Source organism: Bufo bufo, chromosome 11 (assembly GCF_905171765.1).
Source record: "Bufo bufo chromosome 11, aBufBuf1.1, whole genome shotgun sequence".
Taxonomy (NCBI): Eukaryota; Metazoa; Chordata; class Amphibia; order Anura; family Bufonidae; genus Bufo; species Bufo bufo.
Genome location: NC_053399.1, coordinates 41,676,246 through 41,798,141, shown reverse-complemented (window position 1 = coordinate 41,798,141; position 121,896 = coordinate 41,676,246). Strand labels below are relative to the sequence as shown.

Sequence of the window (121,896 nt, the reverse complement as noted above, 5' to 3'; positions counted from 1 at the left end):
GTTGTTTGATAGGGTGCTCACATTGGATGGCTAATTATCATGATCATGAACTGATTTTCTTCCCTAAAAGGGGTTGTCTCACTTCAGCAAGTGGCATTTATCATGTAGAGAAAGTTAATACAAGGCAGTTACTAATGTATTGTGAGTGTCCATATTGCCTTCTTTGCTGGCTGGATTCATTTTTCCATCCTATTATGCACTGCTCGTTTCCAAGGTTATGACCACCCTGCAATCCATCAGTGGTGGTCGTGCTTGCACACTATAGGAAAAAACGCCAGGCTATGTGCACTCCCGCTGTCCCAGCCACCAGAGAGGCCAGCGCTTTTTACTATAGTACACAAGCACGACCACTGCAGTTGGATTGCAGGGTGGTCGTAACCATGGAAACGAGGAGCGTATAATGTGATGGAAAAATGAATCCAGCCAGCAAAGGAGGCAATATGGACAATCACAATACATTAGTAAGTGCCCTTTAACCCAGGATACAATGACTCCTTAACTCTGAAGAGGACCTTGTCAGTCTGGCTATCTCTACGACTGCCCGAAACCTTGTCAAACATCTCTCCATATCTCAGCTTCCTGGAACCTTTCAACTGTGGCAGATGAGGAATGCGATATTGAGGGTAACTAAAATTTTTTCGGGTTTGAGTGGAGTTAGGAGTAACTAATAAATGGTGGTATTTAGGAGTAACTAATAAATCTTCACTTAACGTCACTATGACAGGTAGCAATAAATACAAAGAATGTGGCCATGGTTGGTTGTTTGCAAACCTGATTGGAATATGGCTACTACTGACCTAAGTGCAGTGACTTCCTGAGCCTAATCTTTCCTCCAATAGATTAAATAGCAATATTTCATCCAATATAGTCCAGTATGCTTAAGACGGACTGCTCAGGGGTAACTGCAGGTGAACCAGACAGCAAAGGGCAGCTACAGGATCCAGTACACCCTGCATGCAAGAGCTCCACCTGCTGGCCAAATCAAGTAACATTCATTTGGTGGCAAAATGTCATGACCAAGAAAATAACATTTGAGCAAAGCTTCTGTGAGACATGCAAACTAAGAAAAGCAATTTCATACTGCAGACAAGATGAGAAAATATATATTCTTGTAAAGTATTAACAGGAGGACCATTTGTTTAACTGCCTGTATTGATAATGGTGCTCGTCTATACTCCACCATGGACTGAACCAATCAATCAATTTACTAGTGGCAATGTGTGGTTTCTAGTAAATGATGTGCTATTGGTTTGGTCCAAAACATGGGGGCTTCTGTTGTATGTAGATGTGGATCCATAGGATATGGTGTGTCTTCAGGAGGTCATAGATGCGGGTACGAGCGGACCTCTTCCCAGGAACTGTAGTGCTCAGACGGTTTCTTGTTAGAAATTAGTCAGTACATAGTTTGGGTTCCTTAAATACTATTTTTTGGATGGGAAGAGACTGAATCTTTTTTCCTTTTTCTCCGATTTGCCCTCTGTGCCAGATGTGGAAGGAAGAGGCAGACTTTTAGACTTTGGTTTTTGATCGGATGTCTCAGTAATTGATGCCCTGAGAACGTCAATCCAGGTTTGACGATCAGCCTAAAAATATGCAGAAATGAAAAGGTAAATATCAAAGCTAATAAAAGTTAAATCCGTTACCATTCATTTCAAACATGAGCTTCAAAAGGGATATTTTCATCTCTTAAAATGATGGCACATCACCAGGGACTAAAGCACAGCTTCATTCATATTAATGGTGCACACCAGTGAAGGGGACACAGGGCTAAATCCGCTCTATGGCCCACCTATTCTCAGGATTGATGGGGGTCCAAGAGGTCATAATCCCACCCATCATAAAATGAGGGTATATCCTAGATATATGCCCAGGGTCAGACTGGCCAACCAGAGTACCAGAGGATCCTCCAGGGGGCCCAGACTCTGGTCCCATACTGGGCCCCAAAGGTCCAGGGAAAAAAAACATTTGGAGATGCCTTTCGCTTGTTATAAAGTTTTTTTGGGTGCAACTAAGAATAAATGAACAATTCTATTTTTATTTTTTTTACGGCGTTCACCGTAGGGGATAATTTACATGATATTTATGTAGTCCGGGTCGTTACGGACGTGGAAATACCAAATATATGGGGAAGATTTTTTTTTTTTTGTAATTTTTTTCATTAAAAAGTGTATTTTTAATGGGAAAAAAAAAATGCGTAATTTTTTTGTATGGGTATTTCGTATGAGTTTTTTTTACCACTTAATAGTCCCACAAGGGGACTATAACAGACAGCTTTTTGATTGCTTTTAAAATGCAATGCACTATCCCTATAGTGCAGGCATGCTCAACCTGCGGCCCTCCAGCTGTTGCAAAACTACAACTCCCATTATTCCCTGACAGCCTACAGCTATCATCCTACAGAAGGGCATCGTGGGAGTTGTAGTTTTACAACAGCAAAGGGGCCGCAGTTTGAGAATCCCTGCTATAGTGCATTGCATTTTAATGGCAGTGCTATTCTGACATTGACCAGTAGGCTGCACCAGAGTCGCAGCCTGCTGGAAATTACTCAAGGCTGGTCTACATCAGACCCCATGCAGCCTTCACACACATCGGCACCCCGCGATCCTATTTGCGGGGTGCCGATGGGAGACAGAGGGAATCCGCTCCCTCTGTCAGCATTTTACATGTGGCGGGCACCATTGTCCGCGTCATGTAAAGTGTTAAACAGTCCGGATCAGCACTCCTGCCGGTTCGGGCTGTTAGAGCAGGGCCACGGCTCTCATGTGAGAGCCAGGTCCCCGCTGCATGGGGGACCCGTGCAGCACTTAGACTGGGCCGCCGTAAAAAAAGCAGTGGCCCAGCCTAAGGCCCCTTAGTGACTGCCGTAAAGAAGCATATGGGTGGTCACTAAGGGGTTAATCAAAACCTAATAGACTTTATTGATGATATATGGGTAGAATAATTTCCACTGGTGGGCCCAAGGAACCCCAATCTGACACAGGCAATGCCACCAATTTACCATATAGCAATACCCTATTAATCCTCGTGCACATGTGGTGTGGTGCCCTGTGCAATGCTTCTAGGGGAAAGCACTAAACACACAAAATGCACAAACAAAATATCCCACAGCTTTTTCTCTTCATGTCATCCTTTCCTTTGGTCCTATTTTGTCTTATTACAGTTATCTTTATGTGTCCCAGGAGATCAGCCATGTCCACCTTCCCATCTTTAGAGTACTGTGACAAGCTGTAAGACAAGTGGTTGGAGCAGGAGCCTCCCTTCTGTGTCCTGTCCGCAGTAGGACAAAAAAAAAAGGGGAAGACCTTCCCTGTTGTCTATGCCCTGCTGCCCCCTCACTCTCTCCAGCCCAAGATGGAGCCGATGAGCAGATTAACCCTTGTTCTCCACAAGATTACTACCAGACGGTTTGTGCCAGGATCATGCTGCAGACTGCCAGTGATGGCATCTATATTTCTTGCTTTCTTTTATTATTCCTTTAAAGGAGTTGTACGCACTTTTTAATATTGATGACCTACCCAGCGGATAGGTCATCAAAATCAGATCTGTGGGGGGTCCGACAACAGGAACCCCCGCCAATCAGCTGTATGGAGAGACGGCGCGCGCAATGCGCACATGCTGTCTCCCTTCTGTCTTCCTGCTCTCCATTGTATGTCTATGGAATAGCAGAAGCGGACAGGAAGAAAGAAGGGAGACAGCACATGCGCACTGCGCGCGCCGTCTATAGGTACAGGGTGTCGGACCCCCACAGATCTAATATTGATGACCTATCCTGAGGATAGGTCATCAATATTAAAAAGCCTGGACAACCCCTTTAAGCAGGGTCACCTTTATAAGATTATAAATGGAGACAGTTTGAGACTCTCTAGACTATGGTTCAGGGTGTTACTTAGTGAGTGCTCCTGGTTCTCCTCAGGTTAACACATGCCAGATACACTTTAATGCATTCTACATACCTCATCTTTTCCTTGCAAGAGCCACTCATTGCCATCATTCAGCCTGAAAAATAAAAACACCTTTTAATTCATTTTATGTACTCATCTGCCTGCTCAGAATCCTAAAATTATAAAAGGCAACACATGTAACAATCTGAACATAGACATACAATTTATCAGTGGTATTAAAGGGATTTTCTGAGTATTATTTTGTTCTTTGTATGTTTCTAACTAGGCAAATGAAAGGACTTTACAATTCACTTACTTTATCTCTAGTTGCTGCTTTCTCAGATTTTACTGAGGGTCACATGACCTGTGATGTCAGCTTCTCTCCCTGCTCTGATGATGTTTCCTGCACAAGCCTGAGAGAGCAGATCTGTGCCTGTACACAAGACATAACTGTGCTGGCCACGCCCCCCTGCACTGCCGGCTGCTGCTTATTGCTCTCTCCCTGGATTCTTGAGGAAAAACATTAACCCCTTCAACTGCACAGGCTCAGGGCTGAAGGCTTTACTGAGTAGCTTCAGGCAGTGATGAGACAAATGCTGGGCACAGGAGCTGACAGACTAGAGGAGTTCTGCAGAGCATTGCACAAGAACAGTTAGGGGGAAGATCCTGTGTGTATCAGCAGTGTAATTGTACAGCTGGGACTTGTAGTCCTACACATACAACATGCTGCTGAGTCTCCCAGCAGGCAGACATGTCACTCAGGGCAGCACTTGTATTCACTCCCTTAGCAGTGCAGGGGGAGGGGCAGATATTGTTTTTATTGCAGGTAAGCAAAGAGCCAGAAGAGGGGAAATGAGGAAATAGATTTTTGTTGCCTAAAACTTCCTTAGCTTAGTTATATATTTCTGCCCATCAGATGCTAACTGTTAGATTCATTATAATCCCCAATGCCATTTGCTATTAGATAAGCATCTAGCCCAGGGCTGGCCAACCTGCGGCTCTCCAGCTGTTGTAAAACTACAATTCCCACCATGCCCTGCTGTAGGCTGATAGCTGTAGGCTGTCTAGTCATGCTGGGAGTTGTAGTTTTGCAACAGCTGGAGAGCCGCAGGTTGGCCAGCCCTGATCTAGCCCTTTTTAAATGCTGACATAGGATCTACCATTAGCACCTGTTGAGGTAGGGTTTTCCATAGTTTGACTCCTCTAACTGTAAAGAATCCTTTCCTGTATTGCTGTCTAAATCTCCTTTCCTCCACACATAATAAATGTACCCTGGTCCTTTATAAAGTCTTTGTACTGAATAAATCCTGTGCCAGTTCTTTGTACTGACCACACATGTAAATGAGATCACCTTTAAGGTGCCCCCCCCCCCCCCCAAGCTAAGGAAGCCCGATTTTTCTAGCCTCTGATCATAAGGGCTCATGCACACGGCCGCTGCACTTTGCGGTCCCCAATGCACTGGAAACATCCGTGCTGCTGCCGTATACGGATCCAGACCCATTTGACTTGAATGGGTCCTTGATCCGTCCACACTGCAAAAAAATATAGAACGAGGAGAGAAACCCTGCGGAAGCAGTCCATAGTGGTTCCGTGCCTCCATTCCACAGCGCACCTTCCGGATTGCGGATCCATTCAAGTGAACGGATGCGGTGCAAAAACAGCCGGCGCACGTATACTGCGGATCCCCTGTTTGCGGGCTGCAATACGGGCCTGGCCGGCACACGTTCGCATACATGAGCCCTCAGACAGACCTTCCATCCCATTTTATCTGAACCTTTTGTAGCTCTTCTATATTCTTTGTAGCATTTAATATGCAAAATACAAATCCATTATCATTTATTATATCCAGTACATTAATAAAAAAAATACATAAAAAAGGTGAAGACAGGCTCACTCAAGGTGGCGGCTGGGGTGCCATTCGTAATTACAAGTACATAATATAAATCTTAGGGCACATCAATTATATAATAGGTGTAAAACTGCACACATCATAAAGGCCTCTGCTACAAGTTCTAATAACCACAGTGGGTGATTAAAGGGTTATTCCCATCTGGGTCATTTATGGCATATATCGACTGGATATGCCTTAAATGTCTGATACTGTAGTTGGGGCTCCCACCTCTGGGACATGCTCCTGTCTAAAGAACAGGGACCCATAGTGAATGGAGGGCAAGCTGTACATGTGCAGCCACCCTCCATTCACCGCTATGGGACTTCCAAAAACAGTCCAGCGCTGGAGTGGCTATTTATGGACGTCTTATAACAGTGAATGGAGAGGACACAGCTCATGTGCTCTCCATTCAAGGCAGGACCTTATTCTTGAGATAGGAGCAGGTCTAAGAGGTGGGCAGCATGGTGACTCAGTGGTTAGCACTGGTGCCTTGCAGTGTTGGGGTCCTGGGTTCGAATTCAACCAAGGACAACATCTGCATGGAGTTTGTATGTTCTCCACGTGTTTGCGTGGGTTTCCTCCGGGTACTCTGGCTTCCTCCCACACTCCAAAGACATACTGATGATGGGCAACTCACATTGTGAGCTCCACTGAGGACAGCAAGTGATGACAGCAAATGTGTTGGTGCCATATAAGCAAGTTAAATAAATATCCTATTGATATGCCATAAATGTTGAGGTGGTAATACCCCTTTAACACTGATATGCCCAAACTACAATTAAAAATTGGCCAACAGTACACGGAATTGCTAAAGTAATGAAAAGAAGAGACCAACCAGTACCACGGCTGCAGGGCACAGGAGGTCACAGGGGAGAAAAATAATGAGTACGACTCTTTTGGTACTTTTAATACATTTACTGTTGCTGAGAAAGTTTTTAGAATTTGGACAACTCCTTTTAAAAAGAATTGGACCTAACACAGATCCTTGCAGGGGGCGGACTGGCCATAGATCCTACAGGGAAATTTCCCAGTGGGTGATGCCCGGGGACCACCCAAGCCCTCCTCAGGTTCACTGGCCAGGTACATAATGATCTGATGCTCTCAGCATTAATTAATGTATGAGTATCAGGTACTTATACACCTGACTAACGGCCACAGGTGCCCTCCTGATTTCAACTCCTCAGGATGGTGATACAGTTGAATTCTGTGCCGAGGGTGCAGTATATTTGTGCTGCACTGTGGTTTATGGTTCTGCTGGAGCGGTATTTTGTCCTGCACTACTGTATTGCAGGCTCTGCCAACTTCTGTTGGCCCTATACACTTGTGTTGCCCCACTTTCTGTCATTTTGGACCTGCCTACAACATGGACCCACTTTTAGGTTATTTCCAGGGCCACTTTAAGTTCACAGTTCAATCCTGGATCCTTGTGGTACCCCGCTGCAGATTTTAACCCATTTTGAGTAAGTACCATTTACATCGACTTTGTTTTCTGTCTCGTTACCAGTTCTTTAACCATGTGCATGTATGGTCCCCTCAGGGCCAGCGCCACCTGTAAGGCGACCTAGGTAGCCGCCTAGGGCGCTTTTTAGCAGGGGGCGCTGGCCCCGTGCGGTTTAAAAAAAAGCGTTGGTTAAGTGGTGGCGGGCCGGTCCTGCCGCAAGTTTTTTTTTATTTATTTTTTTAAGTACGGCGGCGGGCCCTCCCCTGCGCCGGGCGGCTGCCGCACTGCCCGGGCTGGCGCGTCTATGATTGTGCACCGCCCGGGCGCAGCCTGAAGAGAGGTACTGACAGGAGGGAAGCGCCTCTAATATAGCGTGGCCGAGCTCTGTTCGGTCCGCGGTACAGGAGCATTTGTTTCCTGTACCCGGCCGGACTGACAGGAAGTGCTCAATTAGTGTGCCCTTTCAGTCCGGCCGGGTACAGGAAACAAATGCTCCTGTACCGCGGACCCGAACAGAGCTCGGCCACGCTACACTAGAGGTGGGGGAGGAGAATGAGAGTGGACAAGGGAGGGGGGGGAGAGGAATGAGAGTGACAAGGGAGGGGGGGGGAAGTGATAAGGGAGGGAGGGGGAGAGGGAGAGAGTGACAAGGGAGGGGGAGAGTGACAAGGGAGGGAGGGGGGGAGAAGAGAGTGACAAGGGAGTCCCCAGAGCCAGACTGCAGCCAGAGACCAGATCATCTTATTGTCCTGGTGGTAAGTAGACAATGCAATATGTTTATTATGTAATTGTTTAGTTATTAATACTACATTGGAAACTAATTTACCTCACATTAAAAGGACACTATAGTCCCAGAACCAGTACAGTTAATGTAGTGGTACTGGTGTCTATAGCCTGTTCCTGCAGAGAACAGACCCTGTGCAGTACTGGTGGTAAAGGAGTGGGGCACCCCTAGTTCCTCATCTGCAGCTTCATTACATGGCTCTTGTGTGGTACAGTATCAAATAATTTTGCAAAATCTAGGTATATCACCAGATGTACAGTAAACTAGACCAACCCACCAGATATCAGCTAGGTTGCAGTATAGGCATACATATCTAATGTCTGGCATAACAGTATTGTAAGTAGTCGTGGTCCTTTTATCACCTATGGTGGTAGTCACCCAGCTTTACATCTAATCCTTCATGGCAAGAACTAAACTTCAGTTGACTAGTTTACCTTAGTCTGAAAACATGTTTTTTCTTCTTATAGTCCGCCACTAGTTCACAAGCCGCACTGCCCAGGCAAAGTGGTTCTTCACCTTGTAAAGTTTCATTCAGGGAAAAACTCTTGAGATCTTTGTAAAAAAATAAGTCATTATCCTTTAGCACACAGAAGACATTGTTCCAGGACCTGCAGAAAAGAAAGATGCCATGAAAATGTTTTTATTTGTTAGTTCTACTTTCACAATTTCATAGCAGTAAAGCGATCACTGAGGCCACCTATTCTACAAGCGATCACTGAGGCCACCTATTCTACAAGGGATCACTGAGGCCACCTATTCTACAAGCGATCACTGAGGCCACCTATTCTACAAGGGATCACTGAGGCCACCTATTCTACAAGCGATCACTGAGGCCACCTATTCTACAAGGGATCACCGAGGCCACCTATTCTACAAGCGATCACTGAGGCCACCTATTCTACAAGCGATCACTGAGGCCACCTATTCTACAAGGGATCACTGAGGCCACCTATTCTACAAGGGATCACTGAGGCCACCTATTCTAACAAGGGATCACCTATGCCACCTATTCTACAAGCGATCACTGAGGAACCTATTCTACAAGGGATCACTGAGGCCACCTATTCTACAAGCGATCACTGAGGCCACCTATTCTACAAGGGATCACTGAGGCCACCTATTCTACAAGGGATCACTGAGGCCACCTATTCTACAAGCGATCACGGAGGCCACCTATTCTACAAGGGATCACTGAGGCCACCTATTCTACAAGCGATCACTGAGGCCACCTATTCTACAAGGGATCACTGAGGCCACCTATTCTACAAGGGATCACTGAGGCCACCTATTCTACAAGGGATCACTGAGGCCCCCCTATTCTACAAGCGATCACTGAGGCCACCTATTCTACAAGCGATCACTGAGGCCACCTATTCTACAAGCGATCACTGAGGCCACCTATTCTACAAGCGATTACTGAGGCCACCTATTCTACAAGCGATCACTGAGGCCACCTATTCTACAAGCGATCACTGAGGCCACCTATTCTACAAGCGATCACTGAGGCCACCTATTCTACAAGCGATCACTGAGGCCACCTATTCTACAAGCGATCACTGAGGCCACCTATTCTACAAGGGATCACTGAGGCCACCTATTCTACAAGGGATCACTGAGGCCACCTATTCTACAAGCGATCACTGAGGCCACCTATTCTACAAGCGATCACTGAGGCCACCTATTCTACAAGCGATCACTGAGGCCACCTATTCTACAAGCGATCACTGAGGCCACCTATTCTACAAGCGATCACTGAGGCCACCTATTCTACAAGCGATCTAGCCGATTCTTGAAAATAACTGAATGCTCAGTGATCAGGGATCAGCACCTTTCGGCACTCCAACTACTGTATAACTACAACTCCCAGCTTGCAAACTTGCTTGGCTGTTCTTCTAACTCCCATAGTAGTAAATGGAGCACTCTGGGAGTTGTAGTTTCACCTGGAGTGTCGGAGCATGCTGATCCCTTAGCTAGATAATGGATTGATGAATACAGAATTAACATGTGGACATGGAAGACTGTACAAATGATTGGCTTGCTCCAGTGTCTTGCGTGCGGCAATCCTATAGTATTGTACACCATTGAGGATAAGCCTCATAAAAGAAGATGAAATATAATAACTTCTGTGCATACAGACCCTGACCCAGCCATAAATCCATAACTGCGTCCATTAAGATGCTGTACTTTACTGTCTCCTTAACTATATTATGAAAGAGTGCTCTACCTGTTTTGTGCCTTCTTGAGTGGTCCTTCCAGCTCGTGCTTCCTGAGTAAGTATCCTTGCATTTCCACACTGACAGAACTGGACAGACCTGCTGGAAGAGTGGTAACCTCTTCTGTTACGATCACCGTTGGGTGTAATACGCTGTAATCTGTCTGCCCTGTAAATACGCTTTCTTGCTCATCTTTTGTGGATTTCCACTCTTGTAATGTCACTTGTGTCTCTTCTATAATCTGTTTGCTCGGCAGTTCATGTTTTATCACCTCTTTTACCTATAACATAAAAATTTGAATGAGACACAGTCCTTGCAGAATCATTTAATCGAAGGGCTCATGCACTTGAACGTACTTTCCGTTCCTTTTTTTTTCCGTATACGGAACCATTCATTTCAATGGGTCTGCAAAAAAAACGGAAGTTACTCCATGTGCATTCCGTTTCAGTGTGTCCGCGTTCTGCAAAATAATAGAACATGTCCTATTATTGTCCGCATTACGGACAAGGATAGGGCTGTTTTATTAGGGGCTAGCTGTTCGGTTCCTCAAAATACGGAATGCATATGGACGTTATCAGTGTTTTTTTGCGGATCCTTTTTTTGCAGACCACAAAATACATAGTCGTGTACATGAGGCCTAATACACAAAAAGATTCTGGGAAGTGACCTGAAAATACCAGGCTAATAAAAAGAAGATAAGGTAAATGTCTCTATTATTTACACAGTGTAGCAGCCAGTACATGCCCCCCTCGGTACAGCGACCAAGGGTCCTCTTCATATGGTTCCTTCAGTCAGTGTTGCATCTACTGAAGATCTGCTCTGTGCAATGTACAAGAGAGAAGGGAGAGCCATGTTCTGGCCAAAATTTTTTACATGCGGCCAGCCAGAAATCCATGTAAAAAAATATCTTTTACAAAAAGATTAATAAATAACCAACTTACATAAAGGAGATATTCCTCATAAATGCTAGATGGGTGGGGAACTAACCATTCAGACCGCCACAATCCGCACAACAAGGGACTATAGTCCCTCAATGCCCCAGTAGTAAGACCACATCTAAGGGTCCATTCACACGTCCGCAAAATGGGTCCGCATCCGTTCCGCAATTTTGCGGAATGGGTGCAGACCCATTCATTTTCAATAGGGCCGGAATGTGCTGTCCGCATCCGCGGATCCGTGCTTCCGTTTCCACCAAAAAAATAGAACATGTGCTATTCTTGTCCGCAAATGCGGACAAGATTAGGCATTTTCTATTATAGTGCCGGCGATGTGCGGTCCGCAAATTGCGGAATGCACATTGCCAGTTTCCATGTTTTGCAAATCCGCAATTTGCGGATCCGCAGAACACTTACGGACGTGTGAATGGACCCCAAGTTGTTTAAATGGAGCAGTGGTCGAGCATGTCCCCTGTCACTCCATTTATGCTTATGGGAGCAGCAGGACTCATGCTTCAACACAGCTCCATTCCAGTCTCCTCCAAAGCATGTACTTGCGTGTGGGAGTAACAAGGAATCAGGGTTCCCCATTCTGGTCATTGACGTGATACAAGGGGGACGCAGCACCACTGTAACCAGCCATCAACAAACTGGATGTTGACACACGAGGACCGAAGCACTGCAGCAATGGAGCTGGAACCCAGCGGTGGGGAGCAGGTAAGTATGCTTCCCTCCGCAGGTCCGGTCTACCCAAAAGGCCTCCGAAGATGGAAAACCCTTTTAAACTTTGAAAAACCCTTCCGAAAAGGTTTCTTTTTAGATTTAGAATTTATGTCTCAAAAAAATATAGCTGGTGCATAACTCTGGTGTCTTAAATGCATTTTAATCTCTCAGTGACACAACTAATTTTAGCCTTACGGACCAGTAACATGGCCCCCCTGGCCCCCCAAAATAACTTTTCTGTTTTATTTCTTCAGTTTAGCTATATGAGATCCTAAATTGTACGTCAGCAGTTGCAATTTTTATAGGAACCATTTTTGGGAAATATAATTTATTAAGTAACAGAATGTAATTAAATACAACAGCAATTTCAGCATTGCTTTTTGGGCTATCCGTGCTCACTGAGTGGTGTTAACAACACGATAATTACCATGATACCTCATTTATTTAGCTTTTACCTACTACTTGCAAAATAAACACTTTTTATTGTGATCAATAAATAATTTATTAAGCACAGGTCATTATGTTCGCAGCGTAGCTTTATTTTCTTTTTAATAATAAAACAATATACGACAGAAAAGTAATTTTTTTACTTTTTATTGGTGAAACCGCTTAAGGCTACTTTCACACTCGCGTTTAGTGCAGATCCATCATGGATCTGCAAAGACGGATCCGTTCAGATAATACAAACGTCTGCATCTGTTCAGAACGGATCCTTTTGTATTATCTGTAACATAGCCAAGACGGATCCGTCTTGAACACAATTGAAAGTCAATGGAGGACGGATCCTTTTTCTATTGTGGCAGATTGTGTCATAGAAAATGGATCCGTCCCCATTGACTTACATTGTGTGTCAGAACGGATCCGTTTGGCTCAGTTTCGTCAGACGGACACCAAAACGCTGCAGGCAGTGTTTTGGTGTCAGCCTCCATTCTGCTTTGGAGGCGGAACTGATGCAAACTGATGCATTCTGAGCGGATCCTTTTCCATTCAGAATGCATTAGGGCAAAACTGATCCGTTTTGGACCCGCTTGTGAGAGCCCTGAACGGATCTCAGAAACGGAAACCAAAACGCCAGTGTGAAAGTAGCCTAAGCTACTGGTTCCTTGCCACTAGTGTGAAACTAGCCTTAGGTGCCGCGTGATAAACAGCTACAGTAATTAGACTTGGAGGAGTGATTAGATGAGATAGTGATCATCTTTTCATTCCTCATGTTCACTGATTGATATGGGGGAGGTAATGTGAAGAGTTAAAGGGGTTGTCCCACAAAAAATATTCTACTGTTTTCAAACCAGCACTTGATATAAATCTAGCAGAGCAATGAGTGGGGAGATCTCTGGATCCATGTGAGGTACAGGACTGGTTCTAGCTTTGTTAGAAAGAGGTAGTCATTTACTATATGAGGTCTGATTTTTATTTTTTTACATTAGTCATGGGATAACCCCTTTAAGCCTCTTTCACACAAACGCAAAATAGAAAAAGGAGAGAGAGGACAGCGCCTCATGTGTGGTGTTGCTTGAAAATATTGTATAAAATTATCTAGTTCGTTTACCAGAGTCTGTTGTTGAGGTAGTCACAACAGCTATGCAGGCTCCTGCTGGAATATATCCCGACCAGCACACGGGGACTTGGCTGCAGCCTGGGTTCCTGCCGCACCCAAAAATCCGGGTGCTGGAGCTGAAGTAGGACGTTGGTAAAAAGAAACAAGATGAACCCCTTCTGTGGGCGCTGCCAAGGATACCGTCACAATAGAGCAGATTGTTCCAAACTCTTTTATTGTCTACGCGTTTTTGGGGTGAATGAGGACAGTGTTACATCTATGACAAACATACATATATATATATTTAAAAACTGTTTTTGGCGCCAACATGTGGGGGGGTGTCTGCAGGAGGAGCACCAGAGAGTGACAGAGTGCTAAGGGTGCAGATCGCACCCCAGTGTGTATAATAATAAATACAATACATAGAGCCACCTTAGATTCTAAACATGTCACCCTGGTTCCTACAGTCCGTTTGAGGCACCTATCACCTATCGCGCTGATCCTGAGTGAAGGCCAGTGCCTTAGCCACGCCCCCTTAACTCTGACAATAGGAAAAGTAAGCCCGACCTATCGCGCTGGACCCTAAACCACGCCCCCCCCCAAGCTCACTGAGCGCTTCATCGCTCAGCATGTATTTATTATTATACACACTGGGGTGCGATCTGCACCCTTAGCACTCTGTCACTCTCTGGTGCTCCTCCTGCAGACACCCCCCCCACATGTTGGCGCCAAAAACAGTTTTTAAATATATATATATGTATGTTTGTCATAGATGTAACACTGTCCTCATTCACCCCAAAAAGGCGTAGACAATAAAAGAGTTTGGAACAATCTGCTCTATTGTGACGGTATCCTTTGCAGCGCCCACAGAAGGGGTTCATCTTGTTTCTTTTTACCTACGTCCTCTTTCACACAAACAATATGGATTGGCTTCGGATGCATTCAGGGTGCGTTTAGTGAAACTCGCACCATTTTGCAAGCAAGTTCAGTCAGTTTTGTCTGCGATTGCTTTCAGTTGTTCAGTTTTTTCCGCGTAGGTACAAAGTGTTTTGATGCGTTTTTCACGCGCGCAATAAAAAACAGAAGGTTTACAAACATCTCTTAGCAACCATCAGTGAAAAACGCATTGCATATGCACTTGCTTCCGAATGCAATGCGATTTTCACTGAAGCCCAACTCACTTCTATGGGGCCAGGGCTACGTGAAAAACGCAGTATATAGAACATGCTGCATTTTTCACGCAATGCAGAACTGATGCGTGAAAAAAAGCGCTCATGTACACAGACCCATTGAAATGAATTGGTCAGGATTCAGTGCGGGTGCTATGCGTTCAAGTCACGCATTGCACCTACGCAAAAAACTCACTCGTGTGAAAGGGGCCGTAGGCGTCGCGTGTGAGGGCCAGACAAGATGCGGGTGCGTTGCGGGAAAATGCACGATTTTTCAGCGCGAGTGCAAAGCGTTTTAATGCGTTTTGCACGTGCGCGAGAAAAATCGGCATGTTTGGTACCCAGACCCGGACTTCTTCACAGAAGTTCGGGTTTGGGATCGGTGTTGTGTAGATTTTTATTATTTTCCCTTATAACATGGTTATAAGGGAAAATAATAGCATTCTTAATACAGAATGCTTAGTAAAATGTCCATTGAGGGGTTAAAAATAATAAACAAATTTAATTCACCCCATTCACTTGATCGTGTAGCGGATCTCCTCTTCGTTCTACTTTCTTCAGGACCTGGCTAAAGGACCTTTGATGACGTCACTGCGCTCATCACATGGTCCATCCCCATGGTCATCAAAGGTCCTTTAGCCAGGTCCTGAAGAAAGTTGAAAGAAGAGGAGATCCGCTACGTGATCAAGTGAATTGGGTGAATTAAATTTGTTTATTCTTTTTAACCCCTCAATGGACATTTTACTAAGCATTTTGTATTAAGAATGCTATTATCTTCCCTTATAACCATGTTATAAGAGAAAATAATAAAGATCGGGTCCCGATCGCCTCCTAGCAACCATGCTTGAAAAATCGCACCGCATCTGCACTTGCTTACAGATGCTTGCGATTTTCATGCAGCCCCATTCACTTCCATGTGATTTTCACGCAACGCACAAGTGATGCGTGAAAAATCACCGCTCATGTACACAGCACCATTGAAGTGAATGGGTCCGGATTCAGTGCGGGTGCAATGCGTTCACCCCACGCATTGAACCCGCGCGGAATTCTCGCCCGTGTGAAAGGGGCCTTAGTGTCACCCCTTTCCCTAGGATGATCTAAACAAATACAGGGACAGGAGGAAATCTGTGAGCCTCCTCCTCTCCCTGCATGCTGTCTGTTTGTCCACCTCCAGCCCCACCTCTCTCTTCCTCCGCATACGCCAAAATGAGAGCAGCAAGTACAGTAGATGTAGCTGTCACTTCAGTCTGCTCTAATTTAGGCTAGATCACAACTAGATTCTTGGCTTTAAAACATGAAGAATGCTGCTCTAACTGCATTCTACTGTGAGAAAGAGCCCTCACAATTGAGGAGAACACAGCAGGGGGGCTGTGTTATCTTCAAACAGCTGATTGGCGGGATCCTGAGGATAGGTCATCAATACAGGAAAGCAGACAACCCCTTTAATTGATAGTTTTGTACACAAAATTGTGAAATGTGAACCAGCATTTAGTCTGAAGGTGGAAGAGCTTACCTCTTCTGGTTCCTCCTCTGCTTGGCTAGAGGCTGGCTGTAAATACTCTCTCTCTTCTTTTGGTTGAACACTGGGAATACAATCATATGAAATGCGTTCATTTCCTTTATAGTAGTTAACACTGTAAATCATTTGTTCATTTGCATTCAATCCATCTGTATCCATATCCATAACAAAAAGCATTGAAATTGAATCTGACCTGGCAATCAGCTAATCGCTGTAGGTCCAGCTACCTGACACTTCCAGCATAGCCGAGCAAGACATGTTTATGGGCATCAGAATAATAGATGCTACTAGCTAGATTTAGAAACAGGGCTCTTCCAGTTGCCTAATAGTGACTTCACACACAAGCTCACTTTCTTTGTAGACCCGCACTGTACTTGCCATCCTGTCACTTCCAGTGCTTTCATCAGACTGGACTACTACTGTGTGTGTCGCATGTCAAGACATGTCTCAACCTGCACAGACAAGCTCAGCTATCTAACACTGGCAGAACATGCAAGGGTAGATAACTTATTGAACATCCCTCATAGGAAATAATGTGACTAGCATCCGGATCTGCTACAAGAAGCCGTCCCATTCATTTCAATGGAACAAGCCTATGGTAATTACACCTGATCACCACCAACGCCAAGAAGGTAAACAATGAAGAGAAAGCAGCACTGGCATGACGCGCGCCTTCTCTTCAACCAGCTGATCGGCAGGGTGCCGGTTGTCAGACCCCCAGCCGATCTGATATTGATGACCGATCCTGAGGATAGGTCATCAATAAAAATCACTTCGACAACCCCTTTAATTTATGTAACTGTCCCTTTCGGACACATAGATGGTTAGTAACAATGCCAGCTAGGTTATTTTCACCTATGGAAGAAGAATACAACTTTTGTTATGTTACCATAAACTTTTAAACACATTTATTCATGAAATCCCCTGCTCCTGTCTGTCCTGATCTCAGAAAGCCAGCTGTTTTGTCACTCTTTGGCCTCACTATTGCACATGATCAATTTGGAGGCTCCGTTTTGGGCTTCCATCATAGTGTTCGTCAAAAATAGTAGAGAGAAAAGTCCTGAATGCAGGAAACATTCTCCCGAATGGACGCTATCATAGTCAATGTGATCTGTTGGGCTCTGTTCCTGACAGTTATGTGCCAAATGCAGCACTTATGTTATTTATTCTGCTCCTATAATGGAGCAGAACAACGGAAACAATAGCACTTGTTGAACGTGCGCTTAATAATTAAGACTCATTTTCGGACTTACTGAATTTCTGCCTGGACTTCTCTCGTTTGGACATCAGCTGCCAGAGCCATTTGTTGCATCGTGGCTTCCTGATATTTCCGAATTTCCAGCAATTCCAACTGAAAAGGAGAAACATGATAAATGCACCATCCAGGGTCTGACAGACTATGGGCATCACCTGACAACCAGCACCTGTAATTCATGTCAATCAGCTATTTACGAAATACAGAATTTAAATATTTCACATAAGAGGGCAACTATATGATATTTCTGTTTATTTTGATTTCTGTTTCCAGTTTTCTTTAAAGGGTAACTGTCATGTTTTCATCAAAAAAATCTATTTTAGCATATGTTACTGCTGCAGCAGCATTATGCATAAAGCAATGTTTAGTTTCTTCACATAGCACTGTTTTCCTTAAGTTTTTCCCTTCCTTTCACACTCGCATTTTGTGCGGATCCGTCATGGATCTGCACAGACGGATCCGTTTAGATAATAAAAACTTCTGCATCCGTTCAGAACTGATCCGTTTGTATTATCTTTAACATAGCCAAGACGGATCCGTCTTGAACACCATTAAAAGTCAATGGGCGACGGATCCGTTTTCTATTGTATTAGATTGTGTCAGTGATGGCTCAGTTTCATCAGACAGACACCAAAACGCTGCAAGCAGCGTTTTGGTGTCCATCTCCAAAGCGGAATGGAGACTGAACTGATGCATTCTGAGCGGATCCTTTTCCATTCAGAATGCATTAGGATGCAAACTGATCCGTTATGGACCGCTTGTGAGAGCCCTGAACGGATCTCGCAAACGGAAAGCCAAAACGCGAGTGTGAAAGTATTAGTTACTGTTTAAACATTTACAATATGAGTTCCCTGAGACCAAAACTGCTTTCCTTCACTTCCCATACACACTTGCTGTAGCCAGCAGCTTCCTGCCAGCCAATCAGATTGGATTACTGAGAGACACGCCTCCTCACTCTGAAGCCTAATGCAGGCATGCAGTGTGGAGGACCGCCCCTCTGTCTTCTGTTTATACTAAAGGGAAGACAGACAAGCCACAGCAACTGTTTTTAAGGGAGCAGTGGAAAGGGACAGAGGACATTAATGAAAGCTGTTATTATAAGGTAATTACAGATCTTTTGATAATCTGACAGACTAACTCAGGAATACATGCCTAGCTCTAATAAACTAGCAAATAAAATTAAAAAAAATATGACAGTTACCCTTTAAATGTCCTTTAAAGGGCTATTCCCACTCCCATAGAAGTCAATGGAGAGCGTCGCCCACACTGGCTACCTCTACATTCACAGCATCCGCAAGAATGGACCCGTTTTTGAGGAAGATGCAGGTCCCAGAAGTAGGACCCACACTTACTGGACATTTATGGCATATTCTGTAGATATGTCATATATGTTGAGATGGGAATACCCCTTTAAAGGAGACTTGTGGTCTATATTTAGAAGTGTAATGAAGAAGAAACATAAAATGATCCAACTGTTACCAGATCTTATAAACATACAGTTTATTTACTTCTATGCTTTGGGTCGTGAATGTTTACATGGTGTGTTCAATAAAAACATGGTAACATTTAATTCTTTGTGTGTTATTAGTTTAAGCAGACTGTGATTGTCTATTGTTGTGACTTAGATGAAGATCAGATCACATTTTATGACCAATTTGTGCACAAATCCTTATCATTCCAAAGGGTTCACATACTTTCTTGCAAATATAATTATAATATATATATATATATATATATATATATATATATATATATATATGAAGTTTTTTTAGAGTGTTGGACAGCTGGAGACCTCAGTAATGGACCATCTGTCCTGAGCTTGATCTGCTTTGATGCCCTTAGTTACCACTGCAATTCATTGAAGGGGATCCAGAGTACGCGACCACAAGCAGCTGGTGCAGTGTTTCAGTGTATCATGTTGCAGACGTACCGTAGTCAACCTTTCAAGCGCTGCAAATCTTTCTTCCCATGTTGCTGTGGACTTCTCGAAGGCCTCATGCTTTTTTAATAACTTCTCCACGTCATCAACACTGTTTCCGACATGCGTGGTATACAAGTAAGGTTCCTTTGCTATTAACCAGGCTTCTGCCATGGAGGCATCTCTCGCAAACTGACAAACTTCCAACACTGAAAGCAACAACATGAAGATATTAACGATGGTCAGCCATTTTTATAGGTACAAATCTGCTGACAGATGCCCTTTAAAAGGAGTATTGCCATCTCAGCAATTCACATCAGAGGGGTCAGAACTGCAAAAATGACCTAGCAGCCCATGATGCGTTCTTTTTGTAATTCCCATAGAAGTGAATAGAAGTTATGGAAGCAGAGTAGCACCGTTTCGGAAATTGGGAGCTACAGAACCGGCATAATTTGCTGTGCTATATTGTTCCCAAAACTCCTATTCACTTCTTTTGGATTTACGGAAACAGCATTGCAAAGTCCAGGTCGGATGTTTATGACGAGAATTCTGATCTTTCTGAACTGAGAACACCCCATCTTTAACCTCCCTTTTTTTACCTAATGCACTAGCGGTGGCTGCACCAGGACTTGCATGGAGGTAAGTTCTTGTAAAGCGAATACTTGCTGGCTGGCATCATCATCAGCAAGTGTTCTCTCGTGGCACTGTCTTCAAGGAGGGCTAAGTTAGCTGTCCATACAGCCAACAACGTTCTGCATACACTGCCTGTAGGGATAGGCTGGAGTAGCTTGCCTCCTTCCCGCCCTACTATCCTACTATTGCCACTGCTCCTGGATTGTTCAGTATTTGAACACTTGTCGCCTAGTCTCAGTACATTAGTGCTAGTGGGACAGCTTTAGTCTGTCCAGTCATGTGTATTACATGCTTGGATGTTGGGCGATACATCCACTTACACAATGCATGGACGCCGGGCATTAGACAGTACATCCACTTACACAATGCATGGACGGCGGGCATTAGAGAATACATCCACTTACACAATGCATGGATGCCGGGCATTAGAGAATACATCCACTTACACAATGCATGGACGCCGGGCATTAGAGAATACATCCAGTTACACAATGCATGGACGCCGGGCATTAGAGAATACATCCAGTTACACAATGCATGGACGCCCGGGTATTAGAGAATGCATCCAGTTACACAATGCATGGATGGTGGGCATTAGAGAATACATCCACTTACACAATGCATGGACGCCGGGCATTAGAGAATACATCCACTTACACAATGCATGGATGCCCGGGTATTAGAGAATGCATCCACTTCATCTCTGTTAGTGCTTCTATGAGACGCCCTAACATTTGAAGGACTGTCTGCGGGAAGTTATCTTTTCTAAAGCCTCCCAATATAATAGAATTGTCTAGGCATCGCCTCTCAAATGCTTGGTGTGCAAGTCTCTTGTAAAGCTGAGAGCCTGTGTAAGGAGTGGTCGGTCACTGGTCACTTGCTGAACCAAGAACTTTACCAGAGATCATTTCTTCTAAAGAGGAAAGCAGGCAACTACTGTATGCTCAATTGGCACCACAAAAACACAGGAGGGAGGCAGATTTGCCAAGTGAAGATCTTCTATCTGACCACTAGGTGGCGACATGTGTTTACTCACAAACATTGAGCCATTCCCATCGCTTGTCCCATTTCTCCATCATCTCGGCCCTTCTCTCAGCCAGTTCTCCAAGCTTCTCCTTTATCTGATTAAGAAATGGATTGTAGGATGAGAGAGGAGCATGTACTTACTGCTATGCAATGTGCAGCTAGCATACGAAAAGCATAAAGAAATATAACAATAATGGCGTTTGGTAGATTAACGTTAAAGTATGTCATAAGTGTATTAATAAAGGCCTGATTATTAATACTCAGAGTAAGTATTTCATACTTGCTTTATGAAAATTAATTATCCATCGCTGTATATAGAGAGAAAATACTAACTATAATAAACATGTGAATGCCTAATGCAAACTTTTCCTTTGCTGGGGCTACATTGCGACCTCGACGCATGACCAAGGATTGCTGTGCAGTCATAGAAGATAATGGGGTTGCAACACAACTCGCAAGCTGCTGTAACCACAACCCAAAATCGCAAAAAAAAAATAATAATGCATGTTTGGATTTCTTAGTAATCCTGAGTTCGCAGCAGATGGCGAGTCCTGCTGGCAGGGGCCAGACTTGCCTTAGACACTACAGGGAAATTTTCAGTTGGGCCAATATCCAGGGGGCAGCCTGAGCCCTTTCGTGGCCACCAGACAAACACACAATAATCTAATGCTCTCAACATTAATTAATGTAGGAGCATTAGGCTGTGCCCTCCTGAATTCCAATGCATTGCCATCTTGCGCTGCACCGTGGTATTTGGTTCTGCAGGGGTGGTATTTTGTGTTGCGCTACAGTATTGTTGACCCCACCTACTTGTGTTGCCCTTCTGTCAATTTGAACTTTTCTACAACATGGGGCAACTTTTAGGTTTCTTGGCCAACCTTAAGTTCCCAATCTGCCCCGTGCACTTTGGCCCCATACATTTCTACACAGCTAACCTTGATCACGTGACGAGGGTCAGTCTAAAACCGGTATTATATCCCAGAGCTTACTCACAAATCTGTATTCTTCAAAACTGGAGGATCAGGACAATGTATTTCATAGAATATTATATGCAGATTTATTATGATGAGATGAAGGTATTGCCCCTCTCCACTTCACCATACAGGCTGCATGATAAGATGCGACTGCACAGATAATACTGCATACAATGTCCACATGATACCGCAATAGGTGCAATACACATGGCAAATAATTGTGTAAGTAACAGACGAGGTCAGGAAGAATGCGAACTGCTTGGCAGTGGCTAAGCCTACGTTCACATCTCCGAGATCTGGCCCCCTAATCCAGCGCAAATGTCGACAGGATAAAAACCCATTGCATGCAATGGTATTTGTCCAGCTGAAACCCGGTATTTATGCTGGAAAGCACCCGGATCACCAGTGTCAATGGGGATCTGGCGGTGTCGTGAAGTGACGGAGATGTGCACGAGGCCTTACAGTGGCTGTGTGGGCCTCTACTGGGTCCTCATCCAGCTCAGGGCACGTGGTAGAAATGAATCACAGCCATTTGCTGGTCTTTCTATTGAACGCTACTTCACAAAACAGTAACTTTCTTAAAATGCAGAAAAGTTTACAGTATAACATATTTGATGGTTTAGGATTTTACCTCTTCTGAATCTGGGTGATTACGAGCCAGAAGGGTTTCACCTAGCTCAACACAGCTGCTATAAGTCGCGTTTCTGGCTTCAATTTCAGCCCTCAGTTCCTGGTGGTATTTTATTAGGAACTCAACCGACGACACATCTCTGTGAATCAGAAAATAGCGCATAAACACATTTTTTGGCAACGGTTACGTGCACCTGTTAGTTACATGCATGGGTGGCGGCCATGCAAAGGGATAAACCATTCATGAGGCTGGAGCCTGTAGTGATTTGTATCTGACCTGCAGCCTATAAGCACTGAATAAAGATATATGCAATAAGGAGCTACAAAATGCTCAAAACGCCATTTTCACGGATTATTAAATCATTTTCAGGATTTGCTAGCAATTTAGAGGTTTTAACTTTAATTTAGTTCCCAAGCATGTCTGGGAAACACACTTTGTGTGACAGCAGCGTTTTGAAAACCAAACACTGCTCCTCTGACCCAGACTCACAGCAATATAAGGACTTATGATGCTATGAGTTCCTGCCTGACCGCAGGTCTACTGTAGTGTACTTACAGCATTATGTAAGGACAGGACAGTGCAGTAGAGCTGCCGTCAGGCAGGAACTCATAGCATCATAAACCATTATCATGCTTTGACTTCAGATCAGAGGAGCAGTGTTCGGTCTGGGAAATGAGGCCGTCACATGGAGCGCGTTTCCCGGACTGAACACACTAGTGTGAAACTAGCCTATCTGTATCCAGGGGCGTAGCTATAGGGGGTGCAAAGGTAGCAGTCGCTACTGGGCCCAGGAGCTTGAGGGAGCCCAAAGACCCTTGAGCCACATAAGAAGACACCAGTATTATAGAAAGTGCATGCAGGTCAAGTTACACCTCTGGCTGCAGGGAAGGGGTTAGGTGCCGTTTCAATGTTTGCCTCAGGCAGCATGAAGGTTATGTGCTCTCCTGCCTCTGGCCACAATGCACCAAGCTAAACTCTTGCACCAGGGCCCATGACCCTTTAGGTATGCCCCTGTATGCCCCCTCTATATCCCACTAAATATATACACAGATTATTTAATAAAACATATTTTCAGAATCTGTTTTTTGGAGTGACACTTTAGTGTATTCTGGAGAGTGTACTAGTGGAGATTGGCTTGCAACTACTTGACCACCATTTGGCCACATGGAGCTACATGTATAGAAGTAGAAAATCTGATCATGGAAATAAACTTTAAAACAGATTTGGATGGTCGTTTTACCAAATTGCTTCAATGATGGTGACTGCAGACAAAAAAAAATAATATGCACTTAAAGGGGTTCTCCGGGAATTAAGAAAATGAAAATAGCTAAATATTACTTTATAATAAATATATTTCCAAATACCATTCATTATATATAATGGCTCGTTTTGTCGGGGAGCAATCAGGGGAAACAAAATGGACGCTGTCCTATTAGTTCACACAAAACCTGTCCTAATCACACAGGAGGACAAGTTACTTCACAACACTGAGGTAAAGAGCTGCCTCATCCTCCTCTCTGCTCGTCAGGGATTATGATCCTGAATACAGCTGATAAGATCTTCAGCTGAATCTCTGGGGAATTTAGTTCAGAGGAGACATGAAGTACAGAGAGGATGGACAGGACAGACGGTGGTGATATGGAGCTGTGGTAATAGGAGACTGCATACAAGTGCTGCTGCTGATCAGCTTTTTGAGAAAGTATAAGCACTCCTGTGAGCGCTGTGGCCTTCTCCTGCTTTCCCTAGGCCATGTGACATCTCGATCATTGGGTACGTGGCTGATCTGCGGTACCAAGTACAGCCGCTATACAATGTACGGCGCTCTGCTTGGTGAGCTGCGAGAAGGCTGCAGCACTCATGGGAGCCTCAGTGCCTTCTCAAACATCTGATCACCAGGGTGCCGGGTGTCAGGCCCCCACCGATCAGATACTGATGACCTATCTGAGAATAGGTCATCAGTTCAGTTAGAAAGAGTCGGAAAACCGGTTTAATTGATTTACAAATAAAGTAGATTTAGCTCTTCATGTGGACAATGTCTCAGGGACGTTTCTCACACACCCAACATCTTACTCCTGTGCGGACACAGAACAGGGCGAGATAATCTTCTTTACATTAATGACATGGTTATAATTGTTGGTTTAATACACCATTGGTTCTTACATAAAATTCGGATAAATATTCTAATTACAAATACGTGTAAACAGGTCACGTACCTCGGCTTCTCCTGGGTTTCAATCTGTCTAATAATACTTTCCATCCAGAGCATTAAATTGCGAACCATGCTGAAGAAATGAAACTTCTCAGCTGCACTGCTGAGTTCTGTACGGCGCCCGTCACAGGCGTCCAGGAGGGCTTTCCAGGCCTCTGTCACCTCCCTCTCTTTTGTCTGTATCTCCATAGCTTGATCGCCTGCATAGGCTGCATATAGACGCGTTGCTGTCTGTTGAAAACCCTGGACCTGTAATAATAAAAGTAAAACCCTTAGAAGATAAATTAGTATACCTAATATGTAACCTTTAAAGGTGATGGAGACCCTTGACATTTGAGAAATAGTTTTTTACATATTAAAAAAAAAAAAAAACATTGACCAGATGTATCTGCGGCAACAATCTGGCACAAATTGGCCCATCTAAAGTTTCAACATTTTTTTCCGTCATGCTCAAAAGAGGTGGGAATTATTCCAAAGTGGGTGGGGCTTTACTAAAAAGGGAATGTGGCTTAAAATACGCTATTCTGCAGCAAAATGTTCTGGCATAAAAATCTCTCTGAATACGCCAACTAATAGTTGGTATAGAGCCTGTGCCCCCGTGAAAAAATCTGCTGCAGATATATACTGCCTGTGAAAGTTTACACAGGCTTAGTAAACCTGGGCCACTATGTTTTAGCGTGCAATCTTCATTCTTTTAAGCCTACTACTTTGCAAACTGGTTTCAGACTTTGCTGACCCACCTAGTAATACGAGCTAAATGAGGTCTGTGTGTACAGGATGCTGCTGCCTTTACTAGCTCTCATGTCTCAGCACACCTTCATTTCTGCACAGTTTTCTGCTTTTAGAAAAAGGGAGGAGTATAGCAGAGAGAGCAGATGACTCCAGCCATGAGAAGACAGCAGCCAATAGCTATGTGTCATCAGCTCTATATCGTAAGCAGAATTATAGCCAGCTATGTGAAGGAATTTAACAGACTCTACGGCAGCAAAATGGTAGGACAGATTTAATGAAGACTATTTACATCTTTTTAAAAGATGAATACTCAATTACTTGCACTGTGATAATGTTCCTGGGTTTCTACAACTTTACTACTGCAAACAGTGGGGCCACAGCATTACCTCGAAATGGTCTCCCAATTACAAAGGGAGCTTATTTTAAGGAGTTGACCTTTAAAAAAGAAAAAACTTACTAGACAAAATTATGTATTAAAAGGCTAATAAGGAAGAACTATACTTGATATACCTGTGAGCCAATAAAATGGATGCCACGTTCAAAGTCAGTGTGTACTCTGTGCAATGTCTGCGCAGTGTGTACATCTCCTCCCAGCTCCTCAGGTAACTCCTTGTGCTTTTCGTCAATCATGCTTAGTATCTCTGTTCCATCATAGAAGTATTTGTGTAGGTCATAAGATGAAGACAAGAGCTGAACACGGGTGTCAATCAGCTCCAGTAGATCTGCCCAGCTCTCGTTGAGGTTGTCCTTCCATTCGGCAATAGTCGCAGCTTCAGAATGACCAGCATCGATCATTTCTTCAATTAAAATATTCACATTGTCTATACGTTCCTGTCCAATTGCTCCCGTCTCTTTTGCAAAGTCACGGAATTTGTCTCGAAGTATCTAGGGAAAATAATTTCGGTAATTGAAATGTATGAGGAAAGATAAGACATGTAAACTCAACACTCAAAAAGTGGAATTAGTCCTATTATGTGTGAAACAATAGATTTAATTATCTGTTAGCTAACTTTAATGGCCCATTTACACTTGCCAGCCGAACAGGCAATTATCAGGAGGGGACCTTTCGTGGAGGTTTTTCCCCATGTAAACACAGCATAACGGTTCTATCCTGATCAAAAATAAAAAATAAAAAGTGCACACTTGGCTTAACGTGCATGTTTCCCAAATGGGGTAATACAGGAAATCTGTAACCAGACACATTTAGAGGCATCTTATTTTCTGAAAAATAAAAGGATTGGACAGTTGCATTTTAACATCTACCATCAAGAGAAAGTCGGGAGGCTCCGATACACAGCAGATGGCGAACCAGTCCCACCAAAATCGCCCGATATTTATCTAACCGCGTATGGCCAACTTTAGGGTAATTGAGATACAGCACTTTAGGGTGATCCAATACATACATGTAAGTCTAAAACTAAATGTCTAGTTAGAAGTAAAATCTAATTTTTGGGTTGGCTTAGTCAAAGTAGAGATGTGTTGGATGCGGACCATGAAAACCTACTGATGTGTCTTAAGAAAAGGAGCTCTGCGTAATAGACAAGGCTAAAAGTATTCAACAGCGAAGTGAAATTATAGGAAGTGTGCGGCTTGAATTATTTCTCATATTTTTACATAGGTAATGTACAGGGCCAAGTTAGAACTAGGCAAACATCTCCTTTTCCACTGCAAAAGAGGTTTGCATACATTGCATCACTGGCAATGTTGAGCAAAAGTGCGGTTTGGTGAGACATATATCCACATGTGACCTCCCTAAGAGCAGCTTATTAATACTAAAGTATGCCTGAATATTTGTAGCTAAACCTGTACTGGAGCCTTGCATGATGCAGATTTAAAGGATACTTACAGTAACATGATCTAAATTCTGACCCATCTCCTGGGATGAGGCTTTGATGTCCCTCTCTGCAATCCATTGCTCCAAGTCTTCTACTTCGCGCTTCAGCTGAAACATGTGATAATGGTTGTCCAGTTTCTGTCTCTGCTCATCTGCTCTGTCCCTTAGTGCGGCGTACTGTTTCTCCAGATTGTCCTGGTATCTTATTATTTGTTCACTATGAGAAGAAAATAAGAATTATTCATAAAGTCTGGCTTGTGACTCTTTAAATAACCTCAGTTTCCTCAGTTTTGAAGCCTCTTTGTAAGGATCCTCACTCTACTTTCATAAAATTATTTAATTTAATAGAGTGGTATAAGTAACAAATTTCTAAATCACTTCATTTAAAAGAATCTGTCAGCATCCACCTGAAGAAAGCTATAAAGTCATGGCCACTAGGGGTCACTAGGACCAGAGGCACAGAAGACTGAGAGGAAATGGGAGTGTGTCAGAGCTGGCTGAGATCCTGATTAAAAAAAAAAATAAAAAAAAATTGGATGCTTATAGGAGCCTCCTGTGTGTCTGTAAGCTGAAAACAAACATTGTGCTGGCAGAAAGGAGATGCCCTCTGCTTCTTAGAGAAATGCATCTAGCTGTACAATTGAAAATCTGAAAAATTAGTCTGAAACATTAGGGAAGCCCAAAATGACCTATTCCTTTAAAGTTATGATTGTACAAAGAAGCTGTCACGGTGGGGAGTGGGGGAAACCCCCCACCATACAATGTAAAGGGATAATGGTAGCAACTAGGCCAGGACGCCGGAATCAGGGAGCAGGTCACCTCCTAAAGCGTCCCTAATCCTTGCCCTAACTCCTCACCGTATGAGCAGACCTGGATGGTAGGACGGCTCATACCCAGGATACCTAAGACCCTGAGTCACCCTAATAATCCCTCACATAGGAGCAGCGGAGAGACGACCTGTTCTTCCACGACTTGGATGAACAGGAGTCTCAACCGGCCTAGTTACAGAGAAATGCCAAGTGGAACAGCAGGTAAGTTTCCAGTGGCGGGGATAACCACTGAACCTAGAACCCAGGAAGGCATGGTAACTTACCCCTGGCAGCTGCTGGATGGCACAACAGAAGACCACACCAAGGTAAACTGGAACCCATAAAAACATACTGCAATCCAAACACCAGACAGATGCAGTATGTACTGACACACAGGAACCAGCACTCCAGCAACAGCTCACAGACTTGACATTTGGTTCACCCCTCCAGGAAACCATGAGACCCCCTTCTGGAGGCCACGACAGACAAACAGGGGAACATCTAGCATCCATGCCGGACAGAATAATACACCAAACACTGACCAGACACAGAACAACAACTAGACGAACAACCACCCCAGAACATATACCCACACCAAACATAACCACAGGTAAGGTAGGGAAAATGGAGGAGACATAAGGAAGACATCGATGTCCCACTAGGTGGCCCTCACACAGGAAGCTGGACCATCCAGACAAGGAGCATAACTCCAGCACACACCAAGGCTGGAATACAACTGACTCCTGGCCAAAGGCCACAGGTATAAGAAGCACCTAGTGACCACACCCAATCAGGGGGTTTACCCTTACAGCACCAGACGGGAAGGCTACAACTTAAAGGGGAGGTGCACACACCAGCTACCACGTTGCCACCGGCAACAGCATGCGTGGCAACTATTTCACGGTGCACACAGCCAAAGACAAGACACTGCCACCACATGGCACACCGGCAACCGCAAGCATGGCACAAGTGTCACGGTGCACACAGCAAAGGCCATGACAGAAGCACACCCATTATGCAAACTTTTTTTTTGAAAATTCAGGTACACTGTAAAACCCCAGGCCCATCCTAAGTTCTAACCTTTTCTGAACACACTTCACAAATCAGTCAAATTCAATAAATGAAGACAAGGTGTGGTTTAAATAATCTCATCACATCTCTCCTAAAATAAAAAAAAATGTGGTTCTTGACCTCTAACCATGATTTTTTTTATTTCAAACAAGAGCCCAGTAGGTCTAAGGCTCCATTCACACGTCCGTGGTGTGTTGCGGACCCGCAAATTGCGGATCCACAACACACCCGCCCGGCACCCCTATAGAAATGCCTATTCTTGTCCGCAAGCTGCGGACAAGAATAGGACATGTTCTATCTTTTGCGGAGCTGCAGACCTGAAGATCGGGGCCGCGCTCCGCAAATGCGGATGCTGACGGCACACTGTGTGCTGTCCGCATCCATTCCGTCCCCATAGAAAATGAATGGGTCCGCACCCGTTCCGCAAAATTGCGGGAACGAATGCGGACCCATTTGCGGACGTGTGAATGGAGCCTTAATGTATCCTCAGCCATCTCTACATACCCATCAGGATGCTCTAACGCCAGGAGTTTCTGAGATTGCTCGGCCAAATCTTTGATATTTTTTCCATATTGCTCTACTCCTTGCTGCAAAATCAGATGTTTCTTCAACATTAGAACTACAGTTTCTTCATCCTATTGGAGGAAAAAGACAACGTGAGGATGATGGCTACATGGAAAAGTGACCTAACAAGGTATTCTTCTCTGCACTGGGTACCAACAAAAACAAAAGCAAACTTGCTCCATTTACCACACATACAGTACATAAACTTTACTATACATGAACTACACACATGCAGTACATTTATCACATATCCATACACTATGGGAGTCATTTACTAACCAGAAATACACCTATATTAGGCGGATTTCTGCCGCAGATTGCGGCGCAAAGGTGTGCAATCTGCGACTTTTCCCCACTCACGCCAAGTATAACATCTCGGGCCACAGGTTGTACACCTTTGTTATACACAGTCATGTAATACTGTACCAGCTGGGTAGTGGATATACATTACAGACCAAAAGTTTGGACACACCTTCTCATTCAAAGAGTTTTCTTTATTTTCATGACTATGAAAATTGTAGATTCACACTGAAGGCATCAAAACTATGAATTGACACATGTGGAATTATATACATAACAAACAAGTGTGAAACAACTGAAAATATGTCATATTCTAGATTCTTCAAAGTAGCCACCTTTTGCTTTGATTACTGCTTTGCACACTCTTGGCATTCTCTTGATGAGCTTCAAGAGGTAGTCCCCTGAAATGGTTTTCACTTCACAGGTGTGCCCTGTCAGGTTTAATAAGTGGGATTTCTTGCCTTATAAATGGGGTTGGGACCATCAGTTGCGTTGAGGAGAAGTCAGGTGGATACACAGCTGATAGTCCTACTGAATAGACTGTTAGAATTTGTATTATGGCAAGAAAAAAGCAGCTAAGTAAAGAAAAACGAGTGGCCATCATTACTTTAAGAAATGAAGGTCAGTCAGTCAGCCGAAAAATTGGGAAAACTTTGAAAGTAAGGGCTATTTGACCATGAAGGAGAGTGATGGGGTGCTGCGCCAGATGACCTGGCCTCCACAGTCACCGGACCTGAACCCAATCGAGATGGTTTGGGGTGAGCTGGACCGCAGAGTGAAGGCAAAAGGGCCAACAAGTGCTAAGCATCTCTGGGAACTCCTTCAAGACTGTTGGAAGAACATTTCAGGGGACTACCTCTTGAAGCTCATCAAGAGAATGCCAAGAGTGTGCAAAGCAGTAATCAAAGCAAAAGGTGGCTACTTTGAAGAACCTAGAATATGACATATTTTCAGTTGTTTCACACTTGTTTGTTATGTATATAATTCCACATGTGTTAATTCATAGTTTTGATGCCTTCATAGTCAAAGAAAACTCTTTGAATGAGAAGGTGTGTCCAAACTTTTGGTCTGTACTGTACTTAGTGCCAGAAGAACTTTCAGATGCCCATATTCAGAATGTATATTTCCAGGGGCAGATTCACTTAAAAAAACAAAGTTCATAGAAGTTTTACGAATATCTTATCTTACAACCAGTATACCTTTGGCTTTTCGTCGCCCATCAAATACAGATGCTGTTCGTCGATCCATGCGCCTGCTTCATTGGCATCCATATAATACTGCTGGGCTTTATTTGCCTGGTTAAGGGCCTTCTGCCTATTGATTGTTGCCGTCTGCAATCGATCCCATTGTTCTTGCAGCGATTGGTGCTGCTTTTTGATAAGTTCAGGATCAACATTAGGTTCACCTTCCATAGCCTCAGCTCTTCTAATAACATCATCAACTCTCGGACCATGACCTGCTATTTCTTTCTGCAAAGTCTAAAATACAAAAAAAGCTTTATTGGCAGCATGTTAACCATTCAAATGCAGTGGAAATAAAATATTGAATGTAACGTTAACACCATGCTGACGGATAGGCCATCACTAGCTGATTGGCGGAGGTCCAAACCCCGCTTCCCTGGCAATCAGCTGGTCTGTGAAGATTTGTTGACGGTAGTCAGCACCGGATAGCCCATCACTTAAAATACCCTGGACAACCCCTTTATAGGGGTATTCACATCTTGGACATTGAGGGTTTATAGCCAAGATATGCCCCCAATATCTGATAGGTGAGGGTCCTGTTCTATACTTAGAACGGAGCCCAGAAAGTGCCGGAGGGTGCACCGCACATGCATGGCCGCCCTCCATTCATTCCGATGGGAGCGATGAAAATCAGCAGTGGCTCGGCAATTTCCATAAGCCCCATATAAGTGAATTGAGCGGTGCCCGCGGTGCTCTTTCCAGTCATTTCAATGGGACTGAGCGCGCCTCTTGGCTATTTTTGGCACTCCCCTAGAAATGAATGGGGGCGGCTGCGCATGCTCGGTGCACCCTCTGGCACTTTGTGGACTCTGTTATAAGTATAGGTGCCTATGAACCTATCACACATTGGGGGCATATCCTAGCAATATGCCCAAAAATGTCCAAGATGATATTAACCCTTTAAGCATTGTAAAAATGTGCGCAGTCATTGGAGTCACTTGCTTTGGTACATTTTTAATTAAAACGGAATGGTACAAAAGTTATTAATACTTATGTGGCTTCATTCAGCAATATAGATGGAATTCCTGTGAGCATATCCTCAATTCCGAAACTAACAAATGACCCCTGCAGTTTCGTGAATGCGGAACATTTGCAGAAACTTCTGCATGTATCCTAAATCTGCAGCACAACTATTATCTGGCGGAATTTCAACTAAATAAATATTATTATTATTATCAATTTTACAGAAGAGTTTCAAACTTTGCAATGTGAAGGGATCTGCAAAAGAGGTATCTTCCAAGACAGAGAACCATCTTGCCAGCACAACCTCTTGGAAGGGTCCCACTATGAGTCAAGATCCAACTTTCCAACAAGCCTTGGGATTTGACAAGGGAATATGGCCAAGCCAAATATTCATCCGTAGGCAGATGGTTATGGATGCAAAGAGAAAACTTTATGGCTAATCCACTGAAAAAATCTACATGAAATACAAGTATAAAATCCAGGTGGATTTTGCTGCAGATTCCCTGCTGATTTCTTACTCTGGTGAGAACAGCTGAAAAGGAGGGGTGAAAGAAACTGGTTTAATTTTAAACAGGGGTTTTAATTAGAAACTGAATGCGAGTCAAACATAACACTGTTGCACTGGTACAATGTTGACTTGCATGCTTGTCACTATTTACATTTGTCTTTATTGGATCCATTTACTGTACCAACTGTTATCTTATATTCTTACTTTTGGAAAATTTATAAAAAGAGAATTGAAAAGAAAAGAAACAATGCGAGAACAAGGGGGCAGAACATAAAATTAGTTGCGGGTTAGATCAGGAGCAATGTCTATCATAAGAAAAAGAGAAAATTATATAATAAGGACAGACTGGATGGACCACGTGGCCTTTCTCTGACGTTGGTGTTGAGCGAGCATGCTCGGCCGAATACCAGTTCGCTCGAGCAACGCTATGCTCGGCACATGGCGGTACTCGGCCGGATACCGCATGTGCTCGAGTGCAATCCTCGAGTCTCCTGCCCGCACGTTTCGCGGCTGCTAAGCAGCCAATAAACGTGCAGGTAAGTACTGCCCTCAATGTAATGCCAGTAGCCATGTTTAAAGTGTGCGCATCCCTAAAGTATCAGTCACATCCAGTGCAGTTTTTCTGTAGACGGTGTCCGCTGCGGACTGATAAATTATCCGCGCCACATCTCCTGTTTAAAGTGTCCGCATCCCTAAAATATCAGTGACATCTAGTGCAGTATTTCCGTAGACGGTGTCCGCTGCGGACTGTTAAATTATCCGCGCTACATCTCCTGTTTAAAGTGTGCGCATCCCTAAAATATCAGTGACATCCAGTGCAGTTTTTCCATAGACGGTATTCGCTGCGGACTGTTAAATTATCCGCGCCACATCTCCTGTTTAAAGTGTGCGCATCCCTAAAATATCAGTGACATCTAGTGCAGTTTTTCCGTAGACGGTGTCCGCTGCGGACTGTTAAATTATCCACTCCACATCGTCTGTTTGAAGTGTGTGCGCATCCCTAAAATATCAGTGACATCCAGTGCAGTTTTTCAGTAGATGGTGTCCGCTGCGGACAGTTAAATTATCTGCGCCACATCTGTTGTGTAAAGTGTGCGCATCCCTAAAATATCAGTGACATCCAGTACACTTTTTCCGAAAATGGTGTCCACTGCGGACAGTTAAATTATCCGCGCCACATCTCCTGCTTCAAGTGTGTGCATCCCTAAAATATCAGTGACATCCAGTGCAGTTTTTTTGTAGACACTGCGAACTGTGACATTACCTGTAGTACCTGTCCTGTATAACGTTTCCTCATCACAAATACTGTTGTAAATTTTTTTGCACATACACTTCCAAATCCTACGCTACTGTATGTGTGACATATTTTCAACAATATATCACATTTAAAATGAAGAAGGCGAGCAGTAGCGGACGGGGAAGTGGCCGTGATGCTGATGGTGCATGCAGAGGCCGTGGCCCTGGGCGTGGAGAAACTGTGCCTGCTGCCAGAGCACAAGAAAAACAATCATCCAGGATACCTAGCTTCATGTCCCAGTTTGCAGGGCTGCGCAGGACACCACTCTTGAATTCAGACCAGTGAGAGCAGGTGGTCAGTTGGATTGCAGCAGATAATGCAGCAGATAAGTCCAGTCTCAGTGGCCAGGAGTCTGGTCCACACAATCCTCACCCTGATCCTCCTTTCTCCCACCATTTACAGAGTGGCCAAACAAGTGATACCACACTCGGATATTCCGAGGAGCTCTTTTCAGCGCCATTACTTGATTTGGCCCTCTCGCCAAGCACGCTTGAAGAGGTACATGAGATCTTGTGCCCTGATTCCCAACCTGTTGAGCATCCACAGTCACAAGAACATGACGGTGGTGAACGGCAATTAGAGTTTAATGAGGTGGATGATGATGAGGCACAGTTGCCAATGAGTCAACTGCAATTACTGTCTCAAGAGGTTGATGAAGAGGATGAGACACAGTTGTCAATCACTGAGGTTGTGGTTAGGTCAACAAATCAGGAGGATGATCAGAGTGAGAAAGTGGAAGAGGAGGTGGTGGACGATGAGGTCACTGACCCAACCTGGGAAGGTGGCAAGCCGAGTGAGGAGAGCAGTACAGATGGCGAGGGATCTGCAGCACTGCAACAGGCTGCAAGAGGCAGTAGGGTGGCAAAAGGAGAAGGTGGGCCACACCAAACAGGTCCGCAACTGTTCCACGGAGCACCCCTTTGCGGAAATCTCCCTTGCCAAGGGGTAGTTGTTCCGCAGTCTGGCGCTTTTTTGAAGAAATTGCAAACGACAAAAGAATAGTAGTTTGCAACCTGTGCCATATGAAAATTAGCCGGGGTGTGAACACTAGCAACCTCACCACCACCAGCATGATCCGCCACATGGCATCCAAGCACCGTAATAAGTGTAATGAACGCCTGGGTCCACAATCTGTGTCTGTGGGTCACACCACTGCCTCCTTTTCCCCTATGTTACGTGCTGGCCAATCCCCTGTCGAAGATGCAGGCTGGGATGCCTCCCGCCCTGCACCTGGACCTTTGCAATCACCATCAGTGACCACATCCACTTCCGTGTCCCAGCGCAGCGTACAAATGTCCTTACCCCAGGCCTTTGAACGCAAGCGATAATACCCAGCCACCCACCCACAGGCCATAGCACTAAATGCAAAGCTTTCCAAATTACTGGCCCTGGAAATGTTGCCATTTAGGCTAGTAGGCACTGAGGCCTTCCGCAGCCTGATGTCGGCGGCCGTGCCCGCCTCACACCAACATGTGTCCCGTAACATCACACGTGCCCTGAACAAAGCAGTTACTGGGACGGTCCACTTAACCACGGACACATGGACAAGTGCATTCGGCCAAGGACGCTACATTTCCCTGATGGCACACTGGGTGAATGTTGTGGAGGCTGGGAGCGAGTCGTACCCTGGGATGGCACAGGTGCTACCGACGCCAAGGATTGCGGGCCCTACATCGATCATGGTTTCTGCCAGCACCTACGTTAGTGGCTCCAACCCCCACTTCTCCTCCTCCGCCTCCTCCTCCACTTCCACCTCCGAAATATCCATGTGCAGAACCAGTCAGTCATCAGTCATTAGCTGGAAGCAGTGTAGCACTGCAGTGGGGAAGCGGCAACAGGCCGTGCTTAAGCTGATCTGCTTAGGGGACAAATAGCACACCGCCGCAGAGCTGTGGCAGGGGATAAGCGACCAGACTGAGCTGTGGCTCTCGCCACTCAACCTAGAACCAGGCATGGTTGTGTCTGATAATGGCCGTAACTTGGTGGCGGCTTTGGAGCCCGGCAAGCTTAGACACATTCCATGCCTTGCCCACGTCTTCAACCTTGTGGTTCAGCGGTTTCTCGAAAACCTACCCCAATTTGCCTGAGCTACTGGTGAAGGAGCGCTGTGTGAGTGCACATTTCCGCAAGTCACCAACAGCTTCAGCCGGTCTGTCAATGCTGCAGCAGCGCTTGAAATTGGCAGCTCAGGCTGTTGTGCGACGTGAGCATGCACTGGAACTCTACGTTCTACATGTTAGCCAGGCTTTGTGAGCAGCAGAGGGCAGTAGTGGAATACCACCTGCAACCTGGTCATCACCTTTCCAGTCAGCTTCCGCTATTCACAAGCGAGGAATGGGCATGGATGTCTGACCTCTGTGAGGTTTTAAGAAACTTTGAGGAATCAACACAGATGGTGAGCGGCAATAACGCTATTATAAGCGTCACCATCCCACTTCTGTGTCTACTCAAACGCTCGCTGCTCACAATTAAGGATGACACTTTGCATGTGGAAGAGGTGGAAATGGGGGAAGACATTACACTGGGTGAGAGCCAGACCACCCTCAGTTCGTCTTCTCAGCGCGAATTGGACGATGAAGAGGAGGAGGAGCAGGAGAGGGTAGTACCCATGGAAGTTTAATTCCATCTGTTCAGCCTGGGTGGGCAGAAGAGGAGGAAGAGAATGAGGAGATGGAGAGTCATCCTCTTGATGACGACAGCGAAGTCTTGCCTGTTGGTACTCTGGCAGACATGGCTGACTTCATGTTAGGCTGCCTTTCCCGCGACCCACGCGTTATACACATTTTAGAGCACACGGATTACTGGTTGTTCATTCTTCTCGACCCCTGCTACAAAGAGAACTTCTCATCTCTTATTCCTCTGGTGGAGAGGACGAGCAAAACGGTGCAATACGAGAAGATCCTTGTTGAAAAATTGCTCCAAAAATTTTCATCTGACAACGCTGGCGGCAGAGTCCGTAGTTCCTTGGCCAACCGAGGAGGGGAGACAAGGGGAAGAAACAGCAGTTCCAACAGAGGCAGGGCAACACTCTCCAAAGCCTGGGACAGTTTAGTGACACCCTGCCAGCACCCTCACCCTGATGCGTGGCCTACTGTCACAAGGAGAGAAAAATTTTGGAAGATGGTGAAGGAGTACTTAGCAGACTGTGTCAGCGTCCTCAATGATCCCTCAGTGCCTTTCAACTACTGGGTGTCCAAGCTGGACACGTGGCACGAACTGGTGCTCTACGCTTTGGAGGTGCTGAGCGGGTATTTAGTGATGCTGGTGGCATTATAACAGATAAGCGTATCCGCCTGTCAACTGAAAATGCTGACAGGTTGACTCTTATTAAAATGAACAAGGCCTGCATTGACCATGACTTCTCGACTCCACCAGAGGAAAGCGGCTGAACATAAAGGCACTTTAAATGTGTTGTTTATAATGTACTGAATACACTGTATTCCCATGCTCCCCTTCCACCATAAACAAGGGTATATGGTTGAATCTACCTTTTCTCAACCTCCTCCTCCTCTTGCATCAACATGCTTATTTGTCACATATAATGCCCTCGCATATATGCCCTTCAAATATAATGTTTTACAGGGTCAGCTCACCTGCAGGCCCTCGCATATACAGTAATTTTTTAGAGGGTCAGCTCAGCTGCAGGCCCTCGCATATACATTTTTAGACGGTCAGCTCAGCTGCAGGCCCTCGTACATAATTTTTTAGAGGGTCAGCTCAGCTGCAGGCCCTCGCATATAATTTTTTAGAGGGTCAGCTCACCAGCAGGCCTTCACCTACAATCTTTTACTGGGTTAGCTCACCAGCAGGCCCGCACCTCAAATCTTTTACAGGGTCGGCTCACCAGCAGGGCCACAACTCAAATCTTTTACAGGGTTAGCTCACCTGAAGGCCCTCACATTAAATTTTTTAGAGGGTCAGCTCACCTGCAGGCCCCCACCTTAAATCTTTTACAGGGTTAGCTTACCTGAAGGCCCTCGCATATAATTTTTTAGAGGGTCAGCTCACCCGCAGGCCCTTTCATATAATGTTTTACAGGGTCAGCTCACCTGCAGGTCCGCACCTAAAATCTTTTACAGGGTCAGCTCACCTGCAGGCCCTCACCTAATTATACCTAATAGGTAATTTGCGCGCATGCTGCCTTGCTTGGATGTGGTAGCCGTAGCCGTTTCTCAGGCTCCCTCTCCTGAATCAAACACTGATTCCCCGTTACCCGTAGTTACAATTGTTTGCACTGACAATAATATCGAAAGTTGATAGGCCAGACATCCGAATGGATTGTTGCCGTCGCGGGAACGTGCGATCGGCCCCAGGTTAGCTAGAGTGACCAAAGCGGCAGCAGACCCTCATCCATAATGTTTTAGATGGTCAGATCAGCAGGCCCTTGATCCAAATGTTTTGAGGGTCACCAGCAGGCCATTCATCATAATTTTTCAAGGGTGTGTATGTTGCCCTCCTTTATGTGTAATAAAGGTTGTATTAGAGTGCCGTTTCCTTGTAATTTTTGGCCGCCCTTTCACTTAGTGCATAGGCTTCATGAGTGTAGGAGTCCCACTACATGAACAATTGTACCACAATGTGAATGAGGCCCACCTTTATGTGATATACAGGTTGTATCTTTTTTTGTAATTTTTGCCAGCACTTGCACTTTATATACAAGTAGATATACAGGAAAGAATGTTTCCTATAAATTTTTCCTCTAAAATCGATTTTTTATTTGTTTTTTTTTTGTTTTTGTCAGTCTGTAAAAGTGGCGTACTATTTGGACAACATTGTTTCCACCAGCGACCTGCGAGTCCAAGATGCATCCAGACATCCCCCATGCTGTTACAGAACCATTTTAGTGCTCGGGTTCTCCCATTGACTTCCATTATACTCGGGTGCTCTATGTCTCTGTTGTCTGGAAGTTAGTGATATGAGGTGCCCACCTTTACCTTCTCCATGGATATATACACTCCTGGTGTACAGAGCTGAGTACATTATTCTTACAGACCTTAGAACTCTACCAACCTCAACAACAATATCACTGAATACGGTCTCTCATTAGACATCATTACCTGATTCTTTTTCATTAGCATCTGCACCATTTGAAGATTATTGCCATAATCTTTCGACTCTGCAAGTGGCATTCTTTCTTCAACCCAGAGCTGCGAATAGATAACATTGCACAATAAATTATATTAGTAGTCACACAGTTGAGGTAATGACACACTTTTTGTACCCATTACAACTTTATTCATACTAAAGTAGAGAATGCTAGCTCATGAATATCTCTTTAGTATGAAAGGCCACCAGAACAATCTTGCTTGAAATAGGTGCTTGGCAGAAGTGCTCAGCCAAGAGCTGTGCTCCTTTGGCTGTGATCGGCTCTGCAATTTAGCTGGGAACTGTCCCATCGAAATGTATGAACTCGTCTTTAGCTAATGAGGAAGAATCCAAACAGAAATGATCACATACGAAAGAGTATAGAGCTCAGCGGAGAGCTTCTGTCCCTTTGTATCAACAATCAGTAGGGGTCTCAGCACCCAGAACCCCTCAAATCAAAACATGTCAAAAGTTTTTGGAAAGTGCAGGTACTCTTCAATCACTGTGCGTCTGAGCACTTACAATTTCATCTGCCAGGTCCCGTTGTAGCTGGTGGACCTGCTTTGAAGACTGTAGTCTTCTCTTCCTGTCTTGCAGTGGCTCTTGAAGTTGTAGAAAGTGTACTTTAATTTTCTGCTCCTTTTCACCAAGGACCTCGTCTTCTGCAAGTGACGGCACATCTGGAAGGACTTTACCCATTTCTTTAGTCTTTTGGTTAATGTGATCTTCGATTCTCTGTGGAGATATCATAATGAATGAATTTTAGTTCTTAGTTTCCAAGATAATTTTCAAAAAATGGTGACAAAAGGATTTGGCTATTATTTCAAAATGCAGCTACAGAAATAATGAACCTGCAAGCCACTGTGACACTGCGATGGTCGCATGGGATAACCAACCCAGTCTGGACTGTATAAAAAGTTTAAAATGATATTGCATAGGTGACATAAAATATAAATTTCACACGTGACCATATCGCCCCCATTGACATACGTCACAAGTCGTGGGCCATAAGACTGCAAATTGTCAGGCTGCTACAAGAAGTGTGATTGTGGTTGTGTCACGACCTTCACTTACCTTATGCTTGTTGAGAAGAATGTTAACACTTGTCAAGTCTTTTCCGTAGTCATCTGATGCCACCTGTACCTCTATGTCATGTATCCATGTCGCTATGTCTGCAAACCTTTGTTCATGCAGCTCAGAGCGGTGGGCATCAAACAGGGTCTGCTCCTTCTTCTGAGTAGTAGATTCAAGCTCATTCCACTGGTCATGCAAAGTGCTGAGCTTGTCAGAGACTGTTGGTGCAAACTGTGGTTTTTCCTGGGCCAAGTGTTGTCCTTTCTGAAGAAAACGTAAATTACATATTTTAAAGAGAGTTTCCATGATCCAGATATAGATGATCTATCCTCAGGATAGGTTATCAAAATCAGATCGGTGGTGGTCCGACACTCCGCACTCCCATCGATCAGCTGATTTCTGTAGCATCCGGTACTGGAACTAGCACTTTGAACTGAGCCAGAAGCACAGCTCCATTCAATGTGTAGTGGCCATGCTATGAACATGTGGAGCTGCGAAAACCCCTTGATTAAAGATGATTCCACCATGTTGGTTCGGCAACACATACCACTGGTTGCCAAACAAATTCCATGTTGATGGTTAATATGAACATTTTCCAAAACAGATAAAACAAAGGGAAAGCGGCATTTGGTTGGTAACATTACAGGCTTTGTAAGGGTATGTTCACATGATGGATTTTGTATGTCCACCTACAAAATTCAGAGTCCACGCAGGAGAAGCCAGGCAGCTTGATATAAAGTTTTGTGGGAAAAGATTCAGTAAAACCTGTAATTTATACATTTATATCCTTGTTTTTTCCACTTCCTGTGCACAGCTATTGGTAAAAGGAGGAGCGGTTATCAGTGACTGACAGCTATCTCTGTATACACACTTACACAGAAAATGCTATCAATCACTATAACACCTCCCTGTGTACAGCTATCAGTGACTAACAGCTATCTATGTATACACGCTTACACAGAGAATGCTATCAATAACTGATAACACCTCCCCCCGTGTACAGGTATCAGTGACTGACAGCTATCTCTGTATACACACTTACACAGAGAATGCTATCAATAACTGATAACACCTCCCCCGTGTACAGTTATCAGTGACTGACAGCTATCTATGTAAACACACTTACACAGGGAATGCTATCAATTGCTGATAACACCTCCCTGTGTACAACTATCAGTGACTGACAGTTATCTCTGTATACACACTTACACAGGGAATGGTATCAATCACTTATAACACCTCCCCCATGTACAGCTATCAGTGACTGACAGCTATCTCTGTATAATATATACAATTATACACACAATGCCATCAATCACTGATAACACCTCCCCGTGTACAGCTATCAGTGACTGACAGCTTTCTCTGTGTACATATTTATACACACGATGCCATCAATCACTGATAACACCTCCCTCCTATACCAACGCTCTTTACAAGGCTGCAAAAAAAAGCAAAGATATAAATGTAGAATTCAGATGTTACTGAATCTTGCCCCACAAAAAAAATATATCAATCTGCTCAGCTCCTCCTGCTCTATAACATGGTGCTTTCAGATTGCATTGAATTTTGTGGCGACAGGTCCTCTTTAAAAGAGGCACGTTCTCTTCTTATAATTAATTGCGTTGGAGACCTCAGAGAGAGAGAGAGTGAGAAAGGTGGAGGACCGGTGGGCGACTGTATGCAGAAAATGCAGTCCCCTGAGAGCTACTATGGCTGACAGTGGTATCTGTCAGGCCGCCCCGTCCTGTATCTAAACCTCAAGGCAGAAGTCTGGAGCACAAACTGCCGTATGAACCTCAGGAGCATAGCCACTTTTATTTTTGGTTGGTACCTGGTGAATCTTCTCCAGTCTGTCTTTGTTGGAATCAATTTCAGCTTTAAATGCTTGGTGTTTTAACCATTTGCTGTGCAGATTGCGAGCTTCCTCGTATGATGTATCCCGAGCAGTCAGCATTTTTTCATTTATCCACAAGGTAAACTGGAAAAAAAATAAAAAATTCTATTATGTAAACAGATGTGGGATATCAACATTGTATCACACATGATAGTTCTTCCTGGCCTTCTGGTGGTATGTACATTGTCGGGACTCTGTCACCTCGATTCTGGACTATTATGTGCAGTAATACATGAGTAGTACTTACACATAAGGAGTCCAGATCACCATTTTTATTTTATTTTATTATTGCCCCCAGTTCCCAGCACTCAAAGTTGCTCTTTAAAACACAGTCTGGACTGCTATTCTAACAGAATGCAGAGGACTCCTGTGTGCATGCACAGTAGTCCTGACAATGTATTACAGCATAGCCTTGAGTGCTGATAGCAGGGAATGGGGCAAAATGGGGCAAATAGATAAAATATAGCAATCTAGACTCTTTGACTGCAGTACTATTCATGTATTACTGCAGATAGTAGTCCAAGATCATGGTGACATTCTCTATAAGCTCGTCCATTTCGACATTTGGAACCCAGGCACGTTAGAACATTGGCATGGCATTATAAAATATTACAAAACTGGAAAAAAAGGTTTACCTCATCACAGTCTTCCACAAAATCCTGGAGATCAACATGATCCTGCAACAGCGCTGAGACTTGTTTCGCCTTATTCACATTTACAGCGTACCTGAACGAATACAGATAAAAATTCAATAGATCAATCAGTATAGGTAATTCCTTAAATGTTTTCTTTCTATTTGGCATAGTACTGCGATGCCGTGCCCACAATGGGCATCGCTGTGCGCATGCCCCGGCCAAGCAATGGATAGTGCAGGCGCGGGATCTCGCTGCAGAGAAGGAGGACGCAAAGGAAGAGCGGGGCGAGCAGAGGAATTTATTCGCGTAAAAAAAACGGCTATTTCCTGGCTGCAGAGAGCCTTTATAATGGTGTAGAACACTTTGCCTTGCAGTAATACGCATAGGGAGTCTGCTGTGGTAGTGAAACAATACTGTGAGTCAGTATGACATGCAGATGACAGGAGTCGCTCTTAGAATCACTGCACACTTCACTTATTTGGGCAGTTACGGGCCAAAACTGACCAAATAACTCAAATGTGGACTTACAGGTCGATGTTCGCATAAAGAAGAAGCGCACTCCTTCTACACCGTCGTCAGCTGATTCCACATATTTTTCTACAGAACCTGTTCTGTTACACGCTATATACTTTTATATATGAAATAAACACACCACATAACTGGTTGTATCAGACCGCACTTTCAACCCAATAAAAGATGCTAGGATTACTGCAATTACTCTTTAAAACAACCTAAAATCTGTAGTAATAGATTACTTTTCGTAACCCCAATTAGTGCAGCAAGGAATCGTTCCTATTACTCAGGCTTTACACTGCCCTATTGGTCCCTGCTCTCTTCTACAGTGTGGATAATACCTCCCTATACTGTCACGGTCCCTTAGGTGACTGATGTCAAGAAATCAAGGAGACTGGCTGAGTGTGGAGGAATCTAACAGCCTCCTTGATTTCTCTTGATTCAGTGTTGATAGGGTTAATGTCCACTTCCCTTTTCTCAGCTGTTGCTCAGTGGTCATCACTTCTACCCTTTATAGTCTCACCCCACCCTTCTGACTATGCGGTTGATAGCTTCATTTGGGTTTGGCTGAGCTGGTGTCAGATTCTCTTTGGTGTTCCGGATCTTCTATTTCTACAGAAGTGTCGCGTTTGTTTGTATTTGTTATATTCCCTGTTGTTGTATCTGGGCCGGAGACTGAGATTGGCGAGGAATTGGTTGTCTCTGGTCCTATACTTATTTCAGGGCCTTATAGGGAAATCAGGGCCTAGGTATCCTGCTTATAAATATTCCTACCTTCAAGGTCTATTCATATTAATAGGTAGTCAGGGCCCGGATTAGGGTTGTCTAGCAGGTGACCTGTTTCTTCCCTAGTTTCCAGGCCCAGTTAGATGTTAAAAAGCCATTACTGATGTGGAAACATGAAAGAAAGAAATGCAAAAAACACAAAATGCTAAATAAACTCTACTTATTATAAAATAGCGGAAGCACAGAACTTTCTTACTGAAAAACAAGAAAAAGAGTATTGTCCTCACTTGTGTTACGGCGCTGTGATTCTATGGCGCTGTGGCTGTGCGACGACTTCTGAAAGGGAATTTTATACAATGCCATATTTCATACATTTGCCTGTAACATAGACATCGTTCTCTATTCATTATGGGGGTCATTTATGAAGATGAAATATGCCTATATTAGGCATATTTCAGGCGCAGATTCTGCGACTTTTCCCTGCTCACACCAGGTCTAAAAAAGTGGGCATGGCATGGGGGGAAATGGGAAGGGCCACAGGGCCCGTCTCATTTACCATTTTCTATAACTATTTCAGGCGTAGAAAAAGGTCTAAATGTAAGACAGCTAGGAAACTGTCTTACATTTAGAAGTGGTGGTGGATCCGCCAAAGTTATGTAGAGGCCGGCACCTCTTCATAACTCCGGTGGATCTACCGCCAGGTATAGGGGTTTATTAAGAACGATGTCTATAACTCTGGTCTTAATAAATGACCCCCTATGCGTCCTTTCATATGTCCTCCCCATCTAGTCTGACACACTTCTGTTCTGGTTTATCTGTGTACATCTGGTGACTACTCTTTAAACTCTTTTTATTAGTTTATTAGATATACATAGCAAGCAATATTGAATAGCATTTACATTGTGACATGTACATGTTTCCTTATACAAATATGACATGTATCTATTTCCTTATACCATACCCTTAACCGTTACCCCCCCCCCCCTCTCATTTACCTTTCCCCTTCCCACTACCCCCCCCCCCCCTCCATTCTCAGCATGTCATATACTATATTTGATGTTAGTCAGCTTACTTGGATTTTTGTATATGTGTAGTTATTTTGTGCTTTATATTATTCACCTGTTTACTGATATTCAGTCTCCCCAGAGACCCTGAAAGAATCCCTTTATGATACCACGTGGTGTCACTAAATGGTGACACAATAGCTTGTATTTTGTCATTTGATAGAAAAGCTTCAATAAAGCTTTGCCATTTATTGAAAAATTGTGTGGACATTTTTGTTTTTTTCTGCTCCACTTCTACCATTTCTAGCAATGTTTCACCTGCTGGACGACTTCAATTATTGTTGGACATTTTGGGTTCAGCCAATTTGCTAGTAAACATCTCTTGGCTGCTAATATCATCATGTGCAGCACCTTTGGTAGTGGTTCACATCCAGGCACAGTTTGGAACATCACCAAGCGTGGATCCTGCACCACCGCAATATTAAGGCTGTGCTTTATGTGTTCCCAGAATATTTGTGACTTCGGGCATGTCCATAAGCCATGAAATAAGTCTGTATTTTCCTTTTCACATTTAGGACAGGATGTTATTCTGTCGGACGGACCTTGTCTTGTAAAGAAACCATATATTGCTCTGTGCATTATGCCATACTGTGTTTCTCTTCACACCTCACTTACAGTGGATTTACGCACCAATTCCCAACCTTTCAATATATCTACTGGTGTATCTATCTCCGGGATGTCCTTTTTCCACTGTTTAAAGAATTTATGTGCTTGTAATTTAGATATACAGTGGCGTATATCTTTATAAATAGTGGATAGCGGTTTTTTTTTCTCCTGGTTGTGCTTTCAGTGAATCAAAGTCATTCTGTTGATATTCAGGTGTGTAGTCTCTAAGTTTCCTTTCAGTATTCCCACTATCCTATAATAGAATAGGACAGAAGACTTTTCAATCCCCGTCTTATTCCTGAACTCTTCAAATGTGAAATATCTCTTGTCATCCATACTCCAAAAGTCAGCTGCAGTTTTTGGTCCTTTCCATTGTTTGGTGTTCCTGGTATCTGGCAGAGTCGGTGTCAGGGGGTCTAGATATTTAAAGTATTGCCAAGGCAGGCCATACTTTTCCGTACCGCCTTCCATGTTGCGTATGTATCTCTGAACATTAGGCTGTGTCTGGCTGAGGTGGGTAGCTCTGAATACTTCATGTGTAGAAGAGTAGTCAGACTCCAAGGGGCAAACAGGCCGCACTCCAGTTTGTAATTGGAATGTCGTCTGCGGCCCCCCAGCCAATCAAACAATGTCTCTACAGGCTGGCTAGGTTATATGTTCGTAGGTCAGGGAGGTTTATTCCTCCATTTTGTTTATTTAATTGAAGCGTAGTCAAAGATATTCTTGGCTTTTTGGTTGCCCATATATAAGACCTAAATGCTATGTAATGGTAATGGTTTGTATCACATAGAAGAGTTTGGGCATCTTTATGGCATCTTTCCATCAGTGATAGTTGGAGTTTGATCCATCTGGAGATATCACTTAATTCAGTGAGTATATAGTGTTTGGTGTTCTCCCAATCAATATACCCAGGTATCTTATAGAGTCCTTAGCCATGGCTAAAGAGTGGGGGGTTAAGTCGAACAATTCACACTTATGTTTGTTTACTCTAAAACCTGATAGATCGCTGAACTGATCGAGTAGCAAGAATATCTCTTTCACCTGCACACCATAGTCTGACATGAAAAACAGTATATCGTCTGCAAAGACTGCATGTTTCACTTCCATATTTCCCATACAGATACCTGATATTGTCTTCCCTTTTTCTATCGCTTTTGACAGAGGTTCTAAAGCCAAATTAAATAATAATGGGGATAGGGGGCATCCTTGTCTCGTTCCTTTTTGTAGAGCAAAAGGTTTAGATATAAATCCTGGTCTAGCTATCCTATACATAGGTCGTACAAAAGGGACATTGAGTAGAAGTGTGGGGGAGGACATTTATAATATTCATAGAAAATATGATGGCCACCCATGATCCCGTCACTATAAAGAGAAACATGGGGGAACAGAGTAAAGGAACATTGTTTAGTGGACTTGAAATAGTAAAGGGAGATAAAAGAGGGGGAGACTATATAAAAAGAATGTCAAAAGCAGGAACACGTTGGATTTTCAACATGAACACACTGATACCAGCAGGGTTAAATTCAGAAATTGAACTATTTGCATTTGAATTAGGAAATGAAGCAGGTTGAGAATTAAATAGTGCAAGGTGCATTAGGGGTTAAAATGGGATGGGTGGAGGAGCCTATATAAGGAACAGCAGGAGAGTCAGTGTACATCCCTGACGAAGGATATTGTAGTATCCGAAACGCGTTGGGATTCTAACACTCTCAGGCATCCGTACTCAGTAAGTGACGTCACTAGGTGCTGTGTTTGAACGCGAGTAAGCGGATACGATTTAGAGTAGCGGCCCCTGGCCGGGGCACACCCTATCTTACCCTAGTTGATAGGACCTCTTACCCCACCCTGATAAGAAGCACCATTATACAAGAGAGGAGCAGTGAGTGACAGCAGTGTTCAGTAAGTCACATACTTGGTTTCATGCTGTGTACGCACGTATACCTCTATCTAAGGTGTCTTAATAGGTGTGGGTTCAAAGTCACGCGGGACCTATTTGAATTTTTTGATGTTTTAGATTATTTGCAACAATAGCGGTTTTGCAGCGGTACCGCAGCGACAGTTAGATATAGTTATTAGTACAAGCGCCAGTGTTACACAGTTTCTAAGGATTATACTATCATTTCCAACATTACCTATCACGCAGCAAGCCTGCCTTCTCCACAGCTTTATCAGCAAAAATGTTTTTATCGTTGTCCAGTTTCCCAGCGTTATTTATGGTTCCAACAATCTTTTCTTCATTATTTTCCATGGTGGTCAAAAAGTCTTCATGTTTCTTCAATCTGTTCTGTGATGCTTGTAAAGTATTTGGTAGCTCAGTGTGAGAAAACGTGTACTCCTAAGAAATTAAATGCAATAATTATAATAATATAGAATAATGAAGGCTCATTTGAGATCCTACTTGACCAAGACAACCAAGTCACACAAAAGTTGTAACTTACTAATTAGTCATGACTTGCTTGTGGGCATCTCATTGAGCAGCTACGAAACGGGGTAACTCATTTACTAAGTATAGACTATATGATTGCAAAACAATTACAATTACCAGCATGCACACTTGCTCCACTGCTCTTAGAACTCCCATATAAGTGAGTGGAGCATGCTGAGAGTTGTAGTTTCTCAACTGCTGGCATGCCGGAAATTGCTGACCCCTGAACGTGTTGTTCAGAAATTCAGAGTCTGGTCCCATGAAGGAAGCGAATAAACAACAAGTTGTCTCATGAAGACGACCCCTGTCCATGTGCCCCATTTGGGTCCATGGATGTCATAGAGGAAAGTCCCCCACTTGGGAACTTAATCTATGCATTACATGGAATGCTGTTCATTTAAATGGCTGCCCTGCAATGTTTCAACATCTCTACAGTGAGTGAAATGTCTGACAAGATGTGATTTCCCCAAGTGATAGCAGCTTATCACCAGATTTTGTAGACCTGTCAGCTCCTCTTTGAAAAGGAGTTGTCTTCAGAAGATAAAGGTATTTGGCAAAATGCAACATCATGTGTTCTATAATCCAGGGCAACATTTAGATATACAGTAAGTGATACGTCCATCATGCACGGTTTTAGCAAAAATACCTGATTGCTTAAAATGGCTTCAGATTGCTTCACATCTTTCAAGAATTTCTGGAATTCAAGGCATTGGGATAGAAAATGTTCTCTGTTGCTCCACATCTTGCGCAGGTCGCTCCATCCAACCTCTAAATCTTTTACCCTTTGTGCCAGCTGCTGGTACTGAGGGTCAGTTTGTCCTCTTGTTACTTTGTTGCCTGTGTCCACAAGATCATGGAAATCTGGTTCATGATGTTCCATGTCCTCTTTAAGTGCCAGGTGGTTATGGTACAGCTGTTCTGCTTCTGCCAGGGAAGTTGGTGTATCCTCCGAAGCAGTTGACTGTTGTGCCCTATAAAGCCATGTCTCAAAGTCAAATAAGTCAACCAAGAACTTCTGCAACTTACTGCTTTCCCCAAGCGAGTCCTCCTGATTTTGCAGGGCGGTCTGTAAGTCCTGCCACGTATTGTTGATGCCAATGAGTCTGTCATAAATAATTTGAGCTTGGTCAGGATTTTCATTTGCTAGTTGTTTCGCCTCTTCTTGTAGAGTTATGAGTTTATTTTCAATAGCTCCAAGGTCTCTCTCGATGCCATACAGTTTCCTCTGAATTGACATGACCGCCGTAAGATCATCTCCAAGGTCCTGGATGGAATCAACCACCCTGATCTTCTCCAGTATCCAGTGCTGGGTTTCTTCACACTCGAGGCCATAGTTGTGGATTCCAAGAGCAGAGTCAACAGCTTTTCTCTTATTGGCCACCATCTCTTGAAACTTTCCCCATCTGCATAAAAGAAAAAGAAAAAAAATCGGTGTATGTATAATTCTGGATCCTAAAAGAATATCTCTTGTCACTTTAACCCGTTTATACTCAGTACCCATAGCCAGACACATGGAAACCATGCCTTTTGTAGTTTAAAGAGCATAATATGGAGATCTAGCATGTGTGCTTGAGATAAAGAATGGGAGCCTGATTGAAGGAACAAACCGAAAGTTTACAGTCTGTGTGCAGGGCTCTGAAATATGTTGGTGCTATATAAGCACTGATAAATAAATATATACATAAATCATTATGGAAAATAATCTAGCATTACCTGGCATTCATGTGGTCTTGGCCTTGCTTCACTTGCATTCTGTTGGGATGTCCGCTTTCAAAGAGAGCCTCAGATGCACTATTTACATTTTCAATCTGGGAAGCCACTGCATTCATTTCTTGGCCTAGAGTATTAAATCTGGGGAAAAAATACATTAATTGTCAAATCTGCTATTTAGCTGCACTGCGGATATTTTTTAATAGCACAATTTTTTAAGTAGCCCACATTAATAAATAACATGGTGATTGTCTGCAGCCACCACTAGAGGGAGCTGAGGAGCTAACTGCATACTCATTGTACATTGAACTCAATCATAATACAGTATGCAGTAAGCCTCTAACCACAATGTTATGTTTTAAAGGTGTTTTCCAGGGGAGGGGGATAAAGTTTGTTTTCAAATGGACCAAAATGGGTTAAAAATGAAAAAATAAGCATCTCCAATTCCCTTCCAGTGCCATTCCAATGCAGCTCTAGTCATCAATATTTGATTGGTGGGGTCCGCCTTCTGCCAACTCCATGATCATCTGCTTGCAGGGACTGCATTCAAGTGATTCAGGTGGAGCTGGAATAGGCTGCAGTACCATGCACTGCCACAACAAATGTATGGCACTGTTCCTGGTAAATAATAAGGAGGCTGCGGTGCTCAACTGAGCACTGTGGGTCCTTCAAACAGCTTATTGGTGTGTTGCCAAGGGTAGGACAACCACCAATCTGATATTGATGGCCTAGTCTTAGAATAGACCATAAATATTAAAGTCCCAGAAAAACTCTTTAAAGTCAAATCATATTACAATCACATACCACAGTCTTTAAAGTCAATACAACAACCCCAACTTTCAAATCTCTCTGACCTAGAAAAATTAGTTATATCAATAGCAAATAATTTAATGTCTACTTGGACTTTTGCACTCGTATCTACCAATCGATAGGTTTTTAACCCTTGTATATGCATATCTGTAAAGCAACTAAAGCATCACCTATGCTGAACAACCCCCATGTCCTCCAGGAATTCAGGAATCACCATCTTTTCCAGCCACGTCTCCTTCTCATTCATCCACATTTCACATGAATCTATTTCTCCAAGAATTGTATAATATGCAAGAGTATCTTGAAGTTTTTGGGAACGCACGTCAGCGAGCGACGCCAGATCAGAGTAGAGAGCCTTTAGTTTTTGAAGTCGGCTGTCTATCTCAGGGGATGTTCTGTATTCCTCCGGGAAGGTTTGAATTTGTTGGTTAAGACCTTCCAAAACCTTCCTGTTTAACATGATGCCATCTAGAAGATCTTTATGTTTCTTGACCAGAGCATTGGTAGAGTATTCATCCTGACCAATGTCATCTGTTTGCATGATGCGGTAGGAATCCTGCATCCTTACAGCCAGATCATCAGCATCAACCTGAAACTGGAAAAAGTTTTCCGTGTCTCGTAACACCTGGAGGCGGAAAGCTGCTAACTCTTTAAGCTGTGCCCATTCTTCTTTAACATGATTCATACGTTCTTGGATCTTAGGGGTATCTGGATGCTTATTGGCAATTAAAAACTCTCCATCTGCGATGGCTTGTTCTAAATTAGATTCAAGGCCTTTGAGTTCATCTTCAAAAGCCTTATGTTTCCTCTGTAGAATAGAAATGGTGGTGAGGTCTTTTCCAAAGTCCATAGAAGTATAAATGTGTTCTTTCTCCTTTATCCATCTTTCTATCTCATCCATATCTCCAAAAAACTTCCACATTCGTCTGCACTGCAATAGTTGAGCCTTACGATGTGCTGCCAATGCCACAAGATCTTGATAACACAATTCTAGATGGTTCACTCTGTCTTTGATCAGTTGTGGATCACATGGCTTGTACCCTAGAAAGTACAACGACATGAGGTTAATATTAGTGTTGTGGTACTTTAGACTTTTTTGGCTTTATTTCCTGACCTCATTACATCCCCTCAATAGTTCAGAAAGGATGTAAAACTATAAGAATGATTTGATGGATATGAACTATCCCTATATTAGCATCGAAAATTCTACTGCATCTGTCATGAAGCTAGTGTATTTTGAAATAATACCCAGAAAGAGCTAAACCGGTGTCCACTAAGTCTGTCCATTATGGAGCACCTTCAAGCCTGTTTGCAGAATATCCTGCTCATATACATAAAAGCTAAAAATTGGTTGAAGTAACTGATTTTGACCATTTTGGTCATTCTGTGCTAGAAAACTATATGCAAACAATCGTTCACAATGGCCAACAGCGTTGAATTGTTTAGGTTGTTATCGGCTGAAACTACGTGTTGTAACACTGGGGTGTACACGGGGTGTATATCTTACCCAGATAGATCAGATGCGTGTAGTAAAAAGAATCCAGAAAGCTGTGTAGCTCATCATAGTTTTCAGAGGCATTTTGTTTGAGTGATATCATGGGCCTGGATTTTTATGGAATGGTGGGTAGGTTGGTAGAGGGAACTGCCATTTCCTCCCACTCCAGTACAATATTTTCATCTAGCCTAAAATGAACCCAGGTGTCACACCCCCTACACATAAGATAGTTGGCTGTTCTAGAGAGAGTGAGTAGGCAAAAGGAGGGTGAAGCACCCTAAATTAGGGTGGTTTAAAGCTCAAAAGGGATGCATAATAGACAATTGTAGTGCACACATAATACTAAAACATTAACTGGTAGAGTTTCGTAAGTGTATATTTCAGTTTTTATATTACCGTAAAAAAAACAACAGCCACTGGACACGTGGCCGTATAGAAGTTCCCTGGCTGTTTCGATTCTTTGAAAAGTCTTGTTTTTCACAAAGTGTTACTGCACTGTAATTTTTTTCAGATGAGGACTTTCCACCTACCGTCTCCTGTGACAAACTTCTGCATGGCAGTTTTATAAGACTTGACTTTTTCCTCCTGAGCTGCAATGTCAGCTTCAGTCAATAGGTGTCTTTGAAGCAAATATTCCACTTCGTTCAGGTGTTTACCAAAGTCTGGTGATAGAAGCCCATTCTAAAAGATAAAAAGGCTCAGTCAAAGTGTTGTTATAGCATAAAGCTGACCAAAAAATGTTGAAATGCATGAAATAAATGTTCTGACCAACAGAACAGATCTCCATTTGTAAGAATGATACTATCACGGTCGGCGTGGCTATCACATACGTGACACAGAGGGAGGGAACGAGGAAGGCCCTGCCCAAGTGAGAGGGAAGATGGTGACCCCTGACTCACCTGGCGGCTGGCACCTGGCTGCCCTGACGTCCCTAGACGGGTTCCTCACCCGTACGCCGATCACGTGCCTAAAGCCCTGGCTTTCCCTGAGCTGAGCCCTAGGTAGTGAACAGGGCGATGGGAACACTAGTCCGCACCACTAACTCTAAGGGAAAACACCAAGGGGAGGACAGACAACACAGACTCAACATATATTCCCAGGTGGGAGACAACAGGAGACAACAATAAGCCAAACAGGGATCCGGAGGGTAGCACACAGGAACAACAACCAGGATTAACCACTCCAGTGGGTCAGTATAGATGTCCAGGCAGGAAGCTCTATAACTGGCAACTAGAGAAGTGTGAGGGGAGAATATAAGGAGGTAGGGAGTGGCAGACACGAAACAGCTGAGGAGGAGAAGCTACGGATCCCTGAGAGAGACAAAAAGGATAGCAAGGCAAACACAGAAAACAATAACTAAGAAACACCATGATCTTTAGATATAGAGCGCGCAGCCACCCGCTGCGACTTCCTGACCCCGGGTATAACGGAGTCAGACGTGGCTCTTGATACCCTCGTGACAGTACCCCCCCTTTCACGAGGGGCCTCCGGACACTCAGGACCAGGTCTCTCCGGATGAGAGGCATGGAAAGTCTGAATTAACCTGTTGGCGTTTACCTCTGACGCTGGAACCCACATTCTTTCCTCGGGACCGTAACCCCTCCAATGCACAAGATACTGAAGAGAGCGGCGGACCCGACGAGAATCAACAATTCTGGCTATTTGAAACTCCAGATTACCATCCACAATAACAGGAGGAGGTGGCAGCGGCGATGGTTCTAGAGGTGGAACATACTTCTTGAGTAACGATTTATGGAAGACGTTATGGATCTTAAAAGTCTGAGGTAGCTCCAGGCGAAAAGCCACAGGGTTAATGACGGCTACTATTTTATAGGGACCAATGAACCTAGGACCCAGTTTCCAAGAAGGAACCTTCAACTTAATATTCCTAGTAGACAACCACACATAGTCATTCACTCCTAGGTCCGGACCTGGCGACCGTTTCTTATCGGCCATGCATTTATATTTACCACTCATCTTTTTCAAGTTAACTTGCACCTTCTGCCACACCGATGAAAGAGATGAAGAAAACCTTTCCTCTTCGGGAACCCCAGAAGACCCCCCCTCTTTGAAAGTACAAAATTGGGGATGAAAACCGTATGCACCAAGGAATGGTGACTTGCCAGTGGACTCCTGATAATGATTATTTATGGCAAACTCAGCTAACGGTAAGTATGATGACCACAACTCTTGGTTTTCAGACACAAAACACCTTAAATATGTTTCTAGGTTTTGGTTGGTACGCTCAGTCTGTCCATTCGACTGAGGATGGAAAGCTGAGGAAAAGGACAAGTGAACCCCCAAACGGGAACAAAAAGCTTTCCAAAACTTAGAAATAAACTGGGTTCCCCGATCCGAAACCACATCGGAAGGGACCCCGTGAAGCTTCACGATTTCACTGATAAACACCTGAGCGAGAGTTTTAGCATTAGGAAGTGCGGGTAGCGCAATAAAGTGTACCATTTTGCTAAACCTGTCTACTACTACCAAGATAACTGTTTTACCCGCCGACAACGGTAAGTCAGTGATGAAATCCATAGACAGATGTGTCCATGGCCTATTGGGAATGAAAAGTGGCAATAAAGACCCTGCTGGACGTGTATGAGAGACTTTCGCGCGTGCACAAGTAGAACAAGTAGACACGAAATCCATTACATCCTGACGCAACCTTGGCCACCAAAAACGACGAGATAAAAGCTCCAAGGTTGCTTTACTACCCGGGTGTCCAGCAAGTGCCGAATTATGATGTTCTTTTAATAATTCAAGACGCAGGTTTAACGGTACAAACAATTTCTCTGAGGGGCAAGAGGCCGGGGCGTCCCCCTGAGCCTCTAACACCTTTCCCTCTAGAACAGAGTGTACAGCAGAGACAACCACTCCTCTTTGTAAAATAGGTACCGGATCACAAACATTACCCCCTCCAGGGAAACTACGAGATAATGCGTCTGCCTTGGTATTTTTTGCCCCAGGACGATAGGTGATTACAAAGTTAAATCTGGTAAAGAATAGCGACCACCTAGCTTGTCTAGGGGTGAGACGTTTAGCCGATTCTAGGTACAGAAGGTTCTTGTGATCCGTAATCACCGTGACGGGGTGGATTGCTCCCTCTAAGAAGTGACGCCACTCTTCAAGCGCCAGTTTAATCGCCAACAGTTCCCTATTTCCAATATCATAATTCTTCTCTGCAGAAGATAATTTTTTGGAAAAGAAAGCGCAAGGACGCCATTTGCCAGGAGACGGACCCTGAGACAATACAGCTCCCACTCCCACCTCTGACGCATCTACCTCGACAATAAAAGGCTGGGAGACATCAGGTTGAATTAGAACAGGTGCCGAGGTAAACCTTTCCTTTAGAGAGGAAAATGCATCTTTAGCGGCGTCAGACCATTTGGAAAAATCCGTCCCCTTCCTAGTCATGTCGGTAAGGGGTTTAACGATCACTGAATAATTTTTAATGAACTTTCTATAGAAATTAGCGAAACCCAAAAACCGTTGTAGGGCTTTAAGGTTCTCAGGAAGATCCCAATCTAAAATTGCCTGGACCTTCCCAGGATCCATGCGGAAACCTGAAGCAGATAATAGATATCCCAGGAACTGTAATTCCTGAACAGCGAAGACACATTTTTCAATTTTCGCATATAATTTATTCGTCCGTAGGACCTGCAGTACTTGCCTGACATGCACCTCATGTGTTTTCAGATCAGCCGAATAAATTAAGATATCATCTAGGTATATGACTACAAACCTGCCGATGAGATGACTAAAAATATCATTAACGAAATGTTGGAAGACAGCAGGGGCATTGGTCAGACCGAAAGGCATAACAAGATTTTCATAATGCCCCTCAGGGGTGTTAAAAGCTGTCTTCCACTCATCCCTTTCCCTGATACGAATCAGATTGTAGGCCCCCCTAAGATCAAGTTTGGAGAACCACTTAGCACCCGCAATCTGATTAAAAAGGTCAGGAATGAGAGGAAGAAGGTATGGGTCACGGATGGTTATCTGGTTTAACTCACGGAAATCTAAGCAAGGACGCAGGCCCCCATCTTTCTTTTTAACAAAGAAAAACCCTGCAGCCACGGGTGAAGAAGAGGGTCTGATGTGTCCCTTAGCCAGACTCTCGGAGATATAATCTTTCATGGCTTGTCTCTCGGGACCCGAAAGATTATACAACCTGGACTTGGGTAATTTTGCCCCGGGAATCAGGTTAACCGGGCAATCATAAGGACGATGAGGTGGTAGTTTCTGACAACCCTTTTCAGAAAAAACGTCCTCAAAGTCCGAAATAAATGTATGTAGGGAAGCTATGGAGGCGATTAAGCAATTGTTATTTAAGCAATTCTCTCTGCAATGCTCACTCCACTCCAATATCTCCCTGGCCTGCCAATCCACCACTGGATTGTGCGCTACCAACCAGGGAAGACCCAATACCACCGGAGAGGGAAGGCCCTCCAGAACGTAACATGAAAGACACTCATTATGGTGGTCCCCTACCCGAAGGTGTAAATTACGAACAATGTGGGTGAGGTTTCTCTGAGACAGAGGAGCCGAATCTATAGCGAATACGGGAATAGGTCTCTGCAGCGTACAGAGAGACAAACCCATAGTGCGGGCAAAATGGGCATCAATCAAGTTTACCCCTGCTCCACTGTCTAGAAAAACAGAAATAGACTCCGTCTTAACACCAAAAACAATGACTGCTGGTAACACAAATTGAGATGTTCGTATGGAGGAAACGTATACCCCCCGGCTGACATCCTCCGCACAGCCCGGGGTTAGTAGTTTTCCGACGGTCTTTTGTTTTTGAGAAAGGAGGGACAGACATTAATGAAATGACCCCTCCCCCCACAGAAAAAACAAGCCCCCCCCCCTACGGCGAATCTCGGGAGGACGGACCTGACGAGAAGTTCCGCCTAGCTGCATAGGCTCATCTAAGTCAGTGCAGGCTGACTGTTGCTTGGGAGAGGTAACCAATTGCTCCGGAATTTTCGATCTCTCCCTAAGATGTCTATCTATTCTGATAGAGAGGGACATAACAGCATCAAGGGAAAGGGGGGTCTCATACAGCGCCAGTGCATCCTTAACCCTTTCAGATAACCCAGAGCAGAACTGACTCCTGAGAGCCGGGTCGTTCCACTGAGTATCCGTAGCCCACCTACGGAACTCTGAGCAATATTCCTCTGCTGACCGATCTCCCTGTAGGAGTCTCCGTAACTTCGAATCAGCCAGGGTGACTCGGTCAGGGTCATCATATATGAGACCCAAAGCCCCAAAAAATCCCTCCACTGACCGAAGAGCCTGGGAACCAGGGGGTAACGAGAACGCCCAGGATTGCGGATCCCCCTGAAGCAGGGAAATGACAATCCCAACCCGCTGTTCTTCATGACCTGAGGAGTAAGGGCGCAACTTAAAATATAATTTGCAGGCCTCACGGAACGTTGCAAATTTGTCCCTTCCCCCAGAAAATCTGTCGGGAAGAGCAACCTTGGGTTCAGTGACAACCTGGTTACCCATAGCAACCGCTGGGGGTGCGGTCTGCTGCATTTGCTGCTGTTGTTGGAGAACAGACGCCTTCAATCCTGCCACCTCCAAAGACAGGCTTTGAAGCTGTTCTGCCAAGGCATCAATAGGATCCATATTGGATTCTAAGTAGAGAGAGGAAAAAAAAACAACAAACAAAAAATAAAAAAATATTTTTTTTTTTTTTTTTTTTTTTTCTCAAAAAGTAAGGGCCAGTTATAATATCACGGTCGGCGTGGCTATCACATACGTGACACAGAGGGAGGGAATGAGGAAGGCCCTGCCCAAGTGAGAGGGAAGATGGTGACCCCTGACTCACCTGGCGGCTGGCACCTGGCTGCCCTGACGTCCCTAGACGGGTTCCTCACCCGTACGCCGATCACGTGCCTAAAGCCCTGGCTTTCCCTGAGCTGAGCCCTAGGTAGTGAATAGGGCGATGGGAACACTAGTCCGCACCACTAACTCTAAGGGAAAACACCAAGGGGAGGACAGACAACACAGACTCAACATATATTCCCAGGTGGGCGACAACAGGAGACAACAATAAGCCAAACAGGGATCCGGAGGGTAGCACACAGGAACAACAACCAGGATTAACCACTCCAGTGGGTCAGTATAGATGTCCAGGCAGGAAGCTCTATAACTGGCAACTAGAGAAGTGTGAGGGGAGAGTATAAGGAGGTAGGGAGTGGCAGACACGAAACAGCTGAGGAGGAGAAGCTACGGATCCCTGAGAGAGACAAAAAGGATAGCAAGGCAAACACAGAAAACAATAACTAAGAAACACCATGATCTTTAGATATAGAGCGCGCAGCCACCCGCTGCGACTTCCTGACCCCGGGTATAACTGAGTCAGACGTGGCTCTTGATACCCTCGTGACAGATACATTGCTATTGGTTTTGTAATATTACTACTACGGTAAGCAGTTGCCATGGGGCCTGTGGGGAAGAGGGGCCCTGCCATGGACAAAATGGCCCTAACCCCTAATTACACTTAACATCTCGGCTCCCATCCTGAATCCCTGCCCGGCTCAGTCCCCATCTTCTGGCTCCCCAATCCCTGCTACCACTGTGCTCGGAATCCCCTATCTCCCTTACCCAGCCCATCAGTGACTCCATAGTCCGAGTCCCGATGAGCGCTCTGTCTCTCTGTTATCTGCTGGGCTGGCCAATCAGCATTAGCAGTGCTAGCAGATCCTAGGGGGCCAGGAGTGGGGCATGGGGACCCAATTCAGATTCTTGCAGTGAGTCCCAATGATTTCTAAGTATACGCCCTGATGGTAAGGTACATCATGTAAATGTTCATCCTTGTTGAAAATGGGTCCACATTTTAGTACCCTTTTAATACCTGTTAGACCTTGTTTTTTACTGATGCATAGCTCTAAATCTCCTGTATAAACCTGCATAAATTTAAAGGAGTTTTCCAAAAGTAAAATATTGATGACCTACCCTCAGAATAGGTCATCAATATCAGATCAGTGGGGGTGCAACTCCCAGCATCCCTGCCAATCAGTTGTTTGAAGAGGCCGCGGTGCTCCATTGAGTGCCACAGACGCTTCCTATCCAAGTGACGTCACGTTCATTGGTCACATGACCTATATGCAGCTCAGTCCTAATAAAGTGAATAAGACTGAGCTGCAATACTGAGGCACAGCCACAATGTACGATGCTGTGCGTGTATGCTCATAGGAGGCCTACGACGCCCATCTGGTGCTAGCTACACTTTCAAATTGCTGAATCAGAGGGGTTTCAGGAGTTTGGATCGTACCAATCTGATATTGATGATCAATTCTGAAGATACCCGTTAAATCCTAAAATGTTTGCTGCCAACTGACACCACTAGGGGAGCACATGAGTTTACTGCATACTGTTATACACTGAACACTACACATTAAAGGGGCATTCTAGTAATAACAGATAATCACCTATTCACTGGATCATTAATGAAACTGTTACATGGAGGTCTGGCCACTGGGACCCCCACCAACTGCCAGAATGGGGGTCCCAGATCTCCACTTTAATGGGGTCCATTCAAAGACCTATGTAGTAGTTATTACCTATCCAGTACATAGGTGATAATCTGTTATATCTAGAATAACTCTTTAGCACCCAAGCTCCAGAATGTTGAACCTAAAAACGACTTGGGGTTAAAAAGGTGGATATTCTATTACTGAAAAGAAACTTCAATGGCCAAAGAGGATCTTTATATTTGTTTAAAGCCCAATCCTTCCTATTTAAAGTAATGTGGTCCCTTTTACCTTCATTTCATCCATCCACGTCACAGTATGTAGCATGTCTTGGAAAAGAACTTGAAGCTCCAGGTTCATGTTCAGTCTTTGTCGCCTATCACGCAGTCGCTCAAGGAGATATTCCCAGAGGCGTACAATGTTGTCTTTTCTGGCATTAATCCTCTTCACATCATGATAATTCTCATTCTCCAGCTCTTTGGCTACATTGACGATCGACTGAATACGCCCTTCATAAGCAAAGATGTCTGTCTGAATAGCTTCATGCTTCTTCATGGAGGCTTCCACCGAAGGCAAGTCACAACCAAAATTATCCTAAGGCAAACAACGAGATTACAATGGAAAGCTGTACAGCAAATAAAACCCCTTTAAGCATCTCACAAGGAGGCAAAAGCAAAAACGTTGGACAATTGTTCAGTTTAACTTTTTTAATAACGCTAAAATGGAAGTTCCTGACTACTTGGTCTTCAACGGAAGTAGTGTTTATATTGAAATTTAGTCCCGCTGTTGTGAATCTGACAGGTTACAGGTGTGATGGGGATGTACATAGAGATGAGAGGGCCCCATGATTTTTAAAGGGGTCCGTTACTGATCAAGGTTAACCACACAATCGATAGGCAACATTAGAACAAGAAAACTCAGTACTTGCTAGTCCCGATAGGGTTGGCGCTACACAGTGATTCTGTATGGTAACAAAATACTGAAAGTTAATGGTGTCATATTGCAACTAGCAAATTACCACGTACCCGACACTTGCAACCCGACATGGCGGTAACTTACAAGCTGCAACTTCACATCATTCACTTTTCAATAGGTTTCAAACGTACACCACAGTAGCAACACTGCTGTGGTCTTTGGCAAAGTGTTTCACTGCCAAAGTCACTATGTAGTTCCAGCTTAAAGAGGCAAGTTTTGAAATTGTCTCCTATCTACGGTACTTGGACCCCCACCAATCCCAAGAATGGGTGTCCGTTCATCAGATCTGATGGAGCGGCAGGTCAAGCATGCACCCTGCCGCTCCATTTATTCTTTACGGGACCGCCGTAAGTAGCCGAGCACTGCACATTTATCTCGGCAGAGCACATGCCCGACCTGCTGCTCCATCAGATTGTAGAAATAGGACCCCTGTTCTCAGGGTCTTTGGGTATCCACGCAGTCAGACCCCACTGATCACTTAGTTATCCCCTATCGTTTGGATAGGAGATAGCTTCAAAACTTGAAGGACCCGTGTCTTTCTCAACCTATGTAATTCTATGTAACTCTTTGGGATATTTCCCTGCACCCATGTTTGCTAATGTTGTAGTAGGTCCTGTGGTGGTCCTCACCACCCATTAAAAAGTGGATGCTGGGTTCCTTCTCTCCAGCATACCAATTACATCCTCATGAACTGCCTCTATGATACACACATGTGTGTGTGTGTGTGTGAGGGAATGAAATAAGCATGCCCATAGAACGCTGTATATGGATGAGGTGCATAGAGAGAGGTCAGTGTTTTGGGGATGGAGCACATCTATGAACAAAAACACTGTCTCTGCCTGTAGCCACAACCCTAAAGATCTATCCAAATCAGGAAGCTAGATTTTATCACCCATTATAATGGACCACATTTAGTCGGTTAAATAAAATCTAATAATATAACAATAAAATTAAATATAATAATAAATATAATAATAAATATTATACTAATAATAATAAAAAATTATAAATAATATAATTATAATTATATATAATAATAATAATAATAAATATAATATAAAAAATTATATTGATTATAATCATGATTATAAAATAATGAAATATAATAATAAAATGATGCTGGTCCATAATATAATGTACCCATGTAATAAATAGATACCACTTTATTCAGACAGATAGCTGTTACCTGAGAGATCAGATGCTGATTTTCAGCCACCCACGCTTCTCTCATTGGCTGCTTTGCGATCTAGACGTTTGGCCAACTGCTCCAGCTTTCTTCCTGTCGAATCAGCTCATTCCTTAGGGCCGTCTCACGGTCAAGTTCTGCCTTTTCAAGTTGACCCCATGCCTGTAAATCACGACAGCTTACATCTTTCCCAGAAGGTTCATCTTACAGTTTATATTAGAGTGTAGCGTGGAGGGTCTGTAGTCTAATGTTCATGTATCCCCCCTTTGTCTAGGCAGGAGACTGTGCTATAGAAAGTTAGAACATTGGCGCTCAACCACAAGGGATCACGAGTTAATACAATGGCAGCTATGGGAAGGTTTAATGTGGTACCGAGGCATGTGCCTCATGAAAGATACAGTGGTGGAGAAGGGTGATTAATAATCTAATATAAGCTTCATAATTATCTTTCATTGTGATTTTCTAGCCTCATCCAAACCATGAGTGGAAATGCTGAATGAAAATGCTCAAATTGAAGGGTTTATTCATGATTAGGAAAAAAAAATAATCAACTTTTTCCAGAAATTGTACCATTCTTGTCTATGGGATGTGTTTGGTATTGTAGCTCGTCCTCATTCACATGAATTTCGTTACCAAGCATACAACAAGTACGAGAGCGGTGCTGCTTCTGGAAAACGGTGACACTTCTTTCCAATCTTCTAATTCTAGGCCATATCTTTAAGATACACTGGTCTACTAATAGACTTGCATTTTATCCACCATTAGGTAAACTGATTTGACGTGTTCGTAATTCGCTTTGAGAAAATTATGGTAGTGCAATTCATGGCAAATGGATTCACTTGTTCAATTCGAAGTGCTAAATAGTAGATTGTCGCAATTTAGAAATCAGGTGTATCAATGACATGTCTGTTTTTAGTAACTATTTGCATCCTACATGTAGTAACAATTCTGGAGCATCTATTCTTATGACTCTGTGTTGTGCCACTCCTGTATTATTCCTTCCAGAATTTATTAATAAATAGGTAGTAGTTTACAATGAGGGTCCAGATAGTGTTACCAGTTGTGGGAGGGGGTGCCTGCACAGTCCAATCAGTGCTGCCAGTGTCAGACTGTGCAGGAGGACACGCCCCAATTGTAATACCCATCTAGACCTTTGTTGCAAACTTGCTGGCAATTAATACTATAAATTTTAGCAGAAATTAAACAGGATTGGCACTACGTAGGGTCATACATATAAATGCTCTACAGTTGTAGGAGAGGTCCTCTTAAAGTCCTAACAAAATACACCAAAAAAAGCTATAGAAAAAAATTGTGTTACACGTTGTCTTACCCTATTGATGTCAGACACAAGCTGGCCCATCCTCGCGGGTACATACACCTTCTGTTTATTCTCCCTCATTCTGGACTGTATAGAGAACAGCAGCACCTCAAGTTCACCCATTTCTTTAAATCTGTGAATAAATTGTTAGGTTCGTTACTTATTAGTTATAAACCAGACACAAAAACTCCAAATTCCATCCATTGCTATATGATGCATTTTTGTCCTGGGTTTGACCATTTGGCTTAAAGTTTATGGACATCTTTGAAACGTTTTTATTGCACTGGGATAAGAAAAACATATTTGCATTTACTTTTTATAAAAAAAATGTTGTTCTGTTTTTGTCTTCTGCAGCCTGCATTCATTCTCATACATTGCAGGCTGCTCAGTGCCATACAGTGTGAAATCGCTCTCTGATGGCTCCGTTTGCAGCCCTTATCTCTGCTCTTCTGAACACAAATCTAGGCTGATGAAAAAATTGCCCCAAAAGTGTCCACAGCCATTAATGATAGTTCATTTGCAAATATAGTAACAGTAGCTAGCAGAGAACTTACTTTGGTGGTTTTTCTACGGTTCTGTACGCACTGAATGACTGTAGCTGTTGCTGAACACCCAGCAAAGAGTTCGCAAACTTCCAGTTTGTAAGAGCGATGATGGTTTGTTCAATCCACGTCAGTAGATCTGATGTAAGTCTTTCATATTCGTATATCGTCTTGTCTGTGTCCATAACGTTATCCAGACCTAAGGTAGAAAAAATATATATTATCACAGAATGTATAGAGAAAACTTACAGCTTCAGGACACATGATCCAGATGGCATCGCAAGTGAAGAATGGCAGATCTATTAGTGTCACTTCCTGGGGACTATCTCAGGTAAAAGTCTGCTGCCAGCGGCTAGGCAGTAGGTCAACAGAGCATAGCTCTCACTGCACTAGAGAAGGACATTGATCAGCTCACTAGTAAGGCTTCCATAAATGTATATCTGGAGTGTGGGCCAAGTTGAGTCAGGATTAGCGATGGCTTGATAGGAACCTATAAAATGTAGCTCCATGGACAGTCGCTTATTCTGTAACAAGAAGAAAGCATGGGGCTCCATAGCTGCAACTGGATCCCTAGGACAGTAGTCCCAACCAGTGGCTTGTGATCCCACCTGTCTGGCTTGACATAGGATCCCTCATTTATGGTCATATGCAATGACCATAATTACAACATTGCAGATATATCTTAGCCCCTGAACTGGAGACTGAGCAATGTATCTTGGCTATCTCCTGTAGTGCCAAAGAAAAATGACTGAGCTGCAGCGCACATGCTGACCTGCGCTCTATTCATATGGGCTCTTGTGATCAGCAGTCAGACCTTCAACGATCAGAGGATTATGCCCTATCCACCCGATAGGGGATAAGTGGATATTATGGCACAACCCCTTTAAGCGGTGAAACCAGCATGTCCGTCACTGCGTTATGCTGTACTCAGAGAGGGCAGCATAAGGGACCTAATTGGTTACCTTAAAGATAGTTCGGTAACTTACGGTACCACTTTTCACCGCAAGAGAAAATCTGTGCCATACAACCAAAGTAACCAGTGCCATCTGCATATACAGACTGGAACATAAAAGTGGCCCTGGAAAAAAAACTAAAAGTGTCCCTATGTTGTAGGTGTGGGTCCAAATTGACAGAAGGCGAGGTAATACAAGTAGGCAAGGCCAACATATATAGGTATGGACAATAGAAGTAGGCAGGGCCAACAGAACACTATACCACCGCGCCCAACAGAACCAAATACCACAATGCAGTCACAAAAATATTGCTACCTGTTCCACAGTATTCAGCTGCATCGCCGTCCTGAGGATGGCAATACAGTTGAATTCAGGAAATTTCTGTGTAGGGTCTATGGCCAGTCACCCCTGGCCATCTGTCTGAAACACTGATGTACGAAGAGTAATAAATGTAGAATGTAGAATGTAAACCTCCAATACTAATCCACAATATGAAACTCTACAGACTAACTTTTCTACAAAATATGTGTTTGACCCCCCCCCCCCCCCACCTAATTACATACATCAAAGTCTTACCTTGCCAATTCTTTTACCTTCCACAGCCAAAGCCTTCATTTTGGAGAAATAATGATAGAATGCCACCACGTAGGTTATAATGGATTTCTCATCTGGATTTTCAGTATAGACATCTGCAACAAAAAGTTGACAACAATCGGTGTAACATATAAAGTATAACAATAGATTTTACATCTAAAAATAAATCCCCTTTTTTAGCTGCAGAAGCTCCTGGTACTTATGTTCAAGAATGCTAGGAGGGTAGGAGAGAGAGGCTGACGTAGTATGCAAATAAATATTTATTGGCATTGATCCATCAGTTCTTCTATGAAGCAGGTACTTAATGGTAAACCAAAGATATTGCTTTGGGACAGAGGTTGGCACAGGTAGTGAAACCTTCAAGAAAATAAAGGCTTTTGTCAAATGAATCCAGTAAAAGAATCCTTACTAACCGAGGAATGCTTATATGGCTCCCTCAGGGTGATATGAGGGATTAAGTGCCAGCTCACACTCAATAGCTATTCACATCCAAGGTAGTAAGGTATTTCCTAATTCAATTCTATAATGGGCACATGTGCACTAGTCGGCCTCCACATATCCTATAAAGAAGCTGTACAATACCATTGACAGCTATAATTGGTGACAATTTCGAGAAGTTTAACTCCTGTACTTCTACTGTAAGCCAAAAAGAAATCAGCAGTAAGCAATCAGTGAGGTGGTGCCAATTCTGTCCTGTCAAATCCATAAAAAAGACAAAAATAGTTAGTACTCTGAAGGGTTCCAGTGACTCAAAGTTGGTGCTTAATTTACCCATATGAATGCAGTATTTCAGCCCTGATTGAAAATGGCCCTCTAGCAGGTAACATCCCATTTATTGCTGGATGAAGGCCCTATAGCAGGCCAAAATGTTGGATTAATTGCTAAATAAAGGCCCTATAGCAGGATAAAACATGTGGATTCATTGCTAAATAAAGGCCCTACAGCAGGCTAAAACATTGGATTCATTGCTTGAAAAAGGCCCTACAGCAGGTTGAAACGTTGAATTCATTGCTAGATAAAGGCCCTATAGCAGGCTGAAATGTTAGATTTATTGCTTGAAAAAGGACCTAAACGGGGTGAAACTCATTCATTGCTAGATAAAGGTCCTATCGCAGGCTAAAATATTCATTGCTTGAAAAAAGCCCTACAGAAGGTTGAAACGGCGGGTTTATTGCTTGAAAATGGCCCTACAGCAGGCTGAAACATTGTATTCATTGCTAGATAATGGCTCTATAGCAGGCTGAAACATTGGATTTATCGCTTGTAAAAATCCATAAAGGAGGGTGAAATGGATTCATTGCTAGATAAAGGCCATAGCAGGCTGAAACGTTGGATTCAATTCTTGAAAAGGGCCCTATAGCAGGCTGAAGCACTGGATTCATTGCCAAATAAAGACCCTAATGCAGGTTGAAATATTAGATTCATTGCTAGATAAAGGCCCTACAGCAGGTTGAGATGTTAGATTTATTGCTTGAAAAAAGTCCTAAAACAAGGTAAAACTCATTCCTTGCTAGATAAAGGCACCATAGCAGGCTAAAACTTTGCATTCAATGCCAAATAAAGGCCCTAGAGCAGGCTGAAACTTTGGATTCATTGCTTGAGAAAGGCTCTATAGCAGGTTAAATGTCACATTTATAAGAATGAACGATGCACCAAGTTAGATTCACTGCAACCCTTTGGACTTCTGACAGTTTTTGTCTTTTGTCTACTGTAAACCATATTCACATGCTGTGGTTGCAGAGAGATAGCGCCATGTATTTGTTACAGGTTTAGTGAATCCCAAATATAGGAGAAAAATAAAGATTTACCGGTTTCTCTGTAAGAAATATAATAACTACAAAAGGTTTTTGGTAAGAAAACCCCTTATCTTATAAGATTAGACTTGGCTAAGCATGGCTAGATCTTTCAATGACCTGGTACTTTACATATACAAAAAAGAATTGGGTGACTCTACCCCTGTATGTAATTCTGCGTTAACTGAGCGTACATATTTTAAAACATATTTTACTCTCTAAAAGCACATAAAAGCTACAAAACTATCTTTACACATGATTTTTGAAACGGCTGGAAAATTAGCTCAGTACATTAAAGCAAGCCCTCCCCATAACACTGATAAACCTTAGTTTCCGGAATACAACATTATATAAAATGCTATAAAATACATTACAGAATTCATATTTTCTATCCTATAGCTGCGAACATTTCAGCTGAAAATAAACAGGATTCACCCTTTTAAACCTTCTAAACCTAGATTGTCGACAGGTATTGTAATCTTAATTCAATGAATTAAACTGTAAAAAAATTCTTCATATTGGGACTAACTGTAAATTAGGGCAAAATCTTAGGGTACATTAGGTAAAAAATTTGGTAAACTAGATTAAAACTTTATGAAATATATAGAACACAAATCAATAGACATAACTGGAATCTTACCCTCAGGATCTAGAAGTTGAGTTATGCCCAGTTGTCTATCGGCCACGTTAAATGCATTTTCCAAGTTATATTTAGCGTTTGATTTCTTCAGTTTCTCAAAGTTGATCAGCTCAGGTCTGATAGTAAAAATCACAGCTGTTAGTGTATTACAACTGAGCTAGTACCCCCTGAACCTGTCTTGTCATTTTTGATAACCTAGCATGCGGTCATCCTGCTTATATATATGTACAGGAAAGATCGGTGCCAAATAACAAGGATGTCATGTTAGTGTAAAAAATAGACAATATAGATTTAAGGAAATACGGTAACTAGTAAATCAGGAGACCCCACAGCTAAACCTAGAATTACTAGCTTAGTAATAGTGCATCCACATTCAATGAGTTGTCTCATAAAGACGACATATGTCCATATATCCTACTAGAGGTGGGTCCTCCTGCTCAGGAGTCCCCTCTATGAGACAGAGCCGGAAGCCTCAAACAAAGAGGAGTAAAAGCTTTGACAGACAAGACCATCAATGTGTTGTGTGGTTGGTTATAATTTTAATGAATGGCAGACAGAGTAGCTATCTGTAGAGAAGGGGTTATCGGCATGGTTCCAGCCGTTCTTCAACCCCAAAGATATGAGTTCTACAACATAGAAAATGAAGGATATCTCATTATCTTACCTGTGTCTGTGGATGAGGGCATTAAAAGCCAATCCATCCTTCCAGCTGGATGTAAAGTTGGTGACATTGACATTTGGGTATCTATAATAGACATGTTTTATATCATTAATATTCATCACCCAGTTAAGACTTTAGAAAATGGTTCCTTTTACACGTAGCTTTCTAGAAAACGAAATTAATTGGAATTATATAATTTATAAAAGAGAAGAAGCAGATGTAGATCAGGGGATCATCTGATAACGGAGGATGTATATATGAATTGTGCTGAGTGGAGAGCAGCTGTCAGAGGCATGGGTGCTACTTCCATAGCGTTGTCCATAGCCATGTCCAGGCTGACCCTCATTAAGGATCAAGATGCTTATATTGAGTTCTATAAACACTATACTCAAGCATTACCTAACATATTTAAAAGTCCAACCTATTTAGACCTTAAGAAACCAATACAATTGTTTTTTTTCAGTTTTATTTCTTGTCGTATTCCCAGAGCCACCAATTTTGAATTTTTCCATCAATATCCTGCAAAAAATGAGCCTGCATTTTCCAATGGTACATATCATTCTTTTTATCTGCTTTTATTAATTTTTTGGATGGAAAAAGAAATAGTGTTTTTTTTTTTGCGGTCTTTAGCTGTGCAGTAAAAAAATTTTTATTGACTTTATTCTACAGGGTTGGTACAATTGGATACCAAACATGTATGATTTTTTTTTTATGTATTAGTACTTTTGCACAATAAAGCATGTTTCATGGAAATAAAAAGTCATTTTTGGGTTGCCACATACTAGGGCCATTTAAATTTTTCTGTCAACATAGTTGTATGAGGGCTTACTCTTTACCAGATGCAATTTACAAAATGGTATAAGTACCATTTTGGGGTGCTTTTACCAGAATTTATTGAATAATGTTTCTACATTTTTTGGTACTGGGAATAGAAGACAAAATGCCAAATATACAATTGAATTTGCCATGGTCTGCATCTCTAGGAAAGCAGGTTTCACCACTATCATAGATGGGAACCAGTGAGAGTATAGAACTGTAAAAGCAGTGAGATTATGGAGCACTCGGCCAGAGGAAGTTGTGATGGTTGATCCCCTGAAAAACTTCAAGAAGGGCCGGGGTGCCTGTCTCAAAAATTGAAAAGACGGGAGAGGTAGGACCGCCTGTAGGTGCACTAGGTTAGTGGGGATCACCTGATAGTGTTGTTCTGGAAGCACCCGAAACAGCGTGTAAGGATGAAAGTTGTCAGTGCTGTCTGGCAACTCCCTCTAGGCACAGACGTGCTCAGTCAGGAACAAATGGACAAAAGAAACGGGATTGGTGGAGGCGGCACAATCAGGTAAGTCCAAGATGTCAAATAAGTAAACAATATGTTTATTGGTATTATCTCTCTTTAGTTGACGCATTTCAGGGCTGCACTGGCCGCTTCATCAGACCAAGGGACCATCAACTCGTTCTTGGTCTGATAAAGGGGCCATTCCAAAACGCGTTATCTAAAGAGAGATAACAGCAATAAACATATTGTTCACTTATTTGACATCTTGGACTTACCTGGTTGCGCTGCCGCCAATCCCGTTTCTTCTGTCCGTTTCTCAAAAATACATTTATTGCTGGCTGTCAATACTTATTTGGGGGGGGACAGTGATCCAGGGATTTATTTTGATTGCCTGATTTGGAGTCGGGAAATAATTATTCTTCCTTAATATGCAACAATTGGAATCTGCCTGATAGGGGTTTTTGCCTTCCTCTAGCAATGGCAGGATCCAAGGTTGGACTTGATGGACTTGTGTCTTTTTCAACCTTACCAATTATGTAACTATATCTATGTGTGTGGGGAGGGGGGGGGGGTAAGTAGGGATCCGAGGTTCCTGAGCATGAGCCCTCCTACCTTCAAGGGCGGCTCATGCAGCTAGGAGTCAGGGTCAGATTAGGGAATCTCTAGGAGGTGACCTGCTCCCTAATTCTGTGGTTCTGGCCAAGTAGCGACCTTTCCATCTTCTGGCATCGCACGGCTGAGGGTTTTCCCCATCCTCAGCCGTGACAGTAGCTTCATCATCATGACATATGTGTATGTCTTAGTTCCTTATTGTATGGCAATCCATGACATACAGGTACATTGGGGTGTGTTAAAGGGTTAAAGTGTACTTGTCATTCCAGCTGACCTGTCAGACAGCTGTAGCAGTCTCCTGGTTGAACATTACTAGAGAGGGGTCGTTGATCCAGGGAGTTAGTCTGATTGCCTGATTGGAGTCGGGAAGGAATTTTTTATTCCCCTAAAGTGGGGGAAATTGGCTTCTACCTCACAGGGTTTTTGCAGGATGACAGGCCGAACTGGATGGACAAATGTCTTTTTTCGGCCTTATGTACTATGTTACTATGTCACTCACAGCTCATACACCATTCATTAAAAGCATGGACTGAGTTGTGTCTTACTTCCTGTCCCCTGCCGCACCTATATCTGTCAGCAGTTGTGCATAGACAAAACTACTGACAGACTCCCTTTAGTACAGCCAGCACCTGTGCCTCTGTATCCCCCCAGCAGCTCCTCCTTCTTCCTTCCCTTCTCCAAAGACTTCTATGGGCTGCAGCTGTAACCTGATGTCTCAGTAAGCTCCTAATCCCTCTTTAGGAAAAATAGATTTTAGTGGAAAGTGAACGATCAGTGACGGTGGCAGAGGAGATAGGAGGAGAATTGTCCGGTAGGGCTACTTTCACACTTGCGTTGTTAATTCCGGTATTGAGATCCGGCAGATGATCTCAATACCGGAATGAAACGGATCAGTTTTGATTTTGCACATCAGGATGCATCTGTTCCATTAGGATGCGGTTGTGTGAAATCAAAATGGAAAAAACTGGATCCCTCACTAAATACATTGAAAGTCAATGGGTGACGGATCAGTTTTTTTAGGCTCCTAAAAAACGGATCTGTCACCATTGACTTACATTATTTTCAGCGCTGGATCCATTTTTTTTCCCCGTTTTTATGACAGGACACAAAACCGCAGCTTACAGCGGTCACAAAACGGATTGCTGCCAGAACGGAAGACATCCTGATGTATCCTGAACTGATCTCTTTGCATTCAGAATGCATGAGGACAAAACGGAAACTTTTTTTTTTTTCCGGTATTGAGATCCTCCGCCGGATCTAAATAACGGAAAACAACAACACGAGTGGCCTTTTTCTCAGTAAATTGTTAAGTACTATTGATTTATGGAAAAAAATATATTGAAGCAACATTTCCTCTGTATTACGGTATAAGTATTAAGCATTAGGTACTATGGTATAAGTATTACGGTATACTCCACATTCATACTCACCCTGCTGTCTTCATCTGGCACCAGAGCAGTAAAGCATCTTTAGCAGAAAGGGTCTCACTGTCTTTTGTCTCCACAACAATGCCTTGGATCTACATTGATAAAGTTTGGTGTCATATCACGCCGTGACATACATACTTCAAGGAGCAAATACTGTATGGGTGATACATGCAATGAAAAAGAGCAGAACTGCAGTCTAATAATACATACCTGGAATCGCAATATGATGGTCCAGATGAGTCCAAGTACTAATCTGTGATTACCATTAACAATGTCATGGGGGCCAATATTTTCAAGATGAACTTTCTGTTCTCTGAGGAAATGAAGGGCTTTGTCTACATTTTCTAAGCAGTGGATTCTCATCCGTCCTTTAGTTCTTCTTGGCTGGGGAAAGCACAAAATGTCCATTATATAAGAAAAGTCACAGTTTAATTTTACCTCTGAGAAATGTAAAAAAGAAAAAGAAAATGTCCCTGTCTTATGTGATATGTAAATTTAATAATCTTAGAAATAAATTTAGAAAATTTATTGCTTTTAAGCATCTGAAAGGAATGAAAATTTAAAGACCGCCTGTCACCAAGATTAGACATGCTGTCTGGTAGGGTTGATCCTGCAGATTAAAATAATACCTGTCTTGTGTAAATCCATTGCGGCATTCCCAAGAAAAAAGACCTTTATAGGGGTCACCGGTAAGAATGAGTTTTGGTGTGGATGTGGCCACAAGTACCACGTCACCGCTGAAGCCAGTCATTGGCTGCAGTGGAGCATGTGACCATGCCCATACTGCACCAGATGTAAACACTGTGGGGATCGGAACATGGTGGAGCAGGTAAGTATGGTTATGTTTAAAGAGCCAGGCTGTGGGCACTTCAGAAAAACTCATTATTTCCAGAGAACCCCTTTAAGGGGACATGGCTAGCACTGGAAAGTTGAGGAACTGAAGGGCATAGAGCCCCATGGCACAATAATTTGCATAAATAAGAGTAAAAGTTGTATTTATTTTTTTCCCGGGAATGCCACAACCGATTTTCACAAGACAGGTATCATTTTAATCAGCAGGTTTAATCCTACCAGGAAGTATGCCTCGGCTTATAGGGTTGATCCTGGTGACAGGTGCTCTTTAAGGTTTTTCCCACAATTGACATTTAGCACCTATCCTTAGGATAGGTGATCAATATCTAATCGGTAGGGGCTCCTCCACTGGGACCCCACTGATGACTAACCCCCCATTTTCCCCCACTCAATCACTGCAGTTAGGAGTCTGAATGGATCTGAGGTCGGGCATGCGCCCCTGTTGTAGTAATTGATGGTGTTCCCAGTGGTCAAAAGTTTATCACCTATCCTGTGGATGGTTGTCCGCTGTTCATTCTGAGAAAATCCCTTTAAGGGGATCCACACTGATGGATTTTGATGCAAATTACAGACACATTGCAAAGAGTGAAATCCATGGTGTAAAAATACAGACAGCATTGGTGCACTGTAGGCAGGCAGCTCTGTACACTGCGTAGTGGCCGTGCAGGGTACTGCAGCTCAAGTGAATGGTTGCTGATTTGCAGTACGCTGGCGCCGGAAACTACCTAGTGGATGGAGCCTTCTGCTTCCACTCCGTGCATTGTATAGTTTCTGGTGCTGAATCTGCTTGATTAGTAGGGGTGCGAGGTGTCGGACCCCACCAATCTGTTATTGATGACCAATATCTGTAGCCCGAGCCAACCCTTTAAAATACGCACTCCATGTGAATTTATGCATGCAGATTTTTCCTCTCATATACTGTATATGAGACTCGTTAAAATCTCATCCACTTTCCTGCCACTGTAACACGCTGCAGAGTTTCCGCCTTGCCAGCCACTCTGGACTTCCAGAGCCTTTCATATGCAGAAGCATAATGATTAATGACATATACTAATTACGAACCATCATGTATTCATGCATTATCACTATGCAAGTGACTACTTCATATAGAGTCTATACACCTTGGAGCCAGTGCCATTTTAAGTCACTGATTGGTTGGTGGTGGGCCTAGAGTTTTAGGTTTAGAATTTGCCCAGGAACTTCCAATTACAACTCTCCAGACCAGGGCAGACTGGGGCAAGCTTGTTTGGTGCAGTAGTTTCAATATTCAACCCCAACACCCTTCTATAGTTGGACAATCATTCACTTCTTGTCTCCTGACCCATTTCCATCTTTGCCCACCAAGCCCTAGCTTTCTTAACTCTATATAAGCAAATGTAAAGGCAGAATTTTTTTTTTAATCCATAAATCATTCCCACCCCACCAATGACACCTAGGCGGCTGCCTATGCTTTGCCCCTCTGCTGTTCCAGAAGGTAAGGTCGGGCATGCTTACCAGCTGCTCCCCTGAAAGCACCTCTAGAAGTTTTAACAGCATTCTTCCGTCTCTTAGGTCCAAGTAGAGATCAGAGATACGACAGCTCACAAAGGCCAGATGTGAGTTCACCCATTTTGTAAACGTCTTCTTTTGCACAACTTCACGTTCATCTGAAATGCAGGAAGGGCGAAATGTCAATGTTTCGAGCAGTCACATTTCTTCTGTTGAGAGGGACCAGGAACTAGAGACCAATGGAGGACCGGAGAAGTATCGGAAGAGGAGAGCCAGAGGATTGGTAAGGTTGTAGGACTTCTTTTATATTTTGTTTTCAGCTGTTCTAGCACTTTTTTACATTTTACTAATCACTCAACCCCTTTAAGCAAATTATAAGTCCTTTCAATGTTCTGTGATCAGATTTCAGAATTGGCTTGCTGCCTTGAATCAGAAGAATCCTGGAGTCAGAACACAGCTCTGTGAACATTACAGCTCTATAAGGAGGCAGTGTCGTCATTGTCAATGACATCACATTATTTTAGGTTAGGATTGTACTAATAACACTATATTGGGAATGCACTTCCCTCATCTATTCATGTAGAGGGCACCAATAATATTACCTGCAAGGGCTTTAATTCTTGATCTCTCAAACATGCGAGCAGAACTGTTATCATTGTCCAGGTCATCTTCTGTTGCATCCCAGCGGGAGTTCACCAAGCTATACTGCTGCTCAATTTCCACGTTGTCAAAATCGGTGGTCTGCATTTTCTTGTTCTGTGGACGGGCTACTTTCCAACATCAACTGTTCATTCCTGCACAATGAAATAAGTAGCAGAGAAATTAAGACTTTTGTACATTAATAAAACAGCAATGTTCTGGACATTCAGTGTCATCATTGTTATATGGAAATGACAACCGAAAGCTAAGGTGCAGTCCGCCACCATAGGTTTTTGTCGCTTGGGGTACACAGTTACTTCTATAGGCACTTCTTTTATTCGGGGTAGCTCCCACTCACCGTCATCCTTGCTTGCAGGCAGCTTCTAAGAACAGTGGAGCTGATTTATTAATGCTGTCTACGGGGCGGATCTTTCATTTCTGGGGCCCCAAGCACAGTAATGTTTGGGGGACCCATCGCACTACTAAGCTCCACCCACACTGCACTTCTAAGCTACTCCTATCACACCACTAATCCACACTCTCAGCTTGGTCACTCCTACTTCTGCTCTTTATCTGGGTAGGGCCACTTTTCTCCCACTGGGCCCCTGCCCAACTGAACCTTTAGAAGGTTGAAGAAAATTAGGACCTCTTTCTGGCGCTGTAGGCATATACAGTAGATCGATCCGCACGATGGCTTGGATGTTTTTTCTTTTTATTTAATGATAATAAAGCTGTCTACGCGTTCCAAGGGCGTACAGCCCTCTTCCTGAGAAAGAGGGCAGTACGCCCTTGAAACGCGTAGACTGCTTTATTATCAGAAAAAAAAAGAAAAAACATCCAAGCCATCGTGCGGATCGATCTATATGCCTACAGCGCCGGAAAGTGGTCCTAATTTTCTTCAGCCCACTAATCGACTACCCCTGAAGCTCGTGGCGACGAGACAGGACGGGACCAGGCAGCAGCAAGGCATCCCCTTAAGCCGGTGAGGGCAAACACCAGCAAGGCTTCTATAGCTGTTGTGACTCCTCACAACAGGATCCGGTAAGCGCAATACGCACCATTTCCTATTATTTTTAGTCCAGACGTACTGCATATGAGGCGCTGTTTTTTGTCTTTTTTTGTTTCTGTATATGTCCACCCCTTTAGTGTTTCTTTTTTTTTTTGCAGTCAACCTCTTCTGACCAGCAGGATGGCCCCTGATCTATGGGGCCCCAAGCATTTGCTTGGTTTGTGTGGTGGTAAAGAAATATTTAGATAGTGCTAACTTAGACAAACAGTGTAAAAAATATAACACAAACCAAAAAAAAACTAGTTATACAAAGAGACCAAACAAAACTACTAGATTGCAAAAAAATAACAATATTTTAATTATATAGACAAATATATTAAAAGCAGTGGTCATAATAGCCACACATATAACGTATATCACAAGGGACATTTAAAAACATAGTACAAAAAAGAGTAGTAGGGGACATGGCAAGAAGTCATATATAATAATGTCCTAAAAACAATCTAACCAAATACAATGGGCACCTTGCCACATCCAAAGAGTACTATCTGTACAATAAAGACAGTCTCACATCAATGAATTACATATCTGCATTACCGACCTGAACTGTCAATTTGTGTTCCTGAAGAAGACACGCGAAACGTGCGTTGGGGGGTACAGTGTGGGGACACAGCAGGAACTGTGCAAACAGACAAATGGACAGTTCAGATTGGTACTGCAGATATGTAATTGACTGATGTGAGACTGTCTTTGTTGTATAGATAGTACGTGGTGGTGGCAAGGTGCCCATTTTATTTTGTTAGATTATTTTTAGGACATCATTATATAGGACTTCTTGCCATTTCCCCCCAATGCTCTTTTTTGTACTATGTTTTTAAATCTTCCATGTGATATGGGTGAAATGTATGGCTGTTAAAGGGAACCTGTCTTTAGGATTTTGTGTATAGAGCTGAGGACATGGGTTGCTAGATGGCCGCTAGCACATCCGCAATACCCAGTCCCCATAGCTCTGTGTGCTTTTATTGTGTAAAAAAAACGATTTGATACATATGCAAATTAACCTGAGATGAGTCCTGTACGTGAGAGGAGTCAGGGACAGGACACATCTCGTGTTAATTTGCATATGTATCAAATCGGGTTTTTTACACAATAAAAGCACACAGAGCTATGGGGACTGGGTATTGCGGATGTGCTAGCGGCCATCTAGTAACCCATGTCCTCAGCTCTATACACAAAATCCAGCTCTATACATAAAATCCTGGTGACAGGTTCCCTTTAAGTCCACTTCTTTTAATATATTTTTCTATTTAATAAAATAATTTTTTATGTTTTACAATCTCGTAGTATTGTTTTGTTTCTTTTTATAACTATTATTATTATTTTTTTTGAACCTAGATTATACTATAATGGTATTGGCCTTTGTGGTATGTAGGTGTATTATTAAAGAATATTTATCACAGTGGCTCATTCAATAAGTTAAATTTGGTGTATCTTGCTAGTAACCTTTGTCTAGTATTATACCATCTATTGGTTGGCTTTCGTTTGCTAAAATTTTGCCTTAATTTTACCTTCTGGAATTTCCTACAATAGGGACAGAAATGGCAATACGAGCTCGACAAATCCATTCTAATGTTGTTGGTCAAAGCATTTTCCACCATGTGTTCTCAGTTAGGGAAGGTATTTCACTAGACCGTTTCTGTGAACTAATTAGAAGTTGTTCTCCAACCTGCTTTTGGTCAATTTCCCAACACTCTATCCTCCACCAGGAAAAACTCTACAAATTACAAGACCAAGTTACACAAGAAAAGAATACTAGCATAATAAATAATATTCGATGACCTCCCAGTGATGGCTAATTGTAAAGGAGGTGTCTGCTGGAGAAATAGCGCTACAACAAATCCATAAAAGACAGGTCCTCCTCATGAGCCTTTCAACACTGATAGGGAGATCTACTCTATCATATGTGCTACTAAGGCTACAATTATACCTAGTTCAATGACATTGTGGGTATCTGGCTAGCTTTGCTTTATGGTAAATACAGCCCTAAGTATAGGTTCTATGTGTATGTCTATAATGGAGGTATGGATTATTGAAGCAATACGTCCTGAGTAAGAGTCTACCGGTAAACACGAGAGTAGATTTCACATTCACAGTCGTAACCTAAGATTTCACAATCGTTCCTGTGAGGAATACATTCTCTCTTACTCACAACGTATTTATGTAGAGATCAAGTTCCAGTCATGGCTTTCTAATATTGGAAAGTGATGAAATACGAAACCTACATACACATGAACGGTCCTAGTTCCACGGGGTCAAAATTCAATCAATACCCAGGCCTATATTGGTTATACTGGGGATATTAATACTAGTGAGGGTCACCTTATAATAATATATAGAAAAACAACCACAAAAAGGAGCTTATTTACAAAGGTGATTTTCTGCAATATACGAGAATTCTAATTTTATTAGTACACTTAAAGGGCATCTGTCAGCAGATTTGTACCTATGACACTGGCTGACCTGTTACATGTGCCCTTGGCAGCTGAAGACATCTGTGTTGGTCCCATGTTCATATGTGTCCGCATTGCTGAGAAAAATTATGTTTTAATATAACCAAGTAAGCCTCTAGGAGCAACAGGGGCATTGCCATTACACCTAGAGGCTCTGCTCTCTGCAACTGCTGCAAAATTTGATTAACAGAGCCAAACAGGCGTGATCATGTTTGTGCTGAGGGCAAAGCAGTAGAGAGAGCAGAGCCTGTAGGTGTAAGGCTCCATTCACACGTCCGCAATGTGTTTTGCGGATACACGGAGACACGGATCCGCAAAACACGGAAAGCGGCAATGTGCGCTCCGCATTTTGCGGACCGCACATTGCCGACATAATAGAATATGCCTGTTCTTGTCCGCAATTGCGGACAAGAATAGGACATGTTCTATTTTTTTACGGAAACGGAAGCACGGATGCGGAAGTGCGGATCCGCAAATGTGGATGCGGACAGCACATTCCGTCCCCATAGAGAATGAATGGGTCCGCACCCTTTCCGCAAAATTGCGTAAAGGATGCGGACCCATTTTGCGGACGTGTGAATGGAGCCTAATGGCAACTCCCTCATTGCTCCTGGAGGCTTATTTGCATATATTAAAACATAATTTTTCTCAGCAATGTGGGCACATATGAACATGGGACCAACACAGCCAGTGTCATAGGTACAAATCTGCTGACAGACCCCTCAAGTTTTTCAAAGATAAATTTTGAAACTTTGTTTAACTCTTTAGATGTTCCACAGGAATAAAAGCAAAATTGAAATGTCATTTTTTTGAAGATTTTCCATTTGAATACAGTTTTTACTGTAAGACAGCAAGGGTTAACAGAAAAACAAACCTCAACATTTATTCCACCGATTCTGCAGTTTATAGAAATATCCCATATGTGGCCCTAGTTTGCTAATTGACTCAAACACATTTCTCAGAAATGAAGGTTCACCTTAGGCCTCTTGCACATGGCCGTTGTGGTTCCGTGCATTGGGGACCGCAATTTGCGGTCCCCAATGCACGGGCAACGTCCGTGCGGTGGCCGGGACAGATCCAGAACTATTCAACTTGAATGGGTCCGTGATCCGTCCGTTCCGCAAAAAGATAGAACAAGTTCTATTTTTTTGCGGAACGGAAGCACGGATCGGAACCCCACGGAAGCATTACAGAGTTCTTCCGTGGGGTTCTGTTTTGTGCTTCCATTCCGTGTATTGCAGACCGCCGTATGAGGCCCGCAATACGGCCACAGGAGCACAACGGCCGTGTGCAAGAGGCCTTATGGATTTTAGGGCTTTGATTTTATTAGGATGTTTTTCAGGCAGCTTTTTCAGATTTGCAGAGCGCTTGAGCTGCCAAAACATAACAAGCACCCCTCAAAAGACCCCATATTGGACTATACACCCCTCAGAAGACCCCATATTGGACTATACACCCCTCAAAAGACCCCATATTGGACTATACACCCCTCAAAAGACCCCATATTGGACTATACACCCCTCAAGTAATTTATCTAGGGGTGTAGTGAGCATTTTGACCCCACATGTGTTTTATAGAAGTGAAAAGGCAAAATATTTTTTTTTCCAATACCATGTTGAGTTAGTCCAAAATGATTCATTTTCACAAGGAGAGAAAAATCACCCTATAATTTGTTACTCATCTTCTCCTGAATAAGTCAACATTCCATATGTGGCCAAAAACTGCTTTATCATTTTCTACCCCTGTTTTTGGCATAGAAAATGACAAATCTATGCCAGCTTGTCGCACGGTCAGCGCCTAAGTTATGTAGAGGCCGGCGCCTCTACATAACTTATGCGCATCAAGCACCAGCGGGGTATTAAGACTAGCGTTTAAAACGCCGGTCTTAATAAATTACTATAAATATGTTTGTTTTTCTCTCGACAATGCTTAACTCTGCCATTTCTTTTTGGGCTGTGTTTTTCCTACGTGCACCATGCAGGAAAAATGACATGTTAACGTCATAGTCCTGGTCACTACGATTACAGAGATACCAAGTTTGTATATTTTTTTTTTACATTTTACTAAATAAATCATGTGTTTTCTGAGTGTCATATTTTTTGTATTTTTCTGGCAATGGTCTTGTGTGGGAGGTTATTTTTTGTGGGATGAGTTGACATTTTCCATGGTACCATTTTGGGGTACATGCAACTTTTTGATCGCTTGATATTATGCTTTTTGGAAGGCGAGGTGACCATCGTTTTTTATGGGAGGCGAAATAGCATCCTTTTTATTTTTTACAGCATTTACCTGATGGGACAGATTATGTGATATTTTTTATAGAGCAGGTTGTTACGGACGCAGGGATACCAAATATGTCTATCTTCTAAAAAGAAATTCTACAATAGCAAAAAGGTTGATGAAGGGAAAGTTTTTTTTTTTTTTACTTTTAATTTATTTTTTTAAGTCCCACTAGGGGACTTCAACTTCTGATGGTCTGATTGCTGGTACGATACATTACAATACATGCTGTATTTTAACACATTGTAACCGTCAGTTTTAGGCTACTTTCACACTTGCGGCAGAAGATTCCGGCAGGCAGTTCCGTCGCCAGAACTGCCTGCCGGATCCGGCAATCCGGACGCAAACGGATGCATTTGTGAGACGGATCCAGATGTGGATCCGTCTGACAAATGCATTGCAATACCGGATCCGTCTTTCCGGTTGTCATCCAGAAAAACTGATCCGGTATTTATTTTTTTCTCATTTTTAAAGGTCTGCGCATGCGCAGATCGGGAAACCAGATCCGGTTTTCCGGAACACTTAGTACCGGATCTGGCATTAATACATTTCAATGGAAATTAATGCCAGATCCGGCATTCCGGCAAGTGTTCAGAATTTTTGGCCGGAGAGAAAAATGCAGCATGCTGCGGTATTTTCTCCGGGACTGAACTGATGCATCCTGATCCTGATGCATACTGAACGGATTACTCTCCATTCAGAATGCATTAGGATAAAACTGATCAGTTTTTTTCCAGTATTGAGCCCCTAGAATTCAATACCGGAAAAGAAAAACGCTAGTGTGAAAGTACCCTTACACTGACACTACGCAGGGCTTCCATCGCTGACAGAAGCAGATGCCTTTGTAAGACTTCCGGCTGCCATCGGCACCCCAGCATTACATCGTGGAGAGCGACTGGAGTGAGTGAGGGAGTCCTCCTTCTCCACAAACCCCTTAGATGGGGCGGTCAGCATTGACCTGTAACGAAGGGGTTATATAGCCGGAACTTGAGTTATCTCCGATGCTGGCAGTTACAGCAGGAGCCTGGCTGTCAGTAACTGCCAGGCTCCTATCGTAATCGAGCGAGCACAGCATCACTGCGCCGTACATGTACGATGCTTCATGGGATCTCCTTGAGTGCTGCGCCGTAAATGTACGTCAGATGTCGGGAAGGAGTCCATTCATCTTCTCTATGGGACTTCAGGAGATAGCCGAGAGCTGTACTCAGCAGTCCCTAGAACTCCCATAGAGGTAAAAGGAGTGGCAGGAGCGACAATGCAAATTCTCGTCCTGACACTCTGTTTGTTTTGGGGGGTTTGAGAGGTAAGGGGTCCCTTTTCTCGTGATCGGTGGGAGTCCTGGTGTTAGGACTTTCACTGGCATAATGGTTATCCCCTGTTCTGTGGATAATTTGTAACAACCAGAATACCCCTTTAAAAAAAAACTATAATGAATATTCCACTCATCAACTATACAGAGAAGCAAAGCTACTGCTGAAAAAGTACAAGGGTGCGACCACTACACTGCAGTATAGTATATCTCACCTTGACATACATGCAGCATGGGTTATAATCATTGCTATGAAGTGCCAGTCTTGTATATGCAGAACGAGTGCCATTTGGAGAGGCATGAAAGTGCAGGACTGGAAATATGTCAACCACCTGACCCACCCAACTACCCACCCACAGTGCCTGGCATTTGCCTTGAACTTTCTTTAGATGATTGCATGCAATACGTTGTCCGCTAAGCAGCTTCTAAAAGCTCACAAGGGAGCATTTGTCTTTTATGCTTCTCTTTATTCTAAATAACTAAAGAGATTTTCCGGGCTTAGAATAAAGTGTCTGCTGTCTCTTTATTTTCCTAGGAACATCAAGACATCTGTCTATAGGTTCTGTCTGGTATTGCAGCTCGATTGGGGTAAGATGCAATTCCTGACACTGCCCATAGACAACAGTGGCACTGTTTCTAATAAAACAAGCAAGCCCTTTTTTTTCTAATCCGAGAAAACCTCTTCTAGGACATTTCTATTATCTTGTATGCCTTATGTGTTCTCTTGCGTTATGTAATATGTGGCATCAATATAATATAAAGGGAAATATAAATGTCAAGCCTTTGTCCTTCCAGATAAATGTACAATACTACATGAAGGTTGTCCCTAATCAGTATGTGGCATGGGTTATTTGGGTGCTGCACAATGTGGGTGTCTAGCATGGAGGAGCTTGCCCTGCTAATGCCTCCAGTTAGGGTACTCTGCACATGTATACAAGGGGGTAGTCTCCTACATGACTGGATCTGCCTGTGCATGTTCTGAAAATGATAATATATATGATGACTCACACATTGAACTGCATACAGATGCTATATTTTGTCTACATCCATTGAAACCCTCGTACGTGAACCACACATAAAGCATTGGTGAGTATTTAAGGAGAGCAGGTGGACCGACACAGTCCTCCTTCTCTTGCTTTGTGGCCCTCAGCTCTGATGAACAAAAAGGGATCCTGAGCAGGGGACCACTCTATGGTGTTTATATGCCTATAAGAGGGTGAGTTCTGTGTGTGACCTGATAAAGGGACTCAACTTGAGAAATCTACAACAAAGTGACCTCGTGTAAAATTTTACTCCAACAGGGGCACAATGCTTGATAGTTACAGTCACAATAAGTACAAGGCTTGGCGATTCCAAAGTGACAGACAGAAACAGTCTCCCTTGGAGGCCATACTACGTAATGGTTACAATCTCTCTGGAGGGCACACTGCGTATTGGTCATAGTCTCTTTTTGAGGCACACAACATAATGGTTACAGTATCTGGAGGGCACACAAAATATTGGTCACATTTTTTCGAGCGCACACAGCAGTCTGAACAGGCAGCTGACATGAAATGAGCTTGGTGGGGCACCTTAGGTTGGCACGCTCCCCCCTTCCCCAGGGTCTTTCTGAGCCCACAATATAGACACTCTAAAGAAAGTGGTCCAGAAAGGTTATCAACACTTCCAGGACACCTCTGTTTAAGGGTTCTCCTCAGACATGGTAGTCATAAGCAAGGCCACAACCAGTGCTGGTCAAGACGTCAGGATGGCATTCCACTACCTAACAGGACCACTAAGGGGGCATAACTACTTGTGGGGGCACTAATGGGACATAAGTACTGTGGGGTGGCACTAAGGGGGCATAACTGTGTAGGGGCACAAAGGGACATAATTACTTTGTGGGGGAACTAAGGGACATAACTAATGTGTAAGGGCATTAAGGGAACATAACTACTGAGTGGGGGGTACTATGGGGTTATAACTACTGTGTAGGGGCATTACCAACTGGGGTATTACCAACTGAGACAATGGGGGAATATCGCTAGAAGATGTCCCCATTGTCTGATAGGTGCGGGTCAGTGCTGGTCAAGATGTAAGGACAGCATTCCACCACCCAGAAGGACCACTAAGTGGACATAACTACTGTGTGGAGGCACTAAGGGGACATAAGTACTGGGGGGGGGGCACTAAGAGGGCATAACAACTGTGTGGGAGCACAAAAGGGACATAATTCATTTGCGGGGGAACTAAGTGGACATAACTAATGTCTAAGGGCATTAAGGGGGCATAACTACTGTGTGGGGACACTAAGGGGGTATAAGTACCGTGTGGGGGCACAAAGGGGACATAGCTACTGTGTGGGGACACAAAGGGGACTGGACATTGGGCAGAGTTAGAGGCCTGGCTTAGTGTCAAAAAGATTGCCGCAAACAATGTCCCTCCTTGGCCTTTTTTAAAACTGTTAGGCATTATATTTTTTCCTTGCAATGTAAGTGGTCCTAGGTCAAGAGTGAACCATTGTCCCAATTGCTCTATTATATCTTTAGTGTAAGCCTCAAATGACTCACTGGAGGAAGGTACTCAAACAATGGCTTAAAGGGGTTTTCCAACATTTTGATATTGATGACCTATACTCAATCAATTAATATCAGATCTGTGGTGTCTGACTCCTGGCATCCCCGTCAATCAGTGCTCCAATGAGTGTGGCGGCCTCCTTGCAGCCTACCAAGCATAGCGGCTGTGTTTGGTACTGCAGCTCAGCCCCATTCACTTGAATGGGACTGAGCTGCATCGATGCCGATAAAAGTGACATCACTGGCCTAGCAAGAGCGCAACGGCCTCTTCAAACAGCTAGTCGTCAGGGGTGCTGGGAGTCAGACCCCCTCCTGATCTGATACAGATGACCAACCCTAAGTATAGGTCATCAATATCAAAATCTCAAACAACCCCTTTAATAAAGGCTGGGACGAGGGTTGGGCAGCCACCTCGGACACCAATGAAGGAGAGGGGCAGAATTTATAGATGGCACATTATCCAACCCCAACTTTGGCCACCAAGAGAGCTTGTCCCATACCAGGCCCATTTATATGAAACATATTTCCCTACGTGAGATACTGAAATATGTCATGTTCTCTGGTTAGAACCATACGTTAGGCAGTTCTGGGAATGAGGTTATGTTGAGACACTGCGGTCTGATAACACTACAATGACTTCTCGCACGACCCTGGCATCGCTTGATAACACTGGCTACAAGTAGGCGTGGAGGAGAACAGCTGAACACTTACTAGTCGTGACGTGAGAATGAAATGGATGACATACACATGGACTGACTCATATTAATAGAATGAATGGGTACATGGGGGCGTCACTTCACAAATCTAAGGCTTCAGTCCTCCCCACTCATGTTTCTAAAACTGGGTGCATTTTTCTGGAATTACAATTTTTTTTTATTTTAATACACACTAAGGTGGTGCTGCCTTGCTAATGCTCCTTTCACACTACGGTATGTTTCATTGACCCATTTGCCACATGTGGCAGGAGCTTTCCAAACAGATCTAAAGCAAACACTCCCTGGACGAGGCCATAGGGTGTTATTTTGGCCTTTGCTCAGTTGGTGTACATGGGGGGGGGGCTGCTGTTTTTTTTTTTTCCTGTATGGAAAAGCGCAGCAAACTGCACTATTCCATACAGATTCATCCAGTAGGGAAACGTGGTATATATATTTTTTGGATAGAGAGGGGAGACGAACTCATAGGAAGGACCATACGGCAGGTAGCAGAAGGTACAGCAGGAAGGCTTACCTCAATAGGTTGTGCTGAAAGGCATAACACACTAAGGCCTATTGCACACGACCGTATGGCTTTTTCAGTGTTTTGCGGTCTGTTTTTCACAGATCCGTTGTTCCGTTTTTTGTTTCCATTGTGTTTCCATTTCTGTTCCGTTTTTCGTTCCGTTTTTCTGTATGGCATATACAGTATACTGTAATTACATAGAAAAAATTGGACTAGGCATAAAATTCTCAATAGATGGTTCCGCAAAAACGGAACAGAATACGGAAGACATACGGATGCATTTCCGTACGTGTTCCGTTTTTTTTGCAGACCCATTGACTTGAATGGAGCCAAGCACCATGATTTTCGGACAATAATAGGACATGTTCTATATTTTCGCGGTACGGAAATACGGAAACGTAATGCATACGTTTTTTTTGCTGAACCATTGAAATGTATGTACCGCATACTGAACTAAAAAAACGGCCAGTATACTGAACGCAAAATACTGTCGTGTGCATGAGCCCTAAGAAAAGCAGTGGTTATATCTAGCAGGCTTGCTGCGCGTCCTGGTTGGTGTCCAGCGGGCCAACCCTACAGCCAGGTATGCAGGAGAAGAAGGCCCCGCACGCTGCTCGTTGTAGGAAGGTAAGTATGACACGGATTGAAGTGATAACAGTTGTTTAGAAATATGTTTTGGAGCCGAACCGACTCCTTCTTTAGATCACCTCCCTAAGTGGCATCCCTTAAAGGTATATGTCCAAGATTTCCATCTGGCAGAAAACAAGGATGCACAATGCAGAGAGCAGAGTGCAAGGGGCCTTATTAATACACTTAAAGGGGTTCTGCAGTTCTTTTTAACTGATAATCTATCCTCTGGATAGATCATCAGAATCTGATCGGTGGGGGTCCGACACCCAGGATCCCCGCCGATCAGCTGTTTGAAATAGCAGCGGCAGTCCAGGAGCGTAGCGGCCTTCTCTCTGTTTCTCTTAGGCCCAGTGACGTCACGACCAGAGGATAGATCATCAGTTTTCAAGAACTGCAGAACCCCTTTAAACGGGTATTCTGGTAAGAGAAAGTTATATAACTACCATTGGGACCCCCACCGATCACAAGAACGAGAGCTCCATACCCAGTGCCCCCCCGAAATGGACAGAGTGCCTGGATGTAAATGTTTAACTGTTTAACTTTGCGTGTCCTGGGCTTTGGGAGAACAATGACAAATGGGAATGATAGCAATAGGTGTACAGAGGTAATAGGTGCACAGAGGTACCATTAGAAGTATGGCATGCAATGATCCTTTCTGCACTGCAAGTGAAATTGGACATTGCATCCCAAGACTAGGGTGGCAAACTACAGGTGTTCCATTGACCTCATGCCACCGCTCTCAAAGGCTATCATGGGAGCACTGCAAAACTGCAATGGAGGCTGGAATGGTGATCTGTCCTCTTCAGCGATGAGTCCTGCTTTTGTCTTGGAAGATTGGTCTGGAGCCCAAGTGGGCATCTCCATGAAGAGGCCTTCACAAAGTAATGTCACACCAGACCTACTTCCAGGATTATGGTGTGGGGTTGTGTGCTGTGGGGGCCGCACCCCTCTATACTTAATTTCAGGTACAATAGCTCGGCATTACATTAACATGGCCATGGAACCAGTGATATGGCTATTTCTCCAAAGTGTCCCATAAGTCATTTTTTAACAGGACAACGCCAGGCCACATGTTGCTCATGTTATTATGAACAGCCTGCGTGACCTAAATGTGCTTCCGTTGCCTTCAGCGTTTCAAGGAATTAAAGCAATAGAATGAGACAGAGGACATGGGACTACAAGGAGAAAGTAAAGGAGAGGTGGGCAGGTTTAGAGGGTAGAAATGGATGTTGTACATTAATTTTTACTTGAAGAGACAAGTTTCCCATTCTTCCAATCTTTAGTTTTTACAATCTGACGTTTTGTCTCTAAGATGGGAATTCAATACTTTCTATGCTCACTGGTGGTGGTTTGTGGTCCACAGCATGCATACCATGGCTGGTCAATGAGAGGACACAGGCTGAGTGGTAGGCCATTATTTAGTTTTACACAAAAATTGGTCAGGGAGACCTATGGCTACCTAGTGCGCAGATGTGAACACTTGGCCCGACAGATGAGTAGCTGGGGCAGACGAGCTTGGCTGTGATGTAACATTGGGGGCAGTTTGGTTATGAGAAGTCATAATGAATTGTACTCATCAAATTTGTAATATTACTGTTACATCATAAAGGGTTGCTGAAACCATATTGGATTGTGTTGTGTATTTATTGGGTTGGGTCTCCCGCTGGGAGGGGGCAGGTGTAATTTATATGTGCACCATATGCATTTAAAGCTGCTCAAACACATTCGATAGCTATCAGCCCAAAAAGTGGCAAAGCCTAATTTTGTGGATTTTTTAAGCCAGTATATTGGATTGCCGGACTTGAAAAATCACCAACTAATACTGGGAATACACATTCAATAGCTGTCTCTAGACTCCATCCCAGCTTCCCCATACACATACATGTTCGCTTTGGAGAAATCCCCCGGGAGAACAAAAGGATTGGTAAAAATATTCATTTTGCCTGATCCCTGTGTATCCTGATATCATCTTTTGGGGGAAAGTTGGGAGCTCCTCACACATATTAGAGTGTCAGATGAAATATCGGTGGGTTTGGCCTACAAAAGACTAATGTCTATGGCCAGCTTAAGACAATTGCACAAAAAAGCAAGATGTTTATCTCTCAAAACCATAGTGCTGCTTTAAATAACCTTGCTAAATTGATCTCAGCAACAGCTGCCAAATTCCTTGACTACCAGAAAGTGTCAGTGAAGGACAGTTCAACCCGAAATAGTTGTGCACCCAGGACAATAGGAAGTGCTACTAGGGTCATATAGTCATTTGGTATCAGCAAATATATATAAAAAATTCTACAGATGTTTGTGTTGTGTAAGATATATGTGTAATCATTTAATGTATATCACAGTTAAAGAGGACCTTTCATCGGTCCAAACATTGTGAACTAAGTATCATAACATATACAGCGGCGCCCAGGGATCTCACAGCACTTACTATTATCCCTGGGCGCCGCTCTGTTCTCCCGGAACATACCGGAGGACATAACGGGAGAACGGAGCGGCGCCCAGGGATAATAGTAAGTGCAGTGAGATCCCTGGGCGCCGCTGTATATGTTATGATACTTAGTTCACAATGTCAGGATCGGTGAAAGGTCCTCTTCAAGGCCTTTTCACATGGGCTGATGCACAGGCAATTATTGGGAACAAACTAAATGTTCCCTATAATTGCTTATTGTTGAGCAGAGAGGAGAGCTGCATTTACATGCAGCAATCATCCACTCTGTTTAGGGGCTACTGCGATCATTCATCCCCATACAGATTCAGTGTTAGTCAGCAGCAGAACCCTGTACAAGAAGCAATGTGCTGCCTTCAAACGATGATTTTCTGTGCCACATAAAGGATGCGATCACCCAACGAACAAGAATTTGCTTGTTAGACACGTGATCAGCAGCACCACTAAATTTGGAAAGTATTGGGAACGTGTTCCAATGATTATCCCAATACTTGGCCTGTGTTAAGGGCCTTTGGGGTATGTGCACATAATGGGCCCTAGATTTCTGCCGCAGATGTACAGCTTGACATGACATGGATCCACACATGGATTTAGCCCTATTCGATGGGGCTGATCCATGTGCGACCACCCAACATGGTTTCTAACTGGAATCCACAGCAAGAATTGACATGTTGATACTTTTATTTCCGCAACATGGATTTCAAATCCGTATGAACTACTGCGTGCTTTCCTATAGAAATCAATGAGGCATGGAATACATGCAGCTTTCAAGTGGATTTCGGCATGGATGTGCACATATATACAGTATATAAAGATGAAAAATCATGGTTTACTAACCTTTATGAGATGCTACCTAGGGCATTTGTACATAAACCACCTGTTGCTATTGTGCTCTTGAGGAGAAGGAGCCCAGCCAGGGGCGTAACTACCATAGCGGCAGACCATGTGACTGCTATGGGGCCCAGGGCAAAAGGGGGCCCAGTCTTAGTTGGGATTATCTCCTCTTCTACTGAGGGTAAAAACTTGTTCAGGACTCTACCCTCTAAAGGAACAACTTTTAGTAAATGAGGCAGTGGAAAAATGGCCCAAGGGTCATTGAAAAGGGTTTAGGCAGAAATTCTTCTGTCCTGTGTGGGGGGCCTGGTTTAATCCTTGCTATGGGGCCCTTACTTCTCTATGTACGCCACTAGGCCCAGCTCTGGTTAGTGTACCACCTTTGCTACTGGGTGGTGAGCACCTGAACAGTACTGCCCTCTACCCTCCTGCACTGTTAGCAAACAAGGGAGCATTAGCCCTAGGGTGAAGGAAAAAGCAGGGAGGGGGAAAGAAACGCCAAGCCCTTTTGTCCTAGGTGGGGAAACCTAGAAATATAAAAGGGGAGACCATTTAAATCTTTGAAGTGGGACCCCTCTCTTTATCTATGCCACTGAATGGTGCCTGCATAAATGGAAAGATGAATGAATGATTGACCAGACATCTAATCTCCATATTTAAGAGAATTGTACTTCACACAAATTTAGTATTTTGCGCCCACGCTGTACAATTTTCCATGTATTTCCAAAGTAAGAGTTGGACACACAGGTATGTATGATAACCTGCTGCTGCCATTGCGAAGCATACCTAATTCTGTCTGGGTAAGGCCTAGAGGTTTGGATCACATGAGGAGGTCACGTGATGTTCAGACAGAAGGTGGTGAGAAGTAGCATTTTTGGTGATGTGGGACTTATTAAAAGTGTTCTGTGTGGTCTTTTGTGCATGTTAGGGTTAGGATTAGGACCAGGGTTGTTGAGACAGTGGACATGGGTTCTGATAATTATTCGGGACTGGATTCTTCTACAAGACCCATGCAGTATAGGGCCATGCATTCTAGGCACAACTATCAATGCTGGTCTCCACTTCCTGGTCCCTCCTCGGCACACAGGAAATGGAAGGATATGCCTCAGACAGTGATTGGCTGAGAGGTCATCTCCTGCCATTTCCTGTGTGTCAAGCAGGGTCCAGGAAGTGGGGACCCAGTAAGAACAGGAAAAGAAGGAGATAGGTGAGGGTAAGTTTTGATTCTTTTGTTTTTTTTAATGCCATTCTCAGTTCACAAGATTTTGCCCGCTAGACAACCCCTGTAAGACTGTGTCAAGTATCTAGAAAAAAAGAACCCATGTAAATCAGTTGCCATGTAGCCACAGCTTCATAAAATAACGCACTCTAAGGGTACATGCACACGTTCAGGATTCATGTGCGGTGAATCCGCAGTGAAATCCGCAGGTGTTCGCAGGCAAATCTGTGCGGTCAATCCGCATCAATTGGTGCGGATTTGTGTGCAGATTTGGTGTGGATTCGGTGCGGATTTTTCGCATGCAGATTTTACTAAGTGAATAAAGAAAATCCGGTCAGGAAAAATAAAATAAATTGATATGCTGCGTATTTTAAAATCCGCAACGCAGGTCAAAATCCGCATCGTGTGCATTGAGAATTTAAAATTATCATAGAATACAATCTACATGACCTATGGTGCGGATTTTCCGCACGCAAATCCCCATGGAAAATCCGCACGCAATCCTGATGGTGTGCATTTAGCCTAAAGGTGTTTATGTGAATCTACAGTTGCACAATGACAAATGCAAAACCATCGGCGATATATTGTCCAACAATGTCAGAGTTTGTGTAGCCGAGAAATTGTAAACACGTGAAACACCATGTACACATGTGCCTCCCATGTTACCACTAAGGGCTCATGCACATGAACATATTTTGTTTGTGGGCCATATGCGGAACCATTTATTTTAAAAAAACTGAAGATATTCCATGTGCATTCCGTTTCCGTATGTCCGTTCCGCAAACAATAAAACATGTCCTATTATTGTCTGCATGTCCAAGGATAGGACTGTTCTATTAGGGGCCAGCTGTTCCGTTCCTCAAAATACAGAATGCACACGGACGTCATCCATATTTTTTGCTAATACATTTTTGCGGACTGCAAAATACATACGGTCGTGTCCATAAGCCCTAATAGAGATAACAAGTTATGCTGAATTGGGATCCACCATAATGGAATAGTGCGACAATCACCGTGCATAATAGAAACATAGAATGTGTCGGCAGATAAGAACCATTTGGCCCATCTAGTCTGCCCAATATAGTGAATACTATGGATAGCCCCTGGCTTTATCTTATATGAAGGATGGCCTTATGCCTATCCCATGCATGCTTAAACTCCTCCACTGTATTTGCAGCTGCCACTTCTGCAGGAAGGCTATTCCATGCATCCACTACTCTCTCAGTAAAGTAATACTTCCTGATATTACTTTTAAACCTTTGCCCCTCTAATTTAAAACTATGTCCTCTTGTAGCAGTTTTTCTTCTTTTAAATATTCTCTCCTCTTTTACCTTGTTGATTCTCTTTATGTATTTATAATGTCACCATGGAGCCCTCACACACAGTACTAGACTACTTTCAGCAATGAGAAGATACTTACATTTTTCTGTTACTCATTTCTTTAAAAAGAAGTGAAAAATGACAACTCAATCATTTTACTTACTTCTTTCCAACGTTTCCACAACATTTTTGTAAGAAATGTGTTTGTGCAGATCAACTTCAAAGTAAATATCCGCCTATTATCATCATGTCCAGAGATATGGCAATAGGGGTTAGAGTGGTAGCAGACACACCTGGGCACTCATGCCTGTTGGAGCCAAAGGTCCATCTGCCACAGAGGAAGACACCAGCATTATACACTCACCTAAAGAATTATTAGGAACACCTGTTCTATTTCTCATTAATGCAATTATCTAGTCAACCAATCACATGGCAGTTGCTTCAATGCATTTAGGGGGGTGGTCCTGGTCAAGACAATCTCCTAAACTCCAAACTGAATGTCAGAATGGGAAAGAAAGGTGATTTAAGCAATTTTGAGCGTGGCATGGTTGTTGGTGCCAGACGGGCCGGTCTGAGTATTTCACAATCTGCTCAGTTACTGGGATTTTCACGCACAACCATTTCTAGGGTTTACAAAGAATGGTGTGAAAGGGGAAAAACATCCAGTATGCGGCAGTCCTGTGGGCAAAAATGCCTTGTGGATACTAGAGGTCAGAGGAGAATGGGCCGACTGATTCAAGCTGATAGAAGAGCAACGTTGACTGAAATAACCACTCGTTACAACCGAGGTATGCAGCAAAGCATTTGTGAAGCCACAACACGCACAACCTTGAGGCGGATGGGCGACAACAGCAGAAGACCCCACCGGGTACCACTCATCTCCACTACAAATAGGAAAAAGAGGCTCCAATTCGCACGAGCTCACCAAAATTGGACTGTTGAAGACTGGAAAAATGTTGCCTGGTCTGATGAGTCTCGATTTCTGTTGAGACATTCAAATGGTAGAGTCCGAATTTGGCGTAAACAGAATGAGAACATGTATCCATCCTCTGATGGCTACTTCCAGCAGGATAATGCACCATGTCACAAAGCTCGAATCATTTCAAATTGGTTTCTTGAACATGACAATGAGTTCACTGTACTAAAATGGCCCCCACAGTCACCAGATCTCAACCCAATAGAGCATCTTTGGGATGTGGTGGAACGGGAGCTTCGTGCCCTGGATGTGCATCCCTCAAATCTCCATCAACTGCAAGATGCTATCCTATCAATATGGGCCAACATTTCTAAAGAATGCTATCAGCACCTTGTGGAATCAATGCCACGTAGAATTAAGGCAGTTCTGAAGGCAAAAGGGGGTCCAACACCGTATTAGTATGGTGTTCCTAATAATTCTTTAGGTGAGTGTATATAGCACATGGACAGTGGGGCCATGTTACTAAGTTTGTATTTGGGCCCAGGAGTAGAGATAAGCAAATTGATTCTGAAATTCAGGAATTTGACCCACATTTTCCCAAAAATTTCCAAAAAGTTTGGGCTTGAAAGAATTCGAATATTTTGTGCTTTGTTTAGGAAGAATCAATAGAGATAAAGGGAGAGAGAGATGGAGAGAGAAAGAGGATAAGAGAGAGGGAGAGAGAGAGAGGGAGATGGAGACAGGAAAAAAAAGAGAGGGAAAGAGAGAGGAGATAGAGGCAGGGAGAAAGAGAGTAAAAGAGAGAGGGAGATGCAGGCAGGGAGAGAGGGAGGGAGATGGAAGGAGGGAAAAAGAAAGAGTGAGAGCAAGCGAAAAAGAAAGAGAGGGGGAGAAGGAGGAAGGGGGAAGAAAGAGAGAAGGGGAGAGAGGGATGGAGGGAGAAAGAAAGAGAGAGAGAGAGGGGGAGACAGAAAAAGAGGGAGGGAGAAAAGGAGGGAGAGAGGGAGAATGAAAGAGAGAGAGAGAGAGAAAGGGAAAGAATGAGAATGAACAAGAAAGAGAGACTTTTCCAGGCAATCGGGCACTTGCAATTTGGGTCACATTTATTCAGAATCGAACCAGGTGACCCATTCTACTCATTCAGAACGGCATTTTCTTCCACTTACTATCCGCTTTTAAAAAGAACAGCATTCGGACCTATACAAGTCAATGGGGTATCCACACATCCGTTTATTTAGCTGATCTGTGTGCTCTACGTAAGGGGCGCTGACTGCAGGTCCTATTCTGGTCCGCTTTTGCTGATCAGAATAGCCCTTTCTATTGATGGAAGTGAGAAAAAGAATGAAATGCGCACGGAAGCTATCCAATGTTCACAGATCCTTTTTTTGGAGACGGAAAATTGGAACACAGTTTATGTGAATGAACTGTAGTAAAGAGCTTGAAATCCAAACACAGACATAATATAAAAGGATTATTTACCACGCATGAAAAAAGATCACATAAATGACCCTCCTCTGACTCATCCTAACGTAAAATTTTACTAGATTAATACAATATGGTGACAAAATGATTCCTATTACATACAATGGCAATAGTACAAACGTGATCCATATTATGGTAGTAACAGTTCCCCGAATTGGTGGTGTAATGGTAACGTGTACATGTACTTTTTTCTTCTCAGCTTCTTATGATGCAGCTTGTCTTAATGGCTTTTTTTTTATGGTGTTATCAGTACTAAGGGCATACACCCAGAGAGGGCTTTCCCCACCCTCGTGATGCTGCGTCATGCTTTCTGGAGAACCAACGCAAGTATTATGTCACAGTTACAGCTTTCTACAAGTCGCCTAAACCTGGAGAATGCCAAGCTCATTTGTCAGGTGATGGCATCATTGATGCAACAATTCCATCACTTACCGTATCAGCCGCACATCTCCCCATGTAAACAGGAGATATGCTGCCAACAAACACAGACTGCATGGGGCCGAACGATCATGCGGACAATCTGCCCTTGTAAAAGGACCCTCAAACATCAACGCTGGGATTAGGGATTACACTTTAAAGGGGTATTCCCATCTTAGATATTTATGGCATGTGCCACCTATGGAATCCACCCTATGTCCAGAATAGAGGTCCCCTGACCTTCCTCCCGCCTAGTGTAAAGCCCCCTGGCTGCTGTATCCAGGAAGGGAATAATGACAGAGGTGGCTACACTGTCTATTGACTTCTATGGGAAGCTAGCGCGGCAGTTTCGGGGACTCCCATCCAAGTGAAAAGAAGGAGCCATGCACACGGGCAGCTACCTCCACATTCATTCTCCCTCTGGATGCAGGAACCAGCAGCCACCTTACTGGGCAGGACTGTGGATGGGGAACCCCCGTTCTGGATATCGGTGCAGGACACACATTTATTATTTATGACCTATCTTCTGGATAGGCCATCAGTTTCTAAGATGGGAATAACCCTTTTATTTCTGTATAGATTCCTAAATTCATAAAATACTTGCCAACTCTCCTGGAACTTCTTGGAGGCTCTCAGAAAAAGTGGAGACCTTGTGGACTATTAGAGGTTTTTGCAAAAATTTACCACACAGGACTGTTTTTTCCTGAAAATCAGCCCTTCACGAGAGCTACACGAGAGCTAACTTACGTGGCTCCGTAGCTGGATGCTTAATCAGGTGCTCTAAAAAGGCTGCGATGTGTCACAAAAAGGGGCTTGATGCACCACGAAAGGGATGGGGCCTGTATGTAAGGGGAAGACGCCTTGGAAAATGGGCTGTTTTGTGCAATTCAAAGTGGCCATCAGCCGCTGCTTTTCCTGTTGAAATCAACAGAGAGGTGGCTGCTTGATCAGCTCTTTCTGTAACTCCACAGACACGTTCCGACATTACTGATATGAAGCAAATGTCACTCTTCACTAATGGTCATTTTACATGGACCGACAATCTGGTCAATTATCATTCCCGATAATGAAGGGTAAAAGGTGGCGGTGATCACCCGAGGAACGAGCAAACACTTTCAGCTGGTACCTAAAGTCATTGTCCTGTGTTCACAGCGATCTGCTGTCCAGAAACAATGAAACTGTATGGGGACGAGCAAACACTGTAGTAAATGCAGCTCTCATCCCCCTGGCGATCAGGCAATTATCGGGAATGTCTTTTGACATAAATACTTGCTAATATGGTGCATGTAAAGCATAGATATTCTAAGAATTTTTTTCCATGACTGCAATCAATGGTTGACTTCAAACTGCCTCCTCTGCATCTTGCAACTTTGTGATCCTACAAACAGCTTTATCACCAGTTAACAGTTCGTGGAGCTCGGCCTTATCTGTTAGCCACTAGTTCTAGCCCACACGCCCTTCAGAAGACTAGTTATCACAAAAAAAAGGCGCGTGGAGAATTTGGCAGTTGTCTTAATCTTGCTTCTTGGCCACAATAAAAAGTTTCAAAAATGACCACAGTCCATCCGCCAGTTGTAAGGAAATGCTTATGGACAGGACACTCCTGGACAACTGCCTGAGCAGAGCTAAAGCTGATATTTATAAATTTCAGATAATACCTATGCTTTATTATAATGGCGGAGTCTGCATAATGGAAGAAAAGCTTCAGCACAATTAACTTCCGTGAGAAGGGCTGGAGCAGTGTCGGATTGGGGTATCTTGGGCCTACCAGAGACAATTATTCTCGAGGCCCAATAAAATGTAATAGGTTTTGTATATAGAAGTAGATCCTAGTGACAAGTGATTAGCTCCAAAGGCAGCCAAATGGTTTTTTTCTCCTGGACCTTTGGGGTCCAGAATGGTATCAGAGTCTGGGCCCACTGGAGAATCCTATGGCGTTCTGGTGGGCCATTGACCCTGAGGTGGGTGGACAAATCCTGGGGTAAGTATGTGGGATTTATCAGATTTGTTGCCACATGTCACAAAATGGTTATAAAATGTTGTGCATATTTAAGTCTAGCACTAGTGATGTCATTTTCTACACCACTTCTTTACCAGAGTCAGATTGAGACAATTTTTGTCTGACTTTAATCAACTTGACAGGCTACTCTCTCATACTTTCCCACACTTAAGTGGTGTAAAAAATGCAAAATGATGCAACATTTTTGCCCAAATAAGCCCAAATTGCTGCAAAGCCACATGTTGTGACTTTCTAATGCCAGGTAACGCAGCATTCAAGCTGAAGTGTAAATCAGATAGCAAGTTCTCTTAGTCCTTACACCAATTAGGTTCTGTTCACACCTCTATCACAGATTCCACGGTGTTTAACAGTAAAAATAGACGACAATTTGGCAAAACACTCTGATATAAGTCAATAGGGTATATTGGGAACAGCTGGTGTCACAGCATAGTGCAGGAATGGACTGGAAACATAAAGTGGCCCTGGAAAAAACTAAAAGTGGCCCTATCTCATAAGCAGGTCCAAATTATCAAGAAGTGAGGCCAACACAAGTAGGGAGGGGCAACTCAAGACGGGGCGGGGTCAGCATTACAATGATGCCACACACAATATACTGCCCCAGTAGAACCAGATACTACAGTGCAGCACAATATACTGCTCCAGCAGAACCAAATACCACAGTGCAGCACAATATACTGCCCCAGCAGAACCAAATACCACAGTGCAGCACAATATACCGCCCCAGCAGAACCAGATACCACAGTGCAGCACAATATACCGCCCCAGTAGAACCAGATACTACAGTGCAGCACAATATACTGCTCCAGCAGAACCAAATACCACAGTGCAGCACAATATACTGCCCCAGCAGAACCAAATACCACAGTGCAGCACAATATACTGCCCCAGCAGAACCAAATACCACAGTGCAGCACAATATACCGCCCCAGCAGAACCAGATACCACAGTGCAGCACAATATACTGCCTCAGCAGAACCAAATACCACAGTGCAGCACAATATACCGCCCCAGCAGAACCAAATACCACAGTGCAGCACAATATACTGCCCCAGCAGAACCAAATACCACAGTGCAGCACAATATACCGCCCCAGCAGAACCAAATACCACAGTGCAGCACAATATACCGCCCCAGCAGAACCAAATACCACAGTGCAGCACAATATACTGCCCCAGCAGAACCAAATACCACAGTGCAGCACAATATACTGCCCCAGCAGAACCAAATAACACAGTGCAGCACAATATACAGCCCCAGCAGAACCAAATACCACAGTGCAGCACAATATACTTCCCCAGCAGAACCAAATACCAAAGTGCAGCACAATATACTGCCTCAGCACAACCAAATACCACAGTGCAGCACAATATACCGCCCCAGCAGAACCAAATACCACAGTGCAGCACAATATACAGCCCCAGCAGAACCAAATACCACAGTGCAGCACAATATACTGCCCCAGCAGAACCAAATACCACAGTGCAGCACAATATACTGCCTCAGCAGAACCAAATACCACAGTGCAGCACAATATACTGCCCCAGCAGAACCAAATACCACAGTGCAGCACAATATACTGCCTCAGCAGAACCAAATACCACAGTGCAGCACAATATACCGCCCCAGCAGAACCAAATACCACAGTGCAGCACAATATACTGCCCCAGCAGAACCAAATACCACAGTGCAGCACAATATACTGCCTCAGCAGAACCAAATACCACAGTGCAGCACAATATACCGCCCCAGCAGAACCAAATACCACAGTGCAGCACAATATACTGCCTCAGCAGAACCAAATACCACAGTGCAGCACAATATACCACCCCAGCAGAACCAAATACCACAGTGCAGCACAATATACCACCACAGCAGAACCAAATACCACAGTGCAGCACAATATACCGCCCCAGCAGAACCAAATACCACAGTGCAGCACAATATACCACCCCAGCAGAACCAAATACCACAGTGCAGCACAATATACTGCCCCAGCAGAACCAAATACCACAGTGCAGCACAATATACCGCCCCAGCAGAACCAAATACCACAGTGCAGCACAATATACTGCCTCAGCAGAACCAAATACCACAGTGCAGCACAATATACCACCCCAGCAGAACCAAATACCACAGTGCAGCACAATATACCACCACAGCAGAACCAAATACCACAGTGCAGCACAATATACCGCCCCAGCAGAACCAAATACCACAGTGCAGCACAATATACAGCCCCAGCAGAACCAAATACCACAGTGCAGCACAATATACTGCCCCAGCAGAACCAAATACCACAGTGCAGCACAATATACTGCCTCAGCAGAACCAAATACCACAGTGCAGCACAATATACCACCCCAGCAGAACCAAATACCACAGTGCAGCACAATATACCACCACAGCAGAACCAAATACCACAGTGCAGCACAATATACCGCCCCAGCAGAACCAAATACCACAGTGCAGCACAATATACAGCCCCAGCAGAACCAAATACCACAGTGCAGCACAATATACTGCCCCAGCAGAACCAAATACCACAGTGCAGCACAATATACCGCCCCAGCAGAACCAAATACCACAGTGCAGCACAATATACCACCACAGCAGAACCAAATACCACAGTGCAGCACAATATACCGCCCCAGCAGAACCAAATACCACAGTGCAGCACAATATACCGCCCCAGCAGAACCAAATACCACAGTGCAGCACAATATACTGCCTCAGCAGAACCAAATACCACAGTGCAGCACAATATACCGCCCCAGCAGAACCAAATACCACAGTGCAGCACAATATACCACCACAGCAGAACCAAATACCACAGTGCAGCACAATATACCGCCCCAGCAGAACCAAATACCACAGTGCAGCACAATATACCACCACAGCAGAACCAAATACCACAGTGCAGCACAATATACCGCCCCAGCAGAACCAAATACCACAGTGCAGCACAATATACCGCCCCAGCAGAACCAAATACCACAGTGCAGCACAATATACCGCCCCAGCAGAACCAAATACCACAGTGCAGCACAATATACCGCCCCAACAGAACCAGATACCACAGTGCAGCACAATATACCACCCCAGCAGAACCAAATACCACAGTGCAGCACAATATACCGCCCCAGCAGAACCAAATACCACAGTGCAGCACAATATACCACCCCAGCAGAACCAAATACCACAGTGCAGCACAATATACCGCCCCAGCAGAACCAAATACCACAGTGCAGCACAATATACTGCCTCAGCAGAACCAAATACCACAGTGCAGCACAATATACCGCCTCAGCAGAACCAAATACCACAGTGCAGCACAATATACTGCCTCAGCAGAACCAAATACCACAGTGCAGCAAAATATACTGCCCTAAGAGAACCAAGTACCAAAGTGCAGCACAATATACTGCCCCAGCAGAACCAAATACCACAGTGCAGCACAATATACTGCCTCAGCAGAATCAGATACCACAGTGCAGCAAAATATACTGCCCCAGAAGAACCAAATACCACAGTGCAGCAAAACATGGGTATCGGCCACGTGGGTTTCGCATTTTGCGGACCGCACATGGCCAGCCCTGTGATAAAAATACCCATTCTTGTCCGCGATTGTGTGCAAGAATTTTTTGCAGGAAAAACTACGGAACTATGGATGCGGACAGCACACGGTGTGCTGTCCACATCTTTTGCGGTCCCACTGAAATTAATGCGAAACAAATGCAGACCCAGAACTATGGACGTGTGAATGGTCCCTGATAGTGTTAGAAATAGACATAAGGGGAGAGTCCATCTGCCCAAAATGTGCCAAATATATTAAGCGGCACAGGTCTCTTAATACATTTTCTGTATTTGAAGGCAGTGCACCATACTATCAAATCTACGCCAGCTACGAGATGGTGTCGATTTTAACTGTCATTTATGCTAGTTTCTGGCGTAAATGGTAATAACTCATGCGGGCTGTGGAGGACATACCCCCTTTCACTAAACCCCACCCACTTTCCCTCAAGACAAGTGAAGAGTCACAAATTATTGCGAAATTTTGGCATGCTCCATAATTCGATTTTTTTTATGCCACAATAGTGGTGTAAACACTGTAATAAATGTCCCTCAGAGTGTACATGAAAGAAGCATGTGACAACCATAATGTGCGGTAATAAGGAGAAGAAAAGTTTAGCTTTTTCTACAATAATAACTGATTTTTCTACAATAATAACCAGTATTGTAACTTCATTAGGAAGTATTAAAGAGAACTTCCAGTTACATAATAAACTGCAGGTGAGAAGTTTTCATTTGTGAGGTGTCCACTGATCCCTAGAATGAAGGGACCAGCAATGTTCTGCCGGGCTCCATTGGTTTGCAAGTTGCTCTAATACACATGCTGTGGATACTTCTTTCTAGTGATGGGTTGGAGTTGTTCTGGTTCATTGGACAGTCTGTATAATACAACTTAGGCCTCATACACACGACCGTTCCGTTTTTTGCGGTCCGCAAACCGCGGATCCGTAAAAAAACGGAAGACACCCATGTGCCTTCTGCAATTTGCGGAACGGAACGGGCGGCCCATTGTAGAAATGCCTATTCTTGGCTGCAAAACGGACAAGAATAGGACATGTTATATTTTTTTTGCGGGGCCACGGAACAAAGCAACGGATGCGGACAGCACACGGAGTGCTGTCCGCATCTTTTGCCGCCCCATTGAAGTGAATGGGTCCGCACCCGAGCCACAAATCGTGCGGCTCGGATGCGGACCAAAACAACGGTCGTGTGCATGAGACCTTACATGTGAGTTTACCTACACAAGATGAAGACTATAATACTTGTTCACCTTAAGTGTATTCTTCGAGTGTATCTGTCCGAAATCTACAGCAAAACCCACATGAAATTGTGCAGGTTTTCCTGCAAAAATGATGTGGGTGTGCCACAAATTTCACCCTCTGCATTGCAAAGGGTGAAATCCGCAATAGATACTGCAACATATATTCACATGTTTCAGGTTTAAAGGGATTCTCTGGGGTTAGCACTTAGGCCTCTTCCTAGGCCAGCGATGACACGTTCGTCGGTCACATGGCCTAGGCCCAGCTCAGTCCCATTCAGGTGAACAGGGCTGAGCTGCAATGCCAAGCATGGCCACTATCCAATAAACAGCGCTGTGCTTGGTAGGCTGTGAGAAGGCAGAAATTGAGACAGAAATTGATTACATCTCTGCATGCATAAGCAAACCCTCCAGGCCCTTTCACACAAGCCAATATCTTAGGAACGGATGTTCATTCGAACGGGCGTTTCCGATAACTGGCCTACATAAATATACCGGCGAGTCTTCACACGTTTTTCGGCTGACCTGATCATTTATGCAGGAAAAATCATAGTTTTTTGGCTCTGTGTACACAGGAACCTGCTGCTGACAAACAATGATTCTGCACGGGAATGAATGATCGTAGTCCAGAGCATTAATCTCCATACAGAGAGTCGATGATTGCTGCATGTAAATGTACTCACGATCACCCGACAAATGAGCAGATACTCGTTTGTCAGCTGACCTGATCATTTATGGAGCACAAAACACCATAGATTCTTGCCTCTGTGTACACAGGAACGTGCTGCTGACTTAACAATAAATCGGGAACGAATGATCGTACTCCAGAGCATTCATCTACAGAGTAGATGATCGCTGCATGTAAATGCAGCTAACAAACTGGTAAGGATCAGGAATGAGCTACGTTCCCAGTCATTGCTCACTCTATCGGCTCAGGCAAAGGATCCTTATATTACCCATGATTTCAATAATCCAAAGGGGCACAGCATTTAGTATCATAACCCATCAGTTTAGTAACTAGTGGGAGACTCAGATCGCAGGTGTCATCATCCAACAAGAAAGATAAGGGTGAACAATCATAACGTAATACACTCCATCTGCACTGACATTATATGAGTCCTATGTATTTCATACATGCTCTGCCGTATCACAGGCTACCATCAAGTCACATATATCTATTTGGAAGTGGCCTGACCCTAGAGTCACTTATATGATGCTAAAAGACTCTCACAATACGTCAGCATGGCGTGCATTACAAAGTTACTTCACTACGAGATCAGTTCAATGAACACTCACACTATCGCATAGGGCACCTTTAATAAACAAGACAATATATAAATGATATATAAAAACTAACTTAAAACCAACTAATAGGTTACTAACTTAAAATCAACTAAACTAACTTAAAACCAACTAAAAACAAAAAAACTTTATTAGGTATAAATGACTAAAATGGGTGGAAGAGACCCCCTTAAATATAGTATACTATATTAAAGAGGGGCACTTCCACCCATCTTAATTGTTTATACCGTAATAAAGTTTTTTGGTTTTTCATTTTAGCATCTATCAGATCTGTAAGTTCTATTAAATGGTAACGCAATGGTGACGTGAACCTTCAACTAATAGGCAATAGCATCAATGTCTTACAACAGGAAACGTAAAACAACAGCCATAGTAAGAAAATGTAGTAATAATAATAGCATATTTACCGTATCTTAACCTAGAAATAATGTATTTATATAGATGAATATTTCATAAAAAATGATCAGATTAAGGCCAATATATTAGCTATAGAAAAATCACGCAGCCTAACAGGCATACAAAATCAAATCCACTTTCATGCAGAGTAGAAAAAAAATGCAATAAAATGTAATAAAAATAATGAAATAGAAATAAAAGCACATAGAAAATGTACAGTGACAGAAATGTCACTCTAGAAACAAAAGATCATAAAGAATAGCAAATGGGCCTTTACCTTGTTCCCTGAACTTCAGCCCTTACATGGGATCCAATGGCACCACCACAATGGAAAAGATGAAGTCAAACTTAGGGACAAAAGGAGAAAGGACAGCTGAAAAAAAAAAAGGTCACCAATGCACGGCACTGTACATTTTGCAGACACAAGACACACCCCGTGTTCCAAAATAAGATTATCAGTAAGTGAGCAGGGACATTCCTGTGCTGAGATACTCTCTCTATAAGGGAACGCGTACAGTCAGCTGTGGAATGGCATGAACGCGCTGTCAGTCACTCTTCTGGCAGGACACATCAGTGACTGATGAGCTCTGAGCCTAAGCGGAAGGCAAATGCATTTAATTTGGGCAACATGAAAGAGCACCCTCCAAAAAATAGCCTAGTAAAGCTAGGTGATGACTCCTGTGATAGCTGCAAGCTATATATTTCACCCAGCTTTTCCAGAAACAGATAAAAGTCTCAATAATTATTTTTTTTTAGAATTAGAGGACCAGAGGACAGGTGAAAGGTTTACATTTACTGGTGCACAGACACTAAATTTACAATGACCTTACATACACTAAAATGGAACCAAAAGAAGTGATTTCCGTGCTTTTGATTCGGCTTAAAGGGGCTATCCTATGAATAAAAAATAAATTAAAAAAATATCTGGAGTAATGCACACTATCATTTTAACTATATCAATGCGAAACACACTGTTCTCCAGAGTAATTTTCAACCTTTTTATGTTCTTTGCTCATCCTTCTGCAGCTCTGGCCTCTTCAGTGTCTGTGGGTGGGCAGGAGATCATCCCATGTGACAATCAAGCACCTGTATCTACACTGCAAATAGGTTTGTTTTTCTTTGTGTAAGGGCGCATTCACACGACCACTCCGTGTTTTGCGATCCGCAAAACACGGATGCCGCCCATGTGTGTTCCGTAATTTGCGGAACGGAAGACTCATTATAGAAATGCCTATTCTTGTCCGATTGCGGACAAGAATAGGACCTGCTCTATCATTTTTGCAGGGCTGTGGAACGGAACAACGGATGTGGACAGTACATGGTGTGCTGTCCGCATCTTTGGCGGCCCTACTGAGATGATTGGGTCTGCACCCATTCCACAAAACGGTGGAACAGATGCGGACTCATTCATATGGTGGTGTGAATGAGCCCTAATTCAGGTAAAAGCTGCTAAAAGACTTAAAAAAATGTATTGCTGTGTATTCATGCATTCACATATGACAAGCGAGCAGGCTGTAGCTAGACTGTAGCAGTACCTATCATCAAAACAGGAGCTAGCGCGATACCCGGCCCACATCTGATAAGGTCTGTTATACCATTTATTGATTATGACGTCTGCAATACCTATTTGAGACGACAAATGGGATAATACATATATGGTGATTGAACCATCTATTTAGACACTGCAAAAAGTGTTGCTGTATACACAGTACAGACCAAAAGTTTGGACACACCTTCTCATTCAAAGAGTTTTCTTTATTTTCATGACTATGAAGGCATCAAAACTATGAATTAACACATGTGGAATTATATTCATAACAAACAAGTGTGAAACAACTGAAAATATGTCCTATTCTAGGTTCTTCAAAGTAGCCACCTTTTGCTTTGATTACTGCTTTGCACACTCTTGGCATTCTCTTGATGAGCTTCAAGAGGTAGTCCCCTGAAATGGTTTTCACTTCACAGGTGTGCCCTGTCAGGTTTAATAAGTGGGATTTCTTGCCTTATAAATGGGGTTGGGACCATCAGTTGCGTTGAGGAGAAGTCAGGTGGATACACAGCTGATAGTCCTACTGAATAGACTGTTAGAATTTGTATTATGGCAAGAAAAAAACAGCTAAGTAAAGAAAAAGTGACCATCATTACTTTAAGAAATGAAGGTCAGTCAGTCGGCCGAAAAATTGGGAAAACATTGAAAGTAAGGGCTATTTGACCATGAAGGAGAGTGATGGGGTGCTGCGCCAGATGACCTGACCTCCACAGTCACCGGACATGAACCCAATCGAGATGGTTTAGGGTGAGCTGGACCGCAGAGTGAAGGTAAAAGGGCCAACAAGTGCTAAGCATCTCTGGGAACTCCTTCAAGACTGTTGGAAGACCATTTCAGGGGACTACCTCTTGAATCTCATGAAGAGAATGCCAAGAGTGTGCAAAGCAGTAATCGAAGCAAAAGGCGGCAACTTTGAAGAACCTAGAATATGACATATTTTCAGTTGTTTCACACTTGTTTGTTATGTATATAATTCCACATGTGTTAATTCATAGTTTTGATGCCTTCATAGTCATGAAAATAAAGAAAACTCTTTGAATGAGAAGGTGTGTCCAAACTTTTGGTCTGTACTGTATCTTGGGATAAACACTTTAATAGGTGTCACTATACTCTGTGTATCATTGGAACCGAGACCCCCTGAGGAGCCCTTGAATGGGTGAAACGCATTGGGGCATTGCTTTGTACAACAATCATCCATGTTGTGGCAGCATCTTTTATATGTTAATTGTTTACACCACACTATCACGGTTAGGGTTTTATAGGGAAAGGAGGGAAGGTACGCGGACAGGGAACCCCACCATCAGGGGCGACCCCTGGGCAAAGGTTAGAAGGAGTGTGTATTAGGGAAAGTCTTCCTACACCAATCATCTACCTTCCAATTCACACTATACACTGTGTAAGTCTGTATTGTCTGTATGCCATCACTGTGGCAGATTCTATCATACAATAAGAGTAGCCGGCTAGAGGCTTGTACTCTATGTATGATATCAAGCCACCATTAAGGGGCATTTATTTTAACTATTAATAATAAAAAGTATATTTTAAAAGGGTCTGTAAATTAACTTTAGAGAGAAAAATGTTTACACCCTCTCCCCGTATGGGAGAAAGTCTAAGGCTGGGTTCACATCACCATTTCGTTTTCTGTTCTTCTGAACTGACAGAAAAACAGAAAGCAACAAACAAAAAACGGACCCTGGATCTCAGACGGAAATAGCTAAAACGGATGCTCAAAATAAAGGATCCGTTTTTGTTTCCTTCTGATGGATCAGAAGAACGGAAAACGAAACAGTAATGTGAACCCGGCCTCACCTAATCTAATTTAGTCTATCTCTGAAAGGAGCTCACCTAACTGAGTCAAGCATCAGATACCAAAGTGGAGGTCAGCCCCAGTGCTTTTACAAACGGGTGTGCCAGATGCCAAAGAGGTGCATGGGGAAGTCTGTGGAGATCTGCATCAAAATTGCATGTAGATTTTACTGGACATTCACCGTAGATTTGTGTCAAAATCTGTGGAGGATTTCTTTAAGTATATGTGTTCAATTTATTTCTTCAGTTACAGCAAAAATCTTTTTTGTACATTTTTCTTAGCAGGCATCTGGGGTACTGATCCCCCCTCCCCCAAAATCTTTAATGGACCAGGATCTATAAAATATCTAAATTATAATTTGCTGTGAATCTGTCCTTTCCAGCTTTTCAAATACTGATGGCCTTTTCTTCAGAAAGGTCCATCAATATCAGATCAGTGGGGGTCTGTCACTTGGCACCCCCACCAATCAGTTGTTTTTGGCAGTTGCTGATGCTGGAGGCTAAACAGTTGATGGTGCTGGAAGCAGGGGGTTCCATTGTTCAGTGGCTGCACCAGCGTGCTGCGCTCAGCTAACGTTCACTTGAATGGGAGCTGCGCTGCAGTACAACGGCACAGCCATTACACAGTTCAGTTTCAGGACCCCCATGATCTAATATTGATGACCTATCAGGAAGATAGGTCATAAATAACAAAAAATGTGGAATGCCCCTTTAAGCTTTAGTAACCTGACTCTGACAAGACATTTGTAAAGTTACAAGTTCCCTAAAAAAATAATTGTGCATCCTACATTTAGCGCATGCAGTTGAAAGAAACTCCTTCCCATGTTTTCTCTAGAAGTGATTACCACACAGTTTAAAGTGTACATCTAGTGCCCCCTAGAGGTTATTTTTTTGGTTGTGTCCTGTTATGAATTTTTTCAGGTTTTTCCTACACGATTTTGTGGCATATTTGCTGTAAAATCCATGTGTCATGTAAATTTTAACATAGATATAGGTAAGGTTATGCTGTGGATTTCACCCCATACATTACAGAAGAGGACATCTGGGGTTAAAAGCAAACAAAAGAAAAAAAACTGCAACAAACTGCAGCAGGCATGCCCTCAATTCCGTTTCAGATCTACACGCTACAGACTTTTTCCACACAATAATATCAGCGGACTGCGGATTTTTAAGTTTTGGCATCCTGACATGGATTTTACCACTTTCAATGTAGCATAAGAATATTTTTCTGAGGATTTGGGGCAGATCTTCAGAGACATCCGGAGAGGAATATATTCACGTTTAAATTTCTGAATACACCCTTAAAGGCCCCTATACAAATTAGGCTTTTGCCAGCCAATAGTAAGGCCCATTTCACATACAGGTGCATCTCAGTGAATTGGAATACCATCAAAAAGTTAGTTTATTTCAGTAATTCAATTCAAAAAGTGAAACTCCTATATTGTATAGATTCATTACACACAGAGTGATCTATTTTAACCCCTTAAGGACCCTGCCATTTTTCACCTTAAGGACCTGGCCATTTTTTGCAAATCTGACATGTGTCACTTTATATGGTAATAACTTTGGAACGTTTTTACTTATCCAGGCCCAGTGGCGTACACACAATCCATGGGGCCCTGGTGCGAAACTGATCCATGGGCCCCCCCCCCCCCCGGTCTCGGGAGGGGCATTTCCCCGGGCAATAGGAGATTATGGGGCCCCTGTGTCCCCACCCGCTCTCAAACCACACACACACACAGCCCCACCCATAAATCGCGCCCGTACCTCTTACATCCAGTGACGTCTCCTTCGATGTAGATGTTCTCTGTCCTCGTATTCTCCTTTCAGACCAGACCACCATTTTTAAAAAAAAATCTTAGTTTACTACTTTTCCATCATCCTACCATGTTCTGGACAAAACATTCTACTACCCCAATACTGTGCCCTGTGGTCCCCAATAGTGCCCCCAATATTGTGCCAGTATCAAGTGCCAACCGCTCCGTGTGCCAGTATCAAGTGCCAACCGCCCCCCTCATTTTCCAGTATCAAGTGCCAACTCCCCCCCCTCATTTTCCAGTATCAAGTGCCAACCTCCCCCCCCCCTCATTTTCCAGTATCAAGTGCCAACTCCCCCCCCTCATTTTCCAGTATCAAGTGCCAACCCCCCCATCTTTTTCCAGTATCAAGTGCCAACCTTCCCCCCCCATCTTTTTCCAGTATCAAGTGCCAACCTTCCCCCCCACATTTTCCAGTATCAAGTGCCAACCCCCCCCTCCATTTTTCAGTATCAAGTAGTGCCAACCTTCCTTCCCCCCCCCCCCCCATTTTCCAGTATCAAGTAGTGCCAACCTTCCTTCCCCCCCCCCCCCCATTTTTCAGTATGAAGTGTCTCCTCATGTCCCAAGTAAAGTTCGGTATTAAAAAATAATAATAAACCCTTATACTTACCTTAGCAGCGATGCGATGCAGGCCTCTTCTGGCCTGTGTCCTGCGCTGTACAGCTCAGGCGGCGGCGCAGCGCGATGACGTCATCGCGCCGCCTGCACCGCTCTGATAGGCTGCCGGCACAAGGCCCGCAGCCTATCAGAGGAACAGGGAAGGGAGACGCCTCCCTCCCCTGCCCGGCCGCAGCACAGCAATCTGTATCGCTGTCCTGAGGACGGCGATACAGATCACTATGGAGATGAACGCTTCCACAATGGAAGCGTTCATCTCCCTGTCACCTGCCGGGCCCCCTGGAGTGCCGGGCCCGGTCGCAACTGCGACCCCTGTATGTATGCCACTGTCCAGGCCATTCTGAGATTGTTTTCTAGTGACACATTGTACTTCATGACAGTGGCAAATTTAAGTTAAAATATTTCATTTTTATTTATAAAAAAATACTAAATTTACCAAAAATTGGGAAAATTTTTTAATTTTCTACATTTCTATTTTTCTGCTTTTAAAACAGATAGTAATACCTCCTAAAATAGTTTACTTTACATTCCCCACATGTCTACTTCATGTTTGGATCATTTTGTAAATGACATTCACTGGTCACACAGCTCCCCAAACATAGCACTAAGGAAGGGCTATGGATGTGTGAGGAGTACTGAAGGGGTTAACACTGCAGCTGAGGAGGAAGGGCGCTAATCCACAGCTTTGATCTCCTCAGCCCTAGAGAAGGAGAATTACAAGTAGCTCAGTTCTTATCAACTGTGTGTTTACTCACAATGACAGTTTTACTGCAGGACGAGATTGTTCGTCCTAGTGCGTTAAATACCTGCAAATTAGGACGAGCATTCTCATCCTGCGGTCCCTCCTCTCCCCCTAGTGCGCTGCTGCGATCAGCAGCGCGGATCCGGCTGTTACTGACAGCCAGATCCATGCTGCATCCACCAGCATCGGTGATAACCGGTGGATTAACTCAGGGCTGACCATGGCATATGGGAGGTTTGCGCTCCCTCTCCTTAGCCATCGGGTCCCCGCACTGCGGTGGCGGGAACCTGATGGCTGCCATGCCATGGCAGCCCCGATGCCTTACACAGGCATCGGGGCCTGCCAGCTACGGAAGCCCAGGAGATCCAGCCCAGGAGACCCCAGTTTCCAAAATGGGGTCATTTTTTTTGAGTTTCTACTCTAAGGCCTCTTTCACATGGGCGTCGCGTGTGAGGGCCGGACAAGATGCAGGTGCATTGCGGGAAAATGCGCAATTTTTCAGCGCAAGTGCAAAGCATTTTAATGCGTTTTGCACGCGCGTGAGAAAAATCTGCATGTTTGGTACCCAGACCCGAACTTCTTCACAGAAGTTCGGGTTTGGTGTTCTGTAGATTTTATTATTTTCCCTTATAACATGGTTATAAGGGAAAATAATAGCATTCTTAATACAGAATGCATAGTAAATTAGGGATGGAGGGGTTAAAAATAATAAACAAATTTAACACCTCATCCACTTGATCGCGTAGCGGATCTCCTCTTCTTTCTTCAGGACCTGGCTAAAGGACCTTTGATGACGTCACCACAGGTCCTTTTCATCAAAAAAGAAAGAAGACATGCCAGGCTGAGCGTTCAAGTGGATTAGATCGTCTCCTAGCAACCATGCGTGAAAATCGCACCGCATCCGCACTTGATTGTGGATGCTTGCGATTTTCACGCAGCCCCATTCACTTCTATGGGGCCTGCGTTGCATGAAAAACGCACAATATAGAGCTTGCTGTGATTTTCACGCAACGCACCAGTGATGCGTGAAAATCACCGCTCATGTGCATAGCCCCATAGAAGTGAATGGGTCCAGATTTAGTGCGGGTGCAATGCATTCACCTCACGCATTGCACCCGCACGGAATTCTCGCCTGTGTGAAAGGGGCCTAAGGGTGCATCAGGGGTTCTTCAAACGTGACATGGCAGCTTAAAATTATACCAGTGAAATCTGCCTTCCAAAAACCATATGGTGTTCCTTTCTTTCTGCGCCCTGCCATGTGCCCGTACAGCAGTTTACCACCACATATGGGGTGTTTCTGTAAACGATAGAATCAGGGCAATAAATAATGAGTTTTGTTTGGCTGTTAACCCTTGCTTTGTTACTGGAAAAAAAATGGATTAAAATGGAAAATCTGCCAAAAAAGTGAAATTCTGAAATTTCATCTCTATTTTCCATTAATTCTTGTGGAACACTTAAAGGTTTAACAAAGTTTGTAAAAATCTGTTTTGAATACCTTGAGTGGTGTAGTTTCTAAAATGGGGTCATTTTGGGTGGTTTCCATTATGTAATCCTCACAAAGTGACTTCAGACCTGAACTGGTCCTTAAAAAGTGGTTTTTCTTAAAAACTTTCTGAAAATTTTCAAGATTTGCTTCTAAACTTCTAAGGTCCCCAAAAAAATAAAATGGCATTCCCAAAATGATCCAAACATGAAGTAGACATATGGGGAATGTAAAATAATGACTATTTTTGGCGTTATTACTATCTATTATAAAAGTAGAGAAATTGAAATTTGGAAATGTGCAAATTTTTTATTTTTTTTTATAAATAAAAATGAAATTGTTTGACTCCATTTTACAAGTGCCATGAAGTACAATATGTGACGAGAAAACAATCTCAGAATGGCCTGGATAAGTAAAAGCATTTTAAATTTATCACCACATAAAGTGACACGTCAGATTTGCTAAAAATGACATGGGCAGAAAGGTGAAAAATGGCAGGGTCCTGAAGGTTAATACAGAAATGTTGGCCTACTGAAAAGTATGTACAGTATATTCACTCAGTAGTTGGTTTGAGCTCCTTTTGCGTGAAATACTGCATCAATGCAGCATGGCATGAAGGCGATCAGCCTGTGGCACTGCTGTGGTGTTATGGAATCCCAAGTTGCTTTGATGGTGGCGTTCAGCTCATCTGCATTGTTGGGTATGCTCACCTTCCTCTTTACAATACACCATAGATTCTCTATGGGGTTTAGGTCAAACAAGTTAACTGGCTAATTAAGCACAGTGATACCCTGGTTACTAAATCAGGTATTGGTACTTTTGATAGTGTGGTCCGGTGCCAAGTACTGCTGGAAAATGAAATCAGCATCTCCATAAAGCTTCTCAGCAGAGGAAAGCATGAAGTGCTCTAAAATTTCTTGATATACGGCTTCCCTGACTTTGGACTTGATATAACACAGTGGACCAACACCAGCAGATGACATGGCTCCCCAAACCATCACTGACTGTGGGAACTTCACATTGGACCTCAAGCAACTTGGATTGTGTACCTCTCCACTCTTTCTCCAGACTCTGGGACCTTGCTTTCCAAATAAAAATCCAAAATTTACTTTCATCTGAAAACAGGACTTTGCACCACTGAGCAACAATCCAGTCCTTTTTCTCCTTAGACCAGGTTAAATGAATTTGACCAGGGGCGGACTGGCCATAGACCCTTCAGGGAAATTTCCTGGAAGGCCGATGCCCAAGAACCGAGCACTCCTTACTTCTGCTGGCCAGGTACCGAATGATATGTTGCTCTCAGCATTAATGCTAGGAGCATCAGCCGCCCTCCTGAATTCAACTGTATCCCAGTCCGTAGTATAGTGAATGGGCAGTATTTTATGCTACACTGTAGTATTTGGTTCTTCTGGGGCAGTATATTGTGCTACACTATGGTATTGCTGGCCCAGCCTACTTTTGTTGTCCCTGCCTACTTGTGGCTTGTGTCATCCCGCCGTCTGTTAATTTGGACTTTCTTACAACTCAGGGCCAATTTAAGTCCCCAGTCCGCCCTTGCTTCTGACGTTGTCTCTGGGTCATGAGTGGATTGACACAAGGAATACGACAGTTGTAGCCCATGTCCTGGATACATTTGTGTGTGGTGGCTCTTGAGCATAGACTCCAGCTGCAGTCCACAATTGTGAATTTCCCACAAATTCTTGAATGGCCTTTTCCTTAAAATCCTATCAAGGCTGCAGTTATCTCTGTGAACAGCCAGCTTCTTTAGCAGTTACCTCCTTTTGTGGCTTACCCTCCTTGTGGAGGTTTTAAATGACTGTCTTCTGGACAACTGTCAAGTCAGCTGTCTTCCCCGTGTTTGTGTAGCCTACTGAATCAGACTGCGGGACTATTTAAAGGTTTAGCAAACCTTTGCATGAGTCTATAGTGCTTTGGAATCTGTACGCTCATACACTGCTTACATGTCAGCTGTGTACAGATTCCATTGTGGTGCCACAGTAAGCATTGTTACAGGCAGAGGCACACATCGCTGCTCCTGCCTATGCCAGCTCAGTTATGCTAAAACCTGGCATAGCACATCGGTACAGGGTCTCGTGCACTGATGTGCCGTACAGAGCTTTTAGCAAGCAGAGAGCATGCAGGCAGGAGCTTTACATAACACATTGCTGCTCCTGCCTGTGCCCGCTCCGCTAAAGCATGGCATAACACATCAGATGTGCTATGTAAGGGTATAGCAGAGCGTAGTTGGCACAGCCGTGTACGAATGTACAGATTCCAAAGTGCTGAAGACATCCTGAAGTTCAGGTGCATTTTTTCGTAAACAAAATAAATAAAAAAGTATGTATTAGAAATATTAATTTTGGGGCATCTGGAACAATTTTTTATAAAGTTATCCAAAAACACCGTTATGCAAATGGTAAAATCCACTGCAAGATATCCTGCATGGCCTTAGGGTATCTCACTAATATGGCAGAAAAGTGTGTGGGCGCAAGATCCTTTTCATCCATAATGCTTCTGTATGAAACACATCTAAGGATGTGGTGTATTTATGCCTTTAAGATGTGGCATTTTTTTCGCTTTTTCATCTCCGCCTTCTGACAGCCCTTTTATGTTTTTCAATGTTTTAATAAACATACGGTAGTTGTATGAGGGATTGCTTTTTTTGCAGGATGATTGGTATTTTATTGTATTTTTATTCTACAATTTTAATGACATTATTCTGTGTCAGCAGGATTACAGCAATATAAAATCCTAATCTGTTTAGTCTGCAGTTCCCAGAGCTTTGTGAGGGCTTGTTTTTTGTGGGGCAAACTGTAGTATTCAAGTGGGGTAAATAACTACAGCAATCCTGGCTTATTTTATTTTTATTGTGTTCACTATCCGTGTTAGGGTACTTTCACACTTGCGTTTTACTTTTCCAGCATTGAGTTCCGTCCTAGGGGCTCTATACCAGAAAATAACTGATCAGTTTTATCCCCATGCATTCTGAATGGAGAGAAATGAGTTCAGGATTCATCAGGATGTCTTCAGTTCAGTCTTTTTGACTGATCAGGACAGAGATAAAACCGCAGCATGCTACGGTTTTATCTCCGGCCAAAAAAACAGAAGACTTGCCTAAATGCCGGATCCGGCCTTTTTTTCCCATAGGAATGTATTAGTGCCGGATACAGCATTCAAAATACCGGAATGCCAGATCCGTCCTTCCAGTCTGCGCATGCGCAGACCGGTAAAAATGTGAAAAGAAATCAAAACGGATCCGTTTGTCCGTATTACAAACGGACAGACGGATCCGTTCTTGCAGTGCATTTTTAAGACTGATCAGGATCCTGATCAGTCTTAAAATGCAATCAGTTGGAATACGTTTTGCCGGATCTGGCAGGCAGTTCTGGCGATGGAACTGCCTGCCGGATTCCTCTGCCGCAAGTGTGAAAGTAGCCATAAATAATCTGAAAATCCTACATTCCAGTTCTTTATAGAGATGGTGATACTAATTACATGCATTTTTTGAAAGAATATATTTATTGGAGTTGAACATGCGATCGCTTGTATAAAAACACTTCAATACTGCAGTGTATTATTGCCTGTCAGCTTAACTCTGGCAGGCGTCCTATTAAGAACTGCCCCTGACAGGGTCTAATAGGTGTACTTAGACAGCAGACCCGGGGCCACTGTTGGGCCCCCCAGCTGGCAGCGAGTACAGGGCTCCACAATAAATATACATACATCAGAATAATATAGTAGTATAGCAGGGTGCAGTGGTTTCGTCAAGCACTATTCACATTCTTTATTGATATTTTATACAATTAGAGCAAAAACATAAAACATGTAGAAAATATAATACTCTGCAGATAAATTATCTCTAGAAGAGTGACGCCATCTGTCGCGGGTCATCGGGCAGGACACTGACAGAGTCCTCTGCTCTCCCACACAGCATGCAGAGCATGCTGTACTCCTGAAAGAAACGGAGAAACTTGGACAAATGTCTTAGTAGAATAAAAACATAAACCGTAGTTATAAATAGGTTATTGTACGAAAAAGGGAATGATTTAACCACTTACCGTCACGCTAACGCCGAAAGGCGTCATTTCTGCGGCGCTCCCAGGTCACACTAACGCCAATAGGCGTCATCTCGCGTGAGCCGAGATTTCCTGTGAACGCGCGCGCGCTCACAGGAACGGAAGGTAAGAGAGTTGATCTCCAGCCTGCCAGCGGCGATCGTTCGCTGGCAGGCTGGAGATGTGTTTTTTTTAACCCCTAACAGGTATATTAGACGCTGTTTTGATAACAGCGTCTAATATACCTGCTACCTGGTCCTCTGGTGGTCCCCTTTGTTTGGATCGACCACCAGAGGACACAGGTAGCTCAGTAAAGTAGCACCAAGCACCACTACACTACACTACACCACCCCCCCCCGTCACTTATTAACCCCTTATTAGCCCCTGATCACCCCATATAGACTCCCTGATCACTCCCCTGTCATTGATTACCCCCCTGTCATTGATCACACCCCTGTAAAGCTCCATTCAGATGTCCGCATGATTTTTACGGATCCACTGATAGATGGATCGGATCCGCAAAACACATACAGGCGTCTCCCTGGAGCCTTCCAGGGGGGGTGATCACCCCATATAGACTCCCTGATCACCCCCCTGTCATTGATCACCCCCCCTGTCAGGCTGCATTCAGATGTCCGTATGATTTTTACGGATCCACGGATACATGGATCAGATCCGCAAAACACATACGGACATCTGAATGGAGCCTTACAGGGGCATGATCAATGACTGTGGTGATCACCCCATATAGACTCCCTGATCACCCCCCTGTCATTGATTACCCCCCTGTCATTGATCACCCCCCTGTAAAGCTCCATTCAGACGTCCGCATGATTTTTACGGATCCACTGATAGATGGATCGGATCCGCAAAACACATACAGGCGTCTCCCTGGAGCCTTCCAGGGGGGGTGATCACCCCATAAAGACTCCCTGATCACCCCCCTGTCATTGATCACCCCCCCTGTCAGGCTGCATTCAGATGTCTGTATGATTTTTACGGATCCACGGATACATGGATCGGATCCGCAAAACACATACGGACATCTGAATGGAGCCTTATAGGGGGGGTGATCAATGACAGGGGGGTGATCACCCCATATAGACTCCCTGATCACCCCCCTGTCATTGATCACCCCCCTGTCATTGATCACCCCTCTTTAAGGCTCCATTCAGACATTTTTTTGGCCCAAGTTAGCGGAATTTTATTTATTTTTTTCTTACAAAGTCTTATATTCCGCTAACTTGTGTCAAAAAATAAAATCTCACATGAACTCACCATACCCCTCACGGAATCCAAATGCGTAAAATTTTTTAGACATTTATATTCCAGACTTCTTCTCACGCTTTAGGGCCCCTAGAATGCCAGGGCAGTATAAATACCCCACATGTGACCCCATTTCGGAAAGAAGACACCCCCAGGTATTCCGTGAGGGGCATATTGAGTCCATGAAAGATTGAAATTTTTGTCCCAAGTTAGCGGAAAGGGAGACTTTGTGAGAAAAAAATAAAAAATATCAATTTCCGCTAACTTGTGCCAAAAAACAAAATTTCTATGAACTCGCCATGCCCCTCATTGAATACCTTGGGGTGTCTTCTTTCCAAAATGGGGTCACATGTGGGGTATTTATACTGCCCTGGCATTCTAGGGGCCCCAAAGCATGAGAAGAAGTCTGGTATCCAAATGTCTAAAAATGCCCTCCTAAAAGGAATTTGGGCACCTTTGCGCATCTAGGCTGCAAAAAAGTGTCACACATCTGGTATCGCCGTACTCAGGAGAAGTTGGGGAATGTGTTTTGGGGTGTCATTTTACATATACCCATGCTGGGTGAGAGAAATATCTTGGTCAAATGCCAATTTTGTATAAAAAAATGGGAAAAGTTGTCTTTTGCCAAGATATTTCTCTCACCCAGCATGGGTATATGTAAAATGACACCCCAAAACACATTCCCCAACTTCTCCTGAATACGGAGATACCAGATGTGTGACACTTTTTTGCAGCCTAGGTGGGCAAAGGGGCCCATATTCCAAAGAGCACCTTTCGGATTTCACAGGTCATTTACCTACTTACCACACATTAGGGCCCCTGGAAAATGCCAGGGCAGTATAACTACCCCACAAGTGACCCCATTTTGGAAAGAAGACACCCCAAGGTATTCCGTGAGGGGCATGGCGAGTTCCTAGAATTTTTTATTTTTTGTCACAAGTTAGTGGAAAATGATGATTTTTTTTTTTTTTTGATTTTTTTTCATACAAAGTCTCATATTCCACTAACTTGTGACAAAAAATAAAAACTTCCATGAACTCACTATGCCCATCAGCGAATACCTTGGGGTCTCTTCTTTCCAAAATGGGGTCACTTGTGGGGTAGTTCTACTGCCCTGGCATTCTAGGGGCCCAAATGTGTGGTAAGGAGTTTGAAATCAAATTCTGTAAAAAATAACCTGTGAAATCCGAAAGGTGCTCTTTGGAATGTGGGCCCCTTTGCCCACCTAGGCTGCAAAAAAGTGTCACACATCTGGTATCTCCGTACTCAGGAGAAGTTGGGGAATGTGTTTTGGGGTATCATTTTACATATACCCATGCTGGGTGAGAGAAATATCTTGGCAAATGACAACTTTTCCCATTTTTTTATACAAAGTTGGCATTTGACCAAGATATTTATCTCACCCAGCATGGGTATATGTAAAAAGACACCCCAAAACACATTCCTCAACTTCTCCTGAATACAGAGATACCAGATGTGTGACACTTTTTTGCAGCCTAGGTGGGCAAAGGGGCCCATATTCCAAAGAGCACCTTTCGGATTTCACTGGTCATTTTTTACAGAATTTGATTTCAAACTCCTTACCACACATTTGGGCCCCTAGAATGCCAGGGCAGTAGAACTACCCCACAAGTGACCCCATTTTGGAAAGAAGAGACCCCAAGGTATTTCGTGATGGGCATAGTGAGTTCATAGAACTTTATATTTTTTGTCACAAGTTAGTGGATTATGAGACTTTGTAAGAAAAAAAAAAAAAATCATCATTTTCCGCTAACTTGTGACAAAAAATAAAAAGTTCTATGAACTCACTATGCCCATCAGCGAATACCTTAGGGTGTCTACTTTCCGAAATGGGGTCATTTGTGGGGTGTTTGTACTGTCTGGCCATTGTAGAACCTCAGGAAACATGACAGGTGCTCAGAAAGTCAGAGCTGCTTCAAAAAGCGGAAATTCACATTTTTGTACCATAGTTTGTAAACGCTATAACTTTTACCCAAACCATTTTTTTTTTATCAAAGACATGTAGAACAATAAATTTAGAGCAAAATTTATATATGGATCTCGTTTTTTTTGCAAAATTTTACAACTGAAAGTGAAAAATGTCATTTTTTTGCAAAAAAATCGTTAAATTTCGATTAATAACAAAAAAAGTAAAAATGTCAGCAGCAATGAAATACCACCAAATGAAAGCTCTATTAGTGAGAAGAAAAGGAGGTAAAATTCATTTGGGTGGTAAGTTGCATGACCGAGCAATAAACCGCTAAAGTTGTGGAGTGCCGATTTGTAAAAAAGGGCCTGGTCTTTAGGGGGGTATAAACCTGTGGTCCTTAAGTGGTTAAGAGACAGAAAGACGCCACGTGCTGAGTGATTTCTCATACAATACGCTCCGTACCTGATATTCATCCACCACACTGAAGGTATACTCGTGCTTTGCAATTACATGGTGACAATTTTTGCACATATCTGCAAAATAAAAAGAATATTCAGAGTTATTTTGCTCCATCTTGAAGTGTTATCAGTGTCTATTTGGTGTTAGCACTCCGAAGATACCTTATATTCAATCCTCAAGCATCAATATAACACCAACTGAATGCTTTTTTGGAGGCCGCCTCTGCATTCCTAATTTGTATAGGAAGTATGCATTACCACTTTAACGTCTGCAGCATTTTGGGGCCTCACCCCTACACCTTGAAAACCATAACTTTTTTAATTTTGCAATTGACATACTTATAACATATATGGATTAACTTTTATTGAAGGGGTTTTCTGGGAGTAGAATACCGATGGGGTCTACCCACAGGATAGGTCATCAATATCTGAATGGTGGGAGATCCAGTGCTCTAGTCTAGTGAGTTCTGCGGCCTCTTCCTAGACATGGGACACATGGCTTATGTGCAGCTCAGTCCTATTCAAGTGAATGGAAGCGAGCTGCAATACCAAGCACGGCCACTATAGAATGTACTGTGCCATGTCCTCATCAAACAGCTGATCGGTGGAGATGCTGGGGGCCAGACCACTAACGATCAGATATTGATCGACAGTTTATCAATATTCTACTCCTGGAAAACCCCTTTAACTCTTTCAGGGAAACAGATAAAAATAGCAATTTCATTTACCGTGTAGCATAAATAACATGATCTTTATTCTACGGGTCAGTAGGGTTACGGCAATACCAAATATGTACGGATTTTTCAATGTTTTACAAATTTTGCCGAATATGGGCTTGTTTTTTTGTGAGAACAGAACTATTTTGAGGTACATACACATTATTCACTAACTTTTATTTATTTTAGGGGAGATAAAAAAAAGAAAAGCAACTTGGCTGTAGTTTTTTGCATCATTCACAGTGTAGTTTTTATACGGTGTTATCTTTATTACACTAGTCATTACCCTCGCAGTTATACCATATATGTGTAATTTTTGCAAAATCAAAACACTTTCTATAGAATTTTACTTTCATTATTAGGGAGCTTCACAACGTTATTGTTTCACAGCTTCTATAATGCTTTTGTATACTGAGAGGGCATCTAACTAAGCTTTGTTGGGCCCTTAACTGCCGTGGAAACCCATCAGCATCCTGGGATAAAAGTTGCTGGGCACTAAAGGGGGGCTCTCCCTCTGACTAACTATCTAGACCAGTGGTCCCCAACCTTTTTTGCACCAAGGACCAGTTTCATGCAAGACAATTTTCCCAGGGACCAGGTGGGGGGGTTCTGGGGCGGTGCTTAGGGGGGTGCTGGTCGGCACTGACTGATTCACACGCATAACAAAACACAAGGTGCATATTAAAATACACTGCTCAAAAAAATAAAGGGAACACTTAAACAACACAATGTAACTCCAAGTCAATCACACTTCTGTGAAATCAAACTGTCCACTTAGGAAGCAACACTGAGTGACAATCAATTTCACATGCTGTTGTGCAAATGGGATAGACAACAGGTGGAAATTATAGGCAATTAGCAAGACCCCCCCAATAAAGGAGTGGTTCTACAGGTGGTGACCACAGACCACTTCTCAGTTCCTATGCTCCCTGGCTGATGTTTTGGTCACTTTTGAATGCTGGCGGTGCTTTCACTCTAGTGGTAGCATGAGACGGAGTCTACAACCCACACAAGTGGCTCAGGTAGTGCAGCTTATCCAGGATGGCACATCAATGCGAGCTGTGGCAAGAAGGTTTGCTGTGTCTGTCAGCGTAGTGTCCAGAGCATGGAGGCGCTACCAGGAGACAGGCCAGTACATCAGGAGACGTGGAGGAGGCCGTAGGAGGGCAACAACCCAGCAGCAGGACCGCTACCTCCGCCTTTGTGCAAGGAGGAACAGGAGGAGCATTGCCAGAGCCCTGCAAAATGACCTCCAGCAGGCCACAAATGTGCATGTGTCTGCTCAAACGGTCAGAAACAGACTCCATGAGGGTGATATGAGGGCCCGACGTCCACAGGTGGGGGTTGTGCTTACAGCCCAACACCGTGCAGGACGTTTGGCATTTGCCAGAGAACACCAAGATTGGCAAATTCGCCACTGGCGCCCTGTGCTCTTCACAGATGAAAGCAGGTTCACACTGAGCACATGTGACAGACGTGACAGAGTCTGGAGACGCCGTGGAGAACGTTCTGCTGCCTGCAACATCCTCCAGCATGACCGGTTTGGCATTGGGTCATTAATGGCGTGGGGTGACATTTCTTTGGAGGGCCGCACAGCCCTCCATGGGCTCGCCAGAGGTAGCCTGACTGCCATTAGGTACCGAGATGAGCTCCTCAGACCCCTTGTGAGACCATATGCTGGTGCGGTTGGCCCTGGGTTCCTCCTAATGCAAGACAATGCTAGACCTCATGTGGCTGGAGTGTGTCAGCAGTTCCTGCAAGACGAAGGCATTGATGCTATGGACTGGCCCGCCCGTTCCCCAGACCTGAATCCAATTGAGCACATCTGGGACATCATAGACCTGATTCATAGGTCCTTGCAGCTCACAACAGAGCACTATATTGTGGAACTTTTGAAGCACAAGCGGACCAATCATAAGGAGTGGTAAAGTACTCTGCAAAATTTATACAAGTATTATCGATTTCTTTATTAATTGTGTGGCGCATAGTCACTATATAAGCCTTCGGATGATTATAAGTTTTCGGATGTTTACAAATTTTCGGATGATTATCGAATTTACAAGTTTTCAGATGATTATCGAATATGCCTCTGAATGAAAAGTATTGAGGACATATGTCATTAGTCAGGCTTACCAAGGCCCCAGAGACTCAGTACTATCGCTTTTTACTTACTTTTTAGCTATTTTAGAGGAGTTTTTGATATATGATATTAAATGTGTAT

At 43.5% G+C, this 121,896-nt stretch overlaps 2 protein-coding genes across 3 annotated transcripts in view; both read right to left on the bottom strand.

Annotated features, from left to right (window-relative positions):
* Positions 1-474: 474 nt before the first annotated feature.
* On the bottom strand, positions 475-103,783 carry LOC120981646 (spectrin beta chain, erythrocytic-like). Its single transcript, XM_040411233.1, is given in 38 exon segments — positions 475-1,583; positions 3,954-3,996; positions 8,432-8,605; positions 10,222-10,490; positions 16,088-16,157; positions 17,347-17,444; positions 19,279-19,475; positions 20,936-21,020; positions 22,531-22,669; positions 24,744-24,988; positions 25,982-26,356; positions 27,318-27,522; positions 29,690-29,820; positions 31,249-31,527; positions 39,116-39,205; positions 39,666-39,878; positions 40,218-40,481; positions 42,052-42,198; positions 42,750-42,840; positions 47,791-47,993; positions 48,730-49,486; positions 49,797-49,934; positions 50,774-51,644; positions 52,629-52,779; positions 59,877-60,179; positions 61,747-61,791; positions 61,793-61,834; positions 61,837-61,908; positions 63,077-63,197; positions 63,619-63,804; positions 65,134-65,248; positions 67,587-67,702; positions 68,251-68,331; positions 71,563-71,651; positions 71,770-71,943; positions 73,906-74,057; positions 74,502-74,693; positions 103,510-103,783. Coding segments are annotated over 37 exon segments (7,038 nt in total). The 5' UTR covers positions 74,647-74,693; positions 103,510-103,783; the 3' UTR covers positions 475-1,421.
* Positions 103,784-114,746: 10,963 nt separating this feature from the next.
* CHURC1 (churchill domain containing 1) overlaps positions 114,747-121,896 on the bottom strand; it is a 12,713-nt gene continuing 5,563 nt past the window's right edge. Inside the window, exons 3-4 of one of the 2 annotated variants that reach the window (XM_040412193.1) lie at positions 118,964-119,034; positions 114,747-115,202 (exon numbers count right to left, since the gene is read on the bottom strand). In XM_040412193.1, coding sequence (XP_040268127.1) covers positions 115,110-115,202; positions 118,964-119,034 — 164 coding nt within the window. In that variant the 3' untranslated portion in view covers positions 114,747-115,109. Of the gene's footprint in view, positions 115,301-118,910; positions 119,035-121,896 lie in introns of both variants that reach the window. The other variant, XM_040412194.1, reaches the window with a different exon arrangement.